The 141,910-nt window shown below is 45.2% G+C and overlaps 6 protein-coding genes, 1 non-coding gene and 1 pseudogene across 12 annotated transcripts in view; 3 read left to right on the top strand and 5 right to left on the bottom strand.

Annotated features, from left to right (window-relative positions):
- The window catches only part of LOC114682672 (patr class I histocompatibility antigen, CH28 alpha chain-like), a 2,217-nt gene extending 1,596 nt beyond the window's left edge, over positions 1–621 (bottom strand). Inside the window, exons 1-2 of the mRNA XM_028856642.1 lie at positions 549–621; positions 57–326 (exon numbers count right to left, since the gene is read on the bottom strand). Coding sequence (XP_028712475.1) covers positions 57–326; positions 549–621 — 343 coding nt within the window. The remainder of the gene's footprint in view (positions 1–56; positions 327–548) is intronic.
- A 20,942-nt stretch (positions 622–21,563) lies between these two features.
- LOC114682642 lies at positions 21,564–24,045 on the bottom strand (annotated as a pseudogene).
- A 36,798-nt stretch (positions 24,046–60,843) lies between these two features.
- On the top strand, positions 60,844–82,336 carry Trim26 (tripartite motif containing 26). 3 transcript variants are annotated; one of them, XM_028856625.2, is made up of 9 exons: positions 60,844–60,923; positions 73,797–74,295; positions 74,391–74,486; positions 75,570–75,800; positions 77,426–77,443; positions 79,100–79,122; positions 79,540–79,655; positions 79,882–79,914; positions 80,240–82,336. In XM_028856625.2, the coding sequence occupies exons 2-9, from the start codon at positions 73,858–73,860 to the stop codon at positions 80,920–80,922; spliced, it is 1,638 nt and encodes a 545-aa protein (XP_028712458.1). In that variant the 5' UTR covers positions 60,844–60,923; positions 73,797–73,857; the 3' UTR covers positions 80,923–82,336. The 3 variants fall into 3 exon arrangements, with proteins under 3 accessions (XP_028712458.1, XP_028712457.1, XP_028712459.1); XM_028856624.2 differs by having other exon boundaries at positions 60,845–60,927; XM_028856626.2 differs by lacking the exon at positions 77,426–77,443 and having other exon boundaries at positions 60,845–60,927.
- On the bottom strand, positions 66,237–66,364 carry LOC114682702. Its single transcript, XR_003733077.1, has one exon. It is a non-coding gene; the product is annotated as a small nucleolar RNA SNORA51 (small nucleolar RNA).
- An 886-nt stretch (positions 82,337–83,222) lies between the features above and the next one.
- On the bottom strand, positions 83,223–90,988 carry LOC114682643 (tripartite motif-containing protein 15). Of its 3 annotated transcripts, XM_037200182.1 has the most exons (7): positions 89,945–90,988; positions 89,510–89,605; positions 87,551–87,781; positions 86,782–86,804; positions 85,852–85,967; positions 85,231–85,263; positions 83,223–84,361 (listed from the first exon to the last, which is right to left on the bottom strand). In XM_037200182.1, exons 1-7 carry the CDS (start codon positions 90,305–90,307, stop codon positions 84,348–84,350), a joined length of 876 nt encoding a protein of 291 aa, XP_037056077.1. In that variant the 5' UTR covers positions 90,308–90,988; the 3' UTR covers positions 83,223–84,347. The 3 variants fall into 3 exon arrangements, with proteins under 3 accessions (XP_037056077.1, XP_028712443.1, XP_037056076.1); XM_028856610.2 differs by having other exon boundaries at positions 83,223–85,263; positions 89,945–90,987; XM_037200181.1 differs by lacking the exons at positions 83,223–84,361; positions 85,231–85,263 and having other exon boundaries at positions 85,535–85,967; positions 89,945–90,983.
- Positions 90,989–92,102: 1,114 nt separating this feature from the next.
- On the top strand, positions 92,103–103,797 carry Trim10 (tripartite motif containing 10). 2 transcript variants are annotated; one of them, XM_037200178.1, is made up of 8 exons: positions 92,103–93,693; positions 95,481–95,576; positions 96,169–96,399; positions 97,161–97,183; positions 97,693–97,808; positions 98,936–98,968; positions 101,634–101,809; positions 102,411–103,797. In XM_037200178.1, exons 1-8 carry the CDS (start codon positions 93,265–93,267, stop codon positions 102,564–102,566), a joined length of 1,260 nt encoding a protein of 419 aa, XP_037056073.1. In that variant the 5' UTR covers positions 92,103–93,264; the 3' UTR covers positions 102,567–103,797. The 2 variants fall into 2 exon arrangements, with proteins under 2 accessions (XP_037056073.1, XP_028712479.1); XM_028856646.2 differs by having other exon boundaries at positions 92,106–93,693; positions 101,634–103,797.
- A 5,088-nt stretch (positions 103,798–108,885) lies between these two features.
- Positions 108,886–116,572, bottom strand: Trim40 (tripartite motif containing 40). Its single transcript, XM_028856670.2, has 5 exons — positions 116,036–116,572; positions 111,122–111,217; positions 110,247–110,465; positions 109,878–109,900; positions 108,886–109,700 (listed from the first exon to the last, which is right to left on the bottom strand). The coding sequence occupies exons 1-5, from the start codon at positions 116,375–116,377 to the stop codon at positions 109,634–109,636; spliced, it is 747 nt and encodes a 248-aa protein (XP_028712503.1). The 5' UTR covers positions 116,378–116,572; the 3' UTR covers positions 108,886–109,633.
- An 8,335-nt stretch (positions 116,573–124,907) lies between these two features.
- Positions 124,908–138,878, top strand: Trim31 (tripartite motif containing 31). Its single transcript, XM_037199932.1, has 9 exons — positions 124,908–125,045; positions 125,207–125,681; positions 126,059–126,154; positions 127,984–128,214; positions 131,093–131,115; positions 131,576–131,691; positions 132,926–133,000; positions 133,457–133,498; positions 137,824–138,878. The coding sequence occupies exons 2-9, from the start codon at positions 125,268–125,270 to the stop codon at positions 138,345–138,347; spliced, it is 1,521 nt and encodes a 506-aa protein (XP_037055827.1). The 5' UTR covers positions 124,908–125,045; positions 125,207–125,267; the 3' UTR covers positions 138,348–138,878.
- Positions 138,879–141,910: the final 3,032 nt, after the last annotated feature.

Raw genomic sequence — 141,910 nt, 5'->3', positions numbered from 1 at the left:
TGGAGCTAACCCATTGGGAGCTAGAAATTTGGGATTTCTGATTCAGGTTCACTCACCAACTTCACTTTGATTATAGATGTTAAGCATTTCCTTCAGTATGTTGTCGTAGATGTCTATTACTCTCAGCATGTCCTGGGTCATCACCTCCCAGTACTCTGGCTCCTGCTGATCCACCCATGGTGCACAGTGCTCCATCCTTGGAGGCTCTTCTCTGCTGTTGTATCTCAAAACATGAATGTCATCCAAATAGACACCATAGATGAATTGGGGCTCCAGCAAGTCAGGCGAGGTGAGGAGAGTGTGCAAAAAGTGCAGGGAGTGTGAACCTAGGTGCAGTGGATCTTTAGATCTAGACCTCCCTCCTAGGACTCTGTGCTGCTCCCCACATCCCTCCCAAAAGAGAAGCGAGCAGGGACTGGGGCCGAGATATTAAATAAATAAAGAAGGTCCTGGCTAGGCCAGGGGAGAGACAGATTTTCCTGTGCTGCAGCCCCAGGGTCCTTTCATCTCCCAGGTTAGGTCCTTTCCCTCCTGATACCCACACTCACCCTCTGGATACTTGGTCAGAGCCAGGTTGGCCAGGAGCAACAGGAGAAGAGCCTTGGGAAGTAAGGTCTTCATCCTGCTTGAAGAGTGGACACTGAGTCTCTACTAGTGTGTGTTCAGTTTATAATCTTGATATGGATGAGGCTGATTGGCTTCTCTAAGAATTCCCAATGGTAGTGATAGAGAGCATTGTGGTTGGGTCATGGAAAGATGAACTCCTGGAAGAGGAATCTCCTGGGCCCTGCTTTCCTGGCTCAGACCCAGCTCTGGGACCTCAGATCCTAGGAGCAGTGTATGGGGACAAGTTGCTTACCCTGGTTGTTTTCCACCTCATCCTGGTCAAAATATCCTTCTGAGTACAGCCCAGAGGCCATTGAGTCACCATTTCTCACACTGAGATGTCAGGATGTCTATAGAATCTTAGAAATTCATTGCTCTCAAAGGTATTTACGCTGGTTTGGATTATATCAATCCATGTTCACTACATTAGGAATTGAGATTTTTTTTAAAACATGTGTTTCATTGAACGTTAATGATAAAGTGCATATAAGCAGAATGTTTACAAAAAAGAATGGCTGTTTTCCAAAATACATTGATATTGTGAAACTGATCAATATTTACATGCCTGCCTGTACTTATCCTCAGCTTTCCCACTAGACATATCTTGGATCTGATTCTCCTTTTTAACCTTTTAATTTTGTACACAGTGTAGGAAATGCATCTTCCCAATTGTACAGGGAAAATAGTTTTAAGATTTATTTTTTTGTGTATATTTGTTTGTGTATGGGTGCGTGAATGTTAGGAGTACAGTAGTCTTTGGAGGCCAGAAGAGGAGCAGGAAGGACAGGAGTTTGTTAGCCCCCAGACTTCTGGGACTCCAGCTGCGGTTGTCTAAAGAGTTTAGCCATCTCTCCATCCACAGGGGAGAGTGTTTTTCTTAACACCTTCAAATCATTTTACTTTTGCCCATTTTTTTTTAGGTTGGACTGAAAGTCACAAACATCCACATGCTTCTGTCTCCTGAGTACTGAGATAAATCCATGGGCTACCACACAAGGCTCACTGGAGATTTTTATCTTTGATATTTCTATAGGGTCATCCAGGTGTTACTTATGTTCTGGGACTTAAAATATCATTCACTCCTTCACAGTTTTCTGCATCCATGTCCATAGGAGAATCAAGTTCATTGAGTGTATTTTGTGTTATTAAATTTTACATTTCAAAATTAGAATATTATTGACCAAGTTCATCATGGTACATATTTTTAAATTAATCTTTATCATAAATAATGGGTAAAGATTTAGTGTACAGTTTTCCTTATTCACTTTACAACTCTAATATCCAGGATGAGGCTATGATTGGCTTTTCTAAGAATTTCCACTGGGAGTGAAAGAGTCCTGAATAGTTATGGAAAGATTAAGGACTAGGAGAGCAATTTCCAGAGCCCTGCTTCCTCACTACAGATTCAGCTCTGTGCCCTGGTATCCTGGAAGCAGAGTCTGGAAGCAAAACAAGTTGCTTACCCTGATACCTGTAATTGTCTTGCTGACAGCATCCTTTTGGTCCTAGTCCAGATGCTGATCTGGTTGACAGAATCAAGGAAGTAAAGGAAAGCAAAGACTTGTATGTCTATGTCTGAAATGCCCAGCTCTCATCTGGGTTTCCATAGTTTCAATGTTATGTCATGGTTCTTTCCTGGCCAGCTCAGTTTACCTGTCTTGGCTTTCTGGTGATCTTATCTCACAGGACTGTGAGGGAGGCAAGGAAATTTGGATGGTTGTTGGTTGCTGTGTCAGTGGTCATACAGTCTAGGTCCTCAGAGAACATAGAGGAGAAAAGGCAGGAGCTGAGGAGGATAATGTGCTACTGACAGAACTCTGATGACTCCCATCTCAGACACCAGTGCAATATCTCCACATGACACCAGGCTGATCCCTCCACAGATGCTGAAACCCAGTCATCGAACACAATGCTCTGGACACCTATTGGGGATCTTCTAAACACATGATATTACCCAACTTGGGAGTGCAATGGCCTCTGTTCTATATCTATGAGAGTTAGGATCCAGGTGTCTTTCCTAATACACTTTTATTGAACCCTATACAGATGTGGTCTCCCTTTGCCTCATGTATATCCACACAACTATCCTTCCTTAGTTCTGATCTGATCTTGGGGACAGAGTTTGGGACTGTGTCATGGGGCAAGCCACATGGCTAGATAACTGTGGCTTTGATGGGGTGAGAGATGGAAAGCAAAAGGCATTCTGGATTGGAAGGACTTCCTGTACCTGAGATGCCCCCTCCCTCCTGACTACAGAGGCTCTCTGTGAGGTTATCTGTGGCTCAGATTTCATCTCTTGTTCATAGACTTGGTGCTATGTTCCAGGGCTCTAGGCTTAAATGGGTTAAGGTGGGCCAGCCTGGGATGAACAGGATCTCTCTCTCTCTCTCTCTCTCTCTCTCACACACACACACACACACACACACACACACACACACACACACACACACGAAACCACATCAACAAGCAGCCTGCCTTTCCTCTCTAGTCTCCACTTTTAGGAGGTCGGCTTCTCAGATTTGCTCTTTGACAAGTGATGGAAATTCTGCAGGTGAATCACCTTGTGCCAGGGCCTGGGATTCAGCAATGAAAAGCAGAGAAAAATCACTACCATGAGATTTTGAAAAGTTGGCTTAATTAGTAAAAGTAATAACTCCTCTTAAAATGGACCTGATCTCATTTCTAAGCACTTCCAAAGGGTCACCCACAACCTCCTGTTACTCCAGCTCCAAGGGATTTGTTGTCTTCTCTTAGGCACCTCCAATTGATTGCCATGTGCTACATACACACAAATGTACACACAAGTAAAAGCTAAAACTAAACTATAAAAACGAGTATCACTGTCAAAAACAAGTTTGAGCAGTTGTGAAGTTCTCATACATGCCCAATGGTGGTCTGTATTATTCTTCTTTTCAATCATTGTGACAAAATATCATAACCAAAAACAACTTGAGGAAGGAAGAGTTTATTTCATCTGACAAATCCCAGGTCACATTCCATCTCTGAGGAAGGTAGGGTAGGCACTCAAGGCAGAAACCTGAAACAGAACCTGAAGTTCTGCATCCTGGGACAGCAGTGAGCAAGGGCCAATCAGGAGCAGGAGACCCTGCTCAGGGTTGGTTTGCAGTTTGAGCCTGTTGGTAGTTCCCTGATGATTTCTACATGGGGTCTTAATGTAGGAAGGGGTGCTCAATGGATGTCAGTTAGATCTGGTAATCACTGCAGAGCCTAACTCTCCACTTTAAGCAGCATCTGCATGACTTCAGCCTCAGCCAGTGTGAGCTGTGACAGCTGCAACACCAGGAGGTTCTGACCCTGAGCTCAGGATCTGATTTCCTCATAGTGCTGCCCTCCCTTGCTCCTTCCCTCCCTCCTCCCCCCTTCCGCCTCCCCTCCCTCCTAAGCTACTTTCTGCCCCTTTAGAAAAGACATTCTCTCACATGGGGATTGCATTTTCAACCAAACAAAATTAAACTTAGAATCTTCTCTTCTTAAATATCTATTTTAGTTACGTGCACAGGCTGGAAAGATGACTCGGTGGTTAAGAACACTGACTGCCCTTCCAGGGAATCGGAGATTGACTCCCAGCACCCACATGGTGGCTAACAACATCTATAACTCCAATTCTGGAGCATCTGAAGCCCTCTTCTCGCCTCTGATGGCACTGAAAGCATGTGGTGCACAGACACACATAGAATAAGATTTTAAAAAGTTATGTGTACATATGTGTCTGTGTAGCATGAATCTTAAAGAGTCTTATTAATAAAATCAAACCTGAGGCCAGTTATTGGAGTAAACACTGGAGATCAGACAGACAGAACAAACCACACCTAACCTCACCAGGTCAACTTCTCAGCTGATCCTGTTTCCTCAGACTGGAAGCTTCTGAGTCCTTATCCAAATGGATCTCAGCTGAACTGTGCTGCTAGAAAGCCTGAAAGCTTAACCAGCCATATGCTTCTAGTTTCTGGTCCTCATGCCTTATATACCTATCTGCTTCCTACCGCCACTACCTGGGATTAAAGACATGTGTCACCATGCCTGGCCATTTCCAATGTGGCCTTGAACTCATAGAGATCCAGAGGGATTTCTACCTCTGGAGTGCTAGGATTAAAGGTGTGAGTGCCACCATTTTCTAGCCTTTGTATCTAGTGGCTGTTCTGTCTCTGACCCCAGATAAATTTATTAGGGTGCACAATATTTTGGGGAGCACAATACCACCATACATCTGAACACGGGTGTGTGCTTGTGGGTGTGGTATCTCAGAAGCCAGAATCAGACATCAGACCATCTGTAGCCTGAGTTACAGATGCTTGTGAGCTGCCTGACTTAGATGATGGCAATAGAACTCAGGTTCTCAGGAAGAGCAGTGTGGGCCCTTAACTGCTTTTAAACCAATAAATTTGGGTTTGTTCTATACTAAGCTTGGTAGAGCCAAGGGCAGGGAGAGATTGGATAAGCAGGGAACATGGATTCCAACAAGATTTTACCCAAGGTAGGAAATCATGAAGTCATTCTCTGCTATTCCCACAACCTGGTTCCTCTCAAAATACTGGAGGAGGAATAGAAGATTCCACCCAGGAATCAATGGAAGTCAAGAGGTGAGAATGTGTGAAAACTCACTTGTTGGTATCACAGTGACTCCTGTGTGCAGAAGCCTTCACGGGAGTCATGGGAAAATTATAGGAGAAATACCTGGCCTTTAGAGAAAGTGGGCCCATCCAGAAAACAGTGACACCAGACTCATACATGGTGCTGAGGAGAACAATCCACAGTAGACATGAAACAAACCAACAAAATGACAGGGTGACTATCAGACCAGAAGAGGCTGACAACCACATTAAATCATTGCCAATCAGGTTCTAGACAGAGGACAAGTTCCGGGATATGTCTGAGGTCCTGTGATCAGAAGTCTTAGTGGACACTGGATGTCTGTGTTCCTCATCCCAATTCATCTCCTTCCTCTGCTTTTCAATGTATTTGTCTCTCGAGTTGCCTTATTGTGGTTTAAAGCCAGGACTAAATTATTGGGACTTTCAGACACCAAGCTTTGACCCTAACAGCCGTGGTGACAGTACCACAGAGCCTGCAGTGGTCAAGTCCTCCATAACGCTTTCTGGGAGAGTGACACAAACACCTCCTGCTACTCTCTGAGACAGGGGGTGGCCAGGAGAGAATGACAGCAGACCTATGCACTGTGCTACGAACAGCTCTAGTTCTCAGGAAATCATGAAATAAAAACTGATGGATATTCATATCAGACTTTGTCTGGAACAGACTGTTCTGCCCCGTGAATCCATAGTCTCAGACACTGAAAGGGCTCTATAAAAGCCCAAGTGAGCCCTTGTGATCACAAGTACTGGCAAGGCAGGCTTTACTGAAAGGAATGGGACCAAGGGGCTGTCAAGGCTACATAGCTGAGAAGTGACCACGTGAAGCCCAATGTAGACTGAGCAACTGAGCATGGCCCTGGCCACAGTTGGGAATTACTATAAGTAGGTACTGTGAAGGCAAATTTTTCTCTATCATTTTCTTGTAGAGGTGTGGTAAAGAAACAGTCTTTTAAGTCAATAACTATAATAGGCCATTCTTTAGGTAACAGAGAGGGCAAGGGCATCACATTCTGTTGGAAGCCCATAGGCTGAATTCCTTTATGGCTCTCATACCTGTCAGCATTCTCCATTTACCAAATTTCTTTTTAATAACAAATATAGGAGAATTCCAAGGGCTGGTATATTCTTCAATGTGTTGAACATTTAACTGCTCCTGAACCAGCTGTTCTAAAGCTTGTAGTTTCTCCTGTTTCATAGGCCATTGTCCAACCCAGACAGGTTCATCAGCTAGGCATGTTAAAGGTAGGGCTGTTGGTACTCCTGAGAGTTTGACAGCATGTGTGCTCTGTTTATGTAGAGCCTGAATGTTTGGTGGTTTTTTTTTTTATAGTATCTTATAATGTTATTTCTAGAAACATGAACTGGTCTGTATTCCATTTCTGAGACTGCAGGAATTTTTTTCATTTATTTACCTCTTTTTCACCATTTTTATTATTATTATCATTTATTTACTCCTGTTTCCTCTAACAGTGAATTCTATGCTCCTTTTCTTCTATTACCAAAACATCTACACACATAGACATGAGCACATACATTTACAAAACATACATACAAACGACTGTAGGAATTTTAATCTGGGTATTTCACTGCTGTAACAGATATCAGCCCCAAAGATTCACTGCTACATTTGCCACATATGGCTTCAGCCTTCCTCTCTGTCCTTCTTGTCCTATGCATTCAACCCATCTCAAATTTTGTTTTATCTGAGATAGTATTCCAATCACTAGAAACTGGACATTTACCACTTGAAGAGGTCAATTCAGATGTCACAATTTTGGTGTAATTATAGTCACATCTGCACCTGTGTCTACCAGGCCCTCCAGAATGATGTCATTAATTCATACTCTAAGCTTTGGTCTTTGTTCACTTATGGAAGTCTGCCAAAATATTTGTTTTATGGTGTTTTTTGGAATTTTTGATCCATCTATCAAAGCTGTTCTATAATCCAGTGCAACATCACTTTTTACACTAGACACTGGGTTATTTAATTGTCCTGAAGAGAAATTTCCTTCACAGTGGCTGGAAATATTTGGATCACGTTTGGTTTGAGAGCCTGTGAGAGCCCCCCCAAGGTGTTTCCTGCCAGTAAAGGGTTGCCTAATATATCTTTTGTTTATCTACATTCATTGGTCCAATATTGGCCTTTGCCACATCTTCTGCATAATCCAGAAGGTTAGGGTCTCCCATTTGGGTTATTTCTAGAAGGAGTATTGCTTCTAGGAGCACCTTGTATACAATTTCTTCTCATATGACCTGGTATACCACATTTAAAACATTTGGTACCGTGAGGCCTTTGTCCTCCTCTGGAAATTTCCTCTCCTCTCCAAGCCTCATTACCATAGTTAAGAGACTCAAAATCATTTGTATATTAAATCCATACCTCCAAAGGTGCTGACCTGACCTTTAAAGGTGTAAGTATTCTTTTGCATTCTGTACTAGCATTATCAAAAGCCAAAGATTGAATTAATACTTGTCTTAATTGTGAGTCTGACACTGCTTTGTTTACAGCCATGGTTGGCCTTTGTATAAATTCAGTAAAGAGCTGTTGAGGTCCTTAGAAAATTTTTGTGGTCCACCTTTGTATAAAATCAATAAAAGGTTCTTGTCGTCTTTGGGAAATTTTTGTATATAGCGCAGTTGGTTTCCCAGGTTCTGGAGTTTTTTCCCAAGCATTTAAAGCTGCTGTACAACATAGGGATATTCTGTGCTCATCAAAAGTAGCTTGCTCATTTCTATCAGTGAAATGTCCCTCACCAAGAATTTGATCTTGGGAGATCTCAAAACCTATGATCTTACCCTGCTCTTCCAGGCTTCTAGCTTCTTCTCTCAACCAGCTTTTCCATTGTAGCTACTGGCTGTATGCTATAACAGCTGAGATTAACTGATTCCAGCCATCTGGTATGATTGTATTTGTGGAAGACCACATATTTAACATCTGGTTTACATATGTTGAATGTATGCCATAGGTGACTACCACTTCCTTAATGGCTTTTAAATCTCTCATATGAATAGCTTGCAAAATATGTTCCACATACAGCTCAGGATGTCTGTCATCTGCTAGCTTCTCATGGATGGTAACAGGATAAGCCATTGTATAAGAGCCATCTGGTGATGTTATGACTTGTATGGTCTTGCCCTTCTGCTTATTAATTTCTTTGTCATCTTTACTGATTCTTGTAATCAAGCAACTACAGTCTTGAACCTCCTCTTTTGTAAAGGATTCTAGAGATTCCATGGAATCATGCAACTTTTTATGTGCTTCTGAAACATATGATTCCATAGACCTTATTTTATCAATTAGTGATAATCTTTCCTCCTTATAAATTATCTGTAGTGGTAACATTGTTCTGGAGAGTTATTGTTTTATCCATTAAGTATTCATATTTATCATCAATAGAATTAAATCTGGTTATATAGTTATTATTAATGGACTGAAGTTCTTGTGGTATGTTAGCAGATTACAAAGAAAGAATCCTTCTATTTAAATCCTGATTGCTACTCTGCAAAGCCTGAAATTCTTGTGGTAAGTTAGCAGATTCCAAAGAAAGGGTCCTTCTATTTAAATCCTCATTACTACTCTGCAAAGCCTGAAGTTTTTGTAGTAAGTCAGCAGATTCCAAAGAAAGATCTTTTCACCTAAGTCTTCATTACTACATTGTAAAGCCAGTATCAGTCCCATTACTGCCTCATTTTGCTATTAATACTGAGCCAGTTTTTCAATGATATTATGTGATTTATTATGCAAATTGCCATAACAGTGACTATTATATATGTCCCAGGAAGGTCGTATATGTTCTGTAGAAATTCATTCATCATACAAGCAAAAACAATTTTTAAATTCCTGAGGTGTAATATTTTCCTCCAATTTTTTTGAGAAATATTCCAAATTTGTAAAGAAAATTTTATTAATTTCTTATTTTATCTATCAGTTTAAAGTGTAGAAATTTACCTCAGATAAATCCTCAAAAGATTGTCCTATGTGTCCAGATGTCCCAGATGTAATTGATCAGGTTGAGAGAATGGCTGATTCCTTCGATGATTTTTGGATGTAGTATCGTTGCCTGGCCAGTAGGTGTCGCAGGTATAGCGACAAAACAGGTCCGGCGCAAGCTGACTCAGGTCCCTGAATGAGCTCTGTGAATCAAACATTAACGCAGGCAACCCCTACCCGTGAGTAATGGGCAGAGCTGCCAGGATCGCAACAGATGAGGCAATATACCAAACAATCAGAAGTGCCGCCTGGAACACCTGCAGACACTCTGAGGGACTGGCTGTGCACAAAGTGGTGGCTGCGGCAGCACACAAAATGGTAGCGACAGCAGGAGTTTCAAAAGGTGGAGCTGGCGGCAGCTACACAGAGCAGTTTTAAAAGTAAAGGAATACTCTGCTGGTAGTCTCTAACCAGGTGGGGGTCTGACCTGATCTCGCTGCTACAAGCATGGAACTAGAAAAGCCCCTCTGGTGGGCACCTTCCTCTGCCTAAGAACTGCTTCTGGTAGTGGTTCCAAGAACCACTGCCTTGTGAGTCACCTGGCCAGGAAGTGACTGACTCACACATCTCCTGCGCTGCCTGGTCTACAGGCTCCCCACAGGGCTGCTGTATGCTGCATCTGGTCACCTGAGCAGGGGTCAGGGCATTCCTGGGAGTTTGAGCTGTGCGGGCTCTGCAGGGCTGAGAAACTCACTAGCAGCTGCCTGAGTGTCTTAGGGTTTGGTCACACAAGTAGCCCCAGTGGGTACGCTTGGGGTTCAGATCCACGTGGTTGGGACCCAGTGGCTCGGGAGTGCTAGAGAGGCTGACCTCCAGTGAGCACACAAGCCTCTGAACCAACCTGTCACTGCTGCTGCAGAGGCTGCAGGCAGGAGCTACAGGGAGTGTGGGGTCTTTTTGTCACGTGAGCACCACTTATGATCAATCCATGTGAGTCTATTAAATGGGTAACAGAATTTATTAAGATATAAGCTGAGGAAATACATTCACAGAAACAAAATAGAGTAGACAGCTGAAGTCATCCTCTGATCTGATGGAGAGCAAATCCACCTTGCAGGCAGGAGCAGGGAAAAGGGGCATGTGGCACTTCTCCAACTCCTTTTAGGTGGTCACATATAAGAGCAGGAAACACCACCTCCTTTGGGCCATATAGCCCAAGGTCATTGGTGGAGCAAATACCACTACAGTCTGTCGTGACAGGGAGGCAAGATGATGAGCAGCTTCACAACAGCAGCTTGTAAGGCTGCTTGCTCATGTCTCTGCAGACCAGGACACTAAGAACCAGGATACAGTGCTCACAGGCATTTTCTTTTCCCCCTTTTATTCAGTCTGGGGCCACAGCCTGTAATATGGTGCACCCTTCCTTTAGTTAAACCTCTCTGCAAATGGCCTTGAAGACATGCCCAAAGTGTGTCTCGTAGATGACCCTCAACCCACTCCAATTGACAATGAATCACAGTCAGCTTTTGAGAAACAAGAGGAGCTGGGGTTTTGCCCTGCTAAGGAGGGTATAACAAGGACCTCAAGGTACTTCTGCTGTGGTAGATTCAACAACACCTCTTCACGGTGGGCCACTCCAGAATGAGACCTCAGGAGCGCATCTGGGAAAGCTGCTGTTTCTAGGTTTGCTGTGTTCTGTACGTGCTGGATGCTGCAGCTGCTTCAGGTGCTATGGGAACAGATGCTGGAAAAACCAGGCACACACTGCAGGAACCTGGCAAGGAGCCTTCATGTCATAAACCTGATGCCTTCCCTTCGCGTTTCTCTACTGCCCTCTACTGGCAAAGCTTCGGGGTCAGCTGCCAATGAGCATAGCTAATAGGCTGGGACCGTTTTTGTTTGTTTGTTTGTTTGTTTGCAGCTGGGATGCAGGAAAATCATTTCTCACACAATGGGAGCAATATCTGAACCTTCTAGCAAACTGAAAACGAGAGGGAGAGCACAAACCTATAAATGTGATGGTATTTTGTACACTGAGATGCTTATCAAGTACTTTTTTTTTGCTTTGTAATCAGTATACTAAAGAGACATTTACACATTTCAAAGATGGTTTGAATTCTGACATCCAGACTTAAAGACATGAACATATGGCAACTTTAAACATACAATTAAGACTATTCATCACAATCTTCTATTGTCCCAATGTTAAATTGTGATTACTTTGGAGCATATATCAAATGGTTTAAAATAAGCTTGCAACATGCATAAGGAACACCTTATACATGCATATTATTTCTCCATGTGCAGGGATTTTCACTTTCTGGGAGTTACTATTGGAGGGTTTTCATGCTGAGATGGATTAGAAGACTCTGGACATGGGGCAGGTGTCGAGCATGGCTAAAACACTGCTAAACTCTGAAATCACTGTTAATATTAGTGAGTTCTGGGGCTGAAGAGATGGCTCAGAGGTTAAGAGCACTGACTGCTCTTCCAGAGGTCCTGAGTTCAAATCTAGCAACTCCATGGCGGTTCACAACCATCTATAATGAGATCTGGTGTCCTCTTTTGACGTTGAGGCATACATACAGGCAGAACACTGTATATAAAATAAATAAATAAATCTTTAAAAAATTACTGAGTTCTACATGTTAATATTGTGAACACTCTTTCTGATGTTAGTTTTCTGTAATAAACAGACACTGGGAATGGGACAATTTGACTGCCTAATTAGCAGAGATTGGACTCCCCTTTGCTGTTGGAGGCACCTTGAGTAAAGCAACTATTTCCAGTTGATGTGATAAAACACTTCAACAAAAAGCAACTTAGACACTCCTGTTGTTTCTGATGTTTTTCTCATTTTGGAGGACCTGTCACCCAGCTCCCAAGTAAATTCACACACGGAGGCTTATTCTTAATTATGAATGCTGGCCTTAGCTTGGCTTCTTTATGCCAAAACTTTCCTTAACTTATCCTGTCTACCTTTTCCCACTGGGCTTTTCCTGTTCTCTTACTTCTGTAAATCTTTTCTTTTTTTTATTGCATCTTTTTTAAATTTTGTCATGTACTTTTTTAGTAAGAATTTTTTTTTGATCCAGCTGGGATCTCCCGCAGAGAGGGAGAACAAGGAATAGGAGACCATGGTAAATGGAGACCACATGAGAAAAGGAAGAAACAAAGTGCTAGAGAGGCCCACAGAAATCCACAAAGATACCCCCACAAAAGACTGCTGGCAATGGTCGAGAGACAGCCCGAACTGACCTACTCTGGTGATGGGATGGCCAAACGCCCTAATAGTCATGCCAGAAACCCCATCCAAGGACTGAGGAATCTGGATGCAGACATCCATGGCTAGGCCCCGGGTGGAGCTCCGGGAGTCTAATTAGCGAGAAAGAGGAGGGTTTACATGAGCGAGAATTGTTGAAACCAAGGTTAGAAAAAGCACAGGGACAAATAGCCAAACGAAAGGAAACACATGAACTATGAACCAATAGCTGAGGAGCCCCCAACTGGATCAGGCCCTCCAGATAAATAAGACAGTTGATTAGCTTTATCTGCTTGGGAGGCATCACCAGGTCCTGTCCTCAGTGCATGAACTGGCAGTTTGGAACCTGGGGCTTATACAGGGACACTTGACTCAGCCTGGGAGGAGGGGACTAGACCTGCCTGGACTGAATCTACCAGGTTGAACTCAATCCTCGGGAGAATCTTTGCCCTGGAGGAGATGGGAATGGGGGGTGGGCTGGGGGGAAGGCGGGGGTGGGGTGGGGTAGGGGAGTGGGGGGGTGGGAGTTGGGGAGTGGAGTGGGGGATAGGGGTGGGAGGGGGGAGAACAAGGGAATCAGTGGCTGATATGTAAAATTAAATTTAATAAATAAATTTTAAAAATGAAGAAAAAAGAAAACAAGAAAAAAAGATTTTTTTAATTCATTTTATATACCAATCAAAGATACCCCTCTTCCCTCCTCCTGCCCCTCCAGTTTCCTTCCCCAATCCATCCCCCATTACCTCCTACAAGAAGGTAAGGCCTCCCATGGGGAAGTACATTTAGTAAAGGCAAGTTCAAGCTCCTCCCCCTGCCTCAAGGCTGTGCAAGGTATCCCATCATAGGTAGTGGGCTCCAAAAGGCCTGCTCATGCACCAGGGATGGTTTCTGATCCTACTGCCAGGGGGCCCCTTTAAACAGATCAAGCTACATCACTATCTTGCTATGCAGAGGGCCTAGTCCAGTCTCATGCAGGCTCCACAGCTGTTGATCTAAATTTCATGAGTTCCCACTAGTTTGGTTTGGTAGTCTTGGTAGGTTTCCCCATCATGGTCTTGATGCCCCTTGCTCATAGAATCCCTCTTCTCTCTCTTTGACTGGGTTCCTGGAGCTCGGCCTGGGGTTTGGCTGTGGATCTCCGCATCTGCTTCCATCAGATACTGGAGAAAGGCTCGATGATGACAGGTAGGGTATTCACCAATCTGATCACCCTCTCCACTATTGGCAGTAGTATAAGTTGGGGTCATCCTTGGGGATTCCTGGGAACTTCCCAGTTTCTTCCCATCACCATGATTCTCCCTCTATCATGGTATCTCTTTCATTGCTCTCCCACTCCATCCCTACTCCAGCTGGATCATCCTGTTCCCTTACGTTCTCATCCCCCATCCCCTACCCTCCATTGCCCACTCCTCATCCCAGTATACTCATGGAGATCTCACCTACTTCCCCTTCCCAGGGTGATCCATGCATCCCTCTTTGGGTCCTCCTTGTTAGCTAGCTTCTCTGGAGCTGTAGGTTGTAGTCTGGTTATCCTTTGCTTTAAATCTTACTCTTACTCCATGTCTTGCTGTGCAGCTGAGTGGCTAGCCCCTGGAGTCCTCTCCTTTCTCTGGCTCCTCCCTCACCTTCTCCCAGATTTCTCCTTCTATATATTCTCTCTGCCTGCCAGCCCCACCTGGATTTTCTCTCCTGCCTCATTATTGGCCATTTAGTTCTTCATTAGATCATTATGTATTTTTTTGACAGCCATAGTAACACAGCTTCATAGAGTTAAACAAATGCAACATAAACAAAAGTAATACACCTTAAAATAGCATTCTACAACACACTCCCACTCGGGGCACATTTCAGAAGGGAGAAGGGGTGGGACGATTGTAAGAACCAGGAAGTTTGCCACGAGATTGTGTCTCTTAGGAATTTTAGTAGCTATATCTATAAAGTCCCACCAACATGACTACTCAAACATGAGTTGAATAAGGACAATACCAATAGATATGCCAAAATGAGTAGAGAAAAGTACAGAGGGCCTCCACCCTATACAAAGGATTACAGGTACCTAAGGAAAGCTGGGGGTGGGAGGAACAGTTCTCCTCAGAGAAGAGTGCACCAACTGGTTAACCAATACCACATGGTCAGCCTTGAAAACATACACACAAGTATATTAATACTCACTGGTGGTTTGAATAGGAACGGCTCCCCTAGACTCATGTGTTTGAATGCTTGGCCCATAGGGAGTGGCACTATTAGGAGGACTGGCCTTGCTGGAGCAAGTGTGTCACTGTGGAGTGGGTTTTGAGGTCTTATAGGCTCAAGCTCCACCCAGTGTGGCACACAGCCTCCTTCTGCTGCCTGCAGATCAAGATGTAGAACTCTCACTCCTTCTCCAGCACCATGTCTGCCTGCACTGCCATGCTGCTCATCATGATGGCAATGGAATAAACCTCTAAAACTCTAAGTCAGCCCAATTAAATGTTTCCTTTTATAAGAGTTTCTGTGGTCATGGTGTCTTTTCACAGTAATAGAAACCCTAAGTAAGACACAGACTGAGCAGGTTATATTTGATAAAAAGAGGGGGGTGCGGCAGAAAGGGAGAGAGAAACAGAGAGATAGAAAAAGAAAGAACATAATAATAATTTAAAAAAAAGAAGCCACAAATTGGAAGAGAACAAGGAGGGGTGTGTGGGAGAGTGTTGAGGGGGAAGGAAAGTGAGAAGTGTAATTATATTATAATCTCAAAAAATTAAAAATTAAAAACTTTAAACAGCACCTTAGGGGATAAAGAGGATTATTTCAACTTACAATTCTAGGTCTTGGTCCATCACTGTGGGAAAGTCAGGGTAGGAACTTGAAATGGCTAGCACAATCAAAAAGAGAGAATCCAGCCAGGCAAACAGGTAGGTTAACTGCAGGTCTCTACCTCTCACTCAGCTCCCCTGAACTCAGTTCCCCAGTCTCATGGGAAGGAAGAAGAGAATGACCAGTTGTACAGGGCAGTGGCTGCATGTTCTCTATTTTGCACAAGTGTTTGTTTTTAGGGAATTTCTTTGTGTGCAGTTTCCCAGCATGCTACTCAGTCCCTGTGGAAAGGAGTCCAGAGATCCTGATGTGCTTGAATTTATGAGAGGTGAGCATGAACCTCAGGCCATGGCATTCCCAGTGTAAGCAATTCTAATTTTCTGCAATTGATCATTTACATAGAATTGATTACTTGAAATTTAGGTTCTAAATGCTTATAACACAGTTTAACCCATATTTTACTGAAAAGAGTTCTCTAAGAATTTATTAACAAAATTCTTACACTAGAACAGAACATGCCTTTACTCCCAGCACTTCAAAGAAGAGGTAAAAATATCAGGAGATTATGACCCAAAGCTACATGAGACCCTGTCTAAATACAACAATAACAACAACAAAAGTGCACACAGTAACTGTACACTTCCTACTGCTATATGCCACTTGCTAAATTCCTGACAATGCTTATAGACATGGGAACGGAGATGTTTTTAAAATTTCTATGAAGATTTGTGTGTCATGGAACACACCTGTAATGCCAACACTTAGAAGTTAGGAGTGGGAAAATACAGTGTTCAAGGATAAGAAACCCATGATGGAGGAGGACACACAGGCACAGACAGAGAGAATCTCCAGGGAATAAAATGGGGAAAGTTGGGTAAATGAGAAGAGGTGAGTGATGACCAGAAAGCTCTAGTTTATTAGCAAAGTAAAAAAGGAAAATTAAAGAGGAAAATGGGGGAAAGTCCTCTTTCCCCATACTTAAACCTGAACCTCAATGTCAGGATGCTAAAGATGAAACTGGGGACTCAGAGTGAGTCACTGGACCTGTTTGCTCCTCTTCCCACAGTGGCCACATTTAATAAATGTCCTTTCTCTGATTTTCACTGTATTTGTGTCATTAGTTGCCTTATTGTGTTGGCCGATCACAGCTTATTACCGCTGTCAGAAAACAGGCTTTGACCCTAAAATATCTCATGACAATAGCATGGAGATGCCTCCGTCAGGGGTCCACGGGCCTTGTAAGACAATGAAAGAAACTCCTCTGTTGTCAGAAACAGGGGACACCTGGGGAGAATCACACCAGACTCATACTCAGTATTGAAGACAGGTCTCATTCCCTGTAGATACAGGAAACAAAAACAGATGAGTCTGGGATGCCCACTTCCTCAGGATGGAGGACAACAGGACATACAGCAACAGTCTTCTAGAATCTACAGGGAACACTTTCCACGTTCAGGAACAGCTGTCGAATGTAGTGAGTGATGACCAGACATCTCTAAAAATATCAGCAACTTAAAGAGGGAAATTTTACAAACCAGAACAGGAAGCATCTTCAGTTCCTAAAGTAGGATTAGGGTGTTTATAATGAACCCCCACCTGTGAGAAGGAGTTGCCAGAGCCCTGTATATGGCAGCCCTAGAATATCTCCATAGTTCGAACATGATCAACCATTTAAAGGGCACTGGATACATGGCCCAGTGATTAAAAGCGTTGGCCACCCTCCAGTAAATCTGGGTTCAATTCCTAGCACCCAACCATGAACTTAGAGCCATCTCTTTCCAGTCACAGGATAACCAAACACCTTTTCTCGCCTCCCCGGCCACTGAGCATGAACATGGTGTACAGAAACACATGCTGAGAAATGTTTCATATGCGAATAAAAATGAGCCAGGTGGTGGTGGTGCATGACTTTAATACAAGCTCTCAGGAGGCAGAGGCAATTAAACCTCTAAATTTTAGGTCAGGATCATAGGAAGCCAATTTCAGAGAAAAGAGCAGATAAATAGCATAGCTAGAGGATGTCCAGACTGGTCCTTATCCATTTTATGACTCTGATCTTCAGGATGATGCTTCTCTAAAAATTTCCAATGGGAGTGACGGAGATGTGGTGGATTGAGTCATGGAAAGATTAACTACTGTGAGAGGAATCTCTAGAGCCCTGCCTTCCCCACTCAGACCAGCTCTAGGGCCTGGTATCCTGGAGCAGTGTCTGGGGACCAGTTGCTTACTGTGATCTCTGTACTGGTCCTGTTCACAACATCCTTCTGAGTCCTAGCCCAGATGCTGATGTAGCTGACAGAATCAAGGAGGGAAAGTAAAATAAAGGGCTACCTACCTCACTGAAGTGTCCATCTCTGGCCCTGATTATGGGGTTTCATTGCCTCACTGCTGTGTCACAGTTTTTTATTGGCCAGCTGAGGGCACTTGCATTAAGTCTTGGCTTCCTGATGATCAGAGATCACAGGGATCTGAGGGAAGGTGAAGTAATTTAGGATGGGAGTTGGCTGCTCTGTCAGTGGCCATGCACGCCATCACCAAGGAAGGCCAAGAGTAGAAGCAAAAGGAGACGAGAAAGATAATGCACTACTGACATCTCTCTGATGATTTCCAATGCAGAAATCCCCCCAGGGTCTCCCTATGACACCAGGCCTGACCCTCCACAGACGCTCAAGACCCAGACATGCAACACGATACTCTGTATACCCATGGGAAGCCTTTTAAAGCCTTTTAATCATAAACTCATATTATGGCCACCATTTACTATCTCTAAGATGAAGGACCCAGTTATCCTTTCCTTGGGTCTATGCAGATGTGGCCTCCTCTTGCTCCATCTGCATCCATTCAAACATCATTGCTTAGTTCTGGTCTTATATTGGTGCATAGTTTTTGTCTCTGGTCAGCAGCAGCTTCCATGGCTGCATAGCTGTTGCAAGGTTAGGGGAGAAATGGGAAGCATCAGACATGCAGAAGGAGGGAGACTTCCTCTACCTAAGTTGTCCCTCCCTGCTGACTCCAAGGGCTGTGAGGTCAGATGTGGATCAGGTTTCAGCACTTAGCCAGAGGCTTGGTGCTGTGTCCAGGTGTAGAGGGGGCTCTAGCACTTGCTGGGGGAAGAGATCCAGGCCTGAACTGGGTAGAATGTCTCACATCCTTGAGAAAGAAGGTCTTCACCACATGAACAAGAAACCTGCTTTTCCTTCTCTAGGCTCCACTCCCTAGGTAATGTTGGAAAATCTACCAAGTGCCTGGCCTTACAATAGTCCTCAACAAATATCAGTTATATATATTTGTGATCACTTTAGAGCCCAGTTTTCCACTATGGGTGAAAGGACAGTGTAGCATGGATTCTAACTGGTCTTAATAATAACCCAGAGTCAGATATCAGGGTGAAAGCTGAAAGATCAGAGAAGCAGAGCAGCCACCCACTAGAGTTCTTTCTTCTACTGAATCCTCAGCCTTAAAGGAGACTGAGCTCCTGTCTCCTCCCACCTTATATTCCTCTCTCTGCCTAGCCACATCACTTCCTGTCTTCACTTCCCTAGTGCTGGGATCAAAGGTGTGTGCCACCACTGCCTGGCTATGTTTTTCTTTCAGACTGGATCGATCTTGTGTATCCCAGGGTGGACTTGAACTCCTGATCTTCTTGCTAAATCCTCCCAAGTGCTAGGATTAAAGGTGTGTGACACCACTGCCTGTCTATGGCTATCTAGTGGCTAGCTCCACTCTTTGAACTTCAGGTACGCTTAATTTGTTAACGCACAAGTATCACCACAGGAGAGTGCCATTGAGTTAAGGCAAAAATGCAGATGTTGGGATGGTGAACACCAGACAGTCTGAGCCCTTCGTCCTCTGTGCAGAGGCTCTTCCCTCATAAACTCTGAACTCCTATAGATGGTTCTGGGTCAAAGACATAGTGTCAGTGCTAACAGTTGAAAGGTATGGGGTCAGGGCTTCCCTTCTGCTTTCTAAGTGGAGTCTGAGTCAGTATTGGTCTCTCTTCACTTTATGACCCTGATTGGTTTAGGCTGATGGGCTTCTCTAAGAATCACCAATAGAAGAGAGAGAGAAAAAATGGTTAGTCATGTGATGGAAAGATCAACTCTTGGGAACCATGAATCCCAAATATCCATCTCCTCACTCTGACCCAGCTCTTTGTCTTGGTATCCCCAGAGCAGTGTCTGGGGACAACTTGATTCACCCTGATCCATGTCCTGGCCTTGATCAAGATGTTCTTCTGAGTCCCAACACAAGGAGAAATATGTCAGCTATTCTAGAGCATTTTGATCTCAATATGTCTACACACACTTAGAAATTATGTGGAACTAAAGGTAAACATGCCTACATGACATATATCAATCCATACTGACTGCCTTAGGAATTGAGAATGTTGAGACTCTAACTTTGTTGAAGATAATGCCAAATAATGGCAACCTGGGATCAGAAGTTTTATTTGAGGATCAATACATACTTGTTCTTATCAATGGGAGACATGCAGGGTTTGAGAATTCTTATCCTTATGATTGTCTTTAGGAAACAATCATGTCAGAGACACCAATCCATTTCTACTAGCAGAACTGAGATCTCAGACACTGGGAATTCGGGGCAATGGTTCTAGCCGACCTTCTTCTTCAACTCCCTGTCCCCAGGACCAGTGTGCTCCATTCACTGAATCCCAGAGGCCAGACTTGGATGCTTTGTTGTTGAAATATGACATCGAGTATGAGTTCTGGGGCTCTGTGAGCCAGTTCCTGACTCTCCTGCAGGTTGGACCCTGGTAACAGATATATTGGCCAGTATGTCAAGTTCGCAAGGATGCTGAAAGGAATTAGCAGACTAGAGAAGAGAGATGTGTAAACTCTGCACACAGGTAGAAAAAGAGGATCAGGACACCCCTACAGAGATGGCAGGATATGGGGAAGCTTTAGGTAGAGAATTGCTGCCATGCCCTGTTGTTGAAGGACTCTAGGGTTTGCTGGGAAATGTGCTCCTTGCCTGAGGCAGGTATCTGTTCCACAGACACACATGCAGGAGGATCCCTGTCACATGCTTCAGAAACCTGATTTCCCTGCCCTGTTCCCCTCTTTATGGGCTCTGCTCCTAGTACTGCTTAACAAGAATTAGAGAATCTGCCATGTGCATTTCCTCTGGGATCCAGAGAAGCACACAAGAGACAATGCCCAACTGTGCCTTAGGGCCATAAACACACTCTCCCTTGATTAATGTTCTATTAGAACTGGAGCAGAATCTCCATCCCTCAGGAATTGTAGACGGTGTCTAGACTGTCAATTAACTTAGTTTTACAGAGATTACTATTGATTTTGTCTACACCATTCCTCTTGATCTCTGCTGTGACCCTCTCTGTGGACAAGTGTTAACACAGGATTCCCTTACTTCATTTTGAAGGATTTCCAGTTTCATTGAAAGTGATTCGATGCTCTGAAATCCTGTGCCTATGCTTTGGTGACTACTGTGAAATCCTCTAGGGAGTTAAGCAGTTTTTCAACAGGTAGTGCCCAAATTATATATTCCACATAACTTTCCTTACATAAACCTACTTCCTGTCTCAAATTCAAATGCTTAGTTAAGATATCTGTAGAATGGCAGTAGCATAGAACATCTTTGTCCAATACTTATGATTTTTTAATTGCTTTTTAAATTCCTTTTTATTTATCAGATTTTAATGACTTCCTTTGGAGACAGGGTCTCAGGATGTAGCCCAGGTTGTTCCTGAACTTGCAAATCTCCTGTTGGCAGAGCTCCTCCTGCTGGTGGCACTGACATATTACAGCGTCTAAAGGCTGTCAGAAACCAGGCTTGGACTCTCACTAATTTGGTGAGAATACCACAGACATCCATGGTTAGACAATGACAGAAACATTCCGAGCTACGTCAGTGACCATCAACAAGAGAAGACAAGGACACCAGATTGAAACACAGAACTGAGAACAAATGCAATTCCTGTAGTACCGTGAATCTCAATATCTCTTGATGGAATATCAGAATCATGACTGCCAACATGAAAGGACAGCACAGACACTGGACAGACCCTACAAATGCCTGAGAACTTTGATCATATGTCCTGGTGAACAGGTTTATTGAGAGAAAAGGGATGAGGAGCTAGCAAGATGACACAGGTGGGAAGGGACTATGTGAGAGCCCAGGGTGGAGGGTGTAATTGTGCACACACAGGCCTCACATGTCTCCACACAGTCTTCACCTTCAGGAGAGGTAATAGAGTTAGCACAGCACACTCTATTTACTCAGATTCCGTAAAGTTCTGAGACGTTATTTTCTCCATCAAGTTTTACCCATCTTTACCACACTAATCAAAAATCTACTCTGAGAGAAGTGCCATAATCATAAAAAAGTTTAATTTCAAGAAAGATGCATGAAGATGTAGCTCAGTGGAAACTAAAGTTCAGGCAGGGATGGAGGTTTGCCAGCCCAGCCTCTGTTGAAGCAGCAATGATGACTGGGGAAGGAATGATGATCAGTGTGTGGATGGGACTTATTGATGCTCAGGGCAGGGCTGAACTCATCTCCTGTTCACACTGTACTCACAGGAGACAGACACATAGTCACAGTCAGATGCAGGAAGAGAAGTCATCAGTTTTGGAGGCCACAGTGAGAAAAGAGAAAACAGAATAAATCCTGTTGGGCTCAATGCAGCTGTCTTATCCTGTAGAAGAAAAGAACAAGGAAGAAATTCAGATCAGTGTCTTAAATGGTGACGTTCTGAACAGCTCATCACACACTCAAACTGTCCCAATCTCAGGAGTCCCCACACCCCAGGGTTCTATCTTCTGACCTCTCCCTGTCTCACATCAGGCCCTTTAGGGTGTCACTTTTTAAAGATATAACAGAAGGATGGACATCCTAGAAACTCCAAGTAGAAAGTGATACAAGAGCAGATCAAAGCCTCTGAAGATAGAAGTAATGAGGAGGTATGGGCTGGCTGAGAACCTCCATGGCTCCTGTATATACTGCCATAAGTGTCTCAGGGAAGAGCGCCTAGCATAATGACTGGCAAGCCTGAACAAGGCTGTCTCACCATTGACCCCTGGAAATAATCCCTTTTGTTAGAGCTCCTGGGAGCATCAATATCTGCAAGGCCAAGAGAAATCCTCTGGTTCTTATCTCTTGGAAGTTTCTAGAACTGTGACTGCAGATCTAGAGAAAGATGAGGAAAACTGATAGTAGATTGTACATGAACAGGATTGACTGGACTCCTGGATAACTGTTCTAAGTAGGAACCTTTCCATTTGACCTCTGAGAGCTGAGGATCAGGTCTCTGCCACCTTTATCATTGTAGTGATGAAGTGATGAATCTGTTCATTATTTCCTTCACAATAGAGTTAATGTCAGCACATCAGCACAAGACTGAATAAGCAACTGTGTGGAGGAAACTTTGCTCTCATGTGTCAGAACACACTCTCAGCTGAACTTGTTATTCCTATGGAGACTTGAACACAGACCCTGCCCTTTCCTTACCTTTAGTCCTCCTCTTCCATATCAGAAAAGTCACCACGGCTCCCATAAGCACAGCTCCAAGAACCAGGCCAGTAACAATTGGCATGATGGGGACAGAGGGCTGAGGAGGCTCTGACAGAGAATGGAAGGAACAGTGAGGCCTCTGACCTCCAGCTTTCAGTCATGACCCTGATCCATTTCTCCCAAAAGCCTCCCACTCTCTGTGTGATAGACTCTTTGCCCACACTCACTCCTTACCCCATCTCAGGGTCAGGGGCTCAGGCAGCCCTTCATGATTTACATGACATGTGTAATTCTGCTCCTTCCCAGAAGGCACCACCACAGCTGCCCACTTCTGGAAGGTTCCATCCCCAGAAGGCCTGGTCTCTATCACCTCCATATTCAAACTTTGGTTGCTCCCATCCCTCTGCCAGGTCAGGGTGATTTCAGCAGGGTAGAAGTCCAGGGCCCAACACCTTAGAGTGATTTTCCCATCAGCTCTGACCTTACGGGTCATGTGTATTTTAGGGGTATCTGAAGAGAATAAATTAGAAAATTCAGGCTTTTTGCATTCTTCCTGAATATTCATCACTGTGCACGTGACCTTGGTTTGAATGGATGGATGGGAGAGTTGGTTAGAAGGAGTTGTGCAGACCCCACACATCAGTCTAATCTCAGGATAAGGATGGGGCAATCTATTCCTTGGAAAGTTTCAGAATCACCATGAGCCAGCACAGAACAGGGGACTCTGGATTGCCCTCTAGGAATACGGACTTCTGGTTCTGACTGGATGGGGACTCAGACTCAGCAACACTGGACTCAGACCTCCACAGTACATGGACAGTGAACAGACATGACAGAGACCATGGTTCACAAGGCAAATGGAAGGGAAATGCTGCATAATTGACAGACTGATCTATCCTGGGTGAAGGCTTAGCCCTCTGGAGAGTCCCTCTCTCTTGTTGAATTAGGTAACCCATGACACTTCTTCCCCTTTGATGCAAGACTGACTATTCCAGCTTCCCCCTGCTGAGGAGGAATCCTCAGGGGACAGGGGCTCCAGTCTCAGTTCAAGATTGGCAGTTTCTTTCCTTACCTGTTCTCAGCAAAATCTCCTTCCCATAGACCAGCTGTCTGAGGACCAACTTCACACCTTCATGCTGCAAGTAAGTCTTCAAAGATTTTGCCAAACCTGATGCCTCCCAATTTTGCCTCAGCACTTCAGCTGCCTTGCCGACTGCAGTCCAAGTTCTCAGGTCCTCATTCAGCACAACGTAATCATGGCCATTGAAGATGAATTCATATTGTAAATGACTGAGGTTCCCTCCAGGCAGTATATCGCAGGCCATCAGGATCTGCAGTGTGTGATTTCCTGTCCAAGCCCCTACTGTCAGCCACTCTCACAGGGCCAGGTCCCTTGGGGTCCTCCAGTGACTCAGTCCCTCCCATTTGGCCTTTGTAAATGGGCACATTTGAGCTTAAATTGTGCCGAAAACCAGGTCAGTATCTCAAGGCTCTCTGTAGCCTCGTCTATGCAAGTTACATTTTGCTTGGGAAAATATTGGATATGGGGAACTGGAGCAAAACCACTGGAAGCTTGAAATTTGGGATTTCTGATTTGGGTCCACTCACCAGTTTCAATTAGATTGTAGATGTGAAGCATTTTCTTCAGTATGTACTTGTATGTTGCCATCAGCTTCAGAACTTCTTCTGTCCTCTGGTCCCAATACTCTGGCTCCTGCTGATCCACCCATGGTGCACAGTGCATCAGTCTCGGAGGCTCCTCTCTGCTGTTGAATCTCTCAATATGAATGTCATTAAAGTAGACAGCATAGATGAGTTGGGGTTCCAGGAAGTCAGGCGAGGTGAGGAGAGTTTGCAAATAGCTCAGGGAGTTTGAACCTAAGTGCAGTGGATCTTTAGATCTATAACTCCCTCCTAGTACCCTGTGCTGCTCCCCACATTTTTCCTAAAAGAGAAGCGAGCAGGGACTGGGGCCGTGATATTAAATAAATAAAGAAGGTCCTGGCTAGGCCAGGAGAGAGACAGATTTTCCTGTGCTGCAGCCCCAGGGTCCTTTCATCTCCCAGGTTAGGTCCTTTCCCTCCTGACACCCACACTCACCCTTTGGATGCCTGGTCAGGGTCAGGTTGGCCAGGAGCAGCAGGAGGAGAGCCTCAGGGATAAAGGTCTTCATCCTGCTTGAAGAGTGGACACTGAGTCTCTACTAGTGTGTGTTCAGTTTATAATCTTGATATGGATGAGGCTGATTGGCTTCTCTAAGAATTCCCAATGGTAGTGATAGAGAGCATTGTGGTTGGGTCATGGAAAGATGAACTCCTGGAAGAGAAATCTCCTGGGCCCCGCTTTCCTGGCTCAGACCCAGCTCTGGGACCTCAGATCCTAGGAGCAGTGTATGGGGACAAGTTGCTTACTCTGGTTGTTGTCCATCTCATTCTGGTCAAAATATCCTTCTGAGTCCAGACCAGAAGCCATTGAGTCAGTAATTCTCACACTGAGATAGCAGGATGTCTACAGAGTCTTACAAATTGATTGCCCTCAAAGGTACTTATGCTTGGGTGGATTGTATCAATCCACATTCACTACATTAGGAACTGAGAATTTTAAAACATTTGCTTCATTGAACATTAATGACAAGTGCATGTAAGCATAATGTTTACAAAAAGTAATGACTATTTTCCAAAATACAATGATATTGTAAGACTAACAGATGTTTACATGTTTGCCTCTACTTATCCTCATCTTTCCTACAAGACATATCTTGGATTCTGACTCTCCTTTTTAACATTTAGTTTTATAGACAGTGTAGGAAATGTATCTTAACAAGAATGTACAGAGAAAATAGATTTAAGACCTATTTTTATTTTTTGTTTATGTGTATACTTCTTCATGTGTGGGTGTGTGAGTGTTGGGAGTACAGTCATCTGTGGAGATCAGAAGATGCTCTTAGTAACCCCGAAGTAAGAGGCCCAGGAGGTTGTGACCTCAGAGACTTCTGGGACTCGAACTGTGGTCGTCTACACAGTTTAGCCGTCTCTCCATACACAGGGGAGAGTGTTTTTATTAACATCTTCAAATTTTTTTTACTTTTTTCTTTACTTTTCTTTTTTGTAAAGTGGTCAGGAAGTCACAGACATCCACATGCCTCTGTCCCCTGAGTACTGAGAGAAATCCATGTCCACCATACTCTGCGCACTGGAGATTTTTATCTTTGGTACTTCACTGGGTTCATTCAGGTGTTACTTACGCTCTGGAACTTAAAATATCACTGAACCCTCCATAGTTTGCTGCATCCATGTCCATGGGAGAATGAAGTTCATTGAGTGCATTTTGTGTTATTAAATTTTATTTTAGAAATTAGAATATTATTGACCAAGTTCATCAGTGTGCATATATTTATATGAATCTATATCCTAAATGATGGGTAGATAATGAGTGCAGAGTGGTCCTTATTCACTTTACCACTCTCATATTCAAGATGAGGCTGACTGGCTTCTCTACGAAATCCCAGTGGGAGTGACAGAGACCAGAAGTGCCATGGAAAGATTAACTATTGGAAGAGGAATCTCCAGAGCCCTGCTTCCCCACCGCATATCCATCTCTGTGCTGTGGTATCCTGGGAGCGGTGTCTGGAGACAAGCTGCTTACTCTGATACCTGTAATTGTCTTGTTGATAACATGCTTTTGACTCCTAGCCTGGATGCTGATCTGGCTGACAGAATCAAGGAAGCAAAGGAAACCTATCTATCGCTAAAGTGTCCAGCTCTGTTCCTGATCTGGGGTTCCTCACTGTTATGTCATGGTTCTTTCCTGTCCAGCTCAGTCCACAGCAATAAGCCTTGGCTTCCTGGTGATCTTATCTCACAGAAGTCTGAGGGAGGCAAGGAAATTTGGATGGGAGTTGGCTGCTGTCTCGGAGGTCATAGAGTCTATGTTCATAAGAACATAGAGTAGAAGAGGCAGGAGCTGAGTAGGATAAAGTGCTATTGACAGATCTCTAATGATTCCCATCTCAGACATCAGCAAAATATCTCCACATGACACCAGACTGATCCCTCCACAGACCCCCAACCCAAGTATCAAGCACAATTCTCTGGACACCCGTGGGGATATCTGAAAACATGATATTACCCAACTTGGGAGTGCAATGGCCACCATTTCATATCTGTGAGACTTAGGACCCAGGTATCCTTCTTAATACGGTTTTATTTAGTCCTATACAGATGTGGCCTCTCTTGCCTCATCTGTGTCCTTACAGTCATCATTCCTTAGTTTTGATCTTATTTTGGTGACAGTATTTGGGGCTATGGCATGAGGCAATTCACACGGCTGCATAACTGTGGCTTGGGCAGATGAGAGTTGGAAAACACCAGGCATGCTGGATGGGGAGGAATCCTGTACCTGAGATGCCCCCTCCCTCTTGTCTCCAGAGGCTGTGAGGTCAGATGTGGCTCTGTAGCAGGAATCTTAACAAGTCTTATTAATAAAAACAAACCTGAGGTCAGTTATTGGGGTGAATGCTAGAAGATCAGAGAAGCAGAACAAGCCACAGCTAACTCACCTTGCCAGTTCCTCAGCTGATCTCGTTTCCTCAGACTGGAAGCCTCTGAGTCCTCATCCCAATGGGTCTCAGCTGAATTGCTGCTCTAAAGCCTAAAAGCTTAACCAGCCAAAAGCTTCTAGTTTCTGGTCCTCACGTCTTATATATCTTTCTGCTTTCTGCCATCACTCCCTGGGATTAAATGCTCACTTTCTGGGATGAAAGGCACAAGTCACCATGCCTGGCTGTTTTCAATGTGGCCTTGAATTCACAGAGATCCAGATGGATTTCTGCCTCTGGAATGCTAGGATTAAGACATGTGGTACCACTGCCTATCCTCTATGTTTAATATTTTGGCTGTTCTGTCTCTGACCCCAGATAAGTTTATTAGAGTGCACAATATTTCAGGGAACACAATACCACCACATGGCTCAGATTTTAATTCTTGTCCATTGACTTGGTGCTGTGTTCCAGATGGAGAAGTGGTTCTAGGATTACCTGGGTTAAGGTCTGCTGGCCTGAAATGGATGGGATGTCACACACACACACACACACACACACACACACACACACACACACACGCATACACACAGGAGAAGATCTCCACCACATGAATAAACAATTTGCCTTTCCTTCTCGAGCCTTCAATTTTAGGGGATCTGCTTCTTAGATTTACTGCTCAATAAGTGATGGAGAATCTGCCATGTGGATTGCCTTGTTCCAGGCCCTGGAAAACAAAAATGAAAAGCAGGCAAAAATCACCATGCTGGGATTTGAAAAGATGGCTTGTTTATGGCCATGTCAGAGGAGCAGCAGGTGGCAATGGACTTCAGGGTGTCAGCCCACTAGGCTGAAAATACCTTATAATCTTGGATAGGAGAGGCCCCTGCACCACAGACTCCAGAATGTCTTTTGCTTCTGCTGTGCTGCCACAACCTGTGCAGCTGGAGCACGAAATGTGGCGAGGGACGCCAAGGTTAAACAGCACTCTAGACACCCAGTTTCAGTTCGTCAGGGAAACAGCAGCTCTCTTTAGTCGTACCAACATGGGTTTATACACCCCTCTAACAGCAGGAGTCAAGGAACCGTTACTCTGTATCCGTAGGCAAGCCAGACACTGTTTTCCAAACAGAAAAAAACACAGGGGAACTGATTGATCCCCAGCACCCTCTGGAACACAACTGCACATTTTTCACACAAACAACTTAACTGGGACAGGACAAAAAAGGGCATTTAAAATTAAGGCAGCAAACTTACTGCTGCCAACATGTCCTCCCTTTTTATTTTTAAAAGGAACACATCACCTAGAACAGCCTGTGGAAGATCAGATAACCCCTGCCTTAGGTCACCTGTTGCAATCCCCAAACTTACCCGTCATAGGGGGCTGCCCTTATGCCCCCTGCCTTAGGTCGCATGAGGACCACAGGAGTTGCCCGTCTCTGGGTACTATTTGTTCAACATTTGTAACCACACTGTGCAGATTCAGAGGGTGACATGGCCAGAAGGGCTTGCTTGGTTACCTGTTGGTGTCGAGTGAACTGGCATTGCCATTGGCATAGCAGAAATAACCCAATTCCCATACCGCCTGCACAGATTAATAAGAGGGAAACAGACCCTGCCCATCTAGTGATCCACCCAGCAGCTTTAAACATTAATGACCACCAGGTCTGCTCATTTACAGGAACAACTCTAGTTTCTTTAATCCTTACAATGACATGTGCTAACTGAACTGTATAGTTCAAAAATGTTCCATTATACAAACTTCTGACATTCCATAAGCACCTAACATATGTTGGTGTATCCACAACATATCTATTTGTTCTTGTAACAGTGCTGCTTGCTGATTAAGCATCAGGATTCCAAAGTGAAATTGTCCATTCAATGTTTGCTGAATGTCCAAGGCACCAGCCACCCTCTCAGATAATGGGTTGATAACGGCAGCCTGTTGAACAGTCTGAGATAAGGCAAGCCCAGCAGCTGTAGCAGCAACAGCAGATGCAGCTACAGCTGCAACAATTGTGGCAGTAATTCCAAAGTCTCTTCTTGTCTTCTTCAGTTGCAGCGGAAACTGATCAGAAGGACTCTCCAGAGGCATCACTGCAAATGCAGGTATTCTCACAATCACTGCATGGGACCAATTTTCACTCCAGCAATTATTTAAGCTACACTTCAGAACTAAACAGTTTAGTAGTCCCTCTCCTACCACATCAGCATTCCAAACAACAAAAAGGAAAGGAGCACGTGGAGACCCACAGCATGGGACATGCTGGAACTACCTACAAAGTCTGCCAAAGAAGTACTACTCAGGACTAGGCAATCATGAAAGCTGCCTTTCAGATTCAAGGAGATATCATTGGTCCAATTAGAAGAAAATACAGCAGGAAAAACAGGGCTATCAATACTCACAGGCAGTAACACAGGTGGATTTCTTACTAAACTCCATAACGGCTCAGCTTCTCCCTGAGGCATCATCTTTTAAAGTTAAAGAAACATGCTCCCGGACCACCTGTCCAGCTTGATTCTAAGTTTCAATGACTGGATATGTTTTATGCCACACACCCCCTTTTTTTTTGCCTACATCTGTCCTCTGATTCTTTTTCCTCCCCTATCCAATGAGGATTTCTTGGCGGTGGTCAAGACAATAGAGGCACAGAAGGTGCTGACTGTGCTTTCACTTTTGCACGGCACAATTTCTGTTGTAGTTCCTCTATCTCTTTTTCTAGCTGCTCTTCCTCCTCTACTAAATCTGAGACAGAGGGCAAGATCATCGTGTTCTTCCTCATCCATTAAATCTTTCACAAATATCCTTATACACTCTTTACACCTCTTCCTTTTCCCCTTTCAAAGATTCATTCCTCTCCACCCCTGAGTGTTAGCAAATGCTTGCTCACACTCTGAAAGTTGCTCTTTCACTTTCACTTTATCAGTCAGAAGAGCATCTTTCACAAGTCTCCATAGAGAAAATGCAGCTGTAGGAAATATATCTGCGCCTTTCTCTTGCAACATCTTTTGTAAATCTCTTTTTACTTGTAATATTCAGACCTCCTCCTGTCAGAAACCAAGGACTTGCTTCAGCTATGGTGTCCACAAATGTGAGTACGGTGCTAGACTTAATTCCTGTTCCTTGCTTACTTAACAGTTCCCTTACCTCAGTGGCCAATTGATCTTTTGCAGTAGAATTACCCATGGTATGGACCAATGTTTCAATCCTCCACCCCTCCTTTTAGGGTGAGCCTAGTTCACTTACCCCTCTTTCCAGGTCCTGGTGGTGACCTTCACTTGCTGCCACCTGTGCAGCTGGAGCACGAAATCTGGCGAGGGACACTGAGGTTAAACAGCACTCTAGACATCCAGTTTCAGTTCGTCAGGGAAACAGCAGCTCTCTTTAGTCGTACCAACATGGGTTTATACACCTCTCTAACAGCAGGAGTCAAGGAATGGTTACTCTGTATCCATAGGCAAGCCAGACACTGTTTTCCAAACAGAAAAAAAACCACAGGGGAACTGATCTCCAGCACCCTCCGGAACCCAACTGCACATTTTTCACACAAACAACTTAACTGGGATAGGACAAAAAAAGGCATTTAAAATTAAGGCAGCAAACTTACTTACATGTTTGCTGCTGTCATCCTTCTCTGGTATTTGGCAAGGTGAGAAAGTGCATGGGAAGATGCCCAATGACTATAATGTAGTGTGTTCATCTCTTGGAAACATCCTGTTCTACTGTTCATTTTTACCTATGGAGTATTATGAAGATAATTCCTTCCTAAGTTGTACTGACTAATTGATAATAATAATGTTAGTTTAAATAGAGTTTTGATGATTAAAAATAAAACAAGGAAGTATCTCACAGTAGAACACATGAGTTTCTATGGAGGAGTCACATAGACTGCGGGTTAGGGTAATGATGAAGAAAAACAACTGAATCCTGGTATCCCAGCTAGCTTAAATTATTTTAACCTTAATGTTGGGAGATGTGTTCACAGGTTTCGAAGTGCATCCTTATCTGAAACAAAGCCTTATCATAACTTCTGGGTAGATCAGATGTTTTGATAATAGCTTTGAGGTGAAAAACCCAAGAAGACAACCTAAAGTTTTAGAAAGGCACATAGTTGAATGAGGAACTCATCAAGGTCAGGGAACAAGAACAAAGCTGCCCAGTTGTTACTAGCTGACATATCATCCTTGCTAGGATTGGATGATCAAAGATGGTGATTAGTTCTTTATGCCAATTTCTGCCCTCAAGATCCTGATATAAAAAAAATCATGAGTGGGTATGCACCCTAAAGGTTTAAAGTAGAGCTGACTGATTCTTTTTCATGTATAAATGTTTAGGTTTGTGATTCCTTTAAGATTCTTTATAAGATTACCTTTAGGTAAGTAATTGGCCCTTTCTTTGTAACTGTACAATGCAGCCTGCTAGTAAAAAACCTGACTGAGAAGAGTATCTTGCTTGCCTACTTAGTTAATCTATAACAAACTTCCTGGGTATGAATGTATGTGGGTGGTGGGATAATTCGTTTTTCACCTGTAATACTTAAAATGTTTAATCATATAAAGGACATGCAAAACATGCTGTTTTTTTTTACTTGTATTCATTGTAATCATTCACTTGAAAAACAGAATGTAACCACATTATAATCTTTATATTTCCTGAAAGATTTTGCTAGGACATATAAGCTGTAAGGGAAAGAAAATAGAATTAAAATGAGTTAGAAGGGAAATATCAACAATGAGAGAGTTAGAAGGAAAACATCCAGAATGAGAGAATTAGGAGGAGAGCATCAAGAGAGTTAAAGGAGAAGGAAAACTTCAAGAGAGTTAGAAGGGACATTTCCGGATAGAGATAAGAAGAGAGAATACAGAACACAAAATAAAGAATAGAGAAAAAGATGGAAACCATAAAGAGAGACTGTGAGTGTCTTTTTCCCTTACTCCCTCAGATGGAAAAGTGTAATACATGCTGACTTCCTGACTTCCCTTTGAGCCCAGGGCTGATTGCCGCTGGTCCCCCAGGTAGCAAAAATTGCTTAGTTGTTAAAAGTGCTGACTGCTCTTACAATGGACCTGAGTTCATTTCTAAATACCCCAATGGGCCACACACAACCTCCTGTTACTCAAGCTCCATGGGATTTGATGTCCTCTTCTAGATTCCACAGGCACCTCCAATCGATTGGCATGTAGTACACATGCACATATGTACACACAAGTAAAAACATATGAACCATAAAAACCAGTGCCCTCTGTCAAAAACAAGTTTGAGTGGTTGTGAAGTTGTCATGCGTGCCCAACGGTGGTTTGTATTATTCTGCTTCTCAATTGTTCTGACAAAACACCATAACCAAGACAAAGAGTTTATTTCATCTGACAAACCCCAGGGACACATTCCATCACCGAGGAAGGTAGGGCAGGAACTCAAGGAGGAACTGAAGCAAAACCCCTGTAGGAATGCTGCTAACTGGCTTGTTCAGCCTGCTTTATATATCATCCAGGACCAACTTCCCAGCCTTTTCTGCATGAACAATGAGTTGGGCCCTCCCTCATGAATCATTTTTCAGGGAAACACCCTACAGAGTTGCCTACTGGCAATCTGATGGGAGCATTTAATCAACTGAGCTTCCTCCTCCCAGGCAATTCCATCTTGGGTCAAATAAACAAAACTAAAATAAAAGCCAGGACAAAGTTTGAATGGTAAAAGTCCCTATTGGTTCAATAGTTTGCTCATTTGGTCCCTAATGGTGGCGCTCCTGGGAGAAGTTATGAAACTTCCTAAGCTGGAGCCTAGCTGGGGGAATCCTTCATGTCCTGCAAATCTTCCCTCATAGCTCACAGCTCACCCTCACACTGAGGCCAAGCTAACTCCTCAAGTAAAACTGTCACCTTCCCTGTCCTTCAGTCACACTGTGCATCACCTGTTACCCATCACCAAAGGGTGTAGATATACTGCAGTGTGAGCCTGAGGGTGAAGCGGGATGAGATCCTGACCCTCTTTCTGCCCCTTGCAGGCGCAGGGGCCAGGCAAGAAGTGCTAGGCGTCTAGTTTAGGACACCAGTTTGAGAATGCTCTTTCCCAGATGCAATGATTTTTTAAAATTTAAATTTATTCATTTTATATTAGATGTATGAGTGTATTGCCTGTATGTATGTACATCTGTACATGTGTGTGTGTGTGTGTGTGTGTGTGTGTGTGTGTGTGTGTGTGTGTATACCATGTGCTTGCCTATTGCCTGTGGAGGTCAGAGTAGGGTATTGGATCGCCTACAACTGGTGTTATGAATGGTTGTGAGCCACCGAGTGAGATCTGAGAATCAAACTCTGGTCATGTACAAAAGCATCAGGTATTCTTTACTGCAGAGCCATCTCTCTAGCCTAAGATGAACTGATCTTTGACCAGTGCATCAATGTTAGAATATTACTCCAGAAAAGACTCTGAAGAGGAACTGTGTCTTCATCAGAGTCAGCACTGGTCAGGCAGAGCACAGCCTTGTTCTATTATTCTCTAACTACTCATTCAAATTGTGTTTTTAATTTATTTATAAATAAAATCATCATTGGAATATTTGCATTTTTAACCAAAAGTATGTTTCCTGGGGTCCTGGTAAATATGGACAGAAACTCTGTCTTTTAAAGAGGATGATTATGTATCAGTGGGAACAGTGATTTCTAAGCATGCACAAAGCCTGGAGTTCAGGCCCCAGCACTACATAAACCACACATGGTAGGACATACCTAGATCCCAGCACACCAGTGAAGGCAGAAGGATAAATTCAAGGTCATTCTTGGATACTTAGAGATATGATCAAGGCTAACCACAGCCATATAAGACCCTTTCTGAGAGAGAGAGAGAGAGAGAGAGAGAGAGAGAGAGAGAGAGAGAGAGAGAGAGAGAGAGAGGGAGGGAGGGAGAAACAGGCAGAGGTAGAGAGATCTACCTATCATGCTTGGTTTTGCCATGTGATATACCCTCAGCCATGTTGTGATGTAGAACGAAGCCCTCAATAGCAAGTGTTGTGGCCCCTTGACCTTGACCTTCAAACTTCCAAATTTGGGAGCAAAATAAATGTCTTTGTTAATTATTTGGATGTGAATATGTTGTGATAGCAGCAGAAAATAAGAAGTAAGAGTCAACATCTCTAGAACTCAAGAACACTAGCTTGTATGATGTATTGTTTAGGTGACAATCCAGATGGGATGGCTATTCTTGGTTGTCAACTTGACTATATGCATAATTAACTAAAACCCCAAAATGTGGGACATGTGTATGAAATACTTTAGCTTAATTTGAAGTAGGAAGATCCACTTCTAATATAAATCTTTGAGCTAGTAAAATACACCTTTAATCCTTGGAAAAACCCACCTCTAATCTGGGCCACACCTGCAGGAAGTCTATCCAAGGGCATGGAAGAGGGAACCTTTGATCTTGGCCTGCTTGATCTCACCTCACTAGCAAGTCAATTCCTTCACTGTCATTCCAGCCTATTTCTTAGGGATTTCAGCATATACTGGAGACCAGCTGAGACATCCAACATTGTGGGATGAGCAACTACTAGATTCTTGAACTTTACCTTTACCAGTGTTGGGTTAGCTGGACTGCTTTAAGTCATTCTAATACACTCCCTTTCTCTCTATAGAGAGAGACTCAGTCTACAAATTCTGTTACCCTAGAGAACCCTGACTAGTACACCAGATATTCACTCAGGTTCTGGTGACTTCACCCACTTCAGCTCCTGCTCTGACTCAGGCTCTTGAAGCAACAAAATAGCAAGTTTACAAACAGGTAGACATGGATCTCTTTTTCTTTAGATTCTGCTATCCTTGATATTGTTTGATAAAGTTCCCTCCTGCCAAAATTAGCCAGATTTTATTTCTTCTGGTAGGTAAGCCTGGGAATTTCAATGAAACATGTCTATCATTTCAAAAACTAGCCAACAGAAGATTTACTCAAGGCTAAGGGACTTCCAAAACAAGGGTTTACTAACTCCACCTTGCCCTTTTCCTTTCCCTCCTCCTCCTATCCTCTTCTTGAGACAATCTTTCTCTGTAGTTCTGGCTGGCATTAAACTCACAGCAATCTTCCTTCTTTAGCATCACAAGTGTTGAGATTACAGGCATGAGCTGCCCTGTCTGCCTTCCCTGCCTCTTATTGTAAAACTTTTAAGAACATAGTTGATATCCATCTACCAATCTCTACCAATACAACACTGGAATGTGTAAAGATAAAATACTTCAGACTGTCTGATTTGCATAGTAATATTTACTGTTTACCCAGATGTATAGAAGGGTGGCAGAAATATTTAAGGAGGCAGGAAATTCATATGGACATGGTATTAAAGGTGAGTGCAGAGGCTATGATCCCTTGTTATAGTCACTCCCTCTCCTACATATGTCTCCTTGGCAGATGATAAGGGCCAAATAAAGACAATAGCAACAGATTATTAATAATTGGGTACATTTTAATAAACACTTCAGAAATCAAACTCCTGCCTGGCTGATTAAACAAAGCAAGTGCTTTCATTTCCATTTTAGCAGCAAAGCACAGGATAAGATCTTCTCAACTGCCTCACATGCCAGTCAGCCAAAGAGTGAGAAATCCAATAGGCTGTGTATCCAGGTAGAAAAATGGTGGTCATGGAAAGGAATAAGAAATGAGTAAAAAGAGTCAGGCATGTGATGGTATTGTGTTTCCCAAAATATTGTGCACCCTAATAAACTTATCTGGGGTCAGAGACAGAACAGCCACAATATTAAACATGAGGATAGGCAGTGGTAGCACACGCCTTTAATCCTAGCATTCCAGAGGCAGAAATCCATATGTTCAAGCATGGTGACTCATGACTTTAATCCCAGAAAGTGAGTCTTTAGTCCCAGGGAGTGATGGTAGAAAGCAGAAAGGTATATAAGGCGTGAGGACCAGAAACTAGAAGCATTTGGCTAGTTAAGCATTTGGCTGGTTAAGCTTTTAGGTTTCGAGCAGCACAGTTCAGCTGAGAGCCATTGGGATGAGGACAAAGAGGCTTCCAGTCTGAGGAAACAAAATCAGCTGAGAAGTTGGCCAGGTGAGGTTAGCTGTGGCTTGTTCTGTCTGTCTGATCTTCCAGTATTCACCCCAATAACTGGCCTCAGGTTTGATTTTATTAATAAGACTCTCTAAGATTCATGCTACACAGGCATACCAAGAAAGCTCCCTCAGGGCTTGAGGGTCAGTTTGGATCTCATGCCATTAAGTCACAAGAAAGGGAAAACCCACCCCATTCCCCATGAAGGAAGCTGAGAATTCAGGGATAAACTCTTGAATTCTGGCTTTGGTAAAGGCTATGTTCCTTTCATAACAATCCAAGGCAATACCTATGTGCCTTGTACAGTAGTTCAGGGTCTGGGAGAACTCAGAACCATTTCAGACCCAGACCCCTGCTGAAGTCAGCTGCAGGGTTCAGAGTCAATGAGATGCCTTTTGCACCTTTTCTTAAAAAATATTTTTATTAAGAAATTTTTTAATTCATTTTACATACCAACCACAGATCCCCCTCTTTTCACATCTCCCACCCCTCCCCAGCCTCCTCCCCAACCCATCCCCCAATTCCCTCCTCTGACAAGGTAAGACTTCCCATGGGCAGTCAACAGAGCCTGGTACATTCAGTAGAGACAGGTCCAAGGTCCTCCCCCTGCATCAAGACTGTGCAAGGTGTCCCACCATATGTAGTGGGCTCCAAAAAGCCAGGTCATACACCAGGGATGGATCCTGATCCTACTGCCAGGGGACCCCTTAAGCAGATCAAGCTACACAACTGTCTCAGTTATGCAGAGGGCCCTGTCTAGTCCCATGCAGGCTCCACAGCTGTTGGTCTAAAGTTCATGAGTTCCTACTAGCTTGGTTTGGTTGTCTCTGTAGGTTTCCCCATCATGGTCTTGATGCCCCTTGCTCATAGAATCCCTCTTCTCTCTCTTCAACTGGACTCCTGGAGCTCGCCCTGGTGCTCGGCTGTGGATCTCTGCATCTGCTTCCATCAGTTACTGGATGAAGGCTCTATGGTGACAGGTAGGGTATTCACCGATCTGATAACTGGGGTAGGTCAGTTCAAGTACTCTCTCCACTATTGCTAGCAGTCTAAGCTGGGGTCATCCTTGTAGATTCCTGGGAACTTCCCTAGTACCAAGTTTCTCCCTATGCCCATGATGTCTCCCTCTATCATGGTATCTCTTTCATTGCTCTCCCACTCCATTCCTGTTCCATCCAACTCGACTGTCCCGTTTCCTTATGTTCTCATCCCCCATCTGCTACCCTCTATTGCCCCACCTCACCTCCAGTTTACTCATGGAGAGCTCATCTATGCCTTTTGCATCTTATGATGCAGTAGGATGCCTTCTCCAGTATTAGCACCTGAGCCTTAGGCCTCTTATCCCCCAGAATCTCACTGGGCCGTGGTGGCGCTCACCTTTAATCCCAGCACTCTGGAGGCAGAGCCAGGGGGATCTCTGTGAGTTTGAGGCCAGCCTGGTCTACAGAGCAAGATCCAAGACAGGCACCAAAACTACACAGAGATACCCTGTCTCGAAAAAACAAAAAACAAACAAGCAAACAAAAAACCTCAAGTATTTTTATTGTATTTCTATACCAGTCTGTGTTTTTTTTCTTCCTGTCACAGAAGCTGAAAACAGACAACAACAACAAACCAGTGTTATTACTTAAGACAGAAAAAGAGTTTTGTTAACTGTGTGGTGTTTGAATAGGAATGGCTTCTATAGGCTCATAGATTTGAATGCTTGGTCATTAGGTGTGGTCTCATTGGAGGAAGTGTATCACTGGGGAGTGGACTTTTCAAATGCTCAAGCCAGGCCCAGTGTCTCTCTCTTCCTGCTGTTCTGGATCTGGATGTAGAACTTTCAAGCTACTTCTCCAGCACCATCTCTGTCTGCCTACATGCCACCATGCTCCCCATCAAACCTCTGAAACTGAAAGCAAGCCCCAGTTAAATTTTTCCTTCGAAAGAGTTGCCATGGTCATGGTGTCTCTTCATAGCAATAGAACACTCACTGAGAAATTAATCAGATTCAAAAGATGACTTTACCAAGAACTGTGTATGCTAAAGCTTTTGAACAATTGCCCCTCACGTGTATGAATGGCTATTTTAAGAATTAACAACTGTTGATGAGGATGTGAAGAAAAGTTGGTGAGACTATAAATTGGTAAGTTTTTTTCTTGTCTTTTTTTTTGAGATAGGATCTTATTATGTAACACAGGCTGTACTATGACTCACCGTGTAGACTAGACTCACAGAGATCTGCCTGCCTCTGTCTGCCCAGTACAAGGATTAAGGGTGTGTGCCACTAGACACTGCTGGTACAGCCATTTTTAAAGTATGGAATATCCTTAAAAAATTTTAAAGTAATGGCACACGCCTTTCTTCCCAGCACTCAGGAGGCAGAGGCAGTCAGATCTCTGTGAGTTCAAGGCCTGCCTGGTCTACACAGTGAGTTGCAAGAGAGCCAGGGCTACATAGGGAGACCCTGTCTCAAAACAAAGAAAAGAAATTGAAAACAGGTGGTCTGCAAATATGAGGCTTGCCTAACATTCTTGAGGACCTAATTTAAATCGCAAGTATTAAATAAACAAATGACACACGAATGCACACACACACACACACACACACACACACACACACACACACACGAGCATGTGCACAAATAAACACATACACACACACATCCAAGTAAGATATTTTCTTGCAAAATGAGCTGGGTATGGCACAAGTTTGTAATCCCAGCATTTGGGAGGTTTAGGCTAGAGTAATGTTGAGTTTAAGGACAGCCTGGGCAGCATAACAAACCCATATCAAAAATTTTCCCAATAAAGGTGAATTTTAATAATATTCTTACCAACACACACACAAACCAGTAGCCATAATAAATTCCGATAGAAGAAACCTTCAGGAAGGTGTGTGTGTGTGTGTGTGTGTGTGTGTGTGTGTGTGTGTGTGTGTGTATTGTTACAAGGTAGCTCCTTCAGAGTATACACAGACTCTTAAAGTTGAATTGGTCGGCTGGTCCAAATCATGTAGCCAAAAGCCGTACTGTTTTTGGATTTTTATGCACAACAACTATATCCTTGTTGACACACTTCAGTTAGCAAGAACAGTTAGCAATAAGTGGAGCTACAGAAGCCAAAATACAATGTTAGTATATTTAGGGACTTTCCCAGAACTGTGGACTGTGCTACGATGAACTCAGTCTTTGTTCTCATTTTCGCAGGTGTTGGGGTCTGTGTGCTGGGTTCTTAGGTCAGATTGGTGCCTTGGTGCCTCTAACACGGCATCAGTTGTGCAAAGGTCTGGGGTGTGTGGGGGGATGTTACGACATGGCCTTGGTGGTGGTGAGCTTGTCCTAGTGTCAATATCCACAAGCTCACTGATTTGTACACATTACTGGAACAACTAGCAGTCATGGTGGTGCATATCTTTAATCACATCACTTGGCAGGCTGAGGCAGGTGGATCTCTGTGAGTATGAGCCCAGCCTAGGCTAGGCTACAGAGCAAGTTCCAGGTCAGCCAGGGGTACCTGTGGGAGGCCAGCCCCCAGTTTTTCCCAGGGTACTCTTAAGGAGAAAGGGATAAGAAACTTGTAGGTAGACAGATAGTATGGAGAAGAAACACAGGATAGCTTCAGGAGGACCCCGGTCAAAATCCACTGGCCCCTTCTGTCTCTTCAAATGGGCTTTTTATAGGAATGCCAAGGGGTGAGGCAAGAGACCTCCCCCTAGCACAGCCAAGTGCAGACCCTTCCAAACACCAAGCATATGGTCAGGACATCCCCTAATGCAGCACTCCTGGGTAAAGCAAGCTCAGATCTCACTAGGAAACCTCTGTGGGCCCCCACACTCTGTTTCAAGTAGCAAGTGATTTCATGCTTAGAAATGAGCAATACAAGCTGAGTGGTGGTGGCATATGCCTTTAATCCCAGAACTCAGGAGGCAGAGACAGGCGAATTTCTGAGTTTGAGGACAGCCTGGAATACAGAGTGAATTCCAAGAGAGCCAGAGGTACACAGGAAAAACCCTATCTTTAAAAACAAAACAGAACAACAAAGAAAGAAAAAGGAAAGGAAATGAGCAATACACACAGGGCTTTAAGTAAATCACTAAATAAATCAATGTAAGAGTATCTAATAATTGGTCTTTTTTATGTTTCTCTTCAACTATAGTCTGTAAATAACTCCAGTTCCAGGGTATCTGTTGCCACCTTCTGGCCTCCAACAGCACTGCATGTACATGCCGGCAAAGTATCTATACACATAAAATAAAAACAAAATTTTAAAGGTGGCAGGCACTTGCTAAGGAATCAGGCTTATCCTGGGGTCTCACGAAAGACAGATATTTAATTCACCTTATGAACTATAGAATAAATTGTGGTACAGAATCCAATGTATAGGTTTACAAGGGGGTTGTGGGCTGAAATGTTATATAACTGGAATGTCAGTCGGTATAGTGCTCGCCCAACATGCAGAGAGCCCTGGATTTGACCCCCAGACAGCACAACCAGCTGTGGTATCAATGTCTATAATCCTAGCACTCTGGAGTTGACTGTTACATAGTGAGTTTGAGGCCGGCTTGGGTACATTGAAACTGTCTCATTTAAACAAAACAAAACCATGGGCTCTGGGGAGATAGCTTAGTGATTAAGAGCACTTGCTACTCTTCCAGAGGACTAGAATTGGGTTTCCAGTACCCATGTTAGGCAGTTCAAAACCATCTGTAAGTCCAGATTGAGGGAGGGGATCCAACACTGTCTTCTGGGTTCTGTGGGTACCTGAACTAACAAGTGCATATCACCACACACATACATGCATTAAAAAAAAAAAAAAAAAAAAAAAAAAAAACTGTCTTGACCTCTATGTTTGGTCTGAGGTCTGAAGAGAGGTAGGCACTGCTTGATTAGTTGGTTTACTCTGGGTTTGCCCCTGATTAATACTTTATGTTATTAAGAAGGAAATCATTTTTTCCTCCCAGCCACTTGCCTGACAAACTGGAAGTGACTTGTCCAGACTGTGCATATCAGTAGGAGGTGGTTCTTGGGGAAATAATTATTCATTATTTCCTTGATATCTGTGTCTATGTCAGTCACTGAGACATTTTAAAAGGTTTTATTTATTAAAATAGCTTTACAAAAGGAGTTTTATTTATTCTCTCTCTCCTCTCTATTTCTGAAGGCAGGATCTCACTTTGTAGTTCTGTTGTCCTTGCACTCACTATGTAGACCGGGCTGGCCTCAAGCTTACAGAGATCCACCTGCCTCTGTCATCTGAGTACTGAGTTAAAGGAATATATCAACACATCTGGCTTCAAACTCTTGATATATGTGTGGTCATGTGTTACACTGGCTAATAACCTGTGAGTGGGCATGGTGTTTGTTGTTTCTGGACAGAATCTTTGTGAGCCACCCACTGTCTCTCCCTTTGTCATGACAACTACCAAGACTCCCAAAGGATGCTTTGCCATCTTTGATCCTAGTGTACAGATCTGCAACTAATCTTGAGTAATACATGAGTGAAAAAATACACTTTGGGAGATTAATAGTGAAATTTGACCTAATTTATCCTGACACTGAATGTGGAGTTCAAAAAAAATGGTTGCTGGATTATTAATTACTTTTCTTGTTGCTACAACAAAATATACAACAAGAACAACCTATGATTGATGAAAGGGAGTTTCTTTTCTTCTTTTTTTTTTTATATATTACAATAGGAAGGAACAGTCTGTCCTGGCAGAGAAGCAAGATGATGAGCAGCTCCATGGTAGCAGGTCCTAAGGCTGCTTGCCCATGTCTCTGCAGATCAGGACACTAAGAACCAGGATACGGTCCTCACAGGCATCTTCTTTTCCCCCTTTTATTCAGTCTGGGGCCACAGCCTGTGGTATGGTGCACCCTTCCTTTAGTTAAACCTCTCTGCAAATGCCCTTGAAGACATGCCCAAACATGTATCTCTTAGATGACTCTTAATCCACTCAAATTAACAATGAAGATTAACCATCACAGTCAGCTTTTGAGAATCAAGAGGAGCTGGGGTTTTGCCCTGCTAAGGAGGGGATAACAAGGACCTCAAGGTACTTCTGCTGTGGTAGATTCAACAACACCTCTTCACGGTGGGCCACTCCAGGAGGGCATCTGAGAAAGCTGCTGTTTCTAGGTTTGCTGTGTTCTGTAGGTGCTGGATGCTGCAGCTGCTTCTGATGCTATGGGAACTACAGGAACCTGGCAAGGAGCCTTCATGTCATAAACCTGATGCTTTCTCTTCACATTGTTCTACTGCCCTCTACTGGCAAAGCTTCGGGGTCATCTGGCAATGAGCATAGCTAATCAGCTGGGACCTTTTTTTTTTTTTGGTAGCTGAGATGCAGGAAAATCATTTCTCACACAACAGGAGCAATTCCTGAACTTTCTAGCAAACTGAAAACGAGAGGGAGACCACAAACCAATAAATGTGATGGTATTTTGTACACTGAGATGCTTATTCGAGTACTTTTTTGTTGTTTTGTAATCAGTATATTAAAGAGGCATTCACACATTTCAAAGACGGTTTGAATTCTGACATCCAGACTTAAAGACATGAACATATGGCAACTTTAAACATACAACTAAGTCTATATTCATCACAATCTGCTATTTTATTAATGATAGATTGTGATTACTGGAGCATAAATCAAATGGTTTGAAATAAGCCTGCACAACATATAAGGAACACCTTAAACATGCATATTACTTCTCCTTGTGCAGGGTTTTCACTTTCTGTGAGTTACTAAACAAGGGTTTTTCATGCTAAGAGGGATTAGAAGATTCCATCTCTCTCTGGACATGGGGCAGGTGTTATCCATGGTTAAAACACTGCTAAATTCTGAAATCACTGTTAATGAGTTCTGCCGGGCAGTGGTGGCACACACCTTTAATCCCAGCACTCAGGAGGCAGAGGCAGGAGGATCTCTGTGAGTTCAAGGCCAGCCTGGGCTACAGAGTGAGTTTCAGGAAAGGCACAAAGCAACACAGAGGAGCCCTGTCTCAAAAAAGAAAAGAAAAAGAAAAAATATTAATGAGTTCTGGGCCCAAAGAGATAGCTCAGAGGTTAAGAGCACTGACTTCTCTTCTAGAGGTCCTGAGTTCAGTTCCCAGTAACCACATGGTGGCTCACAACCATCTATAATGAGATTTGGTGTCCTCTTCTGGCATTCAAGCATGCATACAGGCAGAACACTGTATAAAAAAATAAATAAATAAATCTTAAAAAATGTTACTGAGTTCTACATGTTAATATTGTGATCACTCTTTCTGAAGTTAGTTTTCCTGTAATAAATAGACACTGGGGATGGAACAATTTGCCTACATAATTAGCAGAGATTGGACTCACCTTTGCTGTTGGAGGCACCTTGAGTAAAGTGACTATTTCCAGTTGGTGTGATAAAACACTTCAACAGAAAAAGCAACTTAGACACTCCTACTCAGGGAACATTTTGGAAGGGAGAAGGGGGTGGAAACATTGTAAGAGCCAGGGAATTTGTTGTGAGATTGTGTCTCTTAAGAATGTTCATAGCTATACCCATAAAGTTATACCAACATAACTGCCCAAACATGAGCTGAACAAGGACAATGCCAATAAACTTGCCAAAATGAGTACAGAAAAGGACACAAGGCCTCAACCCTATACAAAGAACTACAGGCACCTAAGGAGAGCTAGGGTAGAAGGAATAGTCTTCCTCAGAGAAGAGCACACCAGCTGGTTATCCAATGGTCAGCCTTGAAAACACACATACAAGTAAGGTAACAGACTGTGGTGAATTGAATAGGAATGTTTGCCATGGACTCGTGTATTTGAATGCTTGACCTCTAGGGAGTGGCACTATAAAGAGGTGTGGCCTTGTTGGAGGAACTGTGTCACTGTGGAGGTCTTATATGCTCAAGCTATACCCAGTATGGCACACAGCCACCTGTGCCTGAAGATCAAGATGTAGAACTCTCAGCTCCTTCTCCAGCATCATATCTGCCTACATGCTACCATGCTTTCCATATTGATGATAATGGAATAAACCTATGAACTGTAAGCCAGCTCCAATTAAATGTTTCCTTTTATAAGAGTCACTATGGTCATGGTGTCTTTTCACAGCAATAGAAATCCTAACTAAGACACAGACTGAGCAGATAAGAACCCTCAGCTGCGTTTCCAGCACCACATCTGTCTGCATGCTGTCTTGTATCAGGTATTGGGTATCAGGTAACTGTGGCCTCATAAAACAGATTGGACTGTGTTCCTTCTGTTTCTATTTTGTGGAATAATTTGAGGAGTATTGGCATTAGCTCATCTTTGAATGTCTGGTAGAATATTTCCCTAAACCTATCTAGCACTGTGTTTTTGTTTGTTTGTAAGTTTGTTTTTTATTTATTTATTTTTTGGTTGGGAAACATTTAATGACTGATACCCAACATAAAGACTCAATAAAGAAAGAGAATTACAGACAATTTCCTTTATGAACATAGGTGCAAAAAATTCTCAATAAAATACATGCCAACTAAATCCAAGAACATATCAAAAAAAGGTCATTGTATTAGTTAGAGTTTCTATTACTGTGAATAGACACTATGATCATGGCAACTCTTATAAAGGGAGACATTTAATTGTGGTGTCTCTCTTACAGTTCAGTGGTTTAGTCCATTATCATCATGGCAGGAAGCAAGGTAGCCTGCAGGCAGACATGGTGCTTTAAAAGGAGCTGAGAATTTGCACATCTTGATCCCCCAGGCAATAGGAAGTGATCTGAGACATTGGGTATCCTGAGCATAAGAGACTTCAAAGCCTGCCCCAATGGTGACACACTTCTTCCAACAATGCCCCACCTACTCCAACAAGGCCACACCTCCTAAAAGTGCCATTTCCTTTGGGAGCTGTTTTCTTTCAAGCTACCATATTCTACTCTCTGCCCCACAAAGGCTTGTCATATCATAATGTAAAAATGCATTCAATCTAACTTCAAAAGTTCCAGTAGTCTATCACAATCCCAAACTTTCTTAAAAGTCTAAAGTTCAACGTCTCTTCTGAGATTCATGCAATTAACTGTAATCCCCTGTAAAATTAAAATCAAAAGGCAGATCATGTATTTCCAATATATAATGACACAGGATATACATTATCATTCCAAAATGTAGGGAAGGGAGCATGGTGAAGAAATACTGGACCAAAGCAAAACCACAAGCCAGCTGGGCAAACTCCAAACTGCATCTCCATGTCTGTTGTCAAAACACTCTCCAGATCTCCAAATCCTTTCAGCTTTGCTGACCACAACACACTTCTCTCTCTCTTGGGCCGGTTTTACTCACTGTTAGAAGCTCTTCTTGGCAGGTATCCCACAACTCTGGCATCTCCAACATCTTGGAGTATCCAAGGCAATTCACAACTTCACTCAATGATGTCTCTAGGCCTCCATTCAGGGACAGCCTGACACATGCCTGGTCTCAGCAGATTTCCTTAGTCACAGAGAGAGAGATTCCATAACCCCTTTCTTCTATCCTTGACTCTAAAGCCAGAACCACATGGCTAAAGCTGCTAAGTTCTGCTGCTTACTGGGGCTGGAACATGGCCCCCCTGTTCGATTATATCTCCACTAGCTTTCTGTTTTCCACAGTTTCCTTCACTGCCTAAGTTTGGCTGTCAACAACATAAAGGGCAATATGGCACCACCAGAACCCAGTGGCCCTACAGCAGCAAGACCTGAACATCACAACACAGATGAAGCAGAAGAAAAAAATGGCCTTAAAATAACTTTATGAAGATGATAGAGGCCCTTAAAGAGGAAATGAAAAATTCCATTAAAGAAATCGAGAAAAAGACCAAAAAAAAGGAAGAAATCAATAAATCCCTTAAAGAAAGCCAAGAAAAGACAACCAAACAAGTGAAGGAAACAGTTCAAGACTTGAAAGTTGAAATAGAGGCAATAAAGAAAACAGAAACTGAGGGAATTCTGGAAATAGAAAATCTGGGTAAGCAAACAGGAACTACAGATGCAAGCATCACCAACAGAATAAAAGAGATGGAAGAGAGAATCTCAGGCATTGAAGATACAATAGAGGAAATAGATTCATCAGTCAAAGAACATGTTAAATCCAACAAATTCTTAACATAAAACATCCAGGAAACCTGGGACACCATAAAGACCAAACCTGGGAATAATAGGGATAGAAGGAAAAGAATTCCAGCTCGAAGGCACAGAAAATATATTCAACAAAATCATAGAAGAAAACTTTCCCAACCTAAAGAAGGACATGCCTATGAAGGTACAAGAAGCTTACAGAACACCAAATAGACTAGACCAAAACAAAGTCCCCTTGCTACATAATAATCAAAACACTAAACATACAGAATAAAGAAAGAATATTAAGAGATGTAAAGGGAAAAGACCAAGTAATATATAAAGGCAGTCCTATCAGAATTACACCTGACTTCTCAATGGAGACTCTAAAAGCCAGAAGGTCCTGGACACATATTTTGCAGACACTAGGAGACTACAGACACAGCCCAGACTACTATACTCAGTAAAACTTTCAATAACCGTAGATAGGGAAAACAAGATATTCCACAACAAAACCAGATTTAACCAATACCTATTCACAAATACAGACCTACAAAAAGTACTAGAAGAAAAACTCCAACCCAAGGAAGTTAGCTGCACCCACAAAAACACAGGCAATAGATAATATCACACCAGCAAAGAGGGGAAACACACACTACCACCACTACCACCAAAACCAAAACCAAAAACAGGAATTAACAATCACTGGTCATTAATATCTCTTAATATCAATGGACTCAAGTCACCTATAAAAAGGCACTAGCTAACAGAATGGATATAAAAACAGGATCCATCCTTCTGCTGCATATAAGAAACACACCTCAACTTCAAAGACAGGCATTACCTCAGAGCAAAGGGTTGGGAAAAGATTTTCCAAATAAATGTATCTAAGAAGCAAGATACATGGTATAGCTATCCTAATATCTAACAAAATAGACTTCAAACTAAAATTAATCAAAAGATATGAAGAAGGACATTTCATATTCAATCACAGGAAAAATCCACCAAGATTAAGTCTCAGTTCTGATCATTTATGCCCCAAATACAAGGGCACCTACACTTATAAAAGAAACATTACTAAAGCTTAAATCGCACATCAAACCCCACACATTAATAGTGGGAGACTTTGACACACATTCTCATCACCTCACTCTCACCAATGGACAGGTTTGCCAGACCGAAGTTAACAGAGAAATAAGGGAACTAACAGAGGTTATGACTCAAATGGACTTAACAGATATCTACAGAACATTTCACCTCATGTATCTTATTGGATCATCATGGGATAAAGTTAGAGTTCAACAAAAACACAAGCCACTGAAAGCCTACAAACTCATGGAAACTGAAAAACTCTCAACTGAATTACCACTGGCCAAGGAAGAAATAAAAAAGAAATTAAAAACTTCCTATAATTCGATGAAAATGAAGGCGCAACATACCCAAACTTATGGGACCCAATGAAAGCAGTGATAAGAGTCCATAGCTCTAAATGCCTACATAAAGAAGCTGGAGAAATCTCACACTAGTGACTTAACAGCACAACTGAAAGCTCTAGAACAAAAAGAAGCAAACTCATCCAGGAGGAGCAGATGGCAGGAAATAATCAAACTGAGGGCTGAAATCAATAAAATAGAAACAAAGAGAACAATACAAAGAATCAATGAAACAAAGAGCTGGTTCTTTGAGAAAATCAACAAGGTAGACAAATCGTTATCTAAACTAACCAAAAGGCAGAGAAAGAATATCCAAATTAACAAAATCAGAAATGAAAAGGAGGATATAACAACAGACACTGAAGAAATTTAGAGAATCATACTTCAAAAACCTGTACTCCACAAAAGGGGAAAATCTAAAAGAAATGGACAATTTTCTGGATAGGTTAAATCAAGACCAGAAAAACGATTTAAATAGACCTATTAGCCCTAAGAAAATAGAAGCAGTAATTAAAAGTCTAACAACAACAACAAAAGCCCGGGGCCAGATACTACTAAAATTTCAAAGAAGAGCTAATACCAATACTCTTCAAATTGTTCCACACAATAGAAACAGAAGGAACACTATCAAATTTTTTATGAGGCTACAGTTACCCTGATACCCAAACCACACAAAGATGCAACAAAGAAAGAGAGTCACAGACCAATCTCCCTCATGAACATTGACGCAAAAATACTCAATAAAATACTGGCAAACTGAATCCAAGAACACATAAAAACAATTATCCACCATGACCAAGTAGGCTGCATCCCAGAGATGCAGGGATAGTTCAACATATGAAAATCTGTCAATGTAATCCACCATATAAACAAATTGAAAGGAAAAAAACCAATTATCATCTCATTAGATGCTGAAAAACCCTTTGACAAAATCCAACACTACTTCATGATAAGAGTCTTGGAGAGATTGGGGACATAAGGAACACTCCTAAACATATCAAAAGCAATATACAGCAAGCTGACAGCCAAAGTCAAATTAAATGGAGAGAAACTCAAAGTGATTCCACTAAAATCAGGAACAAGGCAAAGCTGTCCACTCTCTCCATACTTATCAATATAGTACTCGAATTTCTAGCTACAACAATAAGACAACAGAGATCAAAGGGATACAAACTGAAAAGGAAGAAGTCAAACTTTTGCTGTTTGCAGGTGATATGACAGTATACAAAAATTCTACCAGGGAACTCCTACAGCTGAAACACCTTCAGTAACGTGGTGGGATGCAAGATTAACTCAAAAAATCAGCAGTCCTCCTATACACAAATGATAAATGGACTGAGAAAGAAATCAGAGAGACAACGCCCTTTACAATAGCCACAAATAATATAAAATATCTTGGTGTAACTCTAACCAAACAAGTGAAAGACCTGTATGACAAGAACTTTAAATATTTGAAGAAAGAAACTGGAGAATGTATCAGAAAATGGAAAGATCTCCCATGCTCATGGATAGGTAGGATTAACATAGTAAAAATGGCAACCTTACCAAAAGCAATTTACAGATTCAATGCAATCCCCATCAAAATCCCAATAGAATTCTTCACAGACCTTGAAAGAACAATACTCAACTTCATATGGAAAAAAACATAAGCTAAAACAATCCTATATAATTAAGGAACTTCTGGAGGCATCACCATCCCTAACTTCACAATCTACTATAGAGCTATAGTAATAAAAACAGCTTGGTGTTGGCATAAAACGGACATATGGATCAATGGAATCGAATTGAAGACCCTGACATAAATCTATATATCTATGAACACCTGGTTTTTTACAAAAAAGCCAAAATCATACAATGGAAAAATGAAAGCATGTTCAACAAATGGTGCTGGTATAACTGGAGGTAGACATGTAGAAGGATACATATAGATCCATATCTATCACCCTGCACAAAACTCAAGTCCAAGTGGATCAAAGACCTCAACATAAATCCAGTTACACTGAACCTGACAGAAAAGAAAGTGGGAAGTAGCCTTGAATGCATTGGCATGGGAGACCACTTCCTGAATATAACGCCAGTGGCACAGACACTGAGATTGACAATTAATAAATGGGACCTCCTGAAACTGAAAAGCTTCTGTAAGGCAAAGGACATGGTCAATAAGACAAAACGACAGCCTACAGAATGAGAAAAGATCGTCACCAACCTGACATCTGACAGAGGGTTGATCAACATAAAACCAGATACACTGAACCTGATAAAAGTGATAAATAGCCTTAAATGCATTGGCACAGGAGACAACTTTCTGAATAGAACACTGATAGCATAGGCACAAAGAACAACAATTAATAAATGGGACCTCACAAAACTGAATATCTTCTGTAAGACAAAAGACACTGTCATTTAGACAAAGTGTCAGGCTAAAGAATGGGGAAATATTTTTACCAAATACATCTGATAGAGGGTTAATATCCAAAATATACAAAGAACTATAAAAAATAGATGTCAAGAAAACAATTAAACCAATTTAAAAATGGGGTACAGATCTAAACAGAGAATTCTCAAAAGAGGAAACTCAAATGACTGAGAAACACTTAAAGAAATGTTCAACATCCTTAGCCATCAGGGAAATGCAAATCAAAACTAGATTTTACCTTACACCTGCCAGAATGGCTAAGATCTGCAAGACAAATGATAGAATAAGGGACTAGGGAGGACAAATGATCTCACTAGGAAGGGGGAATATAATAGATAGTTATGAGTGGATGGGGGCCTGGAACAGGAGGATCTAGTGGGGAGGTGGAAGGGAGAGGGGGATGAGGGAGGGAATACAGGGAGAGATAATCAAAATTAAGAGCTATTTTAGGGGTAGTATGAAAACCTGATACAGAAGCTCCTTTATATATATATATTTCAAATGAAATCGCCAAATAGTGGGGGAGACGGAACCCCAGCTTGACATCTCTTGTCACCAAATGAAGCTTCCAATAGGTGGACTGAGTTACATCTAACTGAGTTGTTGGCCAATAGGGTCCCATGGGAGTCCCCAAACAACCCAGGCTGTTGCTATACAGGTTGCTTTCCACAAACTGGCTGCAAGGCCCCATTGCTGAAGACAATACCCACACAACTCATGATGGAAGGTTTCACATATAATGCATCTATAGAGCCCATCTTTATGGAAGATGTCACATGTATCTTACAAAGAGTTTTGATGTAGTCATGTCTTAAGTTTTCTTGTACACAGGTGACTGAGTCAATTATCATCAGGAAAATTTTTCATCAAATTGTGCTGTGCTTTAGTATGCCTAAAATAAACTACTTGGGGTCAGATCCCAGTGTTTGGACCAACAGCGGCTACATAGTTGTGTTAAACTGAACTACCTTCTTGCCTCCCGCAGATCATTACTCTGCTGGCCGTGGTGGTCTCAGAGATCACCACAATTAGTATATTTATTTTGTTATTATCCCTTAGAAGCCTGTCTGTTTTCTAATGATTGTGGTAGGAGGGAAGGTGGGGAGGAACTGGGAGGAGTAAAGGGAAGAGATTCCCTTATCAGGATATAGTATGTGAGAAAAAAAAATCAATTTTCAATAAAAGGAAAAAATAGAGATTAGTCCCAGCACACTGCTCTGAGGTGTCCCAGCAGGGAAAACTGTGTGCTGTAGCATGACAGTTCGAGGTCATGGAGGCGCCAAGGACACGCTTCTGGGCAGTCCAGCATGCACTCCTGGCCCAGGCTTTCAAGACAGCTGACGAGGTCCAGCAGCCCCGCTTGTGACCCACACCTGATTCCACAGCCTTAGGTCCAGATTTCCCAGTGCAAAGCATTGGCAACACCCTGTTGCCAACTTGACAGCTAGAGGGTCAGCCGCCCTGGAAAGCCTCAGACCACCCACAGCCAGCATCTACAGGCTTCAGTGCACCCACACTGTGGCCTCTGTAGCACAATTGATGATCTGGCCTGGTATCTCATCCCTGTAGGAAAGGATTCCTCATCCTGAGTGGGTGCTGGGAACCAAATTCATTTCCTACAAGAGCAGCAAGTGCTCTGAACCATTGAGTCATCTCTTTCCAGCCCTTAGCTTTGTCTGTTTTGTTTGTTTTGAGCCAGCTCTATGACCCTAGGTTTCTTTTTCGATTGCCAGTTAAATAGAGTTTTAACTCTACAAGAGGGCATACATTGAAACCAACACATACACATAGCATTTTAGTGCACAACAGAGTAATTACCAGGTATAACCTGAGAGGCACTAGGAGAACATTTTTAAAAGGTAGTTTTTACAGTTATCTTTGTTATTTTTTCTTTTAAAAGATTTTTTTTATTTTATGCATACGAGTATATGTCTGAATGTATGTCTGTACCACATATGTGCCTGATGCCCAAGGATGTCAGAAGAGGACATCAGATCCCCTGGAACTGGAGTTACAGATGGTTGTGAGCTGCTCTGTGGATGTTGGGAATAGAACTCCAGTTGTCTAAAAGAGCAGTCAGTACCCTTAACCGCTGAGCCATCTCTCCAGCCCCTTGTTTAACTTTTGAAACACGACTCAGTTGAATATTAAGGAATACAAGCAAGTAGTGAGCATATATCATTCTTAAGAGTCTGATTACAGCCCCTCACTTATTCACCACTGTCCACAAAATGCCAGTAGTGTTAGTCACTGACTCCTACTGAGAGGTTTGACTGAGGACAAAGGTTGCCAGTACAGAAGTAGTTAGTTTGCACTGCCTGCTGGCTGGTTTTCTTCCTTCATAGTCTGTTGAACACAATTCTTTTATTATTATTATTCTTTTTAATTATTATTTTTTTAAATGTGTGAATCATTGCTTGCATGTATGCCTGAGCACTACCTGTGTGCAGTACTGGCAGAGGCCAGAAGAGGGTGCTAGACACCCTGGAAGTGGATTTAAGGGTGGTTGTGTAGCACCTTATGGGTGGTACAAATCGAACCTAAGTCTTCTGTAAGAGCAACAAGTGTTCTTAACTGCTGAGCCATCTCTCCAATCCATGAGCGCAATTCTTACCAGTTCATACACATTGCTATTAACCAAGAATCACTCACACAGATAACCACTTATCTATAAATGACTTGAGGCTGTTTAGTGAACATTTTAGGGTTTGTTGTGGTTTGAATGTAAAACATCAACTATATGTTTGAAAAATGGGTCACCAGGGGTTGGCCCTGTTTTGAAGAATCTTTAGGAAGTAGAGCCCTACCAGAAGAAGTGGATCATCAGGGGCAGGGCTTAAGGTTTTATTGCTAGGCTCCACTTCCAGTCGGCTCTCTGCTGTCTGACTGCCAACAGATTGTGACAAGCTGCCTGATGCACCTGGAGCCATGTCTTCCTCGGCCTTGATGGACCACATCTCCTAACACTGAAAACCAAATAAACTCTTCCTCCCTTAACTTGTTTTTCTTTAGGTATTTGTTCTCAGCATCAAGAAATGCCATGGCTGGGCAGTGGTGGTGCACGCCTTTAATTCCAGGACTTGGGAGGCAGAGGCAGGCGGGTCTCTGTGAGTTCCAGCCTGGTCTACAAAGCGAGTTCCAGGACAGCCAGCCAGGACTGTTACACAGAGAAACCTTGTCATAAAAAAGACGAGAGAGAGAGAGAGAGAGAGAGAGAGAGAGAGAGAGAGAGAGAATGAATCAGCTCAGGGTATCCAGAGGTAAATATCTTACTATATATAGTAAATCAAAGAAAAGACACCAAGAGAATTGGTTGATTCTTTGGTGGCTCTGTGGGAAATACACTAATATCACACAGAAAGGACATATAATCACCATCCTGTTGTTATTTGTGTGTTTCTAAGTTTGAGGGGTTTTGTTGTTGTTGTTGTTTTCTTGGCCCTATTAACTGTTTGAATTTAAATTCTAACAACTTGGGTTAGAAAGATGGTTCAGTGGTTGAGAGCTTGCTGCTCTTCCAGAGGACTTAAGCTGAGTACTCAGCACTCACATCAAGAAGAACACAACCACCTGTAACTCCAGTTCCAGGGGAATCTAACATCCTCTTCTGGCCTCCATGAGCACTGTACACACACACACACACACACACACACACACACACACACACACACACATTTATTTTTTCTTATTGGGGGGATATTTAAGACAGGATCTCACTATGTAGTTCTGGCTGTCCTGGAACTCACTATGTAGACTAGGCTGGCCTTGAACTCACAGAGCTCCATCTATCTCTGCCTCTGCCTCCCAAGCACTGAGATTAAAGGTCTGTGCCACTACACCCAGCTTAATAAATTTTAAAAGAAGTTGGGCAGTGGTGGCACATGCCTTTAATCCCAGCACTTGGGAGACAGAGGCAGGAGGATCTCTGTGAATCTGAGGCCAGCCTGGTCTACAGAGAGAGTTCCCGGACAGCCAGGGCTACACACAGAGAAACTCTGCCTCAAAAACAAACAAATGAATAATAATAATAATAATAATAATAATAATAATAATATAGCAATAGTATTAATTTTTAAAAGAAAAAATTCTGATATCTCAACTGTAAAAACAACTTCAGTAAGACCAGAGAATTCAAATATGAACTTGGTATTAAATCCTGTTATTAAATTATTGAGTAATTATATGGATAATTTTGTGTGGCTTGATCATGGTGTTTTGTTATGTAAGCTAAGTCCTAATTAGAAAAGCATGTGGACACATTTGTAGATGGTGTGGAATATGTTTAGCAATCTTTTTTAGGTATTCAGTTTTTCCTAGTTTATCAGAATGGAGAAACAAAGAGAAAAATCTATTGGCAAATGGTTGAAGCCAAGTGGTTCATAATATTTATTTTTGTGTAGGTTTAATTTTTCTACAATAATTTAAAATTTTATTTCTTTTCATCCACAATTATTTAAAAAGGTTATGATTTTTTTTTATTTAACATTCTGGGACAACTGTACCATCACTACATAAGTTTTAGGTTAACTTGTCTTTGTATATTATACAATCCATTCAAGCTGACTTTTAACTGAAAGGATATTTCTTATAAAAGTCACCATATTTGAAATACAAAGTACTTAAAAGGACAAACCCAGTCACATAAGAGATTGGCTCAGTCTTTCTGTTCCAAACCCAGCAGTTAACGCCACTTGAATGCAAAATGTCCTTTTTCCTTTTAAAGGGATAGTTAAACCTGTTATTTTAAAGCCTGCTGCCAGTTCTTAGCATGAAAGCTGCCAGTTCATAGCAGCTGAAAAGCTGTAGTTTAAACCTCTGCTAGAAAATGGAAATACAGATTTAAAACCCAAGTCAGTTTCATGGAGTGTTTAGCTTTTCTCTTGGAGATGCTTGTTCATTCTTTCTGGCCCTAAATACCAGGATGTTCTTGACACAGTCTCAGACAGAGCCTCAACCTCTTTCCCACTGGAAGCTTATAGTTTTGACCTTGGATGTTTGGAGGCCTCTTCTAAGCACCTAACATGTTTGAGATGAGTTGTGGTTTTTGTTTGTTTTTAATTCTTAGACAGGGCTTCATGTATCCCAGGTTGGCTTCAAATTCCACTTCTGGTCTTCCTGCCTCTTCTCACATGCTGGGAGTATACCAGCATGCCCACTTTATATAGCTCAGGGGACTAAACTCAGGGCTTTGTTTATGCTATAGAAGAACTCTACCAACTGAACTACATCTTCAGTCCAAACTTTGAGATTCTTAGAAACTTATTTTTAACTCAGTAAGCTTAAACTAAGTGTAGGGAACAAAATAAATATCATTTCCTCAACAATCACAAGGTTCATGGCCGAGTCTACTGAAGCAAAAGACATACTAATAAGAGAAAAACAAAAATATAAACCCACGTTTTTTGTTTTTTTTGCACGGGGACCTTCAGAAATGAAGACTGAGATACCAGATATGGTGACATATGCCTGTAACCCCAGCACGAGATACGCAGTTAGAGGTCAGCCTGGGCTACATCTTAAGTTCAAGGCCATGCTGATCCTGTCACAAACAAACAACAAACAAATAAACAAGCAGAAGTCAGAGGAGACCTATGAGGTTTTATTATTTTGCTTTTGTTTTGTGTTGAGACCAGGTCTCACCATACAGGGCAGGCTTGCTTGAAATATACCCAGGCTGGCCTTGAACTTGAAATCCTCTTGCCTCTGCCTCCCAACTGCTAGGGTAACTGATATGTGCCACCACACAGGCAGATACGTCTTTTCTCTGGAGTAATGTGGAGTACAATTGGAGGAGAAGAGGTGTGATAAACTGGTGATGACTGGGACTGGGGGTATATTACAGCCTGTTTAGCTTCTCTTGGTGTATGGCTTTGTGACCTTCTTCCTCTCTAGTACAGGACAGGACTGCAGATACATGAGAGTCTTTCAGAGATAAGGGGTGTGTTGTGTAGCTATATTATTGACAACCATGTACACAGAAGACTGCCATGTCTCAATTCTCATGAGGCTACATTAAAAGGGAGGAGGATAGAAAATGCACCCAGTTACAAAGAAATTAACAAGATGGTTTGGTGGCTGGAGAGATGGCTCAGCATTAAGAGCATGTGCTACTGTTACAGATGACCCGGGTTTGGTTCCCAGCACCCATATGTCTGCTTACAATAGTCTGTAACTCCAGTTCCAGGGAATCTGATGCCTTCTTCTGGAGTCCACTGGCACTGGGCATGCAAACGTGATGTATGCAGATATGTACATACAGATGAAACAGTTATACACAAAAAGTAAAAATAAATCTTTTTCAACAACTTAGATTTAGTTATTTTTGTTTGGTTGGTTTTTGGAGACAAGGGTTCTCTGTGCAGTCCTAGCTATCCTCATCCTCTATCTGTAGACCAGGCTAGCCTCAAACTCAGAGATCTACCTGCCTCTGCCTCCTAAGAGTTGGGATTAAAGGCGTGCTCCACTATGGCTGGCTTGTTTATTTATTTTACATGTGAGTATTTCACCTGAATGTATGCATGTGCAGCCACCTGTTTGCATGCCTGATTCCCAGAGAAGTCAGAAAGGGTCTAGGAACTGGAGTTAAAGCCAGTTATGAGTCACCACGTGGTTGTTGGGAATGGAAGCCAGGTCCTCTGCAACGACAAGCGCTCTTAATCACTGAGCCATCTCTCCAGACCCAAATCTTTTTAAATGATACTATCAATGTATGATAAATACATTAAAAAATCAAAACAGATTAGTAAGTGATGGAGCATCCATTAGACAGTGAATGAAAAAATGAAATAAAAGGAGTGTTAGTCAACCAAGAACCACCCACATTCCAGAGCCAGGTGCTCCCCCCCACTCCATCCCACTTTCAATCGTCATCATCACTGTTAGAATTCCTAGCCATGGGCTGGAGAGATGGCTCAGCCATTAAAGGCTAGGCTCACAACCAAAAATATAAGAATTCCTAGCCACTGCCCCAGCTACATGGCCATGCATGCACTGTCCAGTAGCCAGGCAAGATGCTTAGCCATTCTAGGGCCTAACGTCCTATGTAATCCATGTGCTGCATGATATAATTTGAGTGCAGCATGATCACATAATCTATGTGCATTTGTGGTGTAGCTATGTAAGCCCATATGTGCATTGCAGGGGGGAGGGGGAGGACCTATGAAAGCAGGTTCCACCTATTCTCCCTCCTCTCTTTCTACAGTCATTCCAAGGGCCTCTGCACACCCCTTCTGTTCCCTTCCCTTAATAAACTCTTATACTGGGTTTTGTTGGGCCTCATGGCTTCTCTCAGACGGTAAACAGCGCTGCCTAATAAATAACAATGCACTGTTTAATAAATAGCAATCACCACTGTGGTGTATTTTCCCTGTGCGTGCTCCATACCGCCCCCCCCCCATAAAGCTCACACCATCACAGCCTGCTCTCTCATCCTCTCCCCCTAATACATCCCTTTTGTGAGGTCTGTTGTGGAGTGTGATTTTTGCAGCACTCCTTGGCCCCAATAGCCAAGGTACTCTACATGACTACTTCTAAAATATGGAGATTTTTATTGTAGATATAAGGGAGAAAGCAGGCAGAGGAGGAAAGGGTCCAGGCTGAACATGGCAAGCAGACTAAACCAGACCATGAAAGGAGAGAGGGAGAAGGAGAACAAGAGAGGAACAGCTGACTAAGAAACCAGCATGACTAAAATGGCTAAGTCATTAAGGACCAGGCTGGGGAGGGGAAGCAGAAGCCCCACCCCTAGAAGGGAGGGACTTAGGGCAAGGGGGCGGGGTGAGGAGTGCTGGGAGGAGCCACAGGTATTAGGAGGCTAGCTTTAGCTGCTTTAGGATATTAATGGGCACCTCAGTTAGCCATTTGTCCAGTCTTTCTGAGACCTTACAGACCAGTCAGTGATAATGACCTTTATTTTTACCCCTTTATTTTATGCTTAAGGGTATTTTGCCAGGATGTATGTCTGCGCACTATGGAGTCCAGAAGAGGACAATAGGTCCCCCGGAACTGGAATTACAGTCATATAGGAGCCCCCAAGAGGATTCTGGGAAGCGAACCAGGGTCCTCTGGAAGAGCAGCCAGTGCTCTAAACTACTCCAGCCCTACAGGGAGAGCTTTTGAATATGCCAACTAAGCAGTCAATGTCTGAGAGAGCGTCCTGCCAGAGGCAGAGAATTTCAGGACTGGGATGGTGGGCATTAACGAACAGGCAAGACGGGTCAAGGAGAAAATCATGTCGGCCCCGAGGCCATATGGAGGCCTTCCATGCAGCTCTAGGAGGACTGAAAAGGCCAGGCATGGTGGCTCATACTTGTAATCCCAGCACTCCAGGGGTGGAGGCCAAAGAACGGTGAGTTTCGGACCAGCCTGGTCTACTTCGTGAGTACCTGGCTGGCCAGGGAGAGCAAAACCCTGTCTCAAACAACAGGAGTGCTAGGTAGATGGACTGGGTGGACCACCCCGGGGAGGCCGGAGGGATCATGCACAGAACCGCCTGTAGGTAGGGCAAGTGCCTTCGGGGGACAGACAGAGACAGCCAGACTCACGTTACTGAAGTAACATTTTGAATAAAAATAAAAAATAAAAAAAAAAGAAAGGACGTGACTGCTCCTAGGTATGTTGGACGAGGACGTTTATTGTGGATAAAAGGGAAAGCACAGCCAGAGGCCGAGATCTGGGAAAGTCCGGAGCGGACGTGACCCTGAGCCATGTCAGAAAGGGAGGAGGGGAAGGAAGAGGAGAGAGAGGGGAACCAGGTGTAGCAGCCAAGGGGGCAAAAGGTAAAAAAGGGGGGGGCAAACCAAAATGGCTGGATTAGATAGGGAAGAGCCACTGGGGGAGGACAGCCCAGCCCCTGGGCTGCAGGGTTCCGGGTAGAGGGTCAGGGTACCCCAGCCATACCCTGTAATGCTGGGAGAAGTTGGCAGCCAGATCGACTTTGGTATGTCAAATGAACCTCGGTCATTTGCCCCAGGGTTTGAGCTTAACACATTTCAAACATCGATTCTTCCTACAACACCAACTAAAAAAGTCAGGCCGTGGTAGCGCACACCTTTAATCCCAGCGGAGGGAGAGACAGACAAATCTCTGAGTTCGAGGCCAACCTGGTCTAGCAGGGCGAGTTCCAGGACAGCCAGAGCTACATAGTAAGACCCTGTCTTGAAAAACCAAAACCAGCCAAACAAAAACCCCACCAACTACAAGAACAGGTAGCAAGTGATTTTAAGATGTCCAAAGCACACGCAGCCAGAGCTGCGCCCCACCCCCTCCACCAGCTCACAGGAAACTCGAAGCATTCTTTCCAAACATCCTGCCCGCTGTGCGCCGCTTAGGCCACCTTTTTAGAAGCAGCAGAACCGGGAAACCTGGAGAGCCTCAGCTGCTCCGCGGGGCTGGTCGCCGATTTCCGGCGGAGCGGAAAGCCCTGCCCTGCGCTGGTTGAGCCTTCAGCCTGGTGGGCGCGGTCGAGTCCCTGGCTGTGGAGCTGCAGGCTCACGAGGCTCCTGCGGAGGGCCTTAGAACCGGATTTTGCAGGCTCTGTAGTTTTTCTCCGTTTTAGACGAATTCTCGTTCGGTAGCCCAGGCTGGTTTTGAACACTTCTACCTCCGTTTCCCTAGTAGCAGGATCTTAAAATGCTTTACATTTATTTTAGTGTAGGGGATGGGTGCACGTATTAGAGTGCACAATTTGCATGAGCCTGTTCTCGCTATCCATCTTGTAGGGCATGGGATTCGAACTCCAGTTATCGGACTTGGCGGCAAGCGCCTTTACACGCTGAACTATCACTCTGTCCGTGTGCTTGTGTGTGTCTGTGTGCGTATTTTGTTCTGTCCAGTGGGAACAGCACCCTCTTTGTGGAAGGCTTTTTTTGCCGAGAAAGTGCCTCTTCCTAGGTAGGCGCTTTGGAAATCGCCGTTTTTGTAAATGGATCCTGGAAGTACTTGATAGACTGACGTCTGGTCTGGTCCTGGACACAGGCAGGCCATAAGGAAGAAACCCCATCTAAAACCCAGCCTCTGCGGAGACCGCCGACCACCCCAAGCCCCGGGGAGTCAGACACGGGGTCTCGAAAGACGAGGAGCTCCTGCACCCTAACCCACACGAGGCCTCGCGCGACCTCAGCAGCTGGGCGACTCCCGTGACGCACCGGCCGATTTCACTTTCCTTTTCTCGGGCCCGGCCGCTTCACCTCCACCGCGGCTGCCTGGGGGATTTGCCCGGTGATCAGTGACGTCAAGCAGGCTGGAGTTCCCATTGGAGGGCAGAGTTCGGCAAGAGCCAATCCCAGGGCTGGCCCCAGAGCAATCTCGGCGGAGGGCACCGAGCGCCGGGAGATCGCTGGGCGGGGAGGCTGTGGTGCCAGCCGCCAGCTGAGGAGCTGCACCCCGAACAGCTTGACGGAGACGGGAGAGCGGGCCCGGAGCCCGGCGCGGGTGAGTGCGGCCTGCACTGGTGAGACACGGCGGCTCCGCCGCGCCACCCGGGTGGGGACGGCGAGGGCGGCCGCGGGCCCACGGCGGAGCTGGACAGGCCTGGGCGCGGGGTGGCGAGCTCGGGTGCCCGCCGCGTCCCCGGCTCGCTTCTGGGCCTCTCGCCCTGAGCTCGCTGCGTTCATGGCTCTTCAGGTCCGGCCCAGACTTACTTCAGTCTCTTCTAGTCCCCAGATCCAGAAGTGAGTGGAACCCGGATGACGTTCTTCCGCTCTTCCTGGTGGCCTGGAGCCCTGCATGACCAAAGGCAGGTCTCCATTTATTTCTATTTATTTATTTATTTATTTATTTAGTCAGAGTAAATTAGCTTAACCACTTGTACCCGAAGCTGTGTATTATATTATCCCTGATGATTTACTAACTAATTAGCTTTAGGAAAAAAAAAGTGTATAAGCAGGATGGTGATGGTGCACACCTTTAATCCCAACACTCGGGAGGCAGAGGAAGATGGATCTCTGAGTTCAAGGCCAGCCTGGTCTACAGAGCGAGTTCCAGGATAGCCAGGTCTACACAGAGAAACCCTGTCTCAAAAAAGGGAGGGGAGGGAGGAAAGAAGGTAAAGAGTGTATGAATTTAACTTTGTGGAGTGAATGGGAGGAGACACTTAAAAATTTCCAGTACATTCCAGATTTTGACAGTGCAGCCATTTGTGTGTGCCTGGGAAAAGGGAAGAATGACATGTGTTCATGCATGCCTGAACCTCTTTTTGTTAGATGAAATCATGATCCCTGGAGTATTCCTCCCAAGTTAAAAAGAAACAACAAAACACCTTTTCTAAAAGCAAGCTTTCATTAATGTTTTAAAATTGCAACTTGTTTATTATTACTATTGAGACAGGATATTCCAAAGAATGGTCTGAAAGTGGCCCAAAAGCGCATGTTAGTCTTCTGCCTCTTGAATGCTTAAATCACAGAGATTACAGGCATCTGCCAGGACGCCTGGTTGTAATTTTTAATTCACTTTATTTTTTAGAACAGTTGTAGATTTACAGAAACATTGAGAAAACAATCTGTAGACTTCCTATATAACCACGAACTGATTGCTCTTCCATTAACGTCTTACACATTATTATTGGCCAAAGTCTACTGTATATTTATTCACATCTCCTTTTTTACACAAATACTTATCCCTCCATATGCTCCTCCAAGTTACTGCATTGCGTTTGGTTGGCTGTGACAGTTTTAGACTCTGTTTGTGTGAACTTTCAAAGTTCTGAGAGATAACTCACAGCTTTGGAGGTTCTAATCCATGATCCGTTGGTACCTGTTGATCTGGTCCGCTGGTGAGGCAGCTCATGATAAGGAATGTACAGTGGAACAAAACACTCTTGTCACAGCTAAGGGGAGAGAGAGGGGGGGGGAGGGAGAGAGGAATACATCAGAGTTTCACAGTCTCCTCCTGTGATGCTCTCTCAGTGTCCTAAAGAGCCCCACTGCTTAACGTGTGTACTGTTTTCCAGTAGTGCCAATGCCAGGAACAAGCCTTTCCCACATGGACCTGTGAGGCGCATTGTGATGTAAACTGTATTTGTATGGTACCCTCCTGTTTTATGTCTTACTCTTAAGATTGGGCTTATGTGTTAAAAGGGTGGAATTAGGTTACCATATTCAGAACACCTTAGCAAGGATTTCATGTTGTCAGGATTTATGATGATACCGACCTGCTCACCCAGCTGAGTGTGTGTTGGTTTTCTGCAACATCAAGTTCTGCACTGTTTTTTCTTCCTTTGCATATAGTATTATTTGGAAGGATGTCACTCTGCTCATGTAAGGAATTAGAGGGGTTTGGATTTTAAATTATTCTGTATGGGAAATGTGTCCCCATTATTATTATTATTATTATTATTATTATTATTATTATTATTTTGGTTTTTCGAGAGAGGGTTTCTCTTGTGTAGCTTTGCGCCTTTCCTGGAACTCACTTGGTAGCCCAGGCTGCCCTCGAACTCACAGAGATCCGCCTGGCTCTGCCTCCCCAGTGCTGGAATTAAAGGCGTGCGCCACCACCGCCCGGCCCCCTTCATTATTTTATCCATCCATTTATTTATATTAGTATGGACTTGCAGATACTGGTTTTAGACATTGGATTGTAGTCCAGTTGTACTTTGTTTTGTTGCTCAAATTGGTGCAGCTTTGACTATTGGAAGCCGACTGCCTCTCTGCCCCTTCTCTCTTAATTGGGCATTCAAACACTTTTATTTATGTGACCCTTCAAACTTCAAACAAGTTGGTAAACATAGCCAAACAATTTTCTCTTGTCAAAGAGATAAGGAAAGCTGGGGCTGGAGAGTTGGATCCTTGGTTCACTGGACTTGTTGCTTTCAGAGGATCTAGGTTCAGTTTTCTGAATTCACTTGGCTCATAACCATCTAATACCCTCCTCTGAACTCTGCAGGCACTGCACACACATGGTGCACACACACACAAGCAGACAAAACACATGTACAGACAAAGTCAATCTAAAAGCTTAAAGAACAAGAGGAAGAGGTAAGGAAACCGAATCTTACCAGCCAGAATGGTGATTGCCTGTAATCTCAGCACCTGAAAGGCAGAGAAAGGCTGGTCTCTGTGAGGTTGAGGCTACCCTGATCTACATAGTGAATGGCAGGCAGGTCAGCCAAAGATGCATAGTGAGACCTTGTCTCGGGGGAAAAAAGAGTTAAGGAAACTGAGGCACAAGAGTAGTGGGTGACGTGTTACTTTCTACAGGACACTAACAAGCAGGACTGAGACTGGATCTCTTACTACAGAACTCTGCAAACCTCAGGTGGAACTTTCTGAGTTAAGGCTTCTGGAGGTGATATCCTACTTACACGCCCAGGATCAAAATAGAAAATACATGGGAAGGAGTTGTTTGTAGAAAACAAAGGATTAGTTTAAGATTTGGCATTTAGGATAAAATAGACTTTGGCCACATTGATGGAAATGGAATATTGCTGTTGTTTGTTTTTGCTCTTTTGTGGAGTGTGCCACTCAGCTCCCAAACAAATCACACAAGGAGGCTTATTCTTACTTACAAATGCCCAGCCTCAGCTTGGCTTGTTTCTAGCCAGCTTTTCTTAACTTTAAATTATCCCATCTACCTTTCGTCTCTGGGCTTTTTTCTTTTGTTACCTCTGTATATCTTTTTTTTTTTTTACTCTTACTCCTGGCTGGCTGTGTGGCTGGCCCCTAGTGTCCTTTGTTCTCTTGCTCTTTCTTCTCTTACATCCAGATTTCTCCTCCTGTTTATTCTCTCGACCTGCCAGCCCTGCCCATCCTTTCTCCTGCCTTGATATTGTCTGTTAGCTCTTTATTAGACAGGCACAGTAACACAGCTTCACAGAGTTAAACAAATGCCACATAAAAGAATGCAGCACAGCTTTGCATCATTAAACAAATGTTCCACGGTGTAAACAAATGTAACACATCTTAAAATAATATTTCACAACGTAATATTGGAATGCTGACCTTCCCTGAGAGGGGTGGGTAGGAGAAAATCTGGGTGACTGTGGCAGAAGATGGCTAATAATCAGATCTTGCTATTGAAGCAGGATTGTAAAGTGGGAATCTGAAAATTGGGAGCATAGAAGCTAGTAGGGCTTAGAATCTGGGAATGACATTTTATGGACGTGACTCCATGATTTGGATCAGCTACTGGAGCTAAAAAGATCGTTGATGTATAACTCTAGATTTTCACATTCTGATTGGGCGAGACTACCCACTCCCTACCAAAAAAAATCAATTTATAAAGCCGTGTGATAGAGTTATCATAGAAGTACAGAACTAACTGAGAAGGAGCAGAGATAGGGAACAGTTTCATCCAAGGCTGAGCCGGGCCTGAGAACAGAGTGCACAAGGACAGAGGAGGAGTATGGGAGTGAAGGGCCTCTCCCTGTGTTCTGACTATGGAGAACTAGGCAAGGCGAAGCAGGATTGGGGGCTGAGTGTGTAAATTTGGGACAGATCCCCTCTCCCCCAGAGGAGTTTATTTAGTGTGTGAACGGGCACATGTGCCATGGTGTGTGTCAAGGTCAGAGAACAACTTGCAGGTGTCAGTTCACGCCCTTCCATCATGTGGGTGTAGGTCAAGTGGTAGGCGCCTTTACCCCCTGAGCTGTCTTTGGTTTGAAGGGGGTTAATCCACTTCTAGTCTGGACCCTTAAAGGTAGGAAGATACACACTTTTGATGCGGATCTTGAGACAGGAAGACACAGGCCTTTAATTTGGGTCTTGAGGTGGGAAGACACATGGCTTTCATCCAAATATTAAAGCTGGAAGACTTACCCTCAATATGGGCCATACCTTCTGCTGGAAGTCTATATAAGGACATAGAAGAAGGAAGGTTTTGCTCTTTGCCTGTTTGCCCTTGTCTGGCTAGCACATCCATTCCTTCAGTGGCATTGGAGCCGCCTTCAGGATTCCAGCATATACAGAAGACAAGCTCAAACATCCAGCCTTGTGGGATTTAGCAACTACTAGATTCTTGGACTTTCTATTCACAGCTAGCCATTGTTGGATTAGCTGGACTGAAGCCGGATTCCAATAAATCCCTTTTTAGATCTAGGAAGATTCATTCCATAAGTTCTGTGACTCTAGAGAACCCTAATGCACCACCCCTCATACAATATGTTGCTTCAGTTACTTTACATTGTAGCAGGAATCTTAAAAGTTCTTATTGATAAAATCAAACCCGAGATCAGTTATTGGGGTGAATACTGGAAGGTCAGAGAGACAGAACAAGCCACAGCTATCTCACCTCTCCAATTCCTCAGTTGGTCCTGTTTCCTCAGACTGGAAGCTTCTGTGTCCTCATCCCAATGGCTCTCAGCTGAACTGCTGCTTAAAAGCCTGAATGCTTAACCAGCCAAATGCTGAACCAGCCAAATGCTTCTAGTTTCTGGTCCTCACGCCTTATATATCTTTCTGCTTTCTACCACCACTCTCTGGGATTAAAGGCTGGCTTTCTGGGATTAAAGGTGTGTCACCATGCTTGGCTTTTTCCAATGTGGCCTTGAACTCACAGAGATCCCAGATGGATTTCTGCCTCTGGAATGCTAGGATTAAAGGCGTGTGCTATCACTGCCTAACCAGTGGCTTTTCTGTTCTCTGACCCCAGATAAGTTTATTAAGGTACACAATATTTTGGGAAACACAATACCACCACATTATATATCCTTAGTTTATGTTCCACATGGAAGAATATTTTGCCAGTTAATTGATATGTGACATTGATCACATATCAGTGATGCCAAGATATAATATTATAGGTCTCTCAATTTTGAAAAATAGTAACTCCCTATTAGCTTGTTTAGATGCTCCCCCCCCCATACACTATATAAATAATCAGAACTTCCTCATCATACTTACCTATGAGTGGATTTTGAGTTCACTGGCTCCATTTGTGATTATTTATTTTTGAGACAGGGTCTCACTAGATCCCTGGCTAGCCTAGAACACTTACATAGACCAAGCTGGCCTGGAACTCAGAGCTGCACCTGCCTCTGCCCCCTAACACCACCCTGCTGGGATTAAAGTTGTGTGCCACTGTACCATACCTTCTGTTTGTGATCCCTACACCCCAGGGTCTCCTCATTCACAATACAGACTAGGTACAGTAGCCTGGACTGAGGTGTACATGGTTTACTCTGCCTTCTCTTTCTATACAGACAGAATAGGAAAGCAACCTGTCGTTAAGGATGAGGAAGCCACCATGTGTAATTTCAGAAACACTGGTTTAGCTGGGTGTGGCGGCACCCATTTGGAACCCCTCACTTGAGAGGTAGAGAAAGGAGAATCGGGAGTGTAATATTAGCCTTGACTACAATAGCAAGTTTGAGGCTACAATGGAACAGACAAAACCTTGTTCTACAACAACAAACCCCCACTACATTGATGAACTGGCTCTTTCCTGCCTGATAGCCAATTTGTGAAAAGTAAATACACCTCTCCTCCCCAAATTTTAGCTCCAATGATTTCAGCCATTTTTATTCTGCTTTGGTTGCTGCTAATAATAGCAATGACTGTATACATTAAATATGTTGGTATACCTGCTGAACCATACTTTCAGTTTGTTTTGTGAACAGCTCCATAATCCACACCTTTGTTTCTTCATGATGATACGGAAGTCCAGGAAAGTCAAAACTCTAGCTTTGTACTTCACAACAGTGTAGCCGAGGCTGGGTGAAAATCCAAGTGGCTAACTAGGACTCTTTGGTACAGGCTTTGATTGAGAACTGCAGAGGATGATAGAAGATGAAGCTTGGGTTCCCTACTCAGAATTCTAGGAGCCACAGGAAGAGCTGTGATGTCCCAGAGCAGGCTGGAGGTCTGCTGTATTCTAGAGGTTGTGCTCACCTGTCTCAGTCAGTTGACTGGTGCTTTTTTAAATAAATCGTTTGTGTATTTCAGCCCAGCAACTTCCTCTTGGTATCATTTAGGTCCTCCACCCCTTAAAAACAAAACAAAGCAGATGACGGACAAGTCCAAGCTGGTAGAGCAGAAATAGGATATATTGGCTCATGGGACTAACAGGTTTAAGGGTAGGGCTAGCTTTGGGCACAGGATTTACATAGTGCTGTCAAGATAATGCTTTTTCCCCTTCATTTCCCTAGATTGGCTTACTTATCAAGAGATCAGTCATCTGCACAGCAAGATGATTACTCTAGGAGCTGTAAGCCAAATGACTTTATGTCTTGCAAGTTCCTGAGAAAACAAGAACTTTTTTCCCCTCTCCCAGCTAGGTCTCCTTGTGACTTGCAATGGACTTGTGTTTTTCCCCTGAACCAAAGGGTGTGGGTTATTAATATACCTAAGACTGATGTTTTTGCTTCACCCTGGAACTGAGGGAGAGCTCCACTCTAAGCACGGACTCCCCAGAAATGAACTGGGGAGAAAGTTACTACAGGGAAAAAAGAATGGAAGGTCGTAGGCCCCTCCGATCACCAGAGGGTAGACTTTAAACCACATTTGCTAGTAGATCACTGCTGCAGTCACTGGAGAGATGGCAGTTCTAGATGGCAAGGAATGCCTCTTATTCCCCATGTAACCTCAGTTCCTGAAACAGTGGGCACTCGATAAATCATGCTTAAACCCCCCGTGGTTTCCCAAGAGTGCTCGGATGAAATTCAGAATTCTTTATGTGGCTGAGCTGGGCCTGAGGGAACAGTTAGTCCAAGGCCAGGGGAGGAGAGTGGGAGTGCAGGGAGCCGTTTTTGTTACTGTTTGGAGACAGGGTCCTGCTGTGTGACCCGGGTAACCTTGAATGTGTGCCAGTCCTCCTTCGTAAGCCTCCCGAGTGCTGGGGTGACAGGTGTGTGCCACCACACTCCCTAGATTCCAGAATTCTTAGTGCGGCCACCAGCTCTTTTAATCTATTCCTACTTCTCTGTCCTTGTCTGCTCAGCCCCTGTGCCCCATCCCGTCCACACTTGTGTTTATAATGCCCAGCTCACCACCCCACCACCCTTTCCCTCTGGGCCGTCTGATTCTTCAGTCTTGCAGCGTCTCTCTCCACATGACTCCCTGGGATGTCCACTTTCCAGGTACCAAAGGGCAGCAGTGGAAGGTGGAAGGACCTCCAGACTGAGAAGCGTCTCTCATCATCTCTGCCATCTGGCAGACCAAGCCAAGCCTCTAACCTCACTTTTCCACTTGTAATTAATGATTAGGCAAGAGTCCCCATCACTGACACACATTCGAATCACCTTGGGAGTTTTTGTGGGGTTGTTTTTTTGTCAGTTTTTTGTTTTTTAACCAAAACCTGGGCCAATCTCCAGAGATCCAGTTGATGGGGTATGTATTGACACTCCTCGATGATAAAGGGTTCCTTTTATAAGTCTTGGTACAGAGCACAGACAGCTTTGGGGAATGTCATAGGCAAGAGATGGGAGACAAATTTCCAATCACAAACACAAAAAAATTGCAGCTTTCTCCTAAGGCAGGGCACACAAGAGGTCAGTTGTAGAACTGGGTATTTTAAAGCCTTGTCTCATTGACCTCTCAGCTGGCAGCTGCGTCTGAGCCCTGTGGGAGTTTCCGCTGTAGTGAACCTGGTCAAAGCCTTGCCCTGGTGGTATGAGTGCCTTACACTGCTCTCAAAACATCATTGTTTGGGCTGTGGGACCATGGTCACCGGATTCCCAGTTCAGCCTGGCACCCAGCCCATAGCAATAACTAGGGCTATAATATTGGGGTACATCACGTTCGGTAGCCAGCAGGGGTGTGGCCATTTCTCTAGTTCACATAGCCAGATCACTTGCCTTTTGCCCTGAAGTCTAGCCTCTCCAGGTTTGTTAGAGGTAGCCAGCTGAAGTTTACTTCTGGAAGAACTTAATTTAGATTGAGAAATGGGTCTTAACCTGCACCCTGTGAACAGTTAAGCGGGGAGTCTCACAGGACATGGAGCCTTAAGCTAAGTATTCTGGTATGACAGGAAGAAGGGGCTCCTGCTGGGAGGCCCAGGAACCTGTTTGAGGAGATGCAGGGGTAACTGAAAGAACCCTGAGGGTCAGACTGCAAACCTAGGCCCTCGACTTGCCTCGCTGGGCACTAGAGTCCACACCTGGGGATTCATTGTCTTCTAGGATCTGTCTCTGGCTTGTAAGAGTTTGAGGAGGCAGGAAGTAAGGTGGTAGATGTGGGGCAGAAGAAATCACAGGTGTAGGCGGAGGATTTAACACCTGGAGCAGAGTGGCTGTGAAAAGGTGTGGGGCCAGAGCTCGATGCACCCCTCTTCGACCTGGGCTGGCGGTAGCTGTCTGCCTCGGAGGTGCAAACCTTCACAGTGACACCTCTTCAGAGTGTTTGCAGCTCACAGTGATTCTCACAGCCAAGAATCATGCCCAGGATCCACTGTGTTTCCAGAAATCACAGTGTCACCCTCCCCACCCGCCAGTGTGTTGCAGGTTAGGTATTTATGAGAGCCTCAACTTTGTAAGGGACAGGGGGACTCAGCAATGGATAGAGAGCATCCCCAGCTCTCTCTGAGTGTCAGGATACTGCAGGCCTTGTTCATAGCATCTCCCTGCTTCTGTGGAATTGTAGCTGGTTTCTGGCTTACCGGAGGGGCTAGAGATCTGCTGCTCCAGGAGCAGGGGGTGTATGACCAGGTACAACGTAATATGCAGTAGCCCTCCGTGGATTTAGAACACTCATTTCAGTAAAGGGAGTGGTGGTGAACTATTCTAATTTGCTTTTCTGCTGCTATGATAAAACATTCTGACCACATCAACTTGAGGAAAGAATCTATTTCAGCTTACATTTCCAGGTCATAGTCCATCACAAAAGGAAGTCAGTACATTCATACAAGAAAGCAAGGATTTAAAGGAACACTACTTACTAGCTCACTTAATTATGCTCAGCTGTACAGCCCAAGACTACCTACTTAGGCATAGGATTGCCCACAGTGGCAATAAACAGTTAAGATGGTTCCTCACAGACATGCCCACATGTCTTATTTAGGCAGTTCTCCAATTGAGGTTCCATCTTCCAGGTGACTATAGGTTGTGCCAATAAAAAATAAGACATGGACTGCTCACTTAGGATTTTTGTGGCTCTGTCTTTCTATGGTTTCTGTTTACCTGCATCCAGGAGTGGAGGGGAGCATAATGTTTGTATCTTATTGTAGAAACCTGTGGAGATGATCAGAGAGAACAAGGTCAAGTATATATGATAAAATGGGGGATCGTGGTACCTGGGAAAGGTATTTTTAGAATCTCAGCAGAGGCACACACCTGTAATCCCAATACTCAGGAGGCAAAAGCAGTAGGATAGAGCATTCAAGGCCAGCGTGAGCTACTTACTACCGAGATTCCGCCTCATCAAACAAAACACAAGATTTTGTGGAGGGCAGTTTGCGTTTGGCCTGACAGAATAGGTATGGGAACGGGTGTGGTCTGCTTCTCCTCCCCACCCCAGCATTTTTCTCTTAATTCTGCAAGCTTGAGCTCCTTCCGCCACTGAAAAGCAAGAAGTGCTGTCTATCAGGAATGCTGGAGCCAGCTTGTAGTGAAGGCTAGGGTGCTTTCAGCCAAATCCGAAGAAGACACGCCCCTTTCCTGAGCTGCTCTCGGGCCCTTTCCACAGTGTGCTGGGGTCAGGAAGTGGAGTGGATCAGACCGAAGTCTTGGCACTGGGGCTGCTTCCCAGCCCTATGCCCTTTGGCATTGTGGTTAACAGGGCCAAGCCTCAGTTTCCTCAGAAGAGTATCCTGAGTGTGAAATAGCACATATTAATGGCAGATTCCATTGCCCTGAAATTAATGGTCACCTGATTATTGGATTCTAGAACCTGAACTTTGAGCCTGGATTATTCAAGGTTTGAGTTTGTACCTCTGGTCTTACATATAGCATGAAGAGGAGTCTTTGTAGCCAGTCAGTGGGGTTGGACTGTCAGTTTATGGTGACCTAGAAACAAAAGACCTTGAACAGTCAGCATGGGCTTTGGTTGTTCTGACCCCACATTAGTTCAGAGAGTGTTAGGTTTTCGGTAATCTGGTTTCAACAATTCTGGTGGTTACAGAACTTTTTAACGCAACAGAAAACCTAACCTTTGTTTCCTCCAATTTTTTTTTGTATAGTTTTGTGAAACCATTTTGATGTAAATTGTAGTTATGAAGCTCTAAATATTGTAGCATCCATTGCTAAAAAGCAGAGGTTTTCATATAGTTTCAGTAAATGCCATTAAGATTGTTTCCATTTAAATTGTTCTTGATAGTCCCTGAAGTATTGTTATAACTACCTTTTGAAGCCATAATCCAAGCTAGATTTATCTTTTGTGCTTGCTTGTTATTACTGTGATCTTTTTTAAGTTTTATTTCTCTCTCTCTCTCTCTCTCTCTCTCTCTCTCTCTCTCTCTCTCTCTCTCTGTGTGTGTGTGTGTGTGTGTGTGTGTGTGTGTGTGTGTGTGTGTGTGTACAACTTGTCAGTCTTGGCAGCAGTTGCCTTTACCTCCAAGCCATCTCACTATCTCTACCCTGGTCTTTTAAAAAGACCAGCTGTTCTGCGGGTGCTCCAGTTCTGGATTGTCTGGTTGTTCCCCACGGTGTGGTTTAACTTGGTGCCTTTAGCACCGTCTCTGTGATAACTTAGCACAGTGTTTGTAAAAATTGTGAATGTTTTCCATAAACTGGAAGTTAAATCTAAAGGCTTGATTAAGGTCAGTCAAGTCAAATATTTTTGGCAAGAAAACGTCATAGATGATAGTGTTTGTTTTTGTTTAACTTTATTTCTTTTTTGTGTGTGTGTGGTATTTTGCCTGCATTTTGTCTGTGTACCATATGTCTGGAGAGGCAGGTTGTCACATTCCCTGGAACTGGAGTTATAGACAGCTGTGAGCTGCCATATGGGTGCTAGGAATATCAAACCTGGGACCCCTGGAAGAGCAGCAAGTGCTCTTAACTGCCAAGGCAGCTCTCCAGCCCCCAGGTGATGCTGCTGAACTCATCAGGAAACCAGTGCCAGATTGTTTCTGTTCAGTGATGGCTCGTTTGGTTGCTTGGTTAAGGTGACCGCTGGATCGCTCCCAGATCACTGGCATTGTGGGGACTGCCCCAAACCTTTCACCTAATGGCCTTGACATTTGTTGGTGACATTTGTGTTGTTACAGTGGCAGTTGCAGAATGCTTATATTTTCTCCCCACTTCCTTGAGCCCCAAGGGGGCCTTGCTAATTCTAAACAGAATACCAATCAGGTGCTGTCTTGCTATGCCTCAGTATCTAATTCTGTTAACCTTCTCCAGCGATTACCCAGTGATCTTCTGTAAGTCCTGCAGTGTTAGCCCTAATGTACATAGTAGTTTTTATTCAGCTTAAAGAGATCTACAGACCCGTTGGACCCAGCATGATCTGGTTTAATGTGTGTTTCTAGAGGTGAAGGCGTCATAGTTTATGTGAAAGAGGACTTGAGCTGAGCTCAAGAAATTGTAAATTCTGTCCTTAGAGCTCCCCTCCTCTCCAGCAAACAAACGAAAACAACGAAGAGCTGGCTTGGCCTTTAAACCTCCAGGGCATCCCACAGGTGGCCAGAAAGGGCTTCTGTCCACAGCTCCACCTCCTCCCCATTGCCAAGCCTCTGCAGTGTGTTAAACTGAGAACTCTGCATCAACCCTTTTCCTCAGGAGCAAACCAAGGGATTAGATCAGACACCCCGAACATTTCTGCTGACATTCTGGGGGCTTGATACATCTTCATTTGCCAGTTGAATTTCATTTCAAGTTGGCATATACACATTTTTTATTCATTACATTTTTTTCAGAGTCACACAGGTCTAAACCCAAGGGTGTTTTGGCTCCCACCCTCAGCAGGATAATTCCCCGTGTTTGTATAGTGCTGTCCCCTGCAGAGCACTTCAGTGTCACCACACCAGATCCTTAGGGAGTCAGCACTGTTCTCCTTGGGCCACATGGGCTGCATTTTATGTCTGTGTATTTACCGAGCTCTCCCATTGTACCTGTTAGTGATAGTGCTGCTGTCCTGGCGTTGCAAAACCTGCATGGTCACCTCCGTGCATCCACTGCAGAGCCACCTTCCCTGCCCAGCAGGGTGGCCGGGACCCTGCACTCTCAGTGCCACTTTTAGTTTCAGTTCTTAGATCCAGGGGACTGAGGAGCCAGGAGTCTGGGTTCTCTCCCCGACTTCCTCCTATGAACCAGGCCTATGCTCAGTGCTCCCAACAGAATTCTTTTATTTTTTTTTTTTTAAGATTTATTTATTGTGTATACAGAAGAGGGTGCCAGGTCTCATTACAGATGGTTGTGAGCCACCATGTGGGTGCTGGGAATTGAACTCAGGACCTCTGGAAGAGCAATTGGTGCTCTTAACATCTGAGCCATCTCTCCAGAATTCTTTTAAATCACTTGCTTTGAACCCCCTGTAAGCCTCTCTCTCTCTTTCCATTTTATGGATGGATAAATTGAGGCTCAAAATACTCCAATGACTTTTCTGTTGTCACAGGCAGAGGCAGGAAGAGGGTCAAAGTTGAGAAGGCTGAGTTTCTGTGTCCCTAGAAGGACTATGCCTGCACAGCCCAGAACAGCCACAGAAGATTCCTCCCTTCCTGGCTCCTCTGTGATCCCAGCTTGAACAATCTTGGGGGCAGGGTGCCGCTCTTCTCCTTTTACTGAGCCTGCTCTTGATTCCAGGTCTGATCTCTGAGGAAGAAAAACCTTGCCAGGGAACAGAGACCCCCAAGCTAAGGGCGCCATGGCAGCATCAGCCCCCTTGAGGAGCCTGGAGGAGGAGGTGACCTGCTCCATCTGCCTGGATTATCTGCGGGACCCAGTGACCATCGACTGTGGCCACGTCTTCTGCCGCAGCTGCACAGGTGATATCCGCCCCATATCGGGGAACCGACCAGTCTGTCCGCTCTGCAAGAAGCCCTTTAAGAAGGAGAACATCCGGCCTGTGTGGCAGCTAGCCAGTCTGGTAGAGAACATTGAGCGGATGAAGGTGGACAATGGCAGGCAGCCGGGGGAGCTGGCCCGAGAGCCACAGGACATGAAGTTGTGTGAGCGGCACCAGGAGAAGCTACACTACTACTGTGAAGATGACGGCAAGCTGCTGTGCGTGATGTGCCGGGAATCCCGGGAGCACAGGCCTCACACTGCAGTCCTGGTGGAGAAGGCCGCCCTGCCTCACAGAGTAAGTCCTCAGGCCTGAGAGGGAAGGTTCTGTCTGCTGTTCCTCCTGCCACAGCTCAGGACACTCATGTCTCTCCACTGCTTGTCTTTCCCCAGGAAAAAATCCTGAACCACCTGAATACCCTAAGGAGGGACAAAGAAAAAATTCAGGGCTTTCAGGCCAAGGGAGAGGCTGATATTCTGGCTGCGCTGGTACGTGGAAGTCGTGGTTGAGAGGTGATGTGTGTTCCAGGGAGGGACCAGGCAGGTGGGAAGTGTTTCTAGGAGGTATGAAGTGCCAGCCTGGCTTCAGGCCACCTGGGGCTTACCCAAAGATAGGGCAGGTTGGCCTGCTCTGACCCTACAGGAATTGAGGAACCTGACTTTGTCCTCTCTTTCTAAGAGTGAGAGAATATGTGATTTCCTGAGGAGAGGGCAGATGGGGGTGCTTGGGAGGGTGTCGCTAACTTCAGGGCAGAGACCAAGAGGAAGGGGACAAGGAAGGCCCGAGCAGCGCTGATGGAAGCTGTCTAGTGAGACTCAGGCCTGCTATGGGCAGTGCAGAAGACTGGTAGCACATTGTGTGCTCTTGATTAGACAGGGACAGCTGATAAGGTGGGCACAGTTCTTGGGGAGTATGTGTGTTGGGAAAATGGGCAGAGGAGGGATTCTGGGGTCAGGCCTAGCAGTGTGTAGTCAGGCTGTGAGAGAGAGAGAGAGTAAAGCGAGGGAGAGCTCAAGATCACAGAGTACCTCTAGGTCCTGGTGTGCTTGAATGCCCTCACTTCCAAGAGGGACTGAGGACTCAGGCAGACTCCAGCCTGCAAGAGAGGACTTGGTCCCTGAGTACTCACATTCCAGCCTTACCGTGGAAAGAGGGCACAGTCCCACGTGGAAGGGATAGGGTACACTTACCGTGTACAGAGTAGTCGGGGTGCTGGAGGGGGGAGTAGTTGAGCTCGTTCTTTATCCCTCAAGCAGAGCTTCCTGAAAGAGGCAATACATGGATAATATCTACAAGGGTGAAGTGCCCTTAATGGGACACATCGGGTACCTTTTGCTCCAAGACATGCTGGTCACCTAGAACAGATGGTGACAGAGCAGCCAGGCAGGGTTGGCTTTGAGAGCAGTGAAGGGAACAGACTGATCGACAGGTCTCAAGGAGAAGCGGGTGGAGCAGGAGCACCCCAGTGACTTCCTACCTCAGGGACTAGGATTCACAAGCAAGAGTCACCAGAGTACTGAGTGGGCCCCAGTTCCTAGAGGTGTCTCTCTCACACACCCTTGCCCTTACAGACGAAGCTGCAGGAGCAGAGACAGTACATTGTGGCAGAATTTAAGCAGGGCCACCAGTTTCTGAAGAAGCGGGAACAGCACCTGCTAGACCAGCTGTCCACCCTGGAGCAGCTCCTCACCGAGGGCAGGGAGAAGTTCAAGACCCGGGGCGTCAGCGAGCTTGGCCGGTTGACTCTGGTCATCTCCGAGCTGGAAGGCAAGGCACGGCAGCCCGCCGCAGAGCTGATGCAGGTGAGAGGCCGGGCCAGTGGGAGACAGCGTAGCGCCCAGTCTGCCACTCAGGCTTTTGAAGAAATTCCTCCTCCTGGGTCCTCAGTTTTACTGTCTAAAATAAATAAATGGGCATGGCAGTTTTTTTCCCCCTTGTCTGTTCCACATAAGCTTAAACACTGACATGGAATCACTTTAGAAAAACAATCATCATCTACAGAAAGTGTCTAAAAATGTTTAAAGTGCCATAGAGCTGAAGGTGTTTGTTACCATCCTCCTTCCACGCCACGAGACCTCCATCAGGCCCTCCCTGTTACAAAACAGGTGTTTGTTGTTTTTGAGAGAGCCTGACTATGCCATACTATCTACCCTCAAATTAAAGGCAGTCCTCCTGTCTCCGCCTTCCGAGTGCTGGGGTTACAGATGTGGCTAAGGCAGGTACTGACTTGGCAGATGCCTCACATGGTTCTGGAGGTGAAGAAGGTGACTGAGGAAAGGCCGCACTGTGGCCGTCAGGATCCCAAGTGCGTGGAGGGGAGGGCAGGAGGAGAAGGTAGTGGGAGGTTCCTTCTGGACAGATTGACAGGTGTGAGTGGTGCCTCAGGACACGAAGGGAGACTGTCAGGCTGCACTGATCCACCTCTTCCTCTTAGTACTTTCCAGGGGGATCACCACCCTGAAAGGGCTTAAGGGTGAGGGCTGGACTTCTTTCCACCCTTCCCTGATAAGCTGGGGAAGGGCTGTACTAATTTCCTCTGACTCTGCGGTTTGAGGTAATGCACGTTTCTGCCAGCAGAGGGCACACAAAGGTCTCTAGGAAATGGGGTCCAGGCCAGTGGCAGGGCACATGAGTAGCCGTGGGGGGCGGGGATGGTGATGCCAGTCCCTAGCACAGGCTGCATAAACAGGAGGCCTCTCTTTGTAGCAGGCTGATCCACGTGTAAGAGGACTGGCTGGTCCAGGCCGTGGGGCAGATGAGGAATGAGGTCCAGCCCAAGCCTGGTATCTTGCTCCCAGGCTTTGTACTCTTCTCTTTTGTCCCCTGTCCAACTCCTGTCTCCTCTGCTGCTCTGGGCGTCACCTCTTCTCTAGATTTCTTTATCAGACTCTGGGTCACTTGTCTCCTTTCCCTTGTCCCACTTCTTTCTTAACCTTCGAGGAGCACATCAGACCCCAGCAGCCCTTCCGTGTGTGGATGTGTGGATATGAGTTGTGAGTGGTGTGGCTGAGAGTGCTGGGCTTTGTCTAGAGAGCATTTTCCTGATCCACCCTGGGAGGGGCTACAGTGCAGAAGCCCCAGTCTGTGCCTCAGGGCTCTGCCCCTGAAGCTCCCATGGTGGGGTATGCTGAGGAGAGAAATAGGGGTATCTGTTTAAAGCCACGGCACAAAATGCTGGTGTTAGCAGACTTTGTCTATGTTTGGGTTTCCCTGGAGCAAAGCTCCTGAACTTCTGGTACAGTCCTTAACAGCCACTATTTGAGGATTGCCTTTGTTTTACAAGTTGTACCTCTCTCAGAAGGCAGCCTGCCCCTCTGCCCATCCCCCTTCACCCTCACTCCCGTAGCACCTGTCACTAACTGGGTATGATGTTATATATTTTTATGTTGATTTTTTTCCCCCTCTCTTGTCTGCTTCCCTCTGCTAGGATGCCTGCTCTACACAGGTAGGGATTTGTCTTCTTTATTGCTACTTCAAACTTCTAGATCAGTGCTTGCCTGGCACAAGGAATCACTTAGCAAAGGTTTGTGGAATAAGTGAAAGGAAGATGAAAACAGTCAACACGAGAACTCTTGGGGCCTCTCAGACTCACCAGAGCATCATCTCACAAGATGTTCCCAGCCTCTCTGTCCTTCCTTGTGTCTTCCCCTCATGCAGACAAAACCACTGTCTTCTCCTGCACAGGGTGCCAATCCGTAGTGATCCTTGGCCAGCATGTCCACTTGAGTTGCTCTGAAATAGTCATGGGCTGCTCAGCTTCTCTCTTGTGCCCCTGCTGCCATCTCCAGCTCCCTGTTCCACAGCAGCCACCAGGGTCACCTCCCCTGTTCCCATTGCCTCCTACAACCGTTTGCCAGGGAGCAGCCAAGTGATGGTCACCTGGGGTTTCTGCTAGTTTCTGCTCAATACTCATTTAGAGAAGAAATTCCTTTTCTGTCTTTGCAGCAGTTCAGAGGTGTGGGTCTAGAGACATCCATAAAGTCATCCAGGAGCTGGTTTATTTCTAGCTGACCATCTAGTCTTGGGGATATTGTTCAGCCCTGCAATTTGAGCTGGATTCATCGCTGTGTTCAGAATTCAGCCAACGAAAAGAAAGGAACTAGAAAGCAATGTTATTTTGTTTTTTAAAGGACAAAGAGTGAGAAGTCTTGGTCTTTTCACCCTGCATCCCATTGGAGCTCAGTCACATGACCAGACTTGATTGTAGGGAATATGGGAAATGTAATTTCTTGACTGGACACTTAGCAGGGCAGAACTTAAGGAGTTTAACATTATAAAGAAGGGGAAAAGGCAGGTAACATGACTTAGCAGGTAAAGACACCTGCTACCAAGCCTGGTCACCTGAGTTTAACCCACAGGGTGGAAGGAGAGATCCAACTCCCACAGTTGTCCTTTGACCTCCACATACATTGTGGTATAGCGTGTACACACACACACACACACACACACACACACACACACACACACACTTAAAAGTGGAGAGGAGGGGAAATGGGTGCTGAGAGATAGTTGCCTTTTATCCCACTGTGCATAGAATAAAATTCACCACCATCACCGCATCCTGCCTGGTGTGCTCTGGCCCTGCCTCCCCTCTAAGGCCTTTCCCATTTCTTATCAGTCTGTACTCAGCTAGTACTTTATCGTTCTTCAAACCTTAGCTAAGTGTCTCCTTGGAGAGGCCAGATCACTTGCCACCTCTGCTTACTTCTGCCCTTACATTACGTTGTTTGTCCATTTTATCTTATTTATTTTATATTATGTTGTTTGCACATGGATGTGTGTTTGTTCACCACTTGTATGCTTGGTGCCTATGGAAGCCAAAAGAAGGCATGGGGTTCTCTGGAACTGGAGTGACCTGCCATGTGAGTGCTGGGAATTGAACCTGGGTCCTCTGGAAGAGCAGCCAGTGAAATGGCTTAGCCACTGAGCCGTCGCTCCAGCCCCGTTGCTTGTTTTCTAGCTCCACCAGACTGTCAGCTCCCTGGGGAGGAAGCCATGTGTGTTTCGTTTGCTGTTGTGTGCCTGTGTGTTCTGTGGCACTGACTTACGAATGCAGTTTTACTTAATTCACTTTGGTGCTTGTGTTTTCTTCCTTTGCCAGGACACCAAGGACTTTGCCAACAGGTAAGAGTTTCATTTGCTCCTTGTTCCTCTCCCCACTTCTGTGGCCATGGTCTGTGTAAATGATGGGGAGTGATAGGATGCCAAAGGCAAGGCGGCCCGTGTCTCATCCATGGCCTTTAAGAAAGAGCAGTCTTTGGGGATTAGAGGCTGTTCTCTCCCAGCATGATCTCTGAAGTCCGACTGACCTCACTGTCTTCACCTGAAGCACAGTGGGAGAGTCAGAGCCTGGCTTGGTGGACAGAGTGCTCACTTGTGGGATATGCTGGCGGTCTGTGTCCTAGTTTTGTCTTTGGCCAGCTTTTCTGTCTCTTGATTAAGGATAATCAAACCTTTCCTGCTTACTTTATAGTTGTCATGAACACTGGCAGAAAAGCACAAGAGCCAGATGACAGGCTGTTGTGTCCATCACATTTTCAGGTACCCACGGAAGAAGTTCTGGATTGGGAAAGCCATCCCTCACATGGTTAAAAGAAAGGCAGGAGAATTCTCAGATAAACTTCTCTCTCTGCAGCGAGGCCTGAGGCAGTTCCAGGGTAAGCACTGGGGACAGCACCAGGCTGGAGGTCAGGCTGGACCACATGTGAAGGTTTCCTGGCTTCTCATCTTCTCCCATCTCCTCCTTCCAAGGAGCTGTAGCTTCTGTATCTTTTCTCCTTGGGATCTCCAGTAGAGCCTTGTCTCATAATTAATGCCAAGTAAGAAATGGGTTCATGAGTTTGCTGGTCTGAAGCTCAGTTCTGTCTTCTTTTTCATCCTTAGGCAAGCTGCTTAGAGACTTGGAGTATAAGACAGGTGAGTAAACAAAACAACCCCTGTGGAATCCTCACTGGTTTTGCCCAAAGGTGGCCCCACCCCTTACATTTCTGACTACACTTCTAGTCCTCATCTGCCTGACCACATGGTCCTTTCAAGCAAATAGCAGTGGTAGCCCAAGGCCAGAGATCATCTTGCCCAGACCTGTGCTGTGTATGCTGAGTACCTCCAGAGGACACAGTTCACAGAGACTGTGATGTAGATAGCACTCTGGACTGTACAGTGAGACAGCCCTGCACAGTGGAGACTGGCTCCCCCTTCCCAGCCTGCCACTGACACTATTACTTCCTCCCTTGTCCCACAGTCAGTGTCACCCTGGACCCACAGTCGGCCAGCGGGTACCTGCAGCTTTCAGAGGACTGGAAGTGTGTGACCTATACCAGCCAGTACCAGAGTGACTGCCTGCACCCCCAGCAGTTTGACTGTGAGCCGGGGGTGTTGGGCAGCAAGGGCTTCACCTGGGGCAAGGTATACTGGGAAGTGGAGTTGGAGCGAGAAGGCTGGTCAGAGGATGAGGAAGAGGGGGAGGAGGAAGAAGAAGGGGAAGAGGAGGAAGAAGATGAGGAGGCTGGCTATGGGGATGGATATGAAGACTGGGAAACGGATGAGGATGAGGAATCACTAGGGGAGGAAGAGGAGGAGGAAGAGGAAGAGGAGGAGGAAGTTCTGGAAAGCTGCATGGTGGGAGTGGCCAAAGACACTGTGAAGAGGAAAGGGGACCTCTCCCTGCGACCAGAGGATGGTGTGTGGGCCCTTCGGCTCTCCTCCTCAGGCATCTGGGCCAACACAAGCCCCGAGGCCCAGCTCTTCCCAGTGCTGCGGCCCCGGAGAGTGGGCATCGCCCTGGATTATGAAGGGGGCACTGTGACATTCACCAATGCAGAGTCACAGGAACTCATCTATACCTTCACGACCACCTTCAGCCGGCGCCTGGTTCCCTTCCTGTGGCTCAAGTGGCCAGGAACACGCCTCCTGCTGAGACCCTGAATTCCAGAACCTGCCTGGGCCACACTACAGAATCCTCAGTTCTCTGAGATTCGAGGACTCTGAGATGAAGAAGGGTTGCCTGGACCGTACCCATGGAAACTTCCTTTCTCTGGGATCCCAAGACTGTGTGATGGATGAACATTCTTGGTCAGAGCACCAGGAGGAGGAAAGAGGAGGGACATTGACATCCAAAAGGCACCCATCTCCTCACAGTCATGGCCAGGATCTCTCTCAGTGTGTCACTTCATCTGTATTTCTTGTTTGAACTTCTCACTCTCCTGCCCATTTCCTCTGGGATGACTCCCTCCTTCCTGAGAACCCATTTGTCTTGGCTCTGTGTTCTCTGTTGAGTAGGGGCGGCAGCAGCATTTTCTCGTTCAGTTGTTGTCCAGTGCTCACAAGTATTGAAAGAGACCATCAGTGACATCTGAAGCCATTTGGCTGTCCTCAAATTTGAGGTTCCTCTTGCCCAAAAACCACTCTGTTGCCTACCTTCCCTGGCTTCTTAAACTCACTTTTCCTACCCCACCAGAGTTAAATATCTGAAGAAGCAGGATTGAACATAGTCAAGATCCAAGGCTGTGTAAGTTTGTGTCCTGAAGTGCTGGTGAAATCATCTCCTGGTGTCATTAGCAAAGCTCATGGCCTTCAAACCCAGAGCTGAAGAAGGGGTGGAACTCCCCAGGGCCATCTGTATCTCAAAAAGCATCCAGGTACTGACTCAGGCAGGAGCTGTGGTCAATAGATTACCTCTGCAGAGTAGACCTTGTGAAGGTAAAACAATCCCAACATCTTGCTCTTGACTAGTGGATCTAAAAACACTGAGGCCCAGGAAATCAGAACTCCCCCTGCTTCAGAGTCTCCAGCTAGTGTTTCCAGGACAGCTTTAGGCCTCTGCTGTTGGCACCATGGAGTGTCCAGAATCACTTTCTTAGGATATGGATTGGAGAAGGGAAGACAGTCATGAGGAATCTGGAGAACTCCCACCCCAGGTCTTAACTGTGAGGAGATGACCTGCAGTGTCTCTCTGTTGACCCAGCACCAGCCCCTTTGTCCAGTCACCCAGTGCCCACAGTTGAACACCAGCTCCTGCTTAGCCAAAATGATGCCCCTCTTCTTATCCTTAAACATTCCACATTTCCTCTGTCCAGGTGTTAAGCTCTTCTTCGCTCTTGAGAGGCTGCTCCCAGACTCTGGATCTTGGTGGCCTTAGAGTCACCACACTGTCTCAAGACCGAACACTTTGTATATATCACACGCTGCCTGAGTCACTAGTACATACACAGTGGCTCCCTCACCACCCTTTGTTTTTCCTGGAATTAATCATCACTCTTCTCTTCCTTCTCCTTTAATTCATTTCCTGTGTCTTTATTACTAATAAACTACAAGTTCTTTTAGTGATTAGCAATCTCAAGACAGTCATCGGTGCTGTCTCCTTTTATCTTGATGCCTCTGAAGTGACCTTGAACCTGAGTCATCGATTGACTCCTTGTGACCCTTGTTAGACCCCCTTTTGTCATCAGACTGGGGGTTCTGGATTTCCCCCCTGAGGCCTGTAGCCGGGGCTAGCCTCAGTTTCATTATATGGCTGGCCTTAAACTTCCGGCCTGTACCTTCCAAATTCTGAGATTTCAGGTCAGTGCCACAATGCCTAATTTATGCAGTGCTGGTGACTGAACCCAGATCTCATGCATCCTAGGCAAACATGCCCCTCAGCTACATCCCCAACTTATGACCCTGTTTCTGGGACCCTGTGTTTCCTCTCCCAATTGGTCACACATTATCTGATAACTTCCTGAGGTGAGTGTGGAAGTCAATTTTTGTTTTAAATCTTCAGTATCTAGAAGTGTTTATCTCACTTGTATACTTAAGGGATTGGCTATAAGAGTCTTCAAAATAGTTTTCCTTTAAAATGTCAGAAGATTGCTTTACTGCCTTTAACTCCGGTTCAGAATTCCCATGGGGCACTCTGCCTCATGATCTTTCCCAGTGGCCTGTTTCTGTTTTACAGGGGGTTGGGAGGGTTGGAAATCTTATCTATATCCTTACTCCACGTACTAGCACATTCCACAATGAGTGACATGTTTGAACACCCCTCCTCCCCCGACACACACACACACAAAACATACATTCGTACATAAAATTAAGGGACTGGACAGGATCTCAACATGTAGCCCTCGATAGCCTGGAACTCACTGTGTAGACAGGGCTGGCCTCAGACTCAGATTTAAAGGCTTATGCTGCCACACCTAGGGGAAGAAAAAATTATAAAAAACAACAACAACAACAAACACCTGAGGCAACCTAGAAAAAGTTTATTTTGGCTCACACAGTTCTGAAAGTGCAGTCCATGATCAGTGAGTGGTCTCAGTGCTTTTGGCTTCTGTCATGGCAACATATCCTGGTAGGTGTGCTTGACAGAGCAAGTCACACATCTCATCAGTTGGGAAACAATGAACCAGGCTCCCATAGTCCTCTTCCAGAGCACACCCCAGTGACCTCAAGACATCCCACCCTGCGGACCAGTCATTTAACACGGATTGTTCAGAGGTCTTGAACATCAGAACTGTCACAATAGACACAAAACACAAAGGCCTGTGGATCACCTACTTTATTCGGGCATTGAAAACCTAGATAAATGACCTGAGGGGGCTTTGGGGCCCACCCGCAGTTGATGAGCTCCCAAAACATATCCAGCTTTGTGTCCAAAAGTTCCTATAAATTAATGCAAGCTGAACAGTCCTGGTTTCCCTATAGTGATCATTTTGAAGCTTTTATGGGGTTTTGTTTTTTCCCTTCTAAATCCCATTGGCTCGTAGCTTACTGATGTCTAGGGTGTAGCCTACCTTGCCTGCCTCTGGCTCTCTACTCAGAGGGAACACCATGTCCATGAACAGGACTACAAGGAGCTTAGTTTACTCAACACATCAATTAAGAAACACTCTACAAGATCCCGAGACACTAAACTCCAGTCTCACTTTTGTATGCTAGGGGCAGGGCTGGGTTCCAGGGTGCTGGTGTCACTGCCACACTTCGTGGTTCCACCTCAGTCATTCAAAGTCAGGCAGGAACTTGCTTTCCAGGTGAGGTAGAGTGGAGAGAGAGTTGGCAATTGGTGCCCAGGTATGGAATGTTTGCAGGGTCTCTCACCCAGCCTGGTAGTCCAGGCCACGTCTACACTGTGAAGAACAGCTGTGTCCTCTGGTTCAGTACAAGTAGGTGCTAGCCAGCTGGAGCAAGAGCGTCATGGCCCAGTCGCTGTCCTTGGTCCCAGGGCCTGCTCTCCCCTTACCCTGGCCACCTCAGGGGCCACTCCCACGGTGCAGCTGACACTCAGGTGGACATTACGTCTTCGTAATCTGAGGGTCCAGAGTGGCCTCACACACACACTTCCAGGATGGAGCATCGTCCATGCTGCCTGCTTCTTAGGCCTCTATTTCTGGAGGACAGATGTGACAACTCTGCCTGAGAATTTGCTTCTTAAAGTGAGGTGGCCAGACCACAGCACAGTGCCTAGAAGCCTGTTAGAAGACAGAATCTTGGGCCCCACCCTAGGCCAAACAAACAAAAGCCTGCATTTTAACCAGGTGTCTGGATGATGTTTCTACAGCAAGTTGAAGTAGGGATCAATAAAAGAACAGGCAAGTGCATGTGGGAGCAATTAGGGTCCAATTTGAAATCAAATGTTATTTTTGCTCTTCCTTTTCCTCTCCCAGTCCCTTTTTTGTGGTACTGGGACTTTATGCATTCTAGGCAAGCAAGCTCTAGCAGAAAGCTATTAATACAGCCCTAGAACCCAGCCCCTCCCATCCCCCCTCTAGAAAAGGTCTCAGTAGCTGAGGCTGGCCTGGCACTCACTCCAAAGCTCAGGCTGACCTCGAACTTGTGGCAGTCAATCTGACTGCCTCTAGTTCTGGGATTGTAACTGTGCCACGACACACAGCAAAATGCTAGTTTTTAATAATATACAATATTTGTTCAAATCTACAGATATTCTAGCATAATTCTAGGCAAAGCTCAGGGGCTTAATATTTTGAATGAATATCTATACAGGTAGCTGACAACATGCATCAATCACTCTGTCCAGTACTGTGCTGAGCTCTTTGTATAAATTAATTTATTTAATCCTCACATGGGTTTATAGTATAGGTTCTGTTATTGTTTACATTCTATGGTGGGGAGAAAAGGCTTAATAGACCCAAGATCCCAAGCAATCAAGGTCCAGGTGAATACATTTCATTGCTGTTTATGGCTATGGGTGGAATGGATAAATGGAACCCCCCACCCCCAAGAGCCCTTGCTGATTACCTGAATCTGTTTCCAGATGATGCATCAAGTTTTCTGAGGAAAGCGGAAAGAGAGATCTGTGAGGCTTAGTATCTCCTACAGATACTCCCAAGAAGGGGGTATCCTGCCTACAGTGTGAGGGCAGGGACAGAAGAGAAATTGCCTCACTTTCCTGGACTCTCAGCCCAGTGCCTTGGATAGAGGAGGCCACAATCTGGGGGATTGCTCTCTCAGTAGAATGAGATCTTTTTGTTTTGTTTTGTTTTTTTGAGGCAGAGTTTCTCTGTGAAACAGTCCTGGCTGTCCTGGAACTCATTCTGTAGACCAGGCTGCTGGCCTCGAAATCACAGAGTACCTGCTTCTGCCTCCTGAGTGCTGGGATTAAAGGCATATGCCACCATCAACCAGCTGTATAGAGTGAGGTCTTGTGGGAAATTCCAGAGAGGGGAGATGCTTAACCCAAGGTATTTGCTTATTTTTGTTTGAATTTCACCACATAGTCCAGGCTGGCCTGAAACTTGGGATCCTCCTGCCTCAGTCTCCCTGTGCTGACATTACAGGCATGTGCTACTGTGCTTGGTTTGAACCAGGTTTTGAAGTTGGGGAAATATAGAGACAGATGGAAGATAGAGGAGTCTCTACCTGAGAATGTCCTCATCATCTTTGGGAGGCCGAGTATTTTCCTGTGGAGGTTTCGAATCTTCTTAACAAGATCAGAGGAAATGGCCTCTGGACTCACAAAAGTCTTCGACTCATACCTGCAGACAAGTTGGAAATCAAACTTAAATTCCAAAAATAAAATCCTTCATTGTATTTGTGTGTGGGTGAAAAAGCCCTGGTTCTGTTCCTTTGTAGTCCTCATTACTCACTGGCTATTGGCCATTCTCCTCTCAGCTTCCCATCACATTGTAAGACCCACCACATCCTCGACCTCACTTCTAACACTTTGAGAAGCATGTTTGGAGACACTCTCCAATGGCTTTAGGTACTGAATAAAATACCAGTAATTTCATGGGTTAAAGATAACTTCTGGGAGCTGGACATGCCAAACACCAGAGTTCAGTACCCAGCATCTACATGGTGTCTCACAACTGTAATTCCAGTTCCAGGGGATCTGCCAGCCTCTTCTGGTTTCCTCTGGTACCAGGCATGCACATGGTGCACAGATATGTTTGCAGGCAAAATGCCTATACACATAAAATGCAATTTAAAAAAAACCCTGGTTCATTCTACATTCTAAAGCCATGCTTATTATATATAACTTTGCTTTGAGGTGGAGAAGTACGTCTCAAAAATCAACATACCAACTTATTTATTTATTTGGGGATAGAGTCTCACTCTGTAGTCCAGGCTTTCCTCAAACTCATGGTGATCCCTCTGTCTCAGCTTCCCATGCCCTGGGATTAAAAGCATGAGCCACCATGCCCAGTTTCAACCCATCTGTTTACTGAGTTTGAGCTGTTAGAGAACAATGGCCTCAGTGTTTTTCTAAGTGGCCATCCACAAGGGGACAGATGAATCGCAGTGTCTTCAAGTTGCACATAAAGGAGGCAAGACTGGAGAGGGCCTTACCTGCTCTGGTTGAGTCTGGCATCCTACAGAAGAAACACAAAAACATGCACTTAGTTTCCACATGGCCTTTCCCATCAGGGACAATAGATCTTTCTGTCTTGACATCAGCTAAAAGGTCCTACCCAGAGTGTTGGAGCCCCTTAATTACTTTCTATGCATCTCACTGCTCTCCTTGTGTTCCTGACTAGTATAGGACTCTGCAGCCAATTCCTTTGCTCTGATTTCTCTGTTCCAGCTGTATCCTTAAATGGGTTCTGCCTCCAGTGATTAAGAGATAGTGGAGAGCAGAGACCAGCCTGAATTCCAAGTTGGAACTGATGTAGGACAGGATTGTGGTAAGCACCACAAGGCCATTGATGGAGCTCTTCTTGTGCACTGGTGGCCATGCTGAACACCACACATGGGTTATTTCGTACATGGTTTACAACTCAAAAAAAAAAAAACAAAAAAAAAAAACAAAAACTATTATCATCCCATGCTTAGAGAAGCTAAGAAACTCACCCAAGTGACATAGGTAATGGAACTGACACTAAACTCTAGATTGTCTGATTCTGGTCATCTTTACATGATCCTCATGCATGCCTTAGCAGATTCTGTAGTCTTTTGGGCCATAGAAAGCACACCCTCCCTCAGGCCTTATCAATGGAGATAATTCCCCATTTCCCTTTCCTGCCTCTCTCCATCACCTCCCAGCTGCAACACAGTACCACCCTTCCTGTGAACCCCCCTGCTGTCCCACAGGGTGGTAGGATTGTGGAGTGTCTCTCACTTGTAGTAGCTCACTTGCTGGTCGATGACACTTCTCCTCCAGCTCCTCAACCTGGGTGCCCAGCCAATGGACCTCCTGAGAGACCTTTGTGATGTACTCTTCCCTCTCCTTCCAGATCTGCTGTTCTAGCCCCTCCAGTCTGGTCATCAGGAGGCACCTCTGGTCTCCAAGCTCCTGCGTCAGCCTTTCAAAGGCAGCTTCTACCTGTTGCTTCTTGCTTTCAACCTGCATCTGTGAGGATATGAGGAGGGACTCAGAACTGGCTCCCAGAAGGATCATCTGTGCACTTAACTGATTAAGAGAAACAAGGAATAAGCAGTTTCAAGACTCATTTCTACAAATAAAATGGTAGAAAGAGGTCTCAAGATAGACTTGCTGATGATAAGAGCTTTGCTATTATTGGCTTAGCCAGGTATTGTAATAATATATTGAACTCTTAGAGACATAGCTATGATACCCTACTTTTTTTCCAGTTTTCTTCTCTGCTGCTATGATAAAACATGACAAAAACTAGGTTGAGGAAGAAAGAGTTTATTTCATCTTATACTTCTATATCCCATCCCATCACTGAGGGAACTCAGGACAGGAACTCAAACAGGAACCTAGAAGCAGAGGCTGTGAAGAAATGCTGCTTACTGGCTTGTTCTCCATGGTATGCTTAACCTTCTTTCTTATATAACCAGGACCACCTGTCCTGTGTAGGCTGGACCCTCCCACATCAATAATTCATTAAGAAAATGTCCCATAGTCTTGCTACAGTCAATCTGATGGAAGCAATCTGATGGAAGCATTTTTTCAACTGCTTTTTTTTCTCAGTTCCTCATTTAGGAAGGGTCCCCTCTTCCTAGATGTCCCTAGCTTGTATCAAGTTAACAAAAAACTAACCAGCACACCTACCATATCTTCTTTAGACTCATATGGAGTAACTGTAGTAACATCTTTCTTTTCTTGAGATATGTTTCCATGCCTCATGTATAGTAGGCTAGCCTCAAACTCAATTCATGATGTAGTCAAAGATGACCTTGAGCTTCTGACCCTCCTACCTCTACCATCCAAGTGCTAGAATCACAGGTGTATATCACAACTTCCATTTTATTCAATGCTAGGGGATTGAACCTGGGGCTCCATGTATTCTAGGCAATCACTCTTCATACTGAACTATATACCCAGCCCAATTACAGTAATCTCTTAGATAAAGATTAAGGCAAAAGGGAATCATGATCAGAAATATGAAGCATGTTTTGATGGAATTTGAGAGATGCTGGAGAGAGCTTTCTATCTCAATACTCTCTTTGGTCAGAGTACCAGAAATACATAGTGTGAATTTTCCTCTTGATTACTGCATTGTGAAGGTAGTGGCAGGAAGCAGCCAAATCTAGCTGCTTCATTCATCTGCTGTACTCAGAGCCTGAACCAAGACACTAATGGACACCTATCGTAGGCTTCCCAGCTGAAGGTGATGTTTCCAGTAGATATACTGGGCCAGGAGAGCCATGGACACAGGTCAAGGGACCTAAGTTCTAGTCATTTCCTCACATGGTGTTAGGAGCACTACTTTTATAGACCTCAGTTCTCCCCTGTGTATGAGAAGAATGTCTTGGATTGTATGTCTTGGATTCAAAGACATCAGAAACACCTCCAGCCTCCATGTCCCGAGACACCAGAAGTCTTTGTGAGGTTGCAGGAAGATGAGTTAGAAAATCCTGAAGTTCTTTTCAGTCCAGTAACAGACTAGGAGCCTTTGAAGGAAACCCCCAAGGGAGCAGCATGGATACAATTTAGTTGGTGCCTAGCATGCACAAGCCCCTGGACTGGATATCACGTTAGGCATAAACAGGGTATGGTGGCACATGCCTGTAATCCCAGCCCCTGGGAGGTGGAGACAATAGGATCAGCTAAGTAGTAAATTTGAGGCCAGTTTAAACAAACACAACAAAGGAACAGGAGTGTGGCCTTTACCAGGAGCTCTTGGAGCTTCCGATCTTCTTGATATTTCCTGTCTTCCATCTTGTCCCGCTCCATTCTCAGAGCTTCTAACCGACTCCTGAGACGATCCTGTCGGAGAGGAGAGAGGAACGCAGAGGGAATGAGAGTCCGTGAAAAACCCAACTGGCACATACCGTGTGCTGTGTTGTGGATGAACCACCAGAGCTGAGGGACTCAAAGCTGACAGAGGCCTAATCCTTGACCTTCACCGTATCACCATCTTGGACAGAAAGTGGACCGGGCGGCACTATGGAGACGGAAAAGTGCGTGGTGTGTGTGCCGCAGGGAGACAGGACCAAAGAGGAGGGCTGAGAGGTCTTCAGACAGCAAATCTCCACCCCCTTTCTTTCACCCACCCACCGCAGGTCACCTTCCTACCTGTCTGGAAGCAGCACCTGAGCTCCTTACCCTGTAGGGTTGGATGGCTTCATCGAGGAACCGCACGGTGTGCGCCTGGTGGGCGGGGCCCTCTCTGCAGAACACACAGAGCAGCTCCGCGTCTGTCTCGCAGAAGTAATAGATCTTCTCTCCGTGCTCCTCGCAGCAGGTCTCGCCCAGGGGACCCAGGGGTACCGGGGCCACTGCGGCCTGGGTTTGCTCCTCTTCCTCCTGACAGAGCGGGCATAGCAGCTTGGCCCCCATCGGGATGTGAGGGAGGCAGAGTAGACAGATTTTGTGTCCGCAGGCTACGGTCACCGCATCCCGCAGGGGCCGGGTGCAGGCAGGACAGGCTACGTGGTGGAGTCCCCGCAGGGACCGGGTTGAGGGCATCACCGTGCCTTTCCCTGCCGGTCCACACAGTCTTCAGCCTCTGTCCACTACAATTTCCTTTCTCTGAAACTGAGTCACTTTTGAGTGCGTCACTGTCACAGAGGCAAAGGAATCCGGGGCTGAAAGAAAAGCAGGAATGTCAGCTCAGCGAAGTCACCTGGCTCGGCCCCAGGCACGCCCAGAACCCTGGGCCACCACCCAGCAGCTAAGCAGGTCCAAACTCCAGGGCGCCTTGACTACCCAGCGTTTCCCAGCGGCAGGCCGGTGACCTAGCTCTCCACTTCTGTCGCCTTCTGTCCCTGGGGTGGGGAGCAGCGTATTGCACCATGAGGTCACTTGGAAATGGGGTTTCCAGGAATCGCTTGGCCACAGAGGGGTGGGACCGTTGGGGAGGAGCCGCTTCCTGTCACGCTGAGCAGGTGAAAGCCATAAATTTCAGGCTAGGAGGTCTGTGGTAGCATCAAAGTCCAGCCTGTGGTGTTGAGACTAACTTAGAACTGCAGGCCCACATGCACGTTCCTCTCCTTGGCCCTTCCTTTCCTCGACTGCGTCTCCTGCTGGAGCGATCTTTCCTAACACCCATGCTGACTGAGCACCACGTAGAACCTGGGTGATAGTGGATTTCAATTTTAGGTTTTTGTTTGTTTGTTTGTTTGTTTGCTTGTTTTTTAAAGAAAAAAAGTGTAGTGTAGTGGTGTGTGTGTGTGTGTGTGTGTGTGTGTGTGTGTGTGTGTGTGTGTGCCACATGTGCAGTTTCTCTCAGATGGATCCCCTGAAGTTCAAGTTGAAGATAGTTGTGTTATTTACATCCTGCTACTTCAATGTGCAGCTACTACTCTTAATAGCTAAGCCATCTTTCCAGCCCTTAAATTTTAATTTTTTAAAATTTTCATTAGTTTTTTTTTATTTTTAATTCTTATGTGTATGATTGTTTTGTCTGCCCTTATGTCAATGTGTACAGTGCCTAAAGGGCCAGAAGAGGGCATCCCCTGGAGTTACACATGGTTGTTAGCCTCCGTGTAGATGCTGAGAAACCAGCCCATGTCCTCTGCAAGAGCAGCAAATTCTTAACCCCTGAGCCATCTTTCCAGCTCCAGCAATATGCATTCAGCCCCTGAGCAATTACTGCAGAACTACATCCAATTCAATAGCAATCCATTGGGACAAGTGTGGAGAAGGAGACACAAACTGAAAGGTAAAAAGGATTTCTAGAGGCCAGAGTCTGACAGCCACAAGGCTGGGACAGTTGGAGTGTTAGGATTCCAGCCCTATGCTCTTCCCATGGCCGAGACCAAGGTCAGGCTGCCAGGGTCCCTGTGGACAAAGCCAGGCCCTCCCACTCACTAGCCCCTGGCATTGCACCTACTTTGCTTGTTCCACAGCCCCTTCCTGCCCTGCCTACTCCCTCAGCAATACACCCTGGAACAGCTGTCTCATTCTGGTTGAGCAGCCATGTGCGGTCAGCTCTGGCTGAAGAGTGCTGTATATATAAAAGACTTCACATAAATACGGGGAAATGTGAAATATTGCTAGTGTTTTATGTTGACTATGTGTTCGGATAATATTTTGGAAACATTGAAATAACTTAAATATACTGTTAATACTTATTTTATCTTTCTTTTCATTTTTTTTTTACATTTTCTCAACTTTTATTATGAGAAACATTCAAGCTTATTGATACTGTGAAAGAATATTAGCACGGATATGTTTATGCTGGAATTTCAGCACCCCCACATACACACCCTACCACACACACACACACACACACACACACACACACATTAATAATAACTAGATAATTTAAAGAAAAAATTAGCAATGTATTAGTGAGTAATGTCAATATTCAAAATATCCAGTTGTCCCAATAACATCCCTTTATAATTCTGTCCCTTTGTGGCTCAGCTCATGTTGGCAACTAGACAATTTTATATTGCATATGTGCAATATGTAGCTTTCACTGAATTCTTTTTCTTTCTCTCAAGGCACATTTCATGTAGGCTAGCCCCCAAGGTACTATGAAAGTGGAGGTGGGTCTTGAACTCCTGATTTTACCCTCTCTCTCTCCCAAGCGCTGCGATCACAGGCATGTACTGCCATGCCTGGTTGTACTTTGTGTTTCTGGTAGACTGCATTATTTGGAAGACTCATAGCTTTGGCTTGCAGGTGGATCACAGTCACTTGTGCTCTATTTGTTCACCGTGGATGGGGTGAGGCGACCTGGTGGAACTTGCAAAATGGGGGTACAAGCAGCAGGATGTGATAGAGCAGAGGTGAAATAAATAAATCATTTAAAGCGCTTCTATCACTAGACGTGTAGTCACAGTAAAAAGTGCTGGCTATGACTCTATGTTTCCTCCCCCATGCATTTTTTTCCAGCCCTCTTTAAAGGCCTGTCAAAGGCCTGTGGAGGTATCACCACGGTTGCTTGTGTGTGCATATCCCAACTCAAGAGCCTTATCTGAGTCCCCACACAGCCCTGTTCCCTGACTGTCAGGCCTTGTGCTGGCTGATACCTCCAATCTCCCTGGAGGCAGGTGGCTGTGTTGCAGAGCTGGGGTGGCAACAGCCCTCTGTGAGTCAGGCTCCTCCCTGCCCCCAAGGACTGCTGAGAGACTAAACGCCCTCATCTTTCTGTGAGCAGCTTCAGGCAGACAGAAAGGGAGGTGAGCCCCGGGCCATGGGAACTGGTCCAGAGAGTAACTTCAGCATCTCTGGATGATGCTGTGAACTCCTGGGCCTTCTTCTTCTGCTATTTCTTCATCTCTGCTGTTGGCAGGAGTGTGTCTGCTCCTGGGAGAGCAAGACAAGGGACCGCTGGTTCCAGAGATGCAACTGGGCCCCTTGTCCAAGTGTGTGTGACTATGTCTGTGCCCAGGCACGGTTTGCGTGTGGAGTGTACTCTTCCCACCACACAGAGATGGTGACTTACGGGAAGCAGAAGGACAAGTAGGATTGACATGGCCTCAGCTCCTTCCGTGACTAGCCTTGCAGATGAGGTCAACTGCCCCATCTGCCAGGGCACCCTAAGGGAGCCAGTCACCATTGACTGTGGCCACAACTTCTGTCGAGGCTGCCTCACTCGCTACTGTGAGATCCCGGTCCCAGAATCGGAGGAGTCCCTCAGCTGCCCACTCTGCAAAGAGCCTTTCCGCCCAGGGAGCTTTCGGCCCAACTGGCAGCTAGCCAGTGTGGTAGAGAACATCGAACGCCTTCAGCTGGCATCCACTCGAGGCCCGGAGGTGGAGGATGCCTGTCCCGAACACGGGGAGAAAGTCTACTTCTTCTGCGAGGAGGATGAGGCACAGCTGTGTGTGGTGTGCCGTGAGGCTGGACAGCATAGGACTCACACTGTGCGCTTCCTGGAGGATGCAGCAGGTCCCTACAGGGTAGGAGAAGATCCCTGCAGGGTAGGAAAGGGCTCTGGGAGACCCTTGTGGGAGCTGGATTGGACCAAGGGAAGTAGAAAGGCATTGTGGATTCTGGGGTGGAAGGGGTTATCCTGACTTCAAGTTCTTTTTCCTATTGACTTGATCACCCAGGCAGTAGACTTAAGCACAGGTTTATGATTGAGTTCTGTGTCGTTTCCTTGTGGACCATAGATGGTAGGAGCTCAGTAAATCCTTTCTGAACAAATGAACCATCAAACGTGTGTGTGTGTGTGTGTGTGTGTGTGTGTGTGTGTGTGTGTGTGTGTCCCCTGTATCAGCTAAGTGTATTTGAGGTTTGTATTTTAAGGAATGATCATGCTTGTTTGTATATTTACAAGAGTGAATGACCTGTGTATGAGGAGTGGTCAGAGTGTGGTGTATTTGAAGCATGTAACTGAATATTCCTGTTGTGAATAAGCTGGTTGGATGAATATATGTGGCATGTACTTTTATTTTTCATTAAATGAGTATTACTGGTTTTAGTTACTTTTATACTGTATTTTTGTGGGAGACCAGCTCCCACTTCTCCCCCCCCCCCCGTACTCTTGAGGGAGAAGTGAGAAATATTTAGATAGGAATATAGAGGAGAGAGACAGATAGAAACATAGGATAGCCTCAGGAGGACCCGGGTCAAAAAACACCAGCCCCTTCTGTCTCTGCTAAAGGGCATTTAAAGGAATGCCAAAGGGTGGAGCAAAAGACCTCCCCCCAGCACAGCCAAGTACAGACCATTCCAGACACCAGACACCTGGTGACCACACAGGTGGTCAAGCCATCCCTTAATGCAGCCCTGTGGTGTAAAGCAAGCTCAGCTCTCACTAGGAAACTTTTGTGGGCTCCCACATATTTTGTTACAAGCAAGTGTTTAGATGTATGATGTAGCAATTTGTTAATGATCTTTTGATAGTAGGATTTCTCTTCTCTCTCTCTCTCTCTCTCTCTCTCTCTCTCTCTCTCTCTCTCTCTCTCTCTCTCTCTCTCTCTCTCTGCCAGGTCTTAATGTAGGCTTGCCTCAGACTAACTATATAGCCTAGGATGACCTTGAACACTGGGATTATAGGCATGTGCCACCACACATGTTTTATGCAGTGTTGGGAACTGAACCCAGGGTTTGCATGCTAAGCAAGCACTCTAATGACTGAGCTACATCCCCAGCTTTTCTGTGGGTATTTTCAAACACACACATGGATATTTATGTGTTTGCTCCTAATTCTGTTCTAGATCAATTTATAAAATAATGCATCAATTATTTTTGTATCCAAATTTCTTCTCACATCATATCATTTCTAGATTATTGGTTCTAGTAAATAAGGAAGATGTTATTGCGTGTATTTCCTTTGGGTGACATAATTTCAGTTTCAGCAAAGACCACACAGAGCTCAGATTGTAGGTAATGCTTGCCACATGCAAAACAAGGTAGTTGTTTAACCTGAAGAAGGGATCATGAGAAGGGGGTGAACCCTAGCCAAAATCTCTGGAGCACAAAGCAAGAGGACCAAGACTCAAGGCCAGGCTTGGTGGTGCTGACCTATGATCCTAATGTTTGGAAACCTGAGGCAGGAGGATTCTGAGTTTGAGGTAAGTCTGGGCTACATGAAATCCAGTCTCAAAATCAGAATAGGAAGAAGACCCTGAGTCTCTCAAGGTGCTGAGGTTCACACTCATCTCCAGGGCATTTCACTTCTATAGATTGAAGGTCCCTTTGTAGTTACTTTGTCTTAGTATTTTGTACTCCTTCTCCCCAGGAACAAATACAGAAGTGTCTTATGTGTCTAAGGAAAGAGAGAGAGGAGATTCAAGAAATCCAATCAAGAGAAAACAAAAGAATACAGGTGCTCCTGGTAGGTCTCTGCCTCCCCAGGCCCAGCCCTTTCCTCCAGTCTGAGGCCACAGGGCAGACAGACACTTGGAGGTGTTTTGAGTTTGAATCCTGACTCTGATGTTAACTTTTCCATCTTGAGCAACTGTCTTACTTTAGCTTACTCACCTGTGAAATGGAGATTAAGATCCATTTCCTTACTGAATCACTGCAGGAATTAGAGCAATCCTGCCTCTAACAGCTTAGTGATGTGTACACAATGTGTGCTTCCTGTGGGGCAAGAGGCCAGGCATCTCCGGTGTCTCTGAGCCCCTTTTAGAAGCCACAGTAATGACAATGAGGGATTGCTGGGCCTCATGAGAAATGGGGTGACAGGCAGGAAGAACTCCAGCTGGAGCTCTGCATTCATATGGGGTCAAGGAACAGGTGGGAGTGGGGGGCTCTGGTTTTGCCACCAAACCTTGGGAGGTGTGGGTATGGATCAAGAGGGAAGTGAGAATGTTCAAGGAAAAGGAAGGGAGGAGGAGATGAGATGCTGCTGTGGGGAGAGGAGGACTGGGGGTGGGGTGGGGGGAGGAGAAGATTCCAATGTGGCTCTCATCTTTCCTTCTCAGACTCAGGTGGCCACCAAGAGACAGCAGGTGATTTCCCAGTTTGCACATCTGAGCCACTTCCTAGAGGAACAACAGAGTGTCCTTTTAGCACAGCTGGAGAGGCTAGATGGGGACATCCTGAAGCAACAAGAAGAGTTTGATTCCCTGGCCACAGGGGAGATCTGCCGGTTCAGCGCCCTGATCGAGGAGCTGGAGGAGAAGAACACTCGGCCGGCAAGGGGGCTACTGACGGTGAGACCTAGCCTGCCCTCACCCCCGAGGTCTCTGGGATCATTGCCTGATGGGTACCTCCTACATACATGTCTCTGCATCCCAGATGGGATGTGGAACTCAGGGCCATGGGGGCTGACTCCAGTCTGTGCTTCCTCAAGAATTCCCTGGTCATGGTGCTCTCTGGCCTCGGTCTTCTTTCCTGCCATCTATAAGATGGAAAGAAATGAGACTCCAAAAGTAAAATGAGGTAGAAGTTGCTCCGAGCACTGCAAACAACTGCCAGGTGCTGTTTCCAAAGCACATTTTTTTTTTTCAGAACTTGAATGTCCCCTCCACTGGCCAGGAAGTTCTTCCTAAGCTGTATTACGTCCTTGAACTGGAGGAGAGTTATTGGGGTTCCAGCAGCATGATTTAGGGGGATGCTTTGGACACTGGGAAATAGGAGACCTTGGTGCAGGATTTGCTTACTTTTGCCTATAACTAGAAGTTGGTCATACCACCAACTCTGTCTATGAAGCAAAGGAGTCGGGTGCTGGTTTCTGGTCCCCATCTGTCCAAGGCTAGGAATGTGGCATTTGGGGTGTTTTGTGTATATGACGAAAGTAGAAGAGAAAATCCAGAAACTGAATCATTCTCTCTCTCTCTCTCTCTCTCTCTCTCTCTCTCTCTCTCTCTCTCTCTCTCTCTCTCTCTCTCTCTCTCCCTCTCCTTCTCTTTGTATCCCCTCTCTCCTTTCCTCCCTCCCTCTCTCCTTCTCTTCCTCCACCCCTCTCTCTCAGGATATCAGAAGCACTCTAATAAGGTTAGTGATACAATGCCTATTTCTCTTTTTCACATAGATAGCCACCCATGCTCCACCCACCTAGTGATTGCCATGCAAATAAACCACACTCTTACATGACGGGCACACAGTCATGTGTAAATTTACACATGCCCTATTGTGTTCTCATGGGCTGTTGTAGATCTACCCACTGTGTAGCTATGGGATCCATCTGAGAGAATGGGAGGTTGCTGATCCAGGCCTTGTTAGAAGAAGATGGCAGCCTGGAGACATCATTAGAAAAGAATAATTCTAGGGGCTAGAGAGATGGCTCATTGGTAAAGAGCATGTGTTGCTCTTGCAAAGACCCTGGACCCAGTTCCCAGAACCCACACCCATCTCTAGATCCAGTGGATCCTATGCCCTCTGGTCTCCACAGACACTGTATGCATGTGATGCACATACATGCATGCAGGTAAAAAGACACATACAATTAAGTGATTTCTAAAAAAAAGAATAATTCCCAGACTCTGTCATTTCCGTGGCCCTAGATGTGAAACTAGAAAGTGCCGGAAACCTGAGGCTATATCTCCAGAGCTGGGCCAGAGGATCCGGGACTTCCCCCAACAGGCCATCCCTCTGCAGCAGGAGATGAAGACATTTCTGGGTAAGGAGACCCTAGGCCTCCACAGCATGCTGCTGTGCACACAGCCTGGGCTTGGGAATGGCCTCTTGACTCCACTGCCAATGACTATGTATTTTAGCATGGCTTATCTCCCTCAGTACCTTAACTTTCTTATTTGCCAAGTCCGGTAAAATCTGACTCTCGGAATGACATCACAGTGAGGAGAAACGATAAAAGTGAAGATGTGGGGGCTGGGGGGTCAACCTGTTAAACAAACGTGACCGCCTGACGTGAAGTAGCAGAAAGGATAATGATTAGCAACATCCATCACTCTCCATCAAAGAACGTTCTCAGCAGCATGTGCACTGCATTGTGTTTTGATGTTTAGTGTTAATGAGTGACGGTGTCTGCCTAACTGCAGAAGCTGGCTCTCTCCCTCCTCTTTTGCCTTCCTTCTGCTGTTTTTTTTTTCTTTTTTTTCATTCACTACTCAAAGTTGAACCCAGGGCCTGTGTATGGTAGGCAAGCACTCTACCACCGACCCACATCCCCAGCCTTTCCCCCAACTTCTTTTTATTGGTCTAGCTGACTGACTGAGCCACCCTTATAGGAACTGAGCCCCACTCCTTTCCCAGAAGGAGTCATAATGGCAGCCAGCCAGGGAAGTTAGAAATGTAAGTTGTGGCTTTCTGTTCCCCATGAACTGTGACATCATGAACAATGCCACCTATTTCTAAGTGTCACACCCACAGAAACATGCCCCTGGGAGGACATTCCTGAATCCTGCTTCCTGCAAGCACTCCATGGACTAGACAGTAGAGGGGATTTTACTCTAATCAAAGGCGGACTTTTGGCCGGCCCAAACATTATTTCCTAGTAGAAGAAAACAAAGTGAACCCACTGATCTTTTCCTTGAGTAGATGTGTGTGAAGATAGAGAGGTAGCAGGCTCCTCCGGGGGCTCCAGGCCAGGGGCATCAGTAACCCCTGGGAGCTTGTCCCAGAGTGTCTGGATCTGAAATGAGAGTGAGGTTTGGGTGTGAGCACATGTTTAAAAGCACTGGTCGAGAGGACTCCAACTTCTCTTCTGAGCCTCCATTTCCTCATCACTGGGTGTTTGGCGGTTTTGAGATTAATGAGATATCATCTTGTCATTATTCTCTCTTACAGAAAAACTCTGCTTTGAGTTGGACTATGAGCCAGGTAAGCAGCCCACATTAGGATGGGGAGAAGAATAGAGAAGCTTCTGGGTCCTGCACTGAATGCTGAAATACTTATATAGACGTTCACACACATCATACACACACACACACGACTTGTGTCTATAAGCATACATACACACCCATATCCATAGGTTCCACAGTCAACCCCAGAGAGAAAAACACAGCTTTGTATTGAAAATGGTGAGATTTCCCCCTTTTCATTATTTCTTAAATAATGTAGTATAATAACTATTCCTGTAGCATGTACATTGTATTACGTAACATAAGCAACCTAGAGATGATTTGAAGTATTGGGAGGGTATGTGTAGTTTACATGTAAATAATACTCCGTTCTACATGATGTTCGTGAGCTTTTGTGAAGCTTAGTACGCAAAGGGGTCCTGGAAAAAATACCTCACAGATACTGGGGTGTGACTGTATAAGGCCTTTAGGAGAGCCATGAAGTGAGGACAGGCACATACATATTCCTGACAAATCTGGTCTCCAGATCTGCACATGTACAGTGGACAGAATGATTAGAAAAAAATGAGTATGGTCTGTCAGGGATGCCCCTTCTGGTTGAGGGGAACTTTTGTCTGGGTTGAGAGTCACTTTCTCAGAACCGTCAGAAACCTCTACTCCCTCTCAGATGATAGTTTTTAAATTATAGAAACAGAGCAGCTTACAAGGGGGATGGGAATGAACAGAAAGAACCCCTTTAATACTATTAGTTCCCCATCAGCCAGCCAAAGACCCAGGAGAGCTGTGGAACTGTTAGGAGGGCTCCCTAACCCATGGATAAGTCTGCATGTATAGTTTTCTCCATTTATAATTTTTTTGTTTGTGTTTTCTGGATAGGGTCTCACTATGTAGCTTTGGCTGTCCTGGCACTCACTATGTAGACAAGGTTGGCCTTGAACTCACAGAGATCCATCTGTCTCTGCCTCCTAAGTGCTGGGATTAAAAGTATGCACCACCATGCCCAACTTCCTTCACTTTAGAAATATTAAACATAATGTATAGGGAGAATTTGGGGGGTCTAAAAAGTGGCAGTCAGAGTCCAACAGTTTAGAATGATTGAAGAAGAGTACATAACCCCAAGGTGAAGAGGAGGGAAGGCTGTACAAGTGAGTCCTGGTATCCTCAACCAAAGCAAAAGGAGGAAAATGTCTGCATCTGAGAAAAAGGTTGAAGGAGAGGCTATGCATGGAGACTGTGTGTGGGGGGAGACTGAGTATGAAGGCAGACTTGTGAGAGGCGGCTGTGGGGGGGGCGTGCTATGCTTGAGGAAGATGATGTGAGGATGGTATATATGAGAAGAGGCTGTATATAAAGGCAGGCTGTGTGTAAAAATGATTGCGTGGGGAGTACTTACGAATGAGGAGACTGTGCATGAGAGTCTGTGTTTGGGGCGGTTGTGTGTGAAGGTAGCCATGTCTGAAGGGGGCTGTGTGTGGAACGATGTGATGAAGAGGCTGTGTGTGAGGAAGCTGTTTGGTAGGGAAGGCCATCTGAGGAGGCTATGTATGAGAGCTGTTGTGTATGATGGTGGACACGTGTGGAGGAGGCTGTGTAAGGGAGTTTGTATATGAGAGAGGGACTGTGCATGGTGCCCGTTGGATGTGAGGGGTGCTTATTTAAGGGATACTGTATGTGAGAGAGGCTTGTGTGAAGGAATGCTGTGTGTGAGGGAAGCTGTATGTGAGAGAGGCTGTGTGTGAGGGGTTCTTGTATAAGGGAGTACTGTGTGTGTGTGTGTGTGTGTGTGTGTGTGTGTGTGTCTAGTTGTAATGGTGGCTGTGCATGAGTGTCAGTGTGTGGAGATGCCGTCAAATGGCTAGGTATAAGGTGCCCGTGTGAGAGAGTGCCTTGTGGGAAGAGGCTGCGTGTGGAGGAAACTGCGTGCTGAGGCATTGTATGAGGAAGGCAGAGTGCACAAGGGAGGCTATGTGGGAGGGATCTATAGAGGAAGCTATCAGGAGGGCTGTAGGTGGAGGAGGCCACCTGTGTGTGAGAAGGCCGTATGTGAGGCTGAATGTAGGGCCCTGAGAGCGGCTGTGTGTGAGGCTCTGTGAAGGGAGGTCATATCTGAAGGAGGCTGTGGGTGGGGGTGGCTGGGAGTTGAGAAAGTGTGGGAGCGTCCTTGTAAGGAGGGTATGCGTGAACGTGGCTGTGTCAGCATTAGTGTGCCCCTGTACAAAGAAGTTGTACCCGAGGGGATGCTGTGGAGATGGGAGGCCATGTGTAAGGGGATAGAGTGTGTGTGTGTGCGTGTGTGTGTGTGTGTGTGTGTGTGTGTGTGTGCTGTGTATGAGGGGGCAGTGTGTGAGGGCGCGCATGTGTGAGGCAGGTTGTGGGTTAGGGAGCCCCCCCCCTTTTTTTCACCAGCAGGAGGCTTGACTGCTCACCACCAGCCATATAACTTTCTAGAGGGCAGTGGACTCTGCCTGACTTTTCTGGTTTTAACGTGTACGTGCGTCCCCTTGGCATTCTTTTAGGACGCAGACTTTTAGACTGTAGGTCTGACCAGTTCCTTGATGATGCCCATGCTCCGGTACACACAGATGGTTTAACGCGACCAGGCAGGGGTGGAAGGAAGCTTTTAGGCCAACCCAGCAAGACATAACACGTCCGCTGACATACTCGTTCCTTGTTTTGCTCCACAGCCCATGTTGCTCTAGACCCCCAGACTTCCCACCCCAAGCTCCTCCTGTCCGACGATCACCGGAGGGCTCGGTTCTCGTACAAATGGCAGAACTCACCGGACAGTCCGCAGCGTTTCGATCGGGCCACCTGTGTCCTGGCCCAGCGTGGCTTTACAGGAGGGAGGCACACGTGGGTGGTGAGTGTGGACTTGGCCCACGGAGGCAGCTGCACTGTAGGGGTGGTGAGGGAGAACGTGCGGCGGAAAGGAGAGCTGCGGCTGAGACCGGAGGAAGGAATCTGGGCCGTGAGACTGGCGTGGGGCTTTGTCTCTGCCCTGGGCTCCTTCCCCACAAGGCTGGCCCTAGAGGAGCAGCCCCGGAAGGTGCAGGTATCGCTTGACTATGAGGTAGGCTGGGTGACCTTTGCCAATGCTGTCACCCAGGAACATATCTACACCTTCACCGCCTCCTTCACTCGGGAGATCTTTCCCTTGTTTGGACTCTGGGGCAGAGGGTCCAGTTTTTCCCTGAGCTGTCCAGAAGGCGCAGTTTCCCTCCTCTGAGTACAAGACTGGAACCAAGCACCCTGGGGAGCTGACCCTTGGCTGGGTCGCCAGGCACAAAAATGACTGTCTTAGACAATAGGGATGGCATGTGTCAGTAAGGGACAAGGTGCTAGGACCGCTAGTCTCTTCACTGCCCAGCTCCTTCCCCAGTGCCCATCAGATGGTCAGGGTATCTAGGACGCGCTGCTGCTGTTCCCACCATTGCCATTAATGTCTATGGATGTACAAATAGTGCTGGCTTGTATGCCTGAAGACCTGGATTCCAGAAGTCCCGTCATCAACCAGTTGCGTGATTTCAAGCAAAACACTTCACCTCTTCATTTTGTTTTCTTCCAAAAACATTAATTTATTCATATCTTCAAGAAAAATTCTGGAGGAGACGATATGACCAAAATACATGAATGAAATTCTGAAAGAATAGATAGAGTATTATTTGAAAAGGATGTGGCATACACCTGACATGGCGTCTCACCACGGCTCCTCACATGACTTTCAGGACCAGTGTGTGCCTTCGCTTCCGCCACCGTCACCATCAGGCTAACCAACATCAGCCAGTGGGCAGAGCTGCTGAAACCAGTAGATGAGTGGTCCCAGCACCAAGTGGAGGTGGATGAGCTGGGCAAAGTGCTGATGCCCACCCACCTAGGCCAAGCACATTTCATGGGATGGCCTTGACCCAGGGAAACTCGACACCTTAGTCCTCACAGACCCAGAGGGTCCCAGGAGGAAGGACCCCAAATACAGGGAGTTTTCTGGTGGTCAATATGAAAGGCAATGACATCAGCAGTGGCATGGTCCTTTCCGATTATGTGGGCTCTGGGCCCCACCAGTGACACTGGCCTCCGCTGCTACATCTGGTTGGTGTACAAAACAGGATAAGCCACGAGAGAGTGACAAACCCATCTTCAGCAACAGGTCTGAAGATCACAGTGGCAAGTTCAAGGTGGCAGTCTTCCACAGGAAGAACCCCCTGGGAGCCCCTGTGGCTGGCACGTCTTACCAAACAGAATGGGATGACTAGGTGCTGTACCAGCAGTTGTCTGGGAAGTGGGGGTTGTTATGGAGGCCAGCGGTCCTGGAGACCCCTCACAACATTGTCAAGTGGTGCAAAGCATGCTATTTCTCTCCTTCTTTCCTGCCTCCTCATGGGGAGGGCAAAGGCCTAGTGTCATCTCTAACAGGTTTAACAAGGAGAGGCTCTGAGTCCAGAACCAGGCACAGTGCATCTTGAAGATGTGTTTTTAGGGTCTTGTCCCCAGTGAGACCAGTGTGAGCAAAACTAACTGGGCTTTCTGGGTGTGTTAACCTTGTCTGTTCAATGTCAAATAAAAATAAAAAGCATTGAATTCAATTAAAAAATAGGGACTTTCAGGATCAAGTAATTCTGGCAGAAACAAAAGCCAAATTGTCTGTCTTCATAGTTACTTTTCTATTGCAATGATAAGACACAATGGCCAAGGCAGTTTACAGAGAAAGAGTCTATCTGGGGCTTACAGTTTCAGAGACTATGACCATCATGGTAGAGAGCATGGAGCAGGCAGACAGGTATGGTGCTGGAGCAGTAGCTGAGAGATTATATCTTGATCCACAAGCATGAGATGGAGATTAACTGGGAATGGTGTAGGCTTTTTAAAACCTCAAAACCTACCCTCAGTGACACACTGTAGCTGTAAGTTTTCTCAGGTCCTGTCTGGCCCTGCAGTCCCTCAGTCACTTATAAAATAATCATTCAGAGGCTTAATATTAATTATCAGCTGTATGGCCTATGGCAGGCCTCTTGCTAGCTACCTCTTATAGTTTAACTCAACCCATAACTATTAATCTTTGTACTGCCACATGTTCTGTGGCTTTACCTGTGTCCCATTACATGTTGCTGCTAAGATGGCAGTCTGGTGTCTCTCCCACTCCGCCTTCCTCTTTCCTGTCTCTCTCCTTGGATTTCCCACCTGCATCTAAGCTGCTTTGCCATAGTTAATCAATAGGAACAACATATATTCACAGCGTACAGAAAGACATCCACCAGCAACACATCTCCTCCAACAAATCAATAGGAACAACATATATTCACAGCGTACAGAAAGACATCCACCAGCAACACATCTCCTCCAACAACGTTGCACCTTCTAATTCTTCCCAAACAGTTCTACCAGCTGGTGGAAAGTTTTATTTTAACCTCTGGAGTCTGGTTATGTTTAAACTGAGGATCTTGTTTGCTTTTATCTGTTCCACAATGGCTAGCTAGTTGGTTCTGTAATAAAATATATTGGAACCTTTCAAAAAGAAACATTTTTGCTGTGGATGATTGATTGATAAAGTGCTAATTGGCCAGTAGCCAGGTAGGAAGTATAGGTGGGACAAGGAGAGAGGAGAATTCTGGGAAGTGGAAGGCTGAGTCAGGAGACGCTGCCAGCCGCCGCCATGACAAGCAACATGTAAGATACCGGTAGGCCACAAACCACGTAGCAAGGTATAGATTTATAGAAATGTGTTAAATTAAGATGTAGGAGATATATATATATATATATGCTGGGCATGGTGGCACATGCCTTTAATCCCAAGCACTTGGGAGACAGAGGCAGGAGGATATCTGTGAGTTAGGGGCCAGCCTGGGCTACCAAGTGAGTTCCAGGAAAGGTGCAAAGCTACACAGAGAAACCCTGTCTCGGGGAAAAAAAAAAAAGATGTAGTATATAGCTAGCAAGAAGCCTGAGCCATTAGGAGGCCAAACCGTTTTAAATAATATTAGCTTGTGTGTATTTATTTGGGTCTTAGTGGCTGCAGGACCAGCGGGTGAGAGAGATTTGTTTTGACCACAGGCCGGGCAAGACTGGAGAAAACTCCACCTACACATTTTTTTTTTCTGTGCTAGCTATGAATAAATCGTGGTAGCCATTGGTAATTTAAAAAGAAGATGATGGAGCACTTGGAAGGCAGTGGAGTAAAAAAAAAATCTCTACACTGATCTCTACACCGTGTGGTGGCTCTTGTGATGTGATAGGAATCTGCCTAGCCATTATGGATGCTCAGAGGAAGGGATGCTGTCCTGTCTTCGGGGAGAATATGAGACCAGGATGTTTTTTTTTTTTTTTAAAAGATGCACGTGGTGAGAGAGAAAAGGAGGGAGAAGAGGGAACAGAGAAAGCTGATTCACCTGGTCTTTGACCTCTCTCAGGCACTGGCTCATCATCTCCATGTCCTTGTGGACAGACACGTACCATCCCCCATCCGATTCCACCCACAGACTTCAGCTGGTGGTGGTAGTTTTAGGAGAGGTGAAGGCCAGGGGGATAGTGGTTTGTTGGAAAACATTGCTGGCTGGTCAGAGGCTGCAGCCTCCCCATGGCCTAGCAGCTTATCTCAATAAGCTGGGCAACATGGAGCTACCCCCAACCCAGCAGAACTTTCTGCCTCTGCCTGCCCTTATCTGGAGAGTCCTAGGCCTGGAGGACTGACCTTTTCTAAAAGCTGTCTCTAAGACCAGATACCCAATTCGTCTTTGCTTGACCCTTAGCACAGATCCCTGCTAAGAAGACTTGCTCTAGGAGCTCTACTATAGGACCCTACTGCCATATACTAGCCTTGTGATAAGAGTGTGCCACTTAATGCAAATTAGGGTTTGTCTCCAGGCTCCCAAATCCTATATATTCCTTATACTCTGGAATAAAATTGAGCTGATTCATCTAAATCTGTCTCCTGGAGGGTTGTCTCCATTCGTGCTCAAGGGCTGTGTACAAAGCTTTCTGTCGCCCCTTCTGCCTCTTTCCCCTCTCGACCTGGTGGACAACAGGCTGAGGGGAGAGAGGATCCTGATAGTGGTGATAGTCATAAACCATAATCCAAAGACTACATTCACCCCCTGGGGAAACCTGTCTTCCTGATCAGTTGACTACCAGCTGAAATTAAAAAGGAGATGACGGAAGAGATTAGTCACAAATAGCTCAGTTGGTGGAACAGAAGCAGCATCATCTGTTCTCTTGTGCTGGAGTAAGAGGATCTCAGGAGGATGCTGGGGGATGCTTTAGATGACCTATCACCTTTAGACTAACAAGTTGAATACACTGAGACTAGACAAAATGTGAGCTCTGTGGGATGAGGTAGGACAGGGGAATATTGGGGATTAAAGATAAACTTGTCTGAAGTGGAGAATTCTGTAGGATACAGGAAGTTGGGTGGAGGTGGGGTGCTGTGGTCTTGTAGGGTCTAGATTCCAGAAATGTCCCTGCTTGGAAATTATTTGGGGGCCAGGGTGGCAACCAATAATGGGTTCCTACAACTTGGAAAATTATATCCATCATCTCAAAGTGGTATTTAAAATTTTATGCATTATAAAAACATTCTTTCTTAACTTTACAGAGTGGCTATGACGAATTTTCTAGTTCGTATTGGGTCTACATTCCATTCTACCTACACGTGCCCTGCACTGACAGCCTATTTAATAGTCTTACTCTGCTCAGACATAAACTGCATCTATGAGGAGACAAACCAGCCATGGTGCAACTCCAAGGGAAAGGCCACCAGGCACCGTGGGCCCAGGCTAGGAATCACCTTCAAAGGCCAGTGTCTATCCTCCACTCAGCAGATAGAAAAGGCCTTGCAGTGAGGGGCAGAGATCAGAGAGTGTTGAGCGGCTTTCTCCAGGGTCTTCAATATTCCCAGTAAAATATATGTTTGAAAAATAATGGCATGCACAAGTATCTATATAATGCTAAAACACACCCACAGGCCCTAAGCCTCATGTTCCACTAGAAAGTGGACTGTGCTTTTCTGTTTCTTTGTACTGGTTTTACTTGAGTATTTAAAATGACCATGAACCTCTAAGGTATGTGTTTATGAAGTTCCCTTCCTGCTATAAGGCATCATGTCTCTTATGGTACTTATTTTGGTAACTCTATGAGATACATTCTATTATCATCTCCCTTTTTTCTTTTTTTTATATGTGTGCTTTGTATATATGTATGCATGGCTATATGTGTGGGTACATGTGTGTATGGTTTCATGTACACATATATGTGGATGTGTGTGGGGCCTGAGGCCGATGTCAGATGTCTTTCTCAATCACTCTCCACTCTACTGGTTTGGTAGGGTCTCTTGCTAAACTCGGATGGCTAGAACGAGCTCACCAGTTCTAGTTAGTCTATAGTTGGTTTGGGGGTTCTGACTTTTCCCTGCAAGGTATGAGATTATAGGCAGCGACTCAGCTTTTCTGTTCTGGGGATCCAAACCCCAGTCTTCATGTTTACACAGCAGGCATTTTATTTACTGAACCATCTCCCTGGTCTTTATTATGCCTTGTTCAGCATGAAGGAGACAGCTGTGTGTGGTAGTGTATGCATGCCTCAGTAGGTAGAAGCAGAAAGATCAAGAATTCAAGGTCAGCCTCTGCCTCACAGTGAGACAGCAAATTTGATGCTAGCCTAAGCTGCATTAATCCCTGTTGAAAGGGAGAAGAGAGAAAAAGTGTGTGTGTGTGTGTGTGTGTGTGTGTGTGTGTGTGTGTGTCGGGGGAGGTGAATGAGAAAGAGGAAGAGGGGAGAGCTGAGACCTGGTGAAATTTGGTTATTTGCTCATCTATGATTGTACAGCCAGGACTTTACAATCCATGTCTGACTTCTGAGCTCTTAAACAGTATTCCAAACTGTTTTATTTGGAAACTGGTGGTTGTGTGGCCCTGGTGAATTTTTTGAGGCTGACTATGCTCACTACAAGTGACTGCTATTCTGAAAGATAACTTGTATTTTATTTATTTATTTATTTATTTTTGGTTTTTCAAGACAGGGTTTTTTAGCTAGAATTTTCCTGCCTGGCCCACAGTCAGGACAAATCTCTGTCACCCGCCAGTCCCACAGCTGCTCAGACCCAACCAAGTAAACACAGAGACTTGTATTGCTTACAAACTGTATGGCCGTGGCAGGCTTCTTGCTAACTGTTCTTATAGCTTAAATTAATCCATTTCTATAAATCTATACCTTGCCACGTGGCTTGTGGCTTACCGGCATCTTCACATGCTGCTTGTCATGGCGGTGGCTGGCAGTGTCTCCCTCCACCTTCCTGTTCTCTCAATTCTCCTCTCTGTTAGTCCTGCCTATACTTCCTGCCTGGCCATGGGCCAATCAGTGTTTTATTTATTGGCCAATCAGAGCAATTTGACATATAGACCATCCCACAGCAGGGGTTTCTCTGTGTAGCTTTGCACCTTTCCTGGAACTCACAGAGATCTGCCTGCTTCTGCCTCCTGAGTGCTGGGATTAAAGGTGTGAACCACCATGGCCCGGCCTTAATTTGTATTTCTTAAGCTAAGAAGTAACACTGGTAGTGAGTGAAGATACTCCTTTTGACCCATCAGCATATGCTCCTCCCTAGGACACCTTGAAGCTTACTCCCCTTTAAATGGGGTAGATTTGATGACCTCCCATGAGGTGACCATTGAACCACCTCCAGGCTGTTCTTGTTGGAGTCAACTCCATTTACTTCCCCTTGAAGAGCTACAATCTGTGGCCTCCCAATTCCTCTTTCCCAGACCATGGAGAAGTGCCACATGCTTTACCTGACACCCACAGGTTTAACTCCTGACCTTTCCCCACTTATGACATGAAAGCTCTCCATTGCAAAGAAGAGAGACCCATCCCAGTTAGTTTAAATAGGAAAGTTTATTATAAAAAACAGATGCAGAAATAAGAAAAAAGAACTTTCCTACCATTTCTCAGGCCTTATGGAAACTATGGCAGGGGCAGGGTAAGAAGCTGGGCACTACCAGTTCCCAAAAGAAGGATCTACTTCCAGCTTTACTCACAGTGTTGGCAGAATTCATTCTCTTGCTACTGTAAAGCCAGGCCCCCTGATTCATGTCAGCGGGAGGATGTAGGCTGCTCTAGGAAACCAGGAGCTGCCCACGTATCTTTCCCCCTCAGTGCCACTAACTTTGGCAAGAAGTGTCTCTAGAAATGCAATTATTAGCAAGAGTCCAGTGGAAGGAGATCACTTCAGTGACCTTCATCGCCTCTGCTACATTCCTTTGATGAGAAGCATGTCACAGATACCAGGTTACACGGGTACATGAACATGAGGGTGAGGACTGTGGAAATCACCCGTGGATCTCTCTGCAACTGTCATAATGAGTGAACAACATGGGCAGTACAGGCAGGAGGCTCTATCAGAATCAGAAGAAATATTACCCCAATAAACCTGCCAAGCTCCATATGCCGAGATGGCTTCACTCTGATGATCTGCACCATCCAGATGCTTTGATGCTCACATGAGACCGTGGACAGTAGGTGCCACCCCCAGATCACAGGTAATATGGAGATTGTGCAAATGGCCCTGGGCATAATAGAGATCTGAAATTCCCAGCCACAAGGAGCCACAAGCTCAAGTCTGGCTTAGGAAGGAGACTGTGTCCGAGTGTCAGAGGTTAAGGCACCAGGTGAGAGTTGTGGGGATAAGAACACACCAGGAGAACTAACTGAGGTTTGGGCTGGATGGAGGAAGATGAGAGAGGAGTCCTTCTAGTTTCTGTGGTGCACTCCTAAAAACAAAGAAATCATTCATAAATTAACATACATGCTACTGAATCTTCCACTGCCCATGTAGTGTGAAAGTACCAAGTATGTCTCCTTGACTTTAATTTTGCCCAAATACACATTTATGTCATGTGGGTCTGCATGTGTCTTCAAGTGTGGGACAGAGAGAGAGGGGATCATACCTGTGCAGTAAGTCACTGGCATCCTGGGAGAGAAAGGGTGACAATCTCAGTCAGTTACTATGTTCTTGTCACTGAATGCCCTTCCTAGCTCATGCTTGAAGGCCACTCTGCATGCCACCGTGAGAGCTGGAGGGCACAGCACCTTTCTTCTGCTCTTCACTCTGTTGTATCATGGTGTAGCCCTGTACAAGCCACCCTCACCACACACACACACACACACACACACACACACACACACACACACACACACAAAATCATCACATATCCCAGGAGCACCTCCCCTTACACCTCCCAGAAGGGATCTGCAGGTAGGCTGTTTACTATTCAAAGAATCCCTCCCTGAATTTTGGGGTGCCTTAGGAAGTATACCTTCAGAGTGCTGGCATCCAGTTCCCTGGCCGTCCTTTCCAGGTCAGAAGCCAGGATGGTGAGCTGTGTTACTGCCTCAGAGAAGTTAAACATCTTAGCCACCTCTGCTGGTAGGTCCTCTTGTTGGTCCAGCCAATGCTGAGGTAGAGTCTTCAGCTGTTCCTTGGTTTGATCTTGGTTCTGCAGCTCAGCTCTTAGCCTGTGGCTCTCCCAATCCACCTGAAACTACAAAAGAGGAGCTACCCTGGGATTTGATGATAGAGCCCCTGGCTCTCGGTGCACTGAACGTCTAGGTGGGAATACTGACCTCCACTTTCTTCCTTCACGGTCTTACCTCACCAGCCATTGTACTGCAGAAGCAACTGAATTCACAAAGCACCTCCCTTCCCACCTCATAGTTCCGAGCACATCTACAGATACTGGGTCCTGCCATAGTAGAACACACACACACACACACACACACACACGCACGCACGCACGCACGCACGCACGCACGCACATGCACCACTCAGCTATGTTCTTTTGATGTCTGCTTCTAACCCTATAAGTGAGGAGAGAGCTCACCCAAGTGAGCAAGAAGGATAGAAAAGTGATGGTCAAGGACAAGATGTGTCGTAATTTCCAACTATCTATTTTAATTCTCACCATGTATCCAGGAGAATAGGTATTTTTCCTTGAGAAAAAGGATGTATGGAAGTCAGAAGGTTCACATGCCCCAAGTCATTCTGTTCACCAATCTCAGAGCCAAGCCCCAAACCCAGGTTTTCAGCCTATACGATCATAATTCCACAACAGGCTGCTCCAGGGACAGTTTTCCACAACAAAAGGAGAGGTTTTTCAGGACTCTAGACTGTCCCTGGAACTCAGACACCCACCTGCAGAGCATGTGGCATCTCCTCTTCCTGAGCCTTAAGCCGTTGAAGATCCCCCAGGTCCTTTCTGAGTTTCCTGCTTCTGCGGATGAGTCTTTCCTAGAGACAGACACAGCTATTGTCAAACTGGATTGTGAGGCAGTACCCCAGGGAATCCACAGCAGGCCCTCGGGTGAGACTAAGAATAAACACCAAGACCAGGCATGGTGCTGTTCACTTTTAACCCCAGCACTGGGGAGGCGGAGGCAGCTGGATCTCTGAGTTTGAGGCCAGCCTGGTTTACACAGTGAGTTCCAGGTCACCCAGGACTATGTATTGAGATCCTGTTTCAAAAAACAAAACAAAGCAATTTCTGGGGGAGGACTCAGCAGTTAAGAGCGGTTGCTGGCCTTCAGGAGACCTGGGCTCAGTTCCCAAAGCCCACATTGGGCAGCTCACAACTGCTGTAACTCCAGTTTTAGGAAATCTGGCACCCTCCTCTTTTTTGATTTTCAAAGATTCTCATTCTCTCTCTCTCTCTGTCTCTCTCTCTCTCTCTCTCTCTCTCTCACACACACACACACACACACACACACACACACACACCACACACAATTTTAAAGAAAGTAAATATAAATAATGCCAATAACTCTAGATGCATGAAACAAGACCAGGCCAGTGCAGGTGTATCATTTACCACGTTTAAAATTTAAGATAGAACCCTCTGTTTTTATAAACATATTTAAAGATTTACCTCTCTCTCTCTCTCTCTCTCTCTCTCTCTCTCTCTCTCTCTCTCTCTCTGTGTGTGTGTGTGTGTGTAAATATGTACACACATGTGGGTACCCAAGGGGCCCAGAAAAGGCACCAGATCCCATGGAGATAGAGTTACAGGTGGTTGAAAGCCACCTAGTGTGGATGCTAAGAACCAAACTTAGGTTTTCTGAAAGAGCAATATTCCTCTTAACCACTAAGTCTCCAAGCCCTGTGTGCTTGTGTGTGTGTGTGTGTGTGTGTGTGTGTGTGTGTGTGTGTGTGTTGTGTGTGTGTTGTTGTTGTTGTTTTCTTTTGTTTGGGGGTTTCACTATGTAGCCCAAACTAGTTTGGGATTCAGAGGTCAGCCTGCCTCTGCCTCTAACCTCCAAGTGCTGGGGCTAAAGATGAACAGCACCATACCTGGCCCTGAACCATGGCTTTGTATGCTAACATGAAAAAGTAAATAAAGCAATTTTAAACAAGCCCTTATTATAAATTCTCCAAAAGTAACGGGACTTCTCTGGACTTGGTTTCTCCATCTACTCCCTGTGCCCAGTCTTTGTCCTGGTCCAGCTTTGATGCCACTTCCCATTAGGCCTTGCTTGATCACATTAAGAAGAGCCACCCATTAATCTCCTTCTAAGATCATAAACACTAGTTCTTTCAATTGCTTGTCAGCCTTTCTAATAAGTGTAGTTGGTTTTGTTTGTCATCAATTCTTTTACGTATGTGCAGGAGACAAATGAACAAATATTCTTATTTATTTTTCTACACTTCCTGTTATTACTTAAATATGGACTTGAAGTCAGTAGTCATGAATCACCTTTGTACTTCCTCCCAATGCCTTGCGTGACACCTTTCATGACCTGAGCGCACAGACCTGAGTCAGTCACTCCAGGATGGAGAAGACCTGTCCTCTCACACCTGACTCATGTCAGCGGGAATCTCTGCCCCCTCTGCTGTACATTCTGCACTTAGTAGGTACAGAACTCAGTAGAACATCGCCCTTTCAGCTTTCTGAATCATTCTCCACATTCAGTTCCGATTTAGACTTCCTCGTTTGTCATTCCAGACTGTGACAATGTTCATTAAAGGCCAACTGTCTGGAGGACTTTGGAAACTTACCCTTCAGGGCTGAGGAAGTAATTCAGTGATAGAACATTTGCCGGGCATGTGTGAGGTCCTAGATTCAAACCCCAACACCACAAAGAAAAAATAGAAAGAAAATCCACCCTTCATTATTGATAGGAGGACCTGACAGAAGCACGTACAGGGCAATTGGGAGTGGTGGTGGGGGTCCACTTTGGCTTCCACCAGAGCATCCCTGAAGCTTCAGATGCTTAAACTTTGTATCTGCCTGGCAACAGCAATTCTCAGTCACAGACATTATTATGAAGATCTGGTTGAGAACAGAGATAGATGGAAGCCAAGTGACTGCCGACTTGCTCTTTACTTCCGAAGCAGAGGGGCATGGGGTGTTAGGAGTGGGTTCCTAGGAATGAGGATGCAGCCACAGTGTGAAGGCATCAGGATAGGACGCGGTGAGGCCACTGCGCAGGAGACTTTGAAATGACTAGAATCGTTTTAAGGGCATGACATCATGAAGTCTCAGAACTGTTCAATTTTAACATCCCCAGATGTCATAGGTTTCTCTAGCAGATTAGTCGGTGTCTGAGGCATGCCTTTGGCTCATTAATCCTTGGAACAACTGGCAAGAATATGCCAGTGCTGGGGTGGAGGTACAGCTGAGGGAAAGGACACATCCTAGCATATGTGAGGCCTTGAGTTCAAACCCTAGAACATTTTTAAAAGATAGTTTTAAAAGAAAGGAAGAAAAAAGAAAGAACTAAGGTTTGGAAAGAAGAAGATGTAGCCTAGAAAGAAGTTTTGGGCAGGGGGAAACAGTGGAAAAAGAAAACCTAAGTGTGGTGCTGTGTATCTGTAATTCCAGCACTCAGCAGGCTAAGGCAGGGTGGTTGCCATCAATTACAGACTAGCTGGGACTACAGAGTATGATCCTGCCTCAAGAAACACAAACAGTGGGGCTGGAGAGATGGCTTCGTGGTTAGGAGCACTGGCTGCTCCTGCAGAGGACCTGGAACCCACATGGCAGCTCACAACTGCCTGTAGCTCTAGTACCAGGGAATCTGATGACCTCTTCAGGCCTCCTTGGGTACCACGCATGTGGTGCACATATATTTACATGCATACAATATAAAAATTAAAATAAATTTAAAAAAAGAAAAAACAACAAAGCCTGTCCATATTACAAATGTACAATTCTTAAAACGGTTTAACATGGCGAGTCTAGTGGCATATGCCTGCAGTCTTAGCTGCTCTGGAGGCTACAGCATGGAAATCAACAGTAAGATTCCATCTCAAAATAAAAAGTAAAAAAGAAGACTGTATATTAGCATAGCACGTTTGCCTTGCATATGTAAGACCCTAGATCCAATTTTTATCCTTAGTACTATGGGAGGAGGAATAGGGAGGAGGAGGAGGGGAGGAGGAGAAGGAAGGGGAGGAGGAAGATGAGAAGGAAGAGGAGGAGGTTTGCACACAGGAAGGAACGTACAGACTAATAGAACAGGACAGGATCTATATGAAACATTTAATAAATGGTAGTGGGACAATTTACTATAATTTGGAAAAGGTAAAGTTAGTTTTCTATCTTTTATTTTCACCAAAGTATCTTGGGTATTTTAACTTCTCCAAAATACATACTAAAAGATATTCATCATAACATCCTGTGTAACCTAAAAACAATAACCTGTGAGTAACCCAGTTTCCTAACTTGTGATTTATCCATAGAATTGGACAGAATGCAGTTGTTGAAAGATGTTCATGTCCAAAACATAGTTCTAGATGATGAAAACAAGACATAGTAAAAAAAAAAATCGAGGGACCCAGAGAGATGACTCCGTGGGTAAAGGCACTTGCCACCAAGTCTGAGAAGCCACACGGTAAAGGAGAACTGACTTCCCAAAGCTGTCTTCTGACCTCCACGTGCATGCCATGGCCCCCCACCACCACACCGTATGTGTATGCGGTAATAGATAAGTCAATAGAGTCCTTTATGCATTCATTGTTGTTTTAGTTTTTGGAAGTACTGGGCATTAAATCCATGACTTCATTTATGCCAGGCAGGCACTCTACCACTGAGCTACATCTCTAGTGTCTGTCTCTGATTCTGTTTCTGTCTCTTTGTCTCTCTGACTCTCTCTCTCTCTCTCTCTCTCTCTCTCTCTCTCTCTCTCTCTCTCTCTCTCTCTCTCTCTGTGTGTGTGTGTGTGTGTGTGTGTGTGTGTGTGTGTGTGTGTGTGTGTGTTTTAAAGAGAACATTCAAACACACAGTTTTTCTGGAAAGATAGATTAAAAGAAATCTAATACTGGTTACCCCTGAAGACTAATAATGAGGGAAGACAGGGAAAAGATTCATTATTATTATATTTATTTATTTGGAAGGGAGCACATACCATGGAGCTTGTGTGGAGTTTAGTGGACAGTCAATGGGAGTCATTTCCATCCTTCCCTCATGTGGGTTCCAGAGACTGAACTTGGAATGAAGCTTGGTGGCAAGCTCCTCTACCCTCAACTATCTCCCATCCCAGAGGCAGGATTTTTAGTTTTGCTATTTAATATTAATATTTAGTTTTGCTATTTAATATTTAGGTGTTGCCTGAATTTACTACTAAAAGTGCGAGTCATTTTTAGAAAAAAAAATTAACTAAAACAAAAAACAACAATCATAATTAACAAAAGAAGGAAGGGGAGAAATAGGACTTCATGTACAAGTTTCACAGATAAATCTTGATTGCATGTCTAGACTAGGTTCTAGAACTATCCACCAGGGAACCGTGTAATCATAGTCCAGAAGTGGTTCTTATTATCTAGTACAGAATCCCATCATCTAGTAGATTATCTATACAGCTGAGCAAACTCAGGGGCCCAAGCTTCCTGAGACTCTGCCATCACAGTGGCAGGATCACCTCGATAGACACACAGAGGCCTGGAAACCCTGAGATTAGCAGTGAGGCACACAGAAAGCAAAGACCGGAGCTCCAAGTTGATGATGAAGACTCAAAGGAGGTGTCAGTCACTGAGCCCCTGTGAGGAGCCAAGCTCAGAAGCAGTAACTCATGGAGCCAGTGGCAGGGGCTGGTGGGGGTGACGCAGCCTTACCTTATAGTGGCTGATGGCATTTTCAATGGAGAGCTCAGTATGAGACTGGTGTTCAGGGGACCTGAGGCATTCCACACACAGGAGATGTCTGCTTGTCTCACAGAAACTGCACACCCTCTTCTGGTGGCTGTAGCAGACGTAACCATCTCCAAGGACCCCCTCAGAATAGGGCTTCCTGCAGACTGGGCAGCTGAGGACGCCAGAGACTGAGGCCTTATCCATGTGCTGGGTCAGGCACATTCGGCAGAAGAGATGCCTGCAGTCGGTGCTCACAGCTTCCTTCAGGGGATCCAGGCAGATGGGACAGATGTCCTCCTGGCTGTCCCTGTGAAGAGGGACCATGGCCCCCACCTCACCGGCCTCCCCACTGGGTCGTTTGAAGGCCAGACAATCTCAGGTGATAGGGCTCAGTGGAAGCTGATCTGAGTAGGACAGAGTGGACTCAGACCTGGACTTCAGGTCACTGCCTACCCTGGATCAGAGATGCCAGAGCCTGGGCTGTAAGAAACACAACCAGGCAGGAATTTCAGAAACAGCTCAGTGTTTTATAAACTTAAAATTATTCTTCATTTTTCATAGACCTGGAGGAAGCAGGTAATCCAACCCCAATTCTGTTTTTGCAAGTTTTCTGTGGAATCTTTTTTTTTTTTTTGGTTTTTCGAGACAGGGTTTCTCTTGTGTAGCTTTGCGCCTTTCCTGGAGCTCACTTGGTAGCCCAGGCTGGCCTCGAACTCACAGAGATCCACCTGGCTCTGCCTCCCGAGTGCTGGGATTAAAGGCGTGTGCCACCACCGCCCGGCCCTGTGGAATCTTTTTACAGTTCAAATTTAAAGTTAAAAAAAACTTTCAGGCCATGGTGTCATGGCCAGAAGCAAATGCTCAAGGACAAGCTGACAGTCTTCTCTGCTGTGTGGCTGTGGGAAGAACTCAGCCAGAGTTTTATGTGTCCCTCCTGTGCTGCTACCCCACAGGGCTCACTGTTATCGTGTGATACCCCCAACCACTTACGGTGGAACCTTGTCAGCGAGTCTGTATCAACCACCAAGTTTTCCAAGACTGCAGTGATGTCATGCTAAAAGAGAACAGGAGAGAGAGATGACAGAGACAGACAGACAGACAGAGACAGAGAGAAACACACAGAGAGAAACATAGAGTGAGAATGAGAGACAGAGACAGAGAAACAGACAGAGACAGAGAAACACACACAGAGAGAGAAAGAGAGACCGACAGACAGACAGAGCATATAATAATATTTGAGGCTACATTATCCCTTTTTTTCAAACAACTTCCAAGGATGACCCAAAGAAGGAAGTGCCTCCAGATCCTTCTCACACTTCTTGTCTGAGCATCCTCCCCAAAATAGCTCTCTTACTATCCTACCTCAAATGTCTCCTTTTCAACTCCAGGTCATTTTCTTGGTCTCTAGACCTAGGGAGAAGGCCAGCAGATGAGCAGTTCTTCTTGAATTATGCCAGTTATATATACTCGCATGTCAGTAAAAATAGGGAGAAGGGGAAGAGACTCACCCTGTTTCAGCACTGAATTATCGGGAAAATACAGCCATGAGCTGGGCTCACTGAACGGTGAGATGGACTTTGCTGCAGGGTGTGGCGCATTTGCTGACGGGAAGAGGAAAGTCTTGGTGTCTTTCAGCAGATCTCACAGGACCTGAGAAATGCCTTATAGAATGAGCCCCAAGAACCCTACATATGTGGAACCAGAAGTCTGGTTGTGTCACAGGACCATGGCACCCGGGTGATGCTGGGGACATTCCTCACCACTGTCCTTAATGGTCTCAGCTTCAACAGTGGTGGTGCCCGAGGGATGCCATTAGGTATTTGTTACTCTTCTCATTGTTCTGACCTAATACCTGACAAGAAGTGACCGAGGGAGAGGGGTTTATTCGGGCTTACAGTTGGAGGTTACTGTCCATGGTGGAGAAGGCATGGAGGCAGGAGTGGCTGGAAGCTGTGGCAGCCGGACCACGAGGCTGCTTGCTCACACCCAGGTGGATCATGAAAATGAAAGAGACACTTGGTGGTGCTCAGCTGACTTTCTCCCCTTGTCCCTTTTAGTCTGGGGTCCCAGCTCACGGAACAATACCACCCACTTGAGGGTAGGTCTTCTCTCTGGAAACATCTTCATTGACACACCCAAAGGTGTTCTTCACTGATGCCCCAGTGAGTGCTGCACTCCCCTCCTGAAGGCTGCTGCCCACTCTGCATCTGGGAGGCAGGGCTGTATCTTTGCATCACTTCATACCCTTTACACCTGTCCTCGTGTTGAGCACCGTAAGCCTTCCTTTCCTAGTCTGCAGTCCTGTGAGAGAAATGTGGAAGTCGTTAGAATACAAATGAAATGGATTTGTCACCCTCACAACAACCACAGCAAGCAGCATTTCTCTCTCTTTGGGGGGGTGGGAGGTTCACAGTTGAGACAGGGTCTCATGTAGTCCAGGCTAGCCTTGAATTCTCTGTGAAGCCGAGGATGACTTTTGACCTCTGATCCTCCTGCCTCCACCTCCCAAGTTTTGAGATTACAGACGTGACCCGCCCGTGCTGGGGGTGGAACCCAGGGCTTCATGTATGCCAGGCAAGTACTCCACAGCTGACTACATCCCCAGCACCATCACTCAGATTTTTTTAACTTGTCTGGACAATTATAAATGGATTCCTGTGATATTTTATCAGTTTACACGTACGTTGATGACTGACACTTTGGATCATCAGTGGTCCCCCTTGGATTCTCTATGTTAGCTGCTGGCTTTTTCTCACCTCTAACCATCGTGGGACTTTGACCCTGGTGGGAGACCAGATGCTCTGAGGAGAGTCAGGGTATCCTGCCCACCGGCTACCAGACTAATAGACCCCAAAGAATTAACATTTTCCCAGGAGCCTCACACCGGGGGAGGGAAAGGATGAAGCTTTGTGCCAGTCAGAAAAAGAGATTCGCACAGCTCTGCCAGCCTCATTTCCTACTAAATAGGCATATGTATATTCCCTGGATGTTTGTCTTGGCTGTAGAACTATAAGCGTGCCTCTGAAAAGGTGGGAACAAGAGTATTTCTTTTCTCTGGTTTGGTCAAACTAAACAAAGCAACTATCCTTTAAGACTTTCTGTTTCCCAACCCTTTTCTGATACAGGGAAACTAGGGGACTAGAGGATTTAATTCACCTGAGGACCACATTACGTTCCCTCCTGCTGCAGTGAGGTGAACTGCCAAGGCAGGCCCAGGTTCAGAACTCACTCTCCTTGTAGTTAACCCCACACAGGGCCTGGAAGACCCCTACGCTCTAACCCACGTGATTCCTGTTTTGATCTCCTTACCAACTTCATAGATGTGCATTCTTAGATGTCATCGTATCAGCTCAAGTTCCGTGTACATTCTAAATTATTCTAGCCCGAATTGTCTGAAACTCTGCCTAAAATGAAGCAATGGAGTGGCTCCTTCAGCTCAACGTTTCAGAGATGTTTCTATTCGGACAGTAGGTGGTGCTGCCTCCCAGGATAGGACATGACTTCAGAATCTCACTTAAGGACTGGAAGCTACTGCCATTGTCCTGTCCTCCTTCATATTCCCCCCATCTCTCTGTCTCTCTGTTTCTGTATCTCTCTCTGTCTCTGTCTCTGTCTCTGTCTCTCTCTCTCTCTCACACACACACACACACACACACAGATGAAGAAAGGTAACTCTGAAATGTACAGATGGAGAGAGACAGAACTGTGACAGTTTTTGTTTAAGTGCCCAGGAGAAGTGCAAAAGGGGCAGAGGCAGGGGGACTGAGGAGAAAAGTGGGCCTGTGTAAAACCCTCTCTGCTCTGTAATTGTGTCCTTTGATGATCCCCATCCTCTGCCCAGAGGGCACATAAGGAAACCACGGAAAATGTTCGAGGCTCTAAGTCTGAACATAAGGATCCCAGAAAAATGAGACAGCTCATGGGACTCAGGAGACAAGGAGAGCTCTTGGCAGGAGCCCCTGAATTCTACCCAATGGCCTGGAGGAAGCAGCTTCAAACACTCAGTAGTGATCTCAAGTAGAGTGAAGTGTAAGAAACTGAACGTGAGCTGGGTGGCTCATGCCTGTGATCCCAGCACCAAAACAGAGGTAAAGTCAGGAGGAACAGAAGGCCAAGGCCATTCCTGGTTATATAGTGAGTCGGAGGCCAGCCTGGGCTACACAGGACACTCTCCAAATACAACAAAGCAATAATAATAAACCAAAATGGATCAGGGCATGATAGCTCATGCCTGTGATCCCATCATTTGGGAGACAACCAGGAAGCTGCGGTGCATCACTGTGGTGACCACAGTCTCTTCAAATTGGCTGAGAATAGATTTTTAAGTGTTATCACGTAACAAAAACAAACAAAAACCCAATCAACCCAAAACATATTAATGCAATTAGTCACTCACCAGGTAAACAATTCTTATTTAAGTCTTAGGGGACTTCCGGAAAGCACACCAGGAGTGTGGACATCTGGGCTGTAGTTACTAGAGTGTGGGATGGGTGTGACAGTCTCATTTGTTGGACACACCTATGTCAACAAAAGCATGAGGCTGTGCTATTGTGCACTTCCTTGAAATAGAGCAATGCATGAGCTAGAAGGGTCGAAAGGAGTTGGCAAGTGCAGAGAAGGAGGGAGGTAAGGTCGAGAGTGGAGTCAGCCTGAAGCGGGAGCCCGGCAGGGCCGATGCAAACTACAACCATGTGTGGTATCCACAGCCAACCTCTTCACTTTTGCACTGGTGTTTCCCAAGGCCCTGGATGGTGTTCACATGGTCATCTGATTTTTGTAGAATTTGCAAAATATATTCTAACCTTGCTGATTCACTCCAACCCTCCTTTGCCAAGCTTTCTCTCGTAAGGACTGACATTTGGGGCTCAGGCTAAAGGCAATTGAAGAGGGCTTGTGTGGCTTGCATTTACTAAAGTTTCTGGTGCATGTATGCTCCAGTTATTGCCAGCTGACTCCATGGAGTGCCTTTCCCGGAATACCTCTGCCTGCTGATAACTCACCTGACACCAGAGACTAAAGTGCAGAGTCAGAGGACCTGTAGGGACATCAGACAACATAAATTTGTGTATAAATAAATCCTTCTGGTCTCATCAGTGTCTAGCCAAAAAGGCTCTTCTTCGGGAGTGTACAGGGCAATGTGTAAGACTGTGTATATCACGGGCCACAATTACTTCCTACATTTCTTACATAAATTCAGTGGAGGTTATTCTGACATCAAAAATTATAAGAAAAATTTATAGAAAATTATAAAGCATAAGAAAACATTTTGAACTGGAGAGATGGCACCAAGACAGACATGCCCGCAATCCCAGCCCTTGAGAAGTAGAGGCAGGAGGATGAGGAGGTCGTCCTAAACTACACCTGATGCTGTCTCATAAAATAAAAACAGGGCTGCGAAATGGTTCAGTGCTTAAGAGTGCATACTACCCTTTCAGAGGACGGTTTCTCTACAGACCCTGTTCTGAGTTTTTTTTACATGAAACTTCAGGGCATTTTAACTTTTCTTGGGCAGTGACTCACCTTAAATTCTTTATCAAGTACTGAAGGTCACCGACCTGTGTATATACTTAAAGTCCCTCTTATAAAGGTGTATTGTGAGATTTTCTTTGGCAGTGACAATATTTTGTCATAAGTCAACAAGAAGAATTCAGAGTTCCCATGTGCTTAAGAAGCTCATCTTTCAATCAATCCTTTAAAAATCTAGTTATGTCTTCTTCATTTAAAATTAAATTGTTTAATTTAGCTGTTCTCAACCTGTGGGTCACGACCATTGGAAAACACATATTTATGACAATCTTAGGAACTGAGACAATGCTCCTCCATAAAATTACACTTCCACTTTAGTGGCAACAGAAATAATGTTATGGTTGGGGGTCACCACAGCATGAGGAACTGTGTTAAAGGGGCATAGCATTAGGAAGGTTGAGAACCACTGCTTTAATTCAACAAGTTACTATTTTGTTTGGAACTGAAAAAAAGTCTATTTAAAAAATCTCTCTCTCTCTCTCTCTCTCTCTCTGTGTGTGTGTGTGTGTGTGTGTGTCTGTCTGTCTGTCTCTCTCTGTCTGTCTCTGTCTGTCTGTCTGTCTGTCTGTCTCTCTCTCTCTCTCTCTCTCTCTCTCTCTCTCTCTCTCTCTCTCTCTCCCATATATTTGCTCATCATAATCGTGTTGGGCAGGCCCATGTTTTCTCCTTGGGCAGGCATGTGGGTCTCCTCCTGCAGTCACTGTTTCTTAAAGCACTATACAAACAAAACAAAACGACTAAAAATTAAATTCTGGGAGCTAGAGAGATGGATTAGAGCATTTACTGCTCTTCTAGGGGCACCAGGTTAGATTCCCAGCACTCAAAGGGGCAGCTCACAACCATCTGTAACTCCAATTCCAGATGCCCTCTTCTGGCTGTCAAGAGTATTGTATGTGGTTCACTGACACACATGCAAGCAAAACACCCATACACAAAAAAATTATTAATAGTAATACATTCTAAAGATAAAATTTTAAAATTAAAGAAATAATTTAATTTAAAAATAAATTTTGTGCCGGGTGGTGGTGGCGCACGCCTTTAATCCCAGCACTCGGGAGGCAGAGCCAGGCGGATCTCTGTGAGTTCGAGGCCAGCCTGGGCTACCAAGTGAGCTCCAGGAAAGGCGCAAAGCTACACAGAGAAACCCTGTCTCAAAAAACAAAACAAAACAAAAACAAAAATAAATTTTGCATCTAGATCTGACAGCTGAGTATGAATGAAATCTGTAAAATCTTACACATACATTTACTTTAATTCAACTTTAAATTGAAGCAGACAGGTCTGAAAGAGGTGTTATTTCTGAAAGTGTATGGCTTTCAGCAGTTGCTATAATCAAGGTGGCCACTATCTTACGGGTGGCTATTTTTGAGAACGAGAAGAAGTGCCGTTGATATTTATAACAGGACAGAAGTAAAGCCAGGACTGTCCCTGGCAAATCAGAATGAATGACTGTTGGGGCTACAGCCACAAAAGCATCCACACCCTTGTGTGACCTGGTAATGGCCTTGCACTCATGAACCCAGCAGCTGTGGTTGCCTGTACAAGATCAGGCTGGTCAACATTCCAGCCTGGAAGGGACAGGGCTCACATGGCCCCACCTCACACTGAGGAGCTGCGGGTGTCGATTCCTGCTGGGGAAGGAGAATCATTTCCTTTGGGGTTCTGGAACTGCAGCTGCCATGCTCCAGTGGGTGGGCCCACATCATTTGCATACGGTCAGTACTAACTGGAGTCAGGGTGGTTTTCCCCCACCACCTGGACTGTGTGCTATAAAACACAAATAGGGGGCTGGAGAGATGGCTCAAGGGTTAAGAACACCTGTTGCAGGTGACGCAGGCTTGGCTCCCAGCACCTACATGGTGACTCACAACCATTTGTAATTCTAGTTCCAGGATATCCTACCCCGTCTTCTAACCTCCACAGGAACCAGGCATGAACATGGTGCCCATACATGCATGCAGGCAAAACACTCCTATGCATAAAAATAAACAACTATTAAACATATAAATAGCTGGGTAGTAGTGGCGCATGCCTTTAATCCCAGCACTCAGTAGGCAGAGGCAGGTGGACTTGAGTTCAAGGCCAACCTGGTTTACAGAGCAAGCTCCAGGACAGCCAGAGCTATACAGAGAAACCCTGTCTCAAAAAAAAAAAAAAAAAAAGGTATATGAGAAGAAGAGGATAGAATTGGGAGGGGGACAGGGACATATTGGAGGATCCGTGGCAAGTAAGATGAGTGCTTGGGGTGTGGATCAAGATGAAATTACACATGTATGAAATTATCAATGAACACATGAAAGTATTTAAATATCAAATAGCAATCAGTGGTCTGGGAGACCATGAGCAGTAGGGAAGGAGTGGGTCGTGGGAATGAGAGGGAGTAATGAAATACAGGAGGCGCTGATGTAAAGGAAGACAGTGTGGGGAGAATGAGTGGGTGTGAGGTGGGGGAGGGGTGCATAAGAACCAAGTACAAAGACAGACATTTTAAAATCGCCCTAACAGGAGCTGGAAATGTTGCTCAGTGGAAGAGAGCTTGCCTAGCATGGGAAAGGTCCTGAGTTCAGGTCAGCACCAGAGAGGAAGAAAGTGAAGGAGAAAAGAAGAGAGGACTGGAGGGAGGGAGGGAGAGAGGGGGAGGGGAGAGGGAGGGAGGCAGGAAAGTTTTATAATGGAACCCATTACTTTGTATTGGTTAAAAATTAACTTAAAAATTGTGGTTGAAGATACGGCTTGATGTTTAAGGGCACTTGCACAGGATCTAGATTCAGTCCCCAGCACCCACATGTCTGCGCACAACGGGCTATAACTCCAGTTTCCATGAGGGGGGGCAACATCCCCTTTTACCTCTGTAAGCACTGGTCATACACATTGTGCATTATACATACATGCAGGCAAAACACTCGAGCACATAAAATTAAAATAAATAAACCTAGAACTTTTTAATTAGTTTAAAAATGAACAGTTTGGATTGTTAGAGAGGTGGGGGTGGGGAGGACAGGAAGGAAGAAGCACTGTACTCCTGAGGACAAAGGAGCTAGAGGAAGGTCATGAAGCGAGGTGCTGAGCTACTGGAGGGACATGGATGACACTGGCTGATGCTTTTCTAGTCAAGAGAAAGGAAACAGGTCGGGTAAGCCGGGGTCTGAGAAGTACAGAGACAGAGGAAGAAACCAGAAGTCGGAACAGAAGAGAGGATGGCTCAGAGACAGGGAGGGAAACCCACCAGAAGACAGGTGGGGGAGGTGAGAGATGTCCATGGTGGTAGCACACCCTCCTGGAGCAGCCAGTTAGCAGCAGCTCCACTCCCTACCTGCAGGTGAGTGGACTCTGACACTCTGTACTTTTGTTCTCAGACAACTGCTTTGGAAAGATATGTTTAATTAGTTCAAGGTCCAGGAAGCCACACTCTACTTTATAGGAAGCATGAACTCACAGTATCTATTTGTTCCTGGGAGACAGTGAGGTAGGACTGGCCATCTGTTTTCTTCTCTGGACAATATTCCCCATTTAAGTTTTGCTCTTTTCAGTCGTTGGTTTACTTAACCCCCTCTTCATTTGTCCTTCTTGAGTCTTCAGCTGAGAGACTCTTTAACCTCTGCTTCCTGTTTCATTTTCTCTTCCCAGCACCAGTGTTTGACTCAGACTTCTGGGCTTTCAGATATCAAATTAGCCCCTTTGCGCCATCATGGCAGGCCAACGGCTGGCCAGCGAACTACAGGAGGATGTGACCTGCCCCATCTGCATGGAAATTCTACGGGATCCTGTCACCATTGACTGTGGGCACAACTTCTGCCTGCAATGCATCAATCAGGTTGCGAAAACTGCAGAAAAACTCTATTGTCCTCTCTGCAAACTCCCCGTGAGTAAGGATACGTTCCGGCCCAATAAGCTGTTGGCTAGTCTTGCAGAAAAAATCCAGGCTATGGATCCTGCTGAGCTCCAACCAGAAGGAGGCGAGCCAAGATGTCGGATTCATAAGGAAAAGCTCCATTACTTCTGTGAGAAGGACATGGCGCTCCTCTGTGTGGTGTGTCGTGACACCAAGGACCACAAATCCCACGATATCACCTTGATAGATGAGGCTGCCCAGAACTACAAGGTAGGCACCTGGGGGCGTGGAAGCTGCTGCCTGCTCCAGCTGGTTGGCACCCACCGCTGCACTCTTGGCACTTGAATTGGCACTTTTTAGCCAGACCTAGTGGGCTGAAAGAGACAAGTTCTGGGAAATGCCGGACTGTAACCAAGGCAACAAGAAGAATCAAAATAGTACTTTGGGGGCAGTGGAGATAACTCAGAGGGTAAAGGCACCTGCCACCAGGTCTGAGGACCTGATTTTGACCTTCAGGACCACATAGTACAAGGAGAAAATTGGTTTAATCGCTGGGAAAGAAAGGGGGGATGCTAATAATGATATCCGGGGACATCTTCCCTGCCTCCCCAGAGGCAGAGCCTAACTGAAGCATCCTCTTCCCACAGGCGCAGATTGAGTCACAGGTCCAGGATTTGGGTCAAAAGGACAAGGGAATAACTGAAGAGAAAAAGCGAGGTGAAGGGGCAATCCAGGTGTTCAGGGTAAGAAATATTCATTCCAAACACTTCTGAGGAAGTCAAGGCATCTCTGTTGAAACTCCTAGCGTTCCTTATATCCCAAACTGGATCAAAGTCCTGCTGGCCTGGTGGCGAGGGGCAGAGCAGAGGGTGTGGTGCCTGAGCAGTGCCCCTGAACTGTACTGACCTGCCTGGGTGCTGCACCCGGTGAACCAGGAGGTCTTCTGCTCCTCCACCCACAGCAGCTTTGTGAGGACCACCCACACACTGCCTCACCCAAGCCCTTTTTCACTAGAGACTGATTACACCGTAAGAAAAGACAGAGACCATGACACCACCAAACGTCTCTACCTGATTTTGCTTGCTTTTTTCTTTTTTGGTTTTTTTTTATTATTTTTATTTATGTGTATATGTGTGTGTCTGTGTGAGTGAAAGCCATGTGTGTGCAAATACTGGTGGAGATCAGAAGAACTGGAGTTACAGGCATTTGTGAACTGCTCTTCGTAGGTGCTGGGAACTGAATTCAGGTCCTCTGGAAGAGCAGTAAGCATTCTTAAGCCCTGAGCCATCTCTCCAGGTCCTGCTGGTTTGATTGGTTTATTTTTGGTACATCCACAGAAAATTCAGTATGAAGGCAGTTAGGATGAAAAGCCTTCCTTCCTTCCTCCCTCCCTCTCTCCCTTCCTCCCTTTCTCCCTCCCTCCCTCTCTTTATTTCTCTCTCTCTCTTTTTCTTTCTTTCTCTCTTGCTCTCTTTCTTTCCTTCTCTCTATCTTTTTTCTTTTGTTTATTTTCTCCCTCCATTGACATTTAAGAATCTTTATTTTTGAGATTTAATTTTATGTGAATGAATGCTTTGCCTACATGTATGTGTGCATACCAGGTGCATGCTTGGTATCCATGGAGATCAGAAGAGGACATTCGATTCCTGGAATTGGAGTTAGGATGGTTGTGAGCTACCATGTGCCTTCTGGGAATTGAATCTAAGTCCTTTGCAAGAGCAACAAAGTCCTTTACTGAGCCATATCTCCAGCTCCTAGACACAGTATCTTATGTAGCATAAGCTAGAAATTGTTATGTAGAAAAGAATAGTCTTGAGCTTCTGATCCTTTTGTCTTTCTCATAGTACTGGAATTACAGGGCTATAGCAGCATGCCCAGATTATGCTGAAGATGGGACCCAGGGCTACATGCATGCTAAGCAAGCACTCTATCATCTGAACTACAACCTCATCCTGGGTTTTTGATGGTGATGTTGTTTGTTGAGAGAGTGGCTCAGGTAGTCCAGGCTGGCCTTGGATGGAGGCTGGCCTTGGATGGAGGCTGGCCTTGGATGGAGGCTGGCCTTGAATGGAGGCTGGCCTTGAATGGAGGGTGGCCTTGGCATCCTGAATCTCCTGTTTGCACTTTCCAAGTGCTAAGATTGCATAGCTGTGTACCAACATATGTGGCTGATGTCCTTGAAGGTAAAATGAGGGGGGAAAAGTCACTGAGCCTAAATCTGTGAATGCAGGAAGTGCTTTGATCTCCTTGCCCGCCCTTTCCCACAGGTATGCCCTAGGAAGCTGTTCTTAACTGGTCTCAGTGTTATCTTTAAATACTCTTAAAAGTGAATGGTGCAAGGTGGTACATGCCCTTAATCCCAGCATTTAGGAGGCAGAGGCAGGTGGATCTCATGAATTCAAGGCCAACCTGTTGTGCTTAGTGGATTTGTGGCTAGCCAGGGCTATATAGGGAGACTTTACAAATAAATAAATAAATAAATAAATAAATAAAGTGAATTATGGGCTTAAAGGAAGCTTGGAGGACCCCTTTCATGCCCACCTCATCTCTGCATCCCTTCCCTTGTCCCCAGGCTCAAGTGCATCTCGAGAAACTAAAGATCCTTGAGGAATTCAAGCACCTGCGCCAGGGACTGGAAGAGGAAGAGAGTTTCCTCCTGTCCAGGATGGGCTGGCTGGAGCAGGAGGGAGCCAAGCAGCTGGAACAGTATGTCGCTGTGACTAATGAGCAGCTGACCTCCCTCAGGAAACTCTCAAAGTCCCTGAAGAATAAGTTGCAAATGCCATCCTTGGAGCTACTGGAGGTGAGTCCTTTGAGAAAAGAGTCTCCAGATTCTCTCTCTTCTCTCTCTCTCTCTCTCTCTCTCTCTCTCTCTCTCTCTCTCTCTCTCTCTTTCTCTCTCTCTCTGAAAGAGACTTAAGAATCTGTATTATACTGTGGCCTAACAGCTCCTAATATCTGGCTCTTTAATGCCCTTTTCTCCCAAAACTAAATTGTGAGAACCCCTACTACTCCCTAAAAGGACATGAAAGTCAGATACTTTCCTTTCTTTGGGGATTTCTCTGAGACTCCCATCAATCCCATCATCAGATCCATGGCCCTGACCCTTATCTTTCTCACTTTAAGCCATCACTTTTGATAAAGCTCCTCTGCAGGTTTTAAAGGGAAGCCTGTCGTTCCCCACAAGCTCCATTCATGTTGTCTCTGACCTAAGATACTGTTCCTCTCTAATGCCCTTGCACCCCAAGGCCAGTGCTCACCACACTCTTTCTCCTAATAAGCCTCATGTATGAGGTACACTTTTTCTTTTATTACTTTGTATTGCCTTCCTGAACTAATCCACCAACTGCTGCTGTTTTTCACCTAACCCAGCAGTTCTCAACCTGTGGGTCTTGATCCCTGTGGGGGTCCACAGACCCTTCTTTCACAGGGGCCACCTAAAACCATCAAAAATATCAGATATTTACATTCCAGTTCATAAGAGTAGCAAATTTATAGTTATGATGTAGCAATGAAAATAATTTTATGGTTGGGGGTCACCACAACATAAGGAACTGTATTAAAGGTCAGCAGCATTAGGAAGGTTGAGAACCACTGTCCTAACCAAAGCCCCTGTAATTCTAGTACTCCAGAGGTAGAAGGATTCCCTAGATCACTAGAGTTCAAGGACAGCCTGGACACACACACACACACACACACACACACACGATCGTGCATGTGCATGCCAAGAAGAAAAGAAGGAAGGAAAAGAAAAAGAAAGAGAGCCACAGAAAATTTATAGCTTTTTGTTGTTGTTCTTTGAGACAGGATCTCATGCAGCCCAGGCAGTCTGGAGTGTGTTATGGAAACAAGGGTTACATTGAATTTCTGGTCTTTCTACCTCATCCTTTGCAGTTTAGAACTGTAATGTAGGACACATATGTTGCTTAGAAGTATATCTCAGATTCACTGTGGAAAGGCACTTGCTACTAATACCCAAGACCCACATGGTAGGAGAGCAGGGCCAATTCCCACGAGTTTTCCTCTGGCTTCTTCCCGTAACTCCAGCTCTAGCAGATATGATAGATCTGGCCTTCTAGGATACCTGCACTCACATGTGCATACCCACACATAGACACACATATATACGCAATTAAAAAAATAATAAAATAAGACTAGAGAGATGGCTCATCAGTTAAGAGCACTGTTTGCTCTTCCAGAGTTCCTGAGTTCATTTCCCAGCAAATGCATGGCAGCTCACAACCATCTGAAATGCGATCTGATGCCCTCCTCTGGCCTGCAGGCATACATGCAGACAGAGCACTCATACATAAAAAATATACATAAATAATAAAAATTAAAAATAATAAAAGATTTTTAAATATTATTCTTAAAACTAATAAATCTTTTAAAAACACAATAAAAAGAAATATATTTCAAGCTATATTTCTAGTAGGTACATTAAAAAGGGAAAAAAGAATCAGATATAGTGGTACACCTTTAATCCCAGCACTTCGGTGGCAGAGCTAGGCAGTTATCTGTGAGTTCAAGGTCAGCCTGGTCTACATATGGAATTCCAGGCCAAGTAGGAAAAAAAAATCAGATAAAAGTAATTTTAATAAAAACACTTTAGCCGGGCGGTGGTGGCGCATGCCTTTAATCCCAGCACTTGGGAGGCAGAGGCAGGCGGATCTCTGTGAGTTTGAGGCCAGTCTGGGCTACCAAGTGAGTTCCAGGAAAGGCGCAAAGCTACACAGAGAAACCCTGTCTCGAAAAACCAAAAAAAAAAAAAAAAAAAAAAACACTTTAAACATTTTATTTAATCCAGTATTCCAAATGTAGTCATTTCAGCCTCTTTAAACATATTTATGGGCTATTTCACATTCTTCAGTGTTTGTTTGTTCTTACTCTTTGAACTTTAGTTTATTTTTACACATCTCAATGTAGATGCTAAATCATCAGTTGTTGAGGTAAAATGTAGTTAGTCCTACTAAATCAATAAAGTTGTATTTAACTGAAAGAGTATTTACAATGCTTCAGTTTTTAAATTTAGATTTAAAATAGTAAAAATTAATGTTGGGAGGACAGATGTGATAGTGCAGTCCTGTCTGTCATCTCGGCATTCAGGGGTCAGATACAGAAGAAGCAGTAAATGTTCTGTTCTTGGCTACACAGAGAATTTGAGACAGCCCAAGGTATACAAAATGGTTGGGGGGGGATTGAGAGGGGGGAATAAGAGCCCACCCAAGTGCTGGGACCAACACGCCTGGCTTCTGGGGTTTGTTTGTTTGTTTTGTTTGTCTTTAAAAAGTCACCATGGAGAGCCCCCACCTTTGTCCCTACACTGCCAAGTTGAGCTCCCTGGTTCCATGTCAGAGGCAACATCCGTCTCCCAAATGTCCCTCTTTCTTCTCTCCTCACTTCCTCACTTGGTTCCTCCTGAGGTTTAAACACTGTCCCAACTCTATCAGGAGTTTTGGGGGTAGCAGTTCAGAATGGATGGAGAGAGAGAGACAGAAACACACACACACACACACACACACACACACACACGAGCGGGCGGAGAAAAGAGAGAGAGATAGAAACACACACCACACACACACACACACACACACACACACACACACGGGCGGGGAGAGAGAGAGTCTGAACCTGTTCTTGACTCAGGCAAGCTCTGATGTTGTTCTCTCTTTCTCTTCCAGAACATCAAAGACACCCTGAGCAGGTATGATGGGCATCCTGACTGCACTGTGCTTTCTGTTCACTCACACATACGATATTCAACGTATATCCAAATATGTTTGCATCCCCCCATAACTTGACTGTAAACTTGGTGGGGAAGACCAAGCGTGTGTTTCCACCAGTACCCAGCTTTACAGCAGTCTTTTCTTTCCCAGCTCCCCCTGCAATTTGTCTTGATCAAGTGGGTGAATCCTGGGTTTCCTACTCTACCTCCCTACCCCCTTTCCCTTCTCTCTTCTCTGTAGCCATCTCCCATCTTCATTTCCATATTTCCTCACGTCTGAGTGTCAGTCCCATATTCCCATCTTGGCCCCCGGACACTCAGCTCCCTGGCTCTAGACTGTATTTCTCACTCTGCCTCCACCCCAGGTACCATCTCACAGGCCCTTCCTGCCCACACTCTAGTCCCTGAACCTACAGCCCAGACCAACATATCTTCACAGGAGTAAGGAATTTCAGTTTCTCAAACCAACCCCACTACCTGCAGACCTGGAGAAAAAAATCAGTGAAGCAAACGTAAGACATGCGTCCATCACAGAAAGCCTGAAGGAGTTAAAAGGTGAGGTGTGGCTGTCACCTCCTGTGCTTACCTGCCTCAGGATGCTTTCCATCACCCCAGACATTGCCTGAACTGACTGCTGCCAGCCCCTAAGCCTGTCGGAAATCAGGCTGAATGCTGAGTACTTTCAAAGCATCCTTATCCAGAAATTTCTCATGCTATGTTGTAACAGGTTTCATGCTGAGGATGGACTGGGGGGACTTTGTGTGCTTGACAAGCACTCTGCAATATGAGCTACATCCCCAGAGCCAAAGCACTTCTTATCTCAGAATTTTTCCTTGTTCACTGGGTAGTGAACATGGGCTACAAGTATGTTCCCAGTTTGGTTGCTGCTGGCCACGTGGACCCCTGGGCACCAGAATACATTTACACATAGTGTAGGTAAAGAATACACATTGACTCTGAAAGACTTAATATTAAAATACTACTTAAAATACAGCAATGAAAACAAAGACAAACAGAAATATAGCAATAAAATTTTTGAGACAAAAATCTCACTGTGTTGCCCGGGGTAGTCTCTTATGGAAGCGCTCAATGATCTTCCCACTTGGGCCTTCTGAGTAGCTGGGACTCCGGCATCCAGCATTGTGCCCAGGTAGCACTAAACCTTTATTCTACATGCTGAAATGACAGTACCTTTGAACATTCTGAGCTAAAGAAAATACATTATTTAAATTCATTTCTTTTAAAGAGTTTTATTTATTTATTTTACTTGTGTGGGTGTTTGGTGTGCATGTATCACGTGTATGCCTGACCACGGAGGTCAGCAGAGGGGTCAGATCCCCTGGGGTTGGAGTTTCAGTGGGTGCCGGGAACTCAGCTGGGTCCACTGGTGCTTTTAACCTCTGAGCCTCCTCCAGCCCCCGTTTTTCTTTTCTTGAGACACTGCATAACTATCCCAGACTCTGGAACTCACTACGTACTGTGGACTAGTCTAAAAGTTGCCATCCTACTGCCTCAGCTCCCTGAGTGTCAGCACGCCCTGGCCGTTCATGTTTTCTAAATGTCATCTAGAAAACTCAAAATTCAGTGGCTCATGTTTGTGGTTCCTAATACGTTTGTTCTGGACTGAGCTGTGCTGGAGAGCCACTGCAGAGAGACCCTAGGCCACCGCTTCCTATGAGAAATCCCAGCACCACATCTCCCTGTATCTTCAGTCAGTGCCTCTCTGTGTGGTCCTGGTTGCCTGTTTAACCTCTGTGGACCCTCCATCTCCTTCACTCTCTCCTCACAGACAACCTGAAGACTGAGGGGAAGAAAGATAAGAGTGCATTCCTCCAAAGCCTGAATATAAAGGAAAAGGAGAGATGTAAGTGTGCTGCTGATACTGCTGTTTGGGGAAAGCGAGGAATACAAAGGGGGGGATTCTCTCTTTAATGGGAGATTGAGGGAGGAAGGTCCAGTGTGTGTGAACATCAATGAAGAATAAGCTTATAGCAGTGTTTTATTATTTTACATTTAGGTAATCAAAGTGACACCCCCACTAATGAATGGAAATTTATAAATGTATTTCTTTGCTGCACAAGACTCAGGGGGAGGCAGCTCAGTCTGTAGCTGGAGCTGACCTACTGGGCCCAGCCAGCTCAACAAAGCTGAGGTGTGGAAACGCACTGAGACAACAGCCTGTAATGATGTCATCTGAAATGGCTCAGCTATGAGGGTAGTCAGGATAAAAGCCTGGTTCAGCGGCCCATTGCCAATATGACTTTCAGTCTATAACCTCTTGTTATCAACCTAAAATTTGTTTTCTCCCTCCAATTCCTAGGGCACCTGTTACAGAAGAATTATTCAGATTTGCCCACCTCAGGTAGGATTCCTGCCTGGCACACTGGTCTTCCTGAAGGGAAACAAGGGACCTCTGGGTCTGCAGGTCAAAAAAACGTTCTGTCCACTCACAGCTCTGATACAGCAGAAGAAAGTTAGAGACCAGACCCCAGGAAGAGCTACCTAACATGCAGAACATCCTGCATGAGTAATTGCTCTCAGCTCCCCTGAGAGACACAGGAACAAAGAGAGAGATCACAAAGATGAGTAAGACTCACCTCAGCAGGGACCACAGAAAGGGCTGTGGAACCGCGTAGACTTCAGGTGCCAGAGATGGGTAGACACAGAGTGAGGGGCAGGCATCTACCTCTTCTGCTTCCCAAACTGCACCTTCCCTGGGAAAGGCCTAGCCCCTGACAGGGGACCCCAATGTGCAGGTGTACTTTGCTGCTTGGTCTATGACCCTACTGCTTGCTGCATCTGGAGCTCAGCAGTGCCTGATGCCCTACTGACCTCTCTTTTCTCCTTTCCTGTCCCTGAAATGGCAATGAATTGATAAAACTAGAGCCATCTAATGCCTAGACCTATTCTATCCCCTTCCACTTTGAGGCCTGCTTTGTGGGGCAACAACACCTTCAGCGGAGCAAAGCTGGGCCCCTTACTCTATGTTCCTGGAGGAGGAGCTGGTTGTGAGCCTGAGCTCTGTGCACACTGACAACCTCTAGGTGACAGAGTCAGCAGATTCCTTACTGAAGAGAGCTGTGGGCGGCTCCCTTTCCTTCTCCCTCCCTCCCTTTTTTCCTTAAATTTTTTTTCTTGGTTATTATTGTGTTTGCATACTGATGCACAGTAGAGCTGAGGGCCACAGAGTGGAGGTCAGAGGACTATTTTGTGAAGACTGTTCTCGCCTTACGTGAGTTTTTTATGTGAGTTCTGGGCTTGGGCAGTCAGCATCTGCATCTGCCAAGCCATCTCACAAGTCATTTATCTTCCTTTTTCTCTCCCTCTGACGTGTGTGTGTGTGTGTGTGTGTGTGTGTGTGTGTGTGTGTGTGTGTGTGTACACTCATGGAAGCTAGACTTGAGCACCTTCTTTGTTCACATTCTTCCTCAGTTTCATGGATAAGATCTCTCACTGAACCTCAAGCCCACTAGAGAGCTTAGACTGTCTTGCTGCCGAGGCTTACGCCCATCCAACCACCTCTGACTTCTCAGCACGGGGTTACAGGTGTGCTGTGGCCACAGCCAGCGTTTCCCCAGGTGCTGGGGATCACAGCTCAGGAACTCGTGCTTGCACAGCCAACCTATCTCCACTGCCTTTTCTTTTGTTTTGTTTTGTTTTTGAGACAGAATTTCATGTAGCCCAGACTATGTGTCAACTCATGGTAGTTCTCCTGCCTCAGCTTCCCAAGTGCTGGAATTAGAAGTATGCACCACCGTGTTTGGCAATGAGCACCTCCAACAAAACAGAAGGATGGTGGTTATTCTCACCCAGTCCTGGTCTTCTAATTGCTTTGACTCTGATGCCCCCTGGCAGGCCATAGAAGTTCCTACCACTGTCTTCCTCTGGGGTCATCGTCCCCATCCCCCTGTCTCCCAGGACTGGGAATCAGAGATGGGTAAGGCCTGCTTGGATCATGCCACTAGCCTACCCCAGTGACCCCTACCACTCACTCTAACACACACTCCCACATCCACCAGCAATCCCCAACCCCCACACCAACCAAGGAGAACTAGCATTATAGCGAAGGCCGAGATGGAGCAACAAATGAAGAGCTAGAGTGAGACCCCTTTCTAAACCTTAGCAGAGCCAGGATCACTGCTGCTCGAGCCTTTGAATAGGACAGATGAAGACTTTCATAGCTTTGATAAACTGCCATTCAATGCCTGAGCCATAATACAAGGGTGGGGTCAGAGCAAGGGGCTCTGAATATCCACTTCTTCCTGTTCTTCTGTGTTTGAGGGATTCCATTCTAATATGTGTGTCCCCCCCCCTCTCTGTGTGTGTGTGTGTGTGTGTGTGTGTGTGTGTGTGTGTGCCTATGTGTGGAGGTCAAAGGACAACTTGGGGGAGTCAGTCTTTCACCCTGTGTGTTTCTGGATTGAAATCAAGTGTCAGGCTTGGGGACACCTGAGTCGCCTCCTGGTTCCAGTTTTAGAAAATCAGGCTAAACCTTGACCTCAATTGTTTACCATATGAGAAATGGGAAATGGAGAAGACATGTAAAAAGACATCTCCTGTTTCATCTGCCTGCTCCCAAATAACTGGTAGCCCCAATCAGCAGGAAGTAGTTTAAAAAACTACACCCGCACTCCCAAAATATTGGTTATAAATGTTTGTTTTCATTTAAGGGGGGTTGTTACAAATTGTTATTGGTCATAGAAAAAAAAAGGACTAAACAAAAAAAAAAATCAAATTCAGAAATCTCTTCCTGAAAGAAGAAAGGAGGGTATGATCTAGAAATGATGGGGAAAAATCAGGATAATTGTTAAGTCTTGGCTGGAGTATTCTGTGAGGCTGGATCATCTCAGTCAGCAGCCTTGAAGCTGTTTTGGATATTGGATCATCTGGGCCAATTTTATTGGTGTCTGTTTCCAAGACATAAACTTTTAAAGTTAACATACATATCTGTATTAATATAAGTATAGGCTACGCATTGTGCACAAGTGAGCCAATGATGATTTTTTTTTTATGTGTTTGAACAGGTAAAACATACTGTTGTGCAAATCTTAGCAGGCATCTTGTAATTTTGTTAGGTTTATTTTCCCATGTCTGTAGTCAATATTTCAAGGGTCTTCCTCAGTCAAGCATTTTCTTTAGCCCAGAATGAATCCATAGCCTCTCATTTCCTATGGAAATAAAAATATAACCTCTGCCTCAAAGTAACACACCTTCAAAATTTAATTTGAAGTCAATATATTTTTAAAATATATAGGTTGGTTTAATCTATCAGTTTTCATAAATCAGTCTTTTAACAGCCAAAAATCCAAAGATAACACAATAACATACAGTATGGAGACTCTCTGTGTATTTTCCATTCTATTACTTTTTTAAGGACTTTATTTTTAAACTTTTTTTTAAATCTATGACTGTATAAATCTTTTTCTTCTCTCTCCCACCCTTATGTACATTTTTAAATATACTGTGATCCATTTAGAGGCTTTTTTTGGTCTGGATCTGTCCTTACTATCTCTAACCCTTTCTGTCTGCATGAGCAAAAACCCTAAACCCACCACATAGCGTGTTGGTGGCGCTTTCAAGCCTGCAGGCAGCAGCTGGGAGAAGCCTCTCTGTACTGTGTCCTGTGTGAGAGACTGCAGAACACCCCATGCCATTCATTCAAGACTGCACACTATGGCCAGGGAATGCATCTGTGTACTGCAGCCCACATGAGAGATACAAAACAGGAGGCTGTTCTTGACTCCATTTCTGTGTGTATAGAACACCCCTCCCCCTTTGAGCTTTTTTAGGCTTTGTGTGGATGTACACCCCATGTTGGGCACCATATGTAAATGGACATTTCCTGTTCCACCTGCCTGCTCCCAAATAATGGGCAGCCACTTCCCAAATTACCACATAGAGGTTTATATTAATTAAAAATGCTCAGCCAATAGCTCAGGCTTGTTACTAACCAGCTCTTCAAACTTAAATGAACCCATTTCTATTAATCTAGGTATTGCCACATGGTTCATGGCTTTACCTGTCTCCTAGCATGTCTTGCTTCCTGGGCAGCTAGTTAGCAGCTCCCATGTCTCTCCTGACTCTGCCCTTCCTCCTCACATCATTCTCTCTGTGTCAGGCTGTCTTGCCCAAGCTCTTCTTGCCCTGCTATCAGCCCATCAGTTTTTATTTTTTTATTAACAATGAGCATAATCCCCAGCAAAGACATGGCCTCATTGTTATAAGATCCAGATTGTCCAGGGTGTTATGACCTTGGGTCAAGGCCACTTTCTGAAATGATTCCACCACCATGTGGACTGGGGGAACTTTCCTCTGCGCCCACAGAACATCACCTCATAAAATTAGGGGTTAAGGTTGAGGCCTGGGGATAGAGAGTAGGGAGAGGTACTGGAGAGAGGTGATGTAGAGAGCATGGGCATGGTGACCCACATCTATAATTTGAGCACTAGAGAGGTGCAGCCTGAAGGATGAGAAGTTCTAGATCATCCTCAGCTACACAGTGAGTTCCAGTCCTGCTTGGGTTACATGAGACCCCATTTCAGAAAACCAAAACAAACAGGCAGGAGTCAGGACTTCTCTGAGGACATGGAGAAATTCTCCCTCTAGCTGCATCATGAGAAGCTCAAAAGCAGGGTACTGGAGGACTTGACCTGAAGCTATCCTTCTTTACTCTTTGTCTTCCCACAGTCCTTACAACCCTGGACACAGCCTCAGCTGACCAAAGCCTCACCTTTTCTCAGGATCTAAAGAAAGCGACTTTATACCTCACGGGAGGCACTTCGAATAAGGAGGCAAAACCTCGACCATTCTACCCTTTCTACTGTGCAAGGGGTTTCCCAAGCCTCTCCTCAGGCTGTAGGGTGTGGGAGGTGGAAATCCAGGGGCCATCAGGTGTGGCTGGCATGGTGGGCGTGGCCAATGAGTTGGCTCTGAAGTCTCAGAGTCAGAACTCCAGTGCTCAGAGCTGCTTGTGGGCACTACGAATCTCCTCCTCTGGATGTCAGCCGTTCACCAACTGCAAAACCCTGGAGAATCACTGCACCCGTGTTAAGAAAGTGGGCGTCTTCGTGGATTATGACCGTGGAGAAGTCACCTTTTATGATGCCATCACTAAGAAACACATCTACACCTTCCAAACCTCTTTTGACAGACAGGTCTTCCCCATTGTGGGGCTCCTAGCTGTCCACTCCTCTATCACCCTGAGCCCCTAGGGCTGCTCCACTGTGGGTTCCTCAATCTCTTCCCACCTATGCCTCATGACTGAATGAGATGCAAGTGGCAGAAATGAAGCTTGGGCCTCCTCGGGCACCATACACACCCTACACGCCCTACACACACCTCTTTCCCTGAGCAGAGAAGACAGTGGAATACCCCAAACACTAAACACAAGGCTCTTCATCGTGGCACTTTGTAAAAGGACACGATTGGAAGTAGTCAAACTTCATCAACAGGCCTTTGGAAAACATCTGACCATACCCTGCTTGAGATGCAGGTCTAAGGCGGTGCCCAGCACCCTGACTGCCCCTTTCTCCACTTCACCGCCTCGAAATTTGAGTATCTGATGCTCATTCTTTCCTGAGGTCTGAGATCCAGAGGCTACACACAGAGTCAGCCAGGCCTGTGCCAATGCCAGTTTGTAGATGAGGACATCTACAATCAGGGCTGTAACCCTTTGACATTTCAAAGCAATGTTGTCACCTTCAACAACTCTGCCTGCAAATTAAAAACAAAATTGTAAACCACCTCTCATGCTGATTTAAAATTCTAATATTGTGTTAGGCCACATCCATAGCTATCCTTGGCCTCCATTGTCCCTCCAGCCTCAGACTGGTGACCAGTCTGGAATAGATGGATAGTCAGGGGAAACCATACATAGAACACACTACATTTTGCAGTTAAAATTTTTAATTTATTTTACATTTCTGTAGTGTGTGTGTATGTGTGTGTGTGTGTGTGTGTGTGTGTGTGTGTGTGTGTGTGTGAGCATGCATGCACCCACATGTCATGGTCTCCCAGGAAGGTCGAAAGATAGCTTTGGAAAGTCAGTTCCTCTTTCTGCCTTGTGGGTTCCAGGATAGAACTCGGCTCACTAGGCTTGGTGCAAGTGTCCTTCAGATGAGTCATCTCACTGGCTCCATCTCCCATTCTAAAAAGAAGAATATACAGAGACATGTTTGTTGGCTTATTCCATTCTCCCCAGGATTCATGTAGCCCACCCTGGCCTTGAACCCTGTATGTAGCAGGGATTGACCTTGAACTTCTGAACTTTCTTCTATCCACTGTGTCTAGATGACAGGTCTGGGCACCCAGGGCTTCTGGCATGCTAGACATGAACTACCGCCTCAACTACATCCAGTCCCATCTTTCTGATTTTTAAATCTAGATCGACAGTTCTGAATGAATCCCAGTGCTATTTTCTCAGTCACATGTAAGCTGATAACTGACACTTCAGACCATGGTTGAATTCTCTCTGTTGGCTGTTGGTTCCTTTGCTCTGACGGTTCTGGAATTATGGCCCTTGAAGGACATGAGAAACTCTGAAGAGAGACACTTGTGGTTTTTTTTTCCTTTTGTTCTTTTTTTTTTTGGGGGGGGGGTGCGTCAGACTATTAAACAATGGACATCAATCATCAATTAATTTGAAATTTCCCCAGGAGCTTCATGCTGGGGGAGGGAAAGACTGAAGACTGGCGCCAGCCAGAGGAGGAATTTAAGTTGTCTAGAGTGAGTAGCTCTGACAGACTCATTCACTGTTAGCATAAGCACATATAAAACTAAGAATGCTTCAGAAAATCTAGGAATTGGGAGTCTTTCCCTCTCTGACTTGGCCAAACTAAACAAACTGCATTCCTTTACCAGTTTCTTTGAAGACACACAGAAACTGTTTGGCTGAAGTGCTGGTTGACCTTGGTGCCCAGAGTCATGCTCCCTCTTGGTGTGGCCAGGTGAATATCCAAGGCAGGCTCAGGTTCAGAACAGCTCTCCAACCTGTACTTGGCCCCACACAGGGTCTGGCACCCTTTGGGCCCTTATTCTAGCTTTGATGTCCTTGTTGAGTTTATGTTCTGTGCATCCTTGGTTGTCACCTTTCTACCATGCCCAGTGCTCTTAGTAAGTTATTCTGACTGGGTTACTTGTCTTTCTGCCTGTACTAGGCAGTATGAATAAGTCCTCCCTCAGCGTGTTTCAGAAGCTGTCTCTGTGGGGACAATGGGGAGCCTGCCTCACAATATAGGACTGCGTTTCACTCTTCCCTTTATGGAAGGAGGAAGCTACCTTCCCCTACCACTATCACATCAGGCCATTTCTTTTTAAAAGTATACCTGAAAAACTGGAAGTGTAATTCCCCAGGCCAAAAGTTATCTGTGGATAGGCGGTCCTGAAATAAGTCATGGGATGGGGGGAAAGAAAGTAGCAAAAACCATCAAAAGTTTTGTTTAGGGGAGCCAGCAGGGGTAGGGGGACCAAGAAAGAAAATGCATCTGAAAAGCATTATGGCACAGAAATGGTCAAAGATTGTGGATGGAGACACCTAGCGTGGGGCATTATCTGCTCTGTAGTATGTCCTTTGATGAACTCCATCCTATGCCCAGGCTGTCAACACTGGCTCCAGGGAACTGTTAGTCAATGTGTAGCATACAATACTTGCTCAAGAGGAAACTTTAGAACAAGGATCCCAGAAAAAAGTGAGGTGATTCTTGGGACTCGAGTGACATGAAGAGATCCTAAGTAACTACGTACTAAGTGATGATTTCATTTAATGATAAAGTATAAGAAGCTGAACTCAGAAGCTGAGCATGGTGTCTCAAACCTATGTTCTCAGCACTTGGAAGGAAATTGGAAGCAGGACAATCAGAAGTTCAAGGCTATCTTTGTCTTGTTTTTTACTTTGAGACAGGGACTTGCTATGTAGCCTTGCTGTCTTGGAACTTGCTATGTAGACCAGGCTAGCCTCGAATTCACAGAGATCTGCCTGACTCTGCCTCCTAAATTCTAGAATTAAAGCTATGGGCCACTACACCTGACTAGACCATCCTTGTTTAATAGTGTGTTGAAGAATATGCTGGACTACATGAGACTATCTGAAAACAATAATAATAAACAAGCGAGGAAAGAATGAAAATGATACAGAATGTGGTGGTGTGTGCCTATAATCCCAACACTCAGCAGAGCAAGACAGGAGGATTTCTGTGAGTTTTAGGCCAGTCTACATGAGACTGTCTTAAAAAAGAAGAGGAGGAAGAAGAGGAGGAGGAGGAGAAAGAGGAGGAGGAGGAAGAGGAGAAAGAGGAGGAGGAGGAGGAGGAGGAGGGAGCAGCAGCAGCATGGGAACTCTGAAGGAGGGAGTAGAATGGTGATGACCAGGCTAGGGGAAAGGTGGGTATGGGAGGCATTAATCACAGGCTGTAGGAGAGCTGTGGTGCATAGCTGTAATCACAGTCTCTTGGGAACATCTGAAAAGAGATTTCAAGTGGCTCCTGATGCCAACTGCTCACTGAGACACCTATCCCCAGGAGAATCCATGGGTCTGTCCAGGAAATGTAGGTGTCTACATGGATCATGAACATAGGGAGGCCATCTTCTATGATGCTATGCCTTTCATGCCTCTGTCATCGAGCAGATCTTCCTGTTATTCAGGTTTCTTGCCCAGAACACCCTGAGCTCTTATCGCTGTTCCCCGCAACTCCCTCTGACCTTATTTTGCCTCTGATCCATAGCATTGGAATGGTGGTAAGGTTAACGCTTGGCCTGGTTACACCTGATACAAGCTCAA

This window comes from Peromyscus leucopus, chromosome 16_21 (genome assembly GCF_004664715.2).
Source record: "Peromyscus leucopus breed LL Stock chromosome 16_21, UCI_PerLeu_2.1, whole genome shotgun sequence".
NCBI classification, from domain to species: Eukaryota; Metazoa; Chordata; class Mammalia; order Rodentia; family Cricetidae; genus Peromyscus; species Peromyscus leucopus.
Note: the sequence above shows the minus strand (reverse complement) of the source record. Positions and strands in the feature narration are given on the sequence as shown.

Coding starts and splice junctions, on each gene's coding strand:
- Trim26 (XM_028856625.2), top strand. CDS start 73,858: ATGGCAGCATCAGCCCCCTTGAGGAGCCTGGAGGAGGAGGTGACCTGC. Junction 79,123..79,539: donor ACCAAGGACTTTGCCAACAG/GTAAGAGTTTCA, acceptor TCACATTTTCAG/GTACCCACGGAAGAAGTTCT. Junction 79,656..79,881: donor AGGCCTGAGGCAGTTCCAGG/GTAAGCACTGGG, acceptor TTTCATCCTTAG/GCAAGCTGCTTAGAGACTTG.
- LOC114682643 (XM_037200181.1), bottom strand. CDS start 90,307: ATGCCCTCAACCCGGTCCCTGCGGGGACTCCACCACGTAGCCTGTCCT. Junction 87,782..89,509: donor GGAAGCTCCAAGAGCTCCTG/GTAAAGGCCACA, acceptor ATATCCTCACAG/ATGCAGGTTGAAAGCAAGAA. Junction 85,968..86,781: donor GCCAGACTCAACCAGAGCAG/GTAAGGCCCTCT, acceptor ACTTGTCTGCAG/GTATGAGTCGAAGACTTTTG.
- Trim40 (XM_028856670.2), bottom strand. CDS start 116,377: ATGGTCCCTCTTCACAGGGACAGCCAGGAGGACATCTGTCCCATCTGC. Junction 110,466..111,121: donor AGATGCCACATGCTCTGCAG/GTGGGTGTCTGA, acceptor TTGTAGTTTCAG/GTGGATTGGGAGAGCCACAG. Junction 109,701..109,877: donor GCCAGTGACTTACTGCACAG/GTATGATCCCCT, acceptor CTTTGTTTTTAG/GAGTGCACCACAGAAACTAG.
- Trim31 (XM_037199932.1), top strand. CDS start 125,268: ATGGCAGGCCAACGGCTGGCCAGCGAACTACAGGAGGATGTGACCTGC. Junction 131,116..131,575: donor ATCAAAGACACCCTGAGCAG/GTATGATGGGCA, acceptor ATATCTTCACAG/GAGTAAGGAATTTCAGTTTC. Junction 133,001..133,456: donor TATAAAGGAAAAGGAGAGAT/GTAAGTGTGCTG, acceptor TCCAATTCCTAG/GGCACCTGTTACAGAAGAAT.
- Trim10 (XM_028856646.2), top strand. CDS start 93,265: ATGGCCTCAGCTCCTTCCGTGACTAGCCTTGCAGATGAGGTCAACTGC. Junction 93,694..95,480: donor ATGCAGCAGGTCCCTACAGG/GTAGGAGAAGAT, acceptor CCTTCTCCCCAG/GAACAAATACAGAAGTGTCT. Junction 97,184..97,692: donor ATCAGAAGCACTCTAATAAG/GTTAGTGATACA, acceptor CCGTGGCCCTAG/ATGTGAAACTAGAAAGTGCC.